General features: G+C 39.4%; 1 protein-coding gene and 2 pseudogenes across 3 annotated transcripts; 2 read left to right on the top strand and 1 right to left on the bottom strand.

Annotated features, from left to right (window-relative positions):
* Positions 1-25761: 25761 nt before the first annotated feature.
* Ptchd1 (patched domain containing 1) lies at positions 25762-82438 on the top strand. Of its 3 annotated transcripts, XM_087193632.1 has the most exons (5): positions 25762-25895; positions 26303-26654; positions 62781-63441; positions 75453-80112; positions 81643-82438. In XM_087193632.1, exons 2-4 carry the CDS (start codon positions 26304-26306, stop codon positions 77105-77107), a joined length of 2667 nt encoding a protein of 888 aa, XP_087049758.1. In that variant the 5' UTR covers positions 25762-25895; position 26303; the 3' UTR covers positions 77108-80112; positions 81643-82438. The 3 variants fall into 3 exon arrangements, with proteins under 3 accessions (XP_087049758.1, XP_004866248.1, XP_021100977.1); XM_004866191.3 differs by having other exon boundaries at positions 75453-82438; XM_021245318.2 differs by lacking the exon at positions 25762-25895 and having other exon boundaries at positions 26224-26654.
* A 25906-nt stretch (positions 82439-108344) lies between these two features.
* Positions 108345-110015, top strand: LOC147823256 (polypeptide N-acetylgalactosaminyltransferase 1 pseudogene; annotated as a pseudogene).
* A 1798-nt stretch (positions 110016-111813) lies between these two features.
* Positions 111814-113882, bottom strand: LOC147823255 (deoxynucleotidyltransferase terminal-interacting protein 2 pseudogene; annotated as a pseudogene).
* Between the last annotated feature and the right edge of the window lie 15062 nt (positions 113883-128944).

The following is a 128944-nucleotide window of genomic DNA, read 5'->3' as shown; positions in this document are numbered from 1 at the left end:
CACATGAAATCAGATAAAGGAAATGGAGCATAAGACAAATGTTTTGGAGTGGTTCTCTTTTATTTACCAATTCCTCAGGCTAGCTACTGGCTCGTCTTAAATTCTGCTCTTTTCCACTTTACCTAGTCTATACCGGACACAGAACAGATTCTCTTCACACATCTAAAGCTCTGCACCATTACTTACCACTATTTTTCCTCAACTCTTCATTATATTCCTTTCATGTAGGGCTGACATCACAAATTCTAACTGATAGCGCATCTTGCATTCACTGTAACAGCCCTTCAGTTGTATCAAAGAGATCAAAAAGCACCTATTCTTGGTAAATATGTTTATTATTCTAATTAATTAATTGTATGTGCATGATGCTGGTGATCCAACTCAGGGCATCCTGCATGCTAAGCAAGCACTCTGCCACTGAGCCACACTCCTAACCCAAATTTGTTAGTTTAAATCTGATTGTGTTTGCCCTGTAGATTGTGGGAGAGTTGTGTGTAAAGCATATAAATGTAATGATGCTTATTTTGCTGACAACTTCTTGGTGGTGTCTTTTTTTTCCCATTAACTTTATTGGGACATTTTAGTTATACAGTACAGTTACATTCATCATTGGGATCTTGTACCTTTACATGATGTATCTTAGTTCTTATTTTTTCCCCTTCCCTTGCACTCCCTTCAACCCCTCCACCTTTCCCCATTTACAAAGACTTTTTTTCCATTTTTTTCCTTTTCTTACGTTTTTTCTTTTCCCTTCTGTCCTTTCCCCTACCCCTCCCACTTCCCCTACTCCTTTAGACCTTTTCTTCCTCTTTCACAATACCAATCATACATTTTGATCCTTATTTACACTTTTAGTTTTTCACACCAGAGAAACTATTCAGTACACATGTGTGTCCTATTTATTTCACTTAAGAGTATGACCTCAATGTGCATCCACTTAGCTATAAATGTCTTTAGTTTCTCATTCTTTATGGCTGACTAGTACTCCATTTTATAAAAAAAAAAAAAAAGCCCACATCTTCTTTATCCAGTTTCCAGTTGATGCGCAATTGGGCTGTTTCCAAACTTTCACTATTACAAACTCTGCTGCCATAACCATGGGTGAGCATATACCACTGTGGTATGATTCTTTTAATTCTTTTGGGAAGATCCCCAGCAGGGGAATAGCTGGGTCAAATGGGACTTCTAATCCTAGTTGTTTGAGGTATCTCCATATTGATTTCCACAGTGGTTGCACGAGTTTGCACTCCCACTGGTGGTGTCTTTGACATTTGTTAAATATGCCAAAAGAAATCCTGCAAGCTTGTGTACAAACTGGGAAAGGGCTAGTGTTGACTGGTATAATTTACCAGTTTGCACACAGGACACATTCCTTCTTAATTTGCCTACCTGTCTATGTTTGGTTATGCATATGTTCGGGACATTTGTTTTATGTCCTCTAGATCTGCCTGAATTATAATCAATTTGAAAACTAAGCACTCCAAAAGTATCAACCTTTGGGGGCTACTTCCAGCATTATAGCACACACATTCAGAGGTCTTTGGTAGAGCAAATACTATTGGTACCCTGCCCACATCCTCTTGCTGTTCCTTATTCTTTTACACATCTATGGCTCTCCAGCACCTCAGTGACTCTCTGCCTTATGGGTTCTCTCTAGGCACAGAAGTGTATTTTGTGTGTACATGGCTGGAAAAGGCAGGGATTAACACCCTTCCCCCAGTGACTATCAACCAGTGAAGGGTGGCAGTGAATGGATACACATCCAGCTGCCTGTTTCCTTCAGTGGGACAACTTTGAGGCAGGTTATACATAATCTCACAGAGATCTATAACAGGACTGAGAGCCAGTCACCCACAAAAATCACCCTATCATTAATGTGCCTGCATCGGCTTGCTTTCCTTCCTTTTCCCATTTCCCCCCTCTTCCTCCAGAGCTCCCTGGAATCACTTCCCAGATACATGACTTGCATGTATGCCTTATCTCAAGATCCACATATGAGGCACTTCATCCTCAAATCCCTCAAAAACTGTTTTCAATAATGTGCATACGTTTTTCTTTCCTATAAACTTGAAGGATGAAAGGTCTAATATTTGGTGATGAAGGAATAAAACCAACCTTGGAGCTTTGTCAAAATACACCACTAATTTGCCCACAGGAAGTGTAAGCAGGCACCAAGGTCTACTTATATTACTAGTAATAAAAATGAACTTTTGATCAACAAGCCAGTAAAGCATTTTGATAAGGAAATATCTTGACTAAATTAGGGCCTGAGCCAGTGGAACTGAGTCACCTCTACCCTCAACACAGACATTGATAGTGCTGCCTGGATAAATGCTCCCTGCTCCCCAATCCATGTAACAATTCACAGCCAGGAGTTTGCATTGAAGCAGAGGAGCTTCCTGGGGAACAGTCCAAGATTGCAACCTTTTCTGTTTGAGATTCAACATTTTTAAAAACTACTGTATGGTCCTGACTAAGGCCAGATAGCAGGAAAGTACTATGAGGCCATGAGGTGGCAGAGTGGCCACTTGACTTGATTCAGTGCTGTGGTGGATTAACTAATGGTCAACTTGGACTACTCAACTAAACTGAGGCAGCGTGGTTCTGGGAGAAGAAGACCTACCTGAGGATTGTTGCCAACAGCATAAAAAAGAGAATGGGGAGGGGGTGCTGTTGATTTTTCTAAGAGAACCTTGCTGTGGCTGGTTTTCCTGATGTGAACTTGGCTATTCTTGTTGGAGGAGGAACTCAGGTCCTCACTGTCTCTGGGAATGGCTGCTGTTCTCCTCAGGGGAGCTCTGATCTTCAGCTCAAACATAGCTTCCTGGCTCCAGTGTAGATCCCTCAGCCTGGTGACATAAATCCTTCACACACCGACACACACACACACACACACACACATACACACACACAGACCCCGGCAAAGTCTTCCTAGCTTCCACCACTGGCCTTCGGGGCTTCCAGGTGCAGTTCCTCGATACAGACTTACATGGGACATTGCTGTGGGCTTTAAGCCTCTGGCTGGACTCATGAAGAGCATTGCCTTGAGCTCTAGACCTTTAGTTGGACTCGTGTGGGACATTGCCATGGGATCCAGCCTCTTGGCTGGATTCTTTGGGTCTCTAGTGTGTGGACAGATCTCTTGCACTCCTCTGCATTTGACTTTTTGAGTGAATATTATAAAATAATCCTATAAATTGTGTATCCTGTATTAGATCTATTCCCTTCAGATCCTGACTACAACAAGCACCCACAATCATTCAAAATCCCCTTTGAAGTTGACATTAGAATCTTGACTCCACCCATGGACCACATCTGATTGAGTTAACACTGAGGAAACAAGTGTTTTCTGTTACATTCGTTCAATAAATATTGTGCTGAGCTAGGCACTGAGGACTCAATGGTGAACATAGCAGGCCCACCTCTGTCCTTGTGGAGCTTAAAATAAAGTATAGAACACAGATATTAAACAAGCAGGCAGACAGATAATAACCCACAAAGGGGGACAGGGGAATCTAAACAAGATCTATATTTATAAATTGTCAGTGTAATAGGGGATGTAAAAGAGGCATGCCATAGAAAAACAGAATATGTGAAGGCAGGGAATGTGAGGTTTTCAAGGCACAGGAAGAAGGCCAATGTAGTTAAGTCTGGAGAAAGAGCGAGAGTGAGAGAGAGGCCAAACTTAGGAGGTTGTCTGCTACAGGGTAAGTGTACATTAAACATTCCCTTTTGGGAAGGACTCTTTAGAAAAAGTCTTATCTTCCTCAAATGAAAACTCCAGCTTGGGATAAATTGTTACAACCTCCAACATTTTTCTAGAAATGCTACTATCTTCTTGATGCCCATTAGTTAAAACTAACCACTAATTTAACAGGGGTTCTCAAACCTGGCTGCTCATTAGAAATAGTTGGAAGAGCTTTAAAAAAATACTGATTCTTGGATACCTTCCTTCAGGCCAATTTAATCAGAAATGCTAATAGGTGAGCACTGGGCCTGAGTATTTTTTAAAGCTTCCCAATTGCTCTTGTGTGTGGCTAGCTTTGGAAAGCCAGGGCAGTATCTTAACAAGATTCAGTTCATTAATGAACAGCTAGCCAGTCTGTCAGCCCCCAGATGGGGTACAAGAGAGGTAAAATTAAATTGAAGTTGAGATGAGTTTACTGAGACACTGCTTTGGGCTAGTTACTTTAATTCATTGTGTTATTTGGTCTCAAAAAAATAAAAGCTCTTAAGTGATACCTCTTTCCATCCCATTTCATAGGTAAAAAAATAATTGCTACTCAGGGAAGCAAGTTGCCCAGATCACACAAGTAAATGGAGGAAACAGGACTCGAGCATCAGTCTCGTGTGCTCCAGATCCTAACCACCCTCTATCCCCATACTGCTGTCTAAGCTTCAGCTCCTGAGAAACTAAAAGGGAAATTTGAGAATGAAAAGATGATGGGATTGAGAAGGGCTGCAGGGGGAAGTGTCAGAGGACACGGGCAGACTTCACTAACTCATTGTTTTCCCCCATTGACAGTGCTACCGGGCACAGCAGACCTCTAGGAAGCCTTCAATCACTCAGAAATGTCTCCCCACATTATTGTGGAGTCATCCTTGATACTTCTCTTTCTTTCATAACCCAATATCTAATTCATCAGTAAGTCCTATTGCTTCTAAAATACCTCAAGCATCTTGTCCCAAATTCAGGTTGAAGCTCTAATGTGATGGTATTAGGGGTGGGGGGAAGTAATTATGTTTTGACGAGGCCATGAGTGCGAGGGCCCCAACATGGGATTGGTGTCCTTATAAAAAGAGAAAGAGATTCTAAACCTCACCCTCTGACAGGTAAGAACACAGTGAGAAGGAGGCCAGGGATTGAATTAGCAGCCACTCCATTCTTGGGCTTTCTGGTTTCCAGAACTCTGGGAAGCAAATGTCTAGTGTTTAGGCCTCCTGGTCTGTGATATTTTTGTTGTAGCAACCCCAGCTAACTCAGACATGTAGTCCAAGTTACCACAACTCCTCACCAGAACAATCATCTTGCCCTCCTTTCCACTTTTGCCCCTAGTCTGACTTCACACAACAGTCAGAATGACCACTGGAAAGAGAAATCAGAGCATACTCATCAAGCAGGCTACTCCTCTCCAAATCCACCATCCACTTCCCATTTCAACCAGACCAAAAACCCCACTCCTCACTGTAGCCTCTGAGACACTTTGAACCTCTAGTTTCACCTATCTCTCCAACAGCAGTCTCTGTTGTGTTCCCTCTCCTGAACCCGGGCCTTGTCTTGCCCTTCTCTATTTGCTGCCAAATCAGGGCACTCCTATACTTCAGTCTTTCTATCTGGAGTGGTTTTGTGAAAATTTTTACACAGAAATCTGCTTTTGACTTAGCTCCCAATTCCAACTTCACCTTCTGAGAGGCCTTGCCTAACCATCATAGCTAAGAGAGACTTCATCCCCACCTTGGTGGCCATGGACAAAGGTATTCATTAATTATTTGCTTACTGCTGGGCATGATTTTTTAAAAGTATAACTAACTGCACCTCTGGTCAGAATGATTATAATTCCTCAGTTGAGAAATTCTGTTCATCATACTCTTTGACGTGTTCTTCAGCCTTGAACCCATTGATAGTTCTCATTTCTCAGCAAAATGAAAATAATGATTAACATGAGTCTTGAGGCAAACTTCTGCCTGAGGGCTCGATATACCAAAGTTTAGTAAGTAAACTCCCAAGTGCCATATTCAGAAAGGGGAAGAACCCAAAGCCAAATCCTTTCCTTGTACCTTTTCCTTTGCATTTGATATTGGCTTTTCATTTGCATTTAGCACATTCAGGAAGGAGACACATAAATATTACACTGGCTGACACTGTGTGAACACTCATCAGATCCCATCAGGGCAGGAAGGCTGGGAGCAAACCATCATGAGAAATCCTCAGAGGGTCAGACCAGACTCTAAGTATATTAATCTCCTGCAAAATAACCAAGTCCATTGCCAATAAAAAAAAAGAAATTTAACAGCACCATTTCTTGATCTTGGCATTAGCTAAGAATCCAAACAGATCCAGAAAATAGAATGTAGCTTCTACTCCAAATCCTTCAAAAAAGCATGGATATTGCCTGGGACCCAAGGCACACACACACACACACACACACACACACACACACACACACACACACACACGGTTACTGTCTGGTCATCTGCCTGCCCTCTAACATTAGCCCATCAGGCTGTAGTTCCCTCTTTTCTTCTGTCTGGTAAAGGTTCATTGGTAGGATCCAGGAGGTCTATAAACTTGGATGGGAAATTTTTTATCTTTTTGTTTTCTCTAATCTGTAACTGAAATTTGGTGTTTCCTTCAACACAGGCAAAAACCTGCAGTAGTACTAGCAGTGCCTGTGACTTTGTCACCAATAAACTCAGTTATCTTCATATCACATTTCAGTTATTTCAGATATATCAAATCTTACTAACACTTATCACTACTTCGGAATTACAGTAGTTATTAGACCTGTCACTTGATCTTGTTATTTAACATGTTAATAAAGAAGCACTTATATTACTCTATCATAAACATGGTTTTTATGAATACATTTGGATAGCTATAGTTCAATATAATTGATTTCCTTTTTAACCTATGTATTTTATTTTATACATTTTAAACATTTTTCTGAGAGGGAGTCCATAGGCTTCACCAACCCTGCGAATGGGTCCATGCCACAGGAAGATATAGTATGCATGCCCTAGGTCCCATCTCAGGTCACACTTCAAAATAGTCAAATCTTCTTGCTAATACTTTAGAGAAGTCCACGTTAGATAACTTTACAAAGAACATAAGGTTTATCTTACCTGTTGCCACATGTCCTCTGTTGTGGCTTGTGTCTAGGTGTCACCCCAAAGCCTCATGCAGTCTTTTTTGAAGGTAGCTAAATCTGGAATGTGTGAGGCTAGCATTAAGAGCGTGTGGTCACTAAACCACTACACCTGAGTGATTGTTTTGGTTCCGCCCTAATCCTAGTAGTCTGAATATGATAAAAGGAGCAGAAAGACACTGTTAAGGTCCCTTGTTACCTTTGCTACCTTGTACACACCATGTTGTTTCTCCTCTGTGATGCCTGTTTCCCATCCCTGCCTTGGAGCCAGCCCATTATGGACTGAAACCTCTAAAACCTGTGAGCTAAATAAACCCTTTCCCCTTTAAGTTTGGGTGTCAAGTATTTTGTTTCAGCAAGGAGAGAAAAGTAACCAACACATCACCCTACTCTGTCCTGTGTCACTGCCCCAGCAGTACTTCTCAGCCTTTACAGGCCAATGCTACCCTTTAGGAAACATTTATGAACACCTTTAATGGTCTTAGAAATGCATAATAAATTATGATTAAAAACTACTTGGTGAGGCAAAATAATTTTTTGTGTTAAAATCTCACTCATCAACTTTATTAGAAATTCTGATTCCCTAACTCACTGGCAACTGTGGCTGTGAATCACTTGTAAAATGCTCCTGTGAGAGGACAGGAGAAATCACCTTTGATTGTGGCTTCTCTTCTCCAGGTATTTACCAAACTAACTCCCACCTCCTTCCTACAAGAATCTCAAGCTTGATCAGGTTGGCTTCTCCCATTTCTGACCTGAGGAGTAAGAAAGAGGGTCTACCAATTCAAAAATGGGCATCTGAAATGAACAGACATTTCTCAGACAAAGAAGTAGAAATAGCAAATAAACATATGAAAAAATGTTCAACATCACTGGTCATTCGAGAGATGCAGATGAAAACAACGCTGAGATTCCACCTCACCCCAGAAAGAATGGCTGCTATCAAGAAATTAACCAACAGCAAATGCTAGCAGGGTTGAGGGGAAAAAGAAACCCTTCTCCATTGTTGGTGGGAGTGCAGACTGGTGCAACCACTGTGGAAATCAATATGGAGATACCTTAAACAACTAAGATTAGAAGTCCCATTTGACCCAGCAATTCCTCTGTTGGGTATCTTCCCAAAAGAATTAAAAGAATCGTACCACAGTGATATATGCTCACCCATGTTTATAGCGGCACAGTTTGTAATAGCTAAAACTTGGAAGCAGCCCAATTGCCCATCAACTGGAGACTGGATAAAGAAGATGTGGTTTTTTATAAAATGGAGTACTACTTAGCCATAAAGAATGAGAAACTAAAGACATTTATAGCTAAATGGATGCACATTGAGGCCATACTCTTAAGTGAAATAAATAGGACACACATGTGTAAATACTGAATAGTTTCTCTGGTGTGAAAAACTAAAAGTGTAAATAAGGATCAAAATGTATGATTGATATTGTGAAAGAGGAAGAAAAGGTCTAAAGGAGTAGGGGAAGTGGGAGGGGTAGGGGAAAGGAAAGAAGGGAAAAGAAAAATATGAGAAAAGGAAAAAAATGGAAACAAAATCCTTGTAAATAGGGAAGGGTGGAGAGGGTGAAGGGAGGACAGGGGAATGGGGAAAAATAAGAGCCAAGATACATCATGTAAAGGAACAAGATCCCAATAATGAATGTAGCTATATTGTATATCTAAAATGTACTAATGAATAAACTTAATAAAAAAAAGAAAGAGGGTCTAATTGCCATAGCATACATAAATTCATTTTCTCTTTTAATTTTGAGATGACAAGGATGAACTTTCTGGAAAACAAGCTTACTAAGACACTAAGCAGAAACCATGTAGAAACGCACAAGTCCAGTGTTTTTACAGCAAATATTTCTTACTCCAGAGTGGCTGCTGTCTGGCTTCGTACAAACTCTCTGGTACTGATCATTGGTCATGCAAGCCCCTGTTATTTTTCTCCTTTCTGTCTGATTGGGATATGAGACTTGGCAACTCCAAACCTAACCCAGAGGGAGCTCATGGTTGGCACAGCAGCTAGGCCTGGCAGGCATCTCAGGCCCTGCCAATGTCAGCTTCCTGATTTCTCTCTAGGTATGAGCAAAGTGAGAGAGGAAGGGACTAGTGGCAGAATTCATGAGAAAGTCAACTTCTGAGGTGTGGAGAAAGGATATGGATCCAGGAGAGGGGATGGAGAAAGAATGATGGTGGAGAGGAGCTACCCCAAAGTCATAAATGAGTACTGTGTGGGGTCCAGTCAAGTGGCCTTCTCTTTGATTCCCCCTCACCAAGACTCCTCCTAGTCCTAGTCCCCAACCCAGCCACAGGCAACCCTAGCATTCCTACACATGCAGACACACAGAGACAGACACCCTAGTTCTATGCTGGTGCTCTCAACACTCGTTTACCTTCCTCTTTTCTGAAAGGTTGAAAAAGCTAATCTCTTTTCAAACCTCTAAGAGTGGCCATATGCTACAAGTCTGGCAATTACAAAATGAAAGGAAATGTGCTGTGTGATTCTGAAGAAAATACTACTTTCTTTACTAAGGTTATAGATATAACTTTCCCCTTCTTCATGTTTTCAATGCCTAGAGTAGTGATGGTTGTATTTTGACTATAAAGCAACAAACATGATGGGCAAGCCAAAAGAAGGACAAAATGCCTGCCAGCCCTGATACTGCTGAACCATTGACCAATGCCCCAGAAGCTACCTCTAGACTTGGGTTATGCAGGAAAAGTAATTTTTTTGTTTTATTTTGTTTTGTTTTGTTTTATCTCAAATCCACTCTTAGTTGGTGCTTGTTAAATAGACAAAAACATTCTTAATTCATACACCAGAATAGCCCCTTCTTCCTAGTATCTATCAACTTAAAATAGCCACACTGCTCTGTTCCTGTAATCATCTGTGAAGCACACCCCTCCCCTAACAACCTCCTATCCCACACATATGCATGATACTGGATAGCAGTAGTGGCTGGGTTCAAACTGAATGGTAAACATTCTCTCTGGTTAGTGACATTTTCTACCTCTGACCTCAGGCTTGTCTCATCACCCCTACTCCCTACAGAAAGTTTCCACAACGCACAGGTGCAGAGTAGCCACATTTGTACAGTTTTTGACATCAACTTTCACAGTTTACCTCAAACACCACTGCTCTATGAAGTCTACCCTCATTGCCCAGCATGAAGTGACTTCTTCCATCTTTGAATATCACACATGCCTGCACCACTCTTTAGGGCAAAACACATACAGAACAGTGGTGCATTCTTTTAGCCGTCTTCTGCCTCAAGGAAGCCTGTCTGACTCAGTCTCAGTTCATTATCCCTAATACCAGCCCTTGCGATGCCCTGGGCTTCCCCCTAGTGAAGTCCTCCCCATACTTTCACCACATGCTGTCAATTTCTCTCTGTCTTCCAATGTACCTACTTGAGGTAGAAATGATGGCTCACTTATCATATAGATCAGTTTTCAATTTGGGCCTGCCATATATTAGTTGCTTTATAAATATTTGTTGAGTGAATGAAGATTCGTATCTCCCCATCAAGATATCAAGCTCCTTGAGAACAGGATTCCAATCTTTTGCATACCCCAAGTGATACACACAGTGAACTTTAATAAATATTGGTCAGTAATTTGTATAGAGAAAAAATCATGATTAAACTCAATAATTTCCACTATACAAATAAGGAACATGATTATAATTATAAATGCACATATATAAATCCAATCAAGAAGTATGCATGTATAAATATATACAACACTTAGCCAAGGGGCACCAAATGGAAGCTCAACCTAACAATTTTTTCCCCACTAAATTGTCTGTGGATTGATTCAATCCTCCACTTGTTCCTATGTCATGTAGGCATAGTCGTGAGTGTGTGTTTGAGTCAGGGTCTTATTATGTAGTGCAGGCTGGCCTTAAACTCATGGCAATCCTCCTGCCTCAGCCTCCCAAGAGCTAGGATTACAGACGTGAGCCACCACACTGGGCAACCTCTATTAATTTCCTACTAAAACCTTCCACAAAAATCAATAATTAAAAGGAGCCACTTCGATGAAACTATCAAATTAAACAGAGCAAGGTGACAAAATCTTGTCACAAGTAAGAGCAAGGTGCCTTCTTAGGCCAGTTGAACATGGATACAAATATCCTGTGACATTACTCACAAAAGGTCTATAGCTCAAAAGGACATTGCTAGTAGTAATGTCCTAGAGAAAGAGATGGCCTTGCAAATCAACCATTAACAGCAAGGACTGGCAATTCATATATGCTGGTCCTAATCTTAGTGTCAAGGATATGTAAAAGAATGATCTCAACCTTCTTTCTTCTGGGTGGAAAATAATACCCAAGTAATTCTCTCCCAAATCTAACAAGAAAGTTACATAAGTGTAAAGATGACAGCCATACCATGAGCTGGGGTGGGGGATGCAGCAGGTAAGCTGAACAATTAGGGCACATTCTTAAGTGAAGCAGTAGAGAAGACTGAGAGAGCATTTGAAAATTCTTGGGGGATTGAAATGTCTCCTGTGGGAGAGAGTGATTTATATAAAATGTTTTTTAAAAAGAAAATACCTATGGGTCTTCTACCACAAAACTTCAAGCTGGACTGGACAACATTAAACACTCAAAGTAAGACTATAGTCACACTAGTTCAAGTTTCTCTTGTATCTCAAATTGTAAACAACTTTCAGTCTCAGCCTTCTGAAATGCAGAAATAAGGTATCAGAAGGGCATTAAGTGAAAAAAATAGGATTATATGTTTCTAGCACCCAACTGACAGCAGATTTATGAAAACTTGGACACATTTTTCTACTTTGCCCTTATCTTCATCCCAAAACATTGAACGGAAAGTAACTTCTGCCCTAGCTCACAGAAGTTGCTGGGCCTTTACAGAAGTAGAATTGATCTCTTACTAAACTTCATAGGTTGAATTGTGTGTCCTCAAAATTCATATATTGAAATCCTAAGGCCCTGTATCTTGTAATGTGACCTTATTTGGAAATAGCATCATTGCAGGTATAATTAGTTAAGATAAGGTCAAACTGGAGTAAGGTGAGCCCTAATCTGGTATGGCTGGTGTCCTTAACAAAAGGGAGAATTTGGACACAGATACACACACAGAGAGAATTCCATGTAAATATCAAGGCTAATGTATCTACAAAGACAAGGAGAGCCAGAGATTGCCAGCAAATCACCAGAATCTAGGTGAGAAAGCATGAAACAGATTCTCCCTCACAGCCCAAACCTGCCCACACCTCGATCTCAGACTTCCAGCCTCCATCACTGTGATAAAGTGATTTTCTGTCATTTTAGCCCCTGGTTTTCAATATTTTGTTATGACAGTCCTAGGCTATTCATATACCAGATTAATATCCAAGATCTCTGATGTTTGAATTTCCAAGTGCTATCTCTTCCACAGATTACCTTACCACCAATAACAAATTACCACTGTCTAAAGATGATTAAGATACACTATGTATATGAACCAATTCCCCCAAGATAAATGTAATTATTATGTATTACAAAAATATACTAATAAAAAAGAAACTTAAAAAAATATCACTGACTTGATTTTCATAGCTTCTATAAGTTGCCTTTTGCCTCTGGTCCCTTCTTATGTATTTACTTCCATTCCATGGTTAGGAAAATCTGTGTTTACTAATTTCTGAGATGGGATTGATGCAAAGCCATCTGTTAAATAAGAAATATTCATTCATATATATATATATATATATATATATATATATATATGAGATAACCAGCAAATATGGTTTCCAATTAATGACTTTTTAAAGTACTATTTAAATATTGATTTGACTATGCCCATATGATGTCAAAATAAATGATTTGCATGTAAATACTTCAAACAATTGGCTCTTTCATCTACATAATACCAAATAATGTGATTGATTTTTTGTTCTTTTATCAGATTGCCTGGACTGACCACTGGTTTGTGGCATCATAAAGCCTAGATTTCTTTATAAATACCAAGAGACCAAGCCAGAGAAATAAAGAGCTCTTTCTTTTCTTTAAATTCCTAAGGACTATTAATAATGAAATATTACAGTGGAGGAGAAAATGTTTCATTTAGAAAGTATCGCTTAATAATATTAGTTAATAGTCCTTCCTGTGGGATTTTGTCACCACTCTATTTCATCTTTATTGTTCTAAAGGGAAATTCATTACTGTGGCTTAGGTGATGCTAACTGCTTTAAAGAGATCACGGTGTTACTATTCCAAGTGAGGCCTAAACAATAGGCCTGCCAGAATGATAAGAAATAGGAAGGCCAAGAAGTAGGGGGAAAGGTAATAAACATATGTGTTTTCATTTTCCTCTTTTTCCCATTTTTTCAATTTTCATCACTACCCTACTAGCCAGAGTAATGGAGACTGGCTGGATAGATGTAGGGTGGAACTGGAAGGCTAAAGTTGGGGAGAATAGTTTGAACTGAAGAAAGGGAAAACATGAATCGGGCATATAAGTCAGCTTTCTGTCACTATAATGAAATACCTGAGATAGTAACATACAAAGCTCACAGTTTTGGATGTTCCAGCCCAAGACTGAGTGGACCCACTGCTTTGGGCCTCTGCTGGGTGTTTTGGATGACAGTGGCAGGGAGTGTATGGCAGAGAACACTGCTCACCTCAAGGCCAGGCGGCAAAAGAGAGAGAGGAAGTGGGCAGGGTCCTACAATCCATTTCAAAGGCATTTTTCCAATGCCCTAAGGGCCTCACACTAGACTCCACCTCCTAAGTGCCACCCACCATTTCCCAGTAGTGCTGCACTGGGTACTAAGCCTTTAATACATGGATATTTGGAGGACATTCAACTTCCAAATTATAGCATTGGGCAAGCTTCCAAGGGGGTCCAAATCAGATTTATTATTGTTACTCGAGCATTGGTTCTCCAGCTACTATCCAAACTGTAAGTAACAGATCTCATGTTAAATCTTTGTGATCGTCCACAATTCTCTCTGGGTCTTTTACTTCTTGTTGGCCTCCCCCTCTTTTCTTTCCCTTTATGGGTATAAGATCAGGGACTATCATGTGTGTGAGGGACTTGGCTGAGAAGTGGATGGTTAAACTGTGGGGCAAAAGAACACAGGCTCTATGAGAAATGAGTGGTTAAACAACAAGAAGTTTAGATTAATGAAGTATGTTGTGTCTGGTTGTTGTCCTTCCCCTTTCCCCAAGGAAAACTGCATAGCCTTGAAACAGCTCCTTGCCCAAACTGCTTTTATTCTGCTTTTTTACTTACACTGATATTCTAAATAAAAGCTGGAGAGTTCTCAGCTTTGAGGCTTCTCCTGCAAGTCTCTCTAATGCTGGTTTCTCTAGGTTGAGATAGCCTCTCTGGGCCACTGGGTGATTGAACTAAGTCTCGTCTCCAAATAAACATTCATCCTCTACGCCACTATGGTCACACACTGTGACATATGTTGTAAACCATATTCCATCTTTGCTGTCCCATGGCCTAAAATCATCCCCCTGAATTGAAGATCCTATGAAAGACTGCTGCAAGATGTGGACATTGCACTTTGAAATTTGGGATCTGCAAACAAATAGCCTCTCACACCTGACTGAGTAATCAATTGGCGCAATCCAATATATCTTATATATAATCTCACCAATTCTTATGATATTAGGGGATTTTCAAGTTACATTTTAAGATATTTTTTAAAAGTTTTTCACCAGAAGTGAGAATTTACAAGTGAGAAATCAAGAGTGAAATTGCAAAGATTCTATGGAACTAACATCTAATAATAAGTTTAGAAAAGAATGTATAATGATTTAAAAACAAACAACATTTGTTAAAAACAAACAAAAAAGCATTGCTGATGAAAATGAAAAATAAGTCAGATGCTTTGGAAAATAGTTTTTTAGTTCTTCAAAATGTTAAACATGGAGTTATACAAACGAGCAATTCCTCTCCTAGGTATATACCCAGGAGAAATCAAAACTTGTGTCTGCCCAAAAACTGATACAGGAATGTTCACAGCAGCACTATTCATGATAGAAATAAAAATACTTCATTAAAATGGTCTCATATTTACAGTACCCCACACAATTGTCAGTGAAAGGAAGTGTCTAACACTAAAAACATTGGTCTTATTTTCTTATTTCAATGTCATTTCTAACTGTGTAAATTAAAGCAAGTCCAAGAGTGTGTGCATATATGTGTCTCTATATATTTTTGAACAAAGGGATAAGCTGCTTTCAGGGAATGGGGACCTTATATGTACAGTGGATATGAGCTTTGATTACCTTTAGGAATGGGTTCTAACAAATCATCAGAAGGAAAATCTCCAGTTGTGCATTATAAAGATGGAGAGAATTGAGATGAACCAAAGAGAGGAGGTTTCAGGAGACTTTCACCCATGAAAACTGTACATTTTCTCTCCCTCCCTGCCCCCTCCTCCTTGTCTTCTTTCTCCATATTTATCCTCTTTCCTTCTCTAAGAAAAGTTCTTTCATCTAAACAACTGGCCCTCAAATCTAATTAAATTCCCTCAGAAGCAATGTCATTTATTAATACACATGAATCTCCACATAATGGATTTGATCTAAGGGACTATAGCCTCCACCTTGTGGGCTCCTCCAGGCCGCTGACCTCCCTATCCAACTGTCATGCCCAATCCTTTCCATTCATATCCCATTTGTTGTAGTTTATAGTTTAACACAGTCAGTCCACCTATCTTTTTTTCCTCATCCTGACAAGAATATCTATTCCCCAATGGAATTTGGTAAGAATAAACTAACACTTCTTGGGTTGGATCTGGGTAGGTATGATATTGTGTTTTCAAAACCTACAATGCAATTATCTTAGCTCCATTTTGCAATCATCTGAGTCCTGCCAATTCTATGTCTCTATTAATATATCAACTCTTCCCTTTCTGTCCATCCTTCTGGTCCTTACTTTGCTACAAACCCTAATCCTTCTTGTCATGATCATCATCATGACCTCTAAACTGGTCTCTTTGCCTTTAGAGTTGTCATCCCTTATTTACCTACTATGTGGCCACCAGATTTCTAAACTATAAACCCAAACCTGGCCATAAATACCCATTTAATTCCCTGAAATGGCTCTCCATTGCCTTCACAACAAATACCCAGGCCTTTATCTAAGCTTGTAAGTTCCTTTTTAACCAATTCCAAACTATTGCTTTTCCAAACTACTGCCTATTTGTAGCTCTCAAAACAAGCTATCTCTATCTCATCCTTATAATTTGAGATGTTATTCTTTCTGCTTGGAATATTCTTTCCTTTCCCTGCATAGTAGGTTACCTAATTTTTAAACAGTTTTACTAAGGTAATTTATATACTAGTTTTTTAGGTTTGACTAACTGGTAACTTTAGGACTCCATTTAGATGTCATCTTCTGTTTTGCGTTGGGTTCCCCCAAAGACAGATCCCAAAACAAAGATGTGGAAGTGAGTGGGGTATTTTTGGCGGCGGGGAGGGGGGGGGGACAAGATGCCTAGAAAGCAAGGTGGGGCATAGTGGCACATGGCTGTAATCCCAGCACTCCAGAGGCTGAAGCAGGAGGATTGCTGGGAGTTTGAGGCCAGCATGAGCTACATAGTGAGTTCAAGTCCAGCCTGAAGTACATAGTGAGACCTGTCTCAAACAAAACAAAAAAGATTCTCAGAAAGAAGAATGACGAAATGAAGAGAGAGCACCAATAAAGGGTGTATTAGTGAGTGTGAGGGTGTTAGTGCTATAAGCAAGTAGGGTTCCACTATGCTGGGAATTCTTTGAAAGCCTGTGGGAAATGCATCTCTGAGTTGTCCCACAGGGAAGCAAAAATGCCTGGGTATTTATTTATTTTCCTATCCCTCATTAATTCACAGTCACTCCTCAGGGTGTTAGTTATTGGGCATTTGCAGCATGTCCCATGGCTAGAAAATATGTCAATTAGAGAGGAGTAGGAAGCCATCAGCCTATATGGGAGCTAATAAAGTGAGCTTCCAGGAGAGTCCAAGAGGATAGGAATGGAGCACAACAAAGCATATGTGCACATCCTCTTCAAAGCTTTTCTAAACCTCACCTCTGCTTTCCAAGTGAGGTTAGAAGAAACCCTTCTTACTGATCCCATAACACACCAAAGTTCTTTCCATACTACACAAGTTTCTTGTTTCACCTTTGGGCTTACTCCATTGGACAGTGGACATTTTGAAAGAATGGTCTCTACATCTCTTCATGCTCCACATTTAATAAAGTGCCTTGAACCTAGCAGGCTCTATATATGCTCTTTATATTCATCATTGTTTGGGCCAGGGATTTAGCTCGGTGGTTCCGCCACCTGCCTCACAAGTGAAAGGACCCGAGTTCAATCCCCGGTACCAAAAAAAAAAAAAAATTCATCATCGTTTTACACATAAAATCCTTAGCAGGAAGATATAATCATCTTCTTTATAATACTCATTTTAAGGGCAGAAATCGTAAATACAGTGAGGAAACAGCTAGATGGAGGACCATATCTGCTAATGGCTAGGGTAGTATACAAACTACTTTAGTTACTGTTGCTTGGTATGCTCCAGGAAGTAATGGCAGTCACCTAAGGCTAAACCTTTTAACTCTTGTCAGAACAGAGTTATCCAAGTCTAGAATAATCTTTACAATATTCAAAAGATGCCTGAAGGTGGAAGCAAAGCAGCCCTGGAAATGCCAAGTCCTGTCTCTATCTTAGTAAAAGGGATCTTTGAACTGTTTTCTTTCCCTACTTAGCTTCTCCTAGGAACTGCCTCCTGATTTAACTTTTCTACAGTTCTAGTATTTGTGGATATATAAATCACATTTTGCTATTAATTAATTCACGAACATAATGCCATTCACTAGGAGGAAGTGATCAGCCATGGGGAACGGAATGCCTTGTAGCTTTGTCATTTTTAAAAGTCAAAGCAAGAAGTACACAGTTCTAATAACAGAAGGGATAAAGTGCTTTGTTCTTAGGTTATGCTCTAGAGTACATCTTTTTAAAGGATTAAATTATATAAACATCAAAGAAAGACTACCCTGAAGCTAAGAGTTGTATCAGGAAAGTCCCTGATTTTTTATGTCCTCTATTTCAAACATAAGACAATGGATCTGGTGATTAGAATGGTCTCTTTTCACTTTATACAGTGAAAGAAGAGAATTAAAGCAGCTCTCCCTTAGTGATATAATGACGACTGGTAAACCACTGAAAAATGGAAGCATTTCAACATGCATAAGGTCAGAGTCTATTTGGTTGCTTTTTCTGTTATGTATTTTGGAATCACTTGACAGCTTTCCATTTTAACATTTTGAGGGATTTTTCTTGGTAGAATCCAGACAAGGACTGCAGAAGTTTTGCCATCTGCAAAAAGAGTGGGTTGGCTTAGATCAGCAAACATTTTGGGTTCCATAACAATACTTTTGTTGGTCCACAGAACTCCTCAAAGAAATACCAACATCAGAAATGAAACCAAATATTGAAAAACTGATTAATTGGCAGGCCAAAATATTGCCTCTTTACTATATTATTAGGAAATACATAAATACCAATATATTGTTTATAATATTCATGGCACAATATATTATCTGATAATAGTGCTTTTTGCACATTATGATAGTTAAGGCATTTTAGAAAATAAATCAAGTAATTTTATGCTTAAAAGTAAAAGTATTGAGCAGACAAATACATATTTTGATGTAAAATCATCTTGGGTTGTATTTATACTCCAATTACAGTGTAACTAACCCTGGACAAAACAATCTCTTTAATCCTCAATTTCTTCACTTTAAAATGGGTTTGACAATAATAGCCTACAGAGTGATTTTGCAAATTACATAGGTTAAGATACTTTTAAATGCCTAGGTTTAAACTTGCACATAAAAAGCATTAAAATCATCTTTTCTCTGTTTTCTATCCTTCCTGTAAATTTTCAGCACAATTATTCCTAAAATGTAAGAGATTAAATTTTAATAATTTTTAACATTTTCCTTTAAATGTTTCCCTCCCCAGACAAACACATCATAAAGGCATAAAGTATTGGGCATAATTTGAAATGTGGTAATATTGGATTAGTGGTCTACCAATTTAAATTTATTTCCATTTTAATTGGCATATCTTATAAAATATGTTCAACTCTTGGATTACACAGTTAAAGAACCTTTGTAACTCTAACATTTCTCTAAAACTAACTTGGAAGTGAAGAAGGCTGGAAAGGGTAGGGGTATTAGGTTCAATCAGATCTGTCCCTGGTGCTGAAAATGAATGATGTAGCTTATTTAGATGCAATAGAGGGAAAGCTAGTTTGACTTAATGAAAAGCCTGAATTGTACTTTGTTTACTATTTTTAAAAAAGTAACATTACTCAGGTATCACCAAGAATAAGGAGTGTATCCTCTTTGACCAATATCAAAATTTTAGGCCCATTTCAAAGAAAAAATAGAAAGGGGACCTCCACTAGCCCAGTGATCAGAAAGGCTATCAAAAAGCCAATATGTGTGCTGAAACACAATCCTCTAACCACTCAAGCCATAGATTCACTTTTAAATGCTTTACACTTTACTGCTTTCAGTGTCTCCAGTGCCTTAAACTATTCTTTGTAAAATGTGTCTAAACCAGTGTCCCATTCCACCTAGTTTAGTAAAACTCATTTATAATTAGCAACACTCATTTGCACATTAAAATGTACTCATCCAATCCAATTTAAAGGGTTCCTCTTAAATCAGTATGCCCTCACACCCATTTTATTTGCAATCCAAATTTCTCATGTACATTAGCACATATTTTGAATAAGTGAAATCAGAATTATTAACTTCTTTTATTTGCTTTATCACCTATCATTGATTCCAATTTTATTAATGATTTTAAAAACCATTTGTCAGAGTCGACAACATCCTCATCTTCCTTGGGCAACTTAATGCATTTTACTCTAATAAGCCACTAACATATATTTACTCAAGCCTGCTCTGCACCAAATCATGGCATTGAGGCTCTGAAGATAGAATAAAAAGTTCAAGGTAAGGTTCTTGGTCATTAGAAGGTTAAAATTTTGTGAAGAGAACAGAAAAAATATTATACACACATGTGAAGCATTAGATCACGAGGAAACAAAACAGGAAGCAAAATGATAACTCTAGGATAAAGATATTCTAGGACTAGAGATCAAACTGATATTGTCTACACCTGTGTGTGTGTGTGTGTGTGTGTGTGTGTGTGTGTGTGTAATACTGGGGATCAAACCTGGGGCCTCAAGCATGCTACCAAGTGCTTTATCACTGAGCTATATCCCTAGCCCCATCTATCCCTTATAGGGACCCACAAATTGGTGGGATGGAACATCTCTGTCATTTACATTATACAGCTTTATATTTTAATTCTATATATATTTAGTCAATGCTATTAGACAACAAATTCCTCAGAGAAAGGAATCTTTTATTCAATTTTTCCTAATCATCAGCCACAGTAGGAATTTGCTCAATGAAGTAATTCAAATAAAATTGCTCAATGAAGTTAAATTAATCAATCTTGGTTGTGTCAGTCCAAGTAAATTTAATTATATATGATCTGAGGTTTTAAGAAAACTTTGAAGGATGGAAGCATTTTTAAAAGGTGGAGAGGAGATAAGTCCATACTTTCCACTTGAAGGAAAAAGCAAGGCAAAGGTTTGGACCAGACTGCCTCACCCACCAGTGGCAATGTGAGCACAGACATCCAGGTAGTGTATGCCAAAATGTTTTCCCCAAAACAATTGTGTGAAATTGAACACTGTATTTATTTTGGAAAATGATTTTTCCATGATCTTTTCCTTATTCATCCTGGATCATTCTTCTAAAAGACTCATGGTGACACTAAGTTGGTAGAATGAGACCAAGATATGCCCCTTTGGGGCAGGGTTCTTCTATACACAGCATCATGTCTCTTCATCTCAGACTGTTAGAGCTTGCCACACCAGCTTTCTCTCTTCAACTACAAGTTTAAACTATCTTTAGAAGTTTTCCTTGGGGTCTCATTTTAAGGAATACAGTATTGTTGTGCATAAAATAGCTCCCTTGTTAAAACAAGGATAAGATCCAGTGGATATGTCATGAAGACATCCCCACTGCAAGCAAATATGATATTTGCCAGGGGACTTCCCTATTTCAGATGGGTAACCCTTGTTTGACTTCCCATGCATATGTTTCCACTCTACAAGAAATCTCACCTAGATCTTTAAAGATGGCAGAAACACCCTTCACTTAGCAATATATCGGTATTATTGAGATTGGGAAAGTATAAAGTAATGACAAATGACCATAGTAAGTGCCAGCCTCAATTGCAGCTTCTCAAACATCCATTGCATAATCCCATTATGCAAAGTGATTTCATGATTGACATCAAACTGTTTAGATTTAATACATGTGCATGAAAATAATTCATTGTTTCTTAGGCAGAAAATGGTGGTGTAATTAAAAGTTAACACCGGACACATTTGCTAGGCAAGAGTAGATCCTTGTTTCTAACCTTATCAAACCAAATAATCTTTTACTTTAAATCCACACTCCCATACCATAATCAACCTTTCTGGCACCTCTGAGCAAGACCGAGCCAAGAGACTGATTCCAAATGTAGCAAGTAATAGAAATCCCTGTAAAGTAGTACTAATTCAGTATTTTATCACATAAAATACTGTGAAGGAATGACTTTGTCTCTCCCAATGTAACAATAATTAGAAAGGTATATGTTAGGGGCATTTACTTAAAATGTAGTGGTGGGTATTTGACCCTAAAAAACAAAGATGCAGTCAGAGCTTTATGTGCAGGATGTTCACCCAGTGTTATTTACAATAGAATATTTTTTAAATTAAATCTCCAACAATATAAGTTAAATAAATTAAAGTTCAGCCACGTAATGGAATTCTATAGTCATTAAAATCTTTCATAGCAATATTACTTGACATGAGAAAATGCCCATGATCTTAATGGGAAAAAATGATTACCAAACAGAATGTTTATTATGATCCTCAATACATAAACACTGTATATATGTTGTCAATGTCAAAGACCACCAGGACCATACAAGTAGTTGACCAAGTTGGGTTCATTTTTCATTGCAGTAAGGGAGAACACACACCATGGAGAACTAAGGCACATGTTAATAACAAAATGTTAAAAATCATATGGGTTTGTATTAAGTGCTTTGGGGAAAGGTTTATGTAAGTGAGCTTTTCTCCAGATTGGATGTCATCAGCGAGCAGGGATAGTTTTATGGTTGAATGGCTTAATAAATCTTTATTGAGAGAGAGAGAGAGAGAGAGAGAGAGAGAGAGAGAACTAGAACAAGACTAACACTGTAATTTGTGTTTTAAAAGGCTATAATAGTCACCTATATTAACCAGAATAAGAACCTGTTTAGTCATTTTTGTGGTTTGGACAAGGTTCATGTTTGGTCTGTGTTCAGACATGGTTATAGAGTGGTCTTCGTTTTGTCTTAATACTTTGCAGTTACAGAACACCCTTATCTGACATCAGCATTTTAGGAAATGCTTTAGGTTCAACCAGAGAACACCAAAGCTTAGTTGTGGGTGCCAGAACAGCTCCTAGCAACACTACGGCCCAGCTGATAATGCCAGGCCAGCTCTTGCATGTCAGGAACTGATTTTCTTTCTACACACATATACAGAGAAGACTAGAATTACGGTAACTATAATAAATTAGGTGGGTTTTATATTCTAGGTGCTATTTTAAGTATTTTACATCTTCTAATCCATTTAAATTACCACAGCAACTCTATGGGGGTGGTACTATCGCTATTCCCATTTTCCAGAAAAGAAAACTGTGGCATAAACAGGTGAAGTTACTCACTAAATACCATATATGGTGGCCAATAAATAGTGGAGCAAGGACTCAACTCAGTGGTTCTAGAACCAAAAGTCTTAATCTCCATATTATATTATCTATGTGTACAAGTAATTATTAACAGTGATTCCTTTTTTAAAGTGGTGGGAGTACAGAGGATATGGGTGTTTTGTTTCCTTCTTTTTCTTGTTAGTTCCTAAATGACTAATATTAATATGCATTAATTAAAATCTAAAGAGGTAATGTAATTAATGAATGGATTGATGGACTCTGTTCCCACTGCGATGTTCCCAAAAGCAAATCCAAGTCTTTTGCAGTGGCAATGCTCCCTGAATGTCAAAAGAAAAATAAGGAGACCCTCATGGGTCTCTCTCTCTCTCTCTCTCTCTCTCTCTCTCTCTCTCTCTCTCTCTCTCTCTCCATTAACTGTATTACCCACAATAAAAACCGGTTAAAGACCCACTCTCAGGCAGTTCTGTCTCAGAATGAAAACAAGCAGGGTGGCAGTTCCCCCGCAGGGGACAGTTAGAAATAGCGTTGGGAGGACTAGCCATGTCTTGGTCTCAAAGGAAGGGCCCTTTCTTTGTGGGAGGACAACACGCCCACCCTGGCCAGCTGAGCAATGCTGATTGTCTCAGGTTCTAAGATTCAGCCCAGGGTACTGAGAGAGGACATGCCTGCTCTTCAGCCTGCATAAAGGCTGACATTAAAAGGCCAGAAATTCTAAAGAGGAAAACTAAGGTTGGGGGCAAATCACTTGGAAGTACTGTACAAACAAAGACTTCAGAATGGAAAGAGCTTCGCCAAAATAGTAAAGGTTCCCAACTACACCTGTGGGCTGGTTTCCCTTTCCCTTCTCTTACTTTGTCCCTGCGCGGGCATCTGGGCACATGAAACAACCCTGTTCCTTCGCTGCAAAGAGACCGATTTTAGGTCTCCTGAGAGGTGCCCACCCACTAGATGCCGCTGGCTCAGAGCTGGGCTCGCAGTATTTCCCATTGCCACTCCCCCCCTCCCCATCTTTCCCTCTGCCCCTCTGCCCCTCTGCCCGGGCTGAAAGCCACGCAGGGCATCCACCCTGCCATTTAGCACCTCCACTGCTCGATGGTGGGTGGTTTCCCAAAGCGTTTGCCCTAGCAGCCGCTCTTGCTCGGCCTGCCGCTTGCAGGGGCACAAGTCAATGAGGCTTTTCCCTCCGCAATCATCGTGAATCAGCAAAGCGCTGCAGAGCAGCGATGCCTCGGCAAGCAGAAATTAAAATGCTGGGGGAAGGGCGCCAGTGGAGTGTGGCGGGGGAATTTCTAGCCCCTTTCCCTCCTGAGAAAGTGTCCCTCCTGAGGGTGGCGTTAGGCAGCGGGCCAGGGCTGGGTGTTGGGTGGAAGCTGCCGGACTTAGGCGTCCAAGGGAGAAAGAGCGAGCAGGGTGGGGAAGAGCGAGAATGAGCAGCAAAAGTGGACGAGAGGTGGGTGAACGGACCCAGGGAGCACAAGCCGATCAGGGCGCGGTGTCCCCGGGGTGGACAGCCCATCACTTGCAGGTGTTGCTGTCGGAGTGTAGACGGGAAGGGAGGAGAGCTTCAAAAAGAGGAATTCCCAGCCTGCGACTTCCTGTTTCCAACGTGCAAGTTCCCAAGTTCAGTTTGAGAAGTGGTGGGCCACTTGGCACTGGGGAGTCTAGGATGGGAACGTTAGGAATTGCCGGAGTTCTCGCTCTCTCCTCTCTCCTCCTTTCTCTCCCTCTCCCCTCTCCCCTCTGCCCTCTGCCCTCTCTCCTCTCTCCTCCCTCCCTGGCTCCCTCTCCCTCCCGTCCCTATTCCGTCTGCCTTCAGCTTTGATTAATATGCATGTCCACGCTCAATAGTGCGGGCCACACTCCAGAAACCGCACCTCTGGCCGCCACTGCCTCCCACTCAACTCTTGGCCCTGGGAAGCGTGGGGTAAGGCCAAACGCTTGGAGCGGAGAGCCTGAGGACCCCTTCTTCGCGCCCTGGTCCCCGCCCCTCTCCTCGGCCCGGACGGTGCGCCTCAGTGACCCACACTCCAAGATCTGCCTCGATTTGCCCTGCGGTGGGTGAACCCGAGGGGTTGGAGCGCGCTGAAACAAACGCGCTAAATTGTACCTGTGCGTGGCCGTTCCCGCCGCCGCCGCAGGTCTATCCCGGGCCGAAGCCGGCGCCCGCCTTCTCAGGGAATTCTCCCGAGGAGGAGCGCGAGGGGAACCACAGTGGCTGCCTGCTAGCTCACGCTGGCGCGCGCACGCCCAACTTTGCCAAGCCGTCGGCGCCCCCCGGGCTCCCCCGCGCCCCTGCGCCTTGACAGGCTAGGAAACCTGTGTCTTTCCAGGTCCGAGATAAGGTTTCCCCCGCTCACAAGCTCGCGTGTGGAGGAAGAGTGGAGAGTGTAAGGGAGAGAAGGGGGTTAACTACCGCTCCCTGACCAGCCTTTCCCAAACACTCTACACCCGCAGGGGCGCCCGAGCCAGCCCCGCCGCACTAGGTCCCCCAGACTTGCCAGTGAGGACAGAGAGAGGAGGAGAAGGCAGGGCGAAGAACCCGGTGCCCAGGAGCCCTGGCGACAGACAGTTCCACCGAGGGCACTTTTATTACTGGGGGATTGGGTGGGGAGATTGGGGGGCAAGCAGCAAAACTGCCCAGCCCCAGTGCACTCCGGAGCCGTCCTAAATGAGGGCGCGCGAGGAAAATTCTCCACGGACACATTTGGGGTGAACGTGTTCCAGACGCACAGCCAGAGCCCAGGGTCCTGCCGAAGCTGCAGTGTTGGGGCTATGGCTCTTACTTGGGAGGAGGCGCGATTTCCACCCTCGAGAGTCTTGGCTCTCCCCACCCCCTCTCGGCACCAGCCAGTACGCGCCACCACCTGAGCCTGGCGTGAGCCCGGGCGCTCGCTGTCTTCAGCCAGCTCCTTTCCGCCTCTGGGGAGACTCAGCTCTAAGCGGGTGCGCCCGACGCCCCCAATTCCCACGGGAGAACTCTTTACTTTTTGTTGGGAAGATCCGGGCCATTTCTTTATTTATCTCTGGGTCTCCCCAGAGGAGGACAGGGGAGGGGAGGGCGAGCGAGGCGGGCCGGGCCGGGGGAGGGGAGCACTGCGAGGGGAGGGGACTGGGTGTAGCCTGGAATTCTCAGTCCTCGTGTTCCTGGGCTGGCGCGCGGAGTCTCCCGGAGATAGCGCCGCCGCCGCCGCTCCCCGCGCCACCCCGTCGTTGGCCTCGGGGATCGGGTGAGTGGGGTCCTGACGCGCCGCGGGGGCTGCCCCGGGCCCCGACCGCGCTCGCGGCAGCGCAGCGGGAAGCCCCCCGAGCGGGGAGGCGGCCGAGGGTGGGGAGGGCACTCGGGGGAGGGCGGAGTGGGGGCGGCGCGGAGGCCGCCAGGCTGGGGGGCTCTCGGGGCGGGCGCGGCCGCGGGCAGGAGGGCGTGTCTCCACCCCGAGGGGACCCTCCCGAGGCGCGGCGCGGGACTCTCCGATGGTGGTGCCGCGGCTCCGGGAGAGCTCAGGGTCTTGCCTCAGCCGTCGCCGCCGTCGCCGCTGCGGGCGCCACCACCACCGCCGCCGCCGCCGTCGCCGCCGTCGCCCGAGCCCGCGCCGAGCGTGCGCCTCGCCCTCCTCCCGCGCCCGCTCTGCTCTAGGATGCTGCGGCAGGTTCTGCACAGGGGCTTGAGGACGTGTTTCTCCCGGCTCGGCCACTTCATTGCCAGTCACCCGGTCTTCTTCGCCTCGGCGCCGGTGCTCATCTCCATCCTGCTCGGCGCCAGCTTCAGCCGCTACCAGGTCGAAGAGAGCGTGGAGCACCTGCTGGCGCCCCAGCACAGCCTGGCCAAGATCGAGCGCAACCTCGTCAACAGCCTCTTCCCGGTCAACCGCTCCAAACACCGGCTTTACTCGGACCTGCAGACCCCTGGGCGCTACGGCCGGGTCATCGTCACGTCCTCTCAGAAAGCCAACATGCTGGACCTGCACCACACCGACTTGATCTTAAAGGTGAGAGAGGGGCGGGTGCGGGCAGGCTCCGCTGGCGCGGCTGCCGCGCGGGGCTGGCTCTGCGCGGGGTCCCAGCTGAGAGCGCCGCCTTTCCTACCCTAGGCGGCTGCGGCAGGGGCTCCCCTGCACTGCGCGCCCCCGGGCGCCGCCCGGAGCCTCCTGGCCTCCCCGTCAGGGAGCGCCCGGGTCGAGCCCAGCCCTACCCGCACACCCTTTGCCACCACCCCGCAGCTGCTGCAACAGATGGGGCGGCGGCGGCCACGGTGCTGTGGTCCAGTGCGCTTGTTTTGGTCGCAGTGGGCTTGGGGGCGGGGAGACTTTGGGGTAACTGGGCCAAGCAGCAGCAGAATGAGAGAAGACATTCAAGAAAGTCCCGCTGCTACTTGAGAACAAAACATAACGGGGGGGGGGGGGACCGCTCCTCTGTCCCCAATTTTTTTTTCTCCTTTCCTCGGGTCCCCGAAGTATTTTGGGGAAAGGCTACTGGGGCGTGGGGAGGGGGCAGAGGAGTGGGAGACGGTACAGTGGGGAAAATGCCTCCCACTCACCCAGAAAAAAGTGTAGTCCCTGATGAGGACAGTGACTGCCCTGCTGCCCTCTCCTCCCCAGCAAGGTAGCCATATCTAAGTAGGAAATGTTTGTGATTCGCAGTTATTTCGTGCTTCACAATAGCTTCTCCTCTGAGATGCACAAACTTCTTTAAGAAAAGAAGGAACCAGTGGATCGTCCACTTTGACTTGATGCATTTAAGCTTAGAGTGAGGGTCAGAGCCGAGCCGGGAGGTTGAGGGCAGAAGCTGACCTGGGTAGCCCTGAGAAGAGCACAGGACATACAGCAGCTGGTTAGAGGGTGGCACTAGCTGAAATCAGTTGTGCCATCAGCCTGAGGTGAGAATTTGATGTAAAAAGGGAAGTTAATGGTGATAACTTTCAAGAAGTTCCAAAGGAAAACAGAAGAGTGAGGACTAGAGATGGAGAAGTGGAGAGCGTGGGAGAGAAAAGGGAAACTAGGTGAGAATGTTTCCTGTGAATCCCCGGTGGGGATTGTGGGTTTGTTTACTTCAGGTTCTCCTCTGGAGAGAGCAGGCAGGAACCAATCCCAGCTAGGGCTTTCGTGCCCAGGGATAGAAAGTGCTGGTTTTATTTGGGTCTCTGGTCCAGATCTGGGACTGGAAGTGAATTAGATTTCGAGTCTACTTGTGCCCAAGAAGACACTGCTAGTGAAGCTGGGGAACCTTCTTCTCTTTTTCTCTCCAGGTCACAGTTTATCCCTAGAGACAAGCTAATTTTCCTCTATTATCCCCCCCCCTTTTGTTGACATGTTATCAGTCAGCAATTAGTAAAGAGGGGAATCTGGCTGGAGACTCAATGGAATTAAAACCTTCCACAATGAGTGGCTCATGATGTTTTTAATGGCACACAAATCACCACACATACTTATTGTAGAACCTTATCAACATTAATCCTGAGATGTTCGCTTTTCTCTTGATTATACTTCCAACATCAGAGTGTGTTTTTTTAATACTTGTGAACATATGTTGACACACAGATAAATACTGTTCCAAATGCTTTCCCAAGAAAACAAGTAGTAGATTCAACACAGGCTTAAGGAAACTAGAATTTAGCCAACCCTGACAGTTGGAAATGCCCCATTTTTTGATAAATGATCTATTAAATGATGTTTCTCTTTGAAATTTTTTTCCCTGAGATGTTTCCACTGGCCTTTTTCCCCCTAACAAACCATCACACCACTGTAACGAGCAGAGCAGTCAGCAGTTACATTCACTCTCAAGGTTAATGAGACATCAACAGGCACATCAGATCTCTTTCAACTGGATTCTTTCTCCTTATTTGATTTTGATCAGTTCAGCAAATATTGGGACTGGAGAGAGGGAGGCCGCCCCCCCCCAAAGGCAACTTTAAATGACACTGGTGGAGTTAGTGGACTGTTTTAAGAAATGGGATGGCTTTTCATGGTGTAGGTGTTTGAGTGAAATCAAAACTAAGCCAAATAGTGGTCAGAACTCATTTCTCTCAGGTGGCTCTCTGGTCAAATGAGTTCATACAGCTTATTAAAAACCCAAACTTATGAACCGTAGAGAATTGCCTTTGATTTTAAATTATACGTCCTTTTCCTCCCTACATCTAACTCTATTTTGGTAGGTATGGAGCAGGGGGATAGGAAAATGGACCTTCAGTAGTCATGGTAATGTAAGGTGTGGGAGTGAGCACTTTTTTTTTCTTTTTCCATTTAGAGACATGATGACTTGTCCTTTAGGAAAGGTGTTTTGAGTGAAAGAGCCACTGTTACTGTAGTAACTGGTGTTATTCTGATACATAGTTATTGGCATCAAGGTTAACATCAACAGTTAACACCTACACAATACCAAACAGCCCCTGCTTGTTTTGTGGCATCTCATTCAGAGTAAAATGAAGTGGGCAGCTCTTACGCAGGATTTGAGGCTTTCTCAGGACTACCAAACTGGAGGAAGAAACCTGTAGATTTGTGTAGGGTATTTCAAACATAATGTTTTCTTTTCATGTTTTGGGGCTGTACCTATCCAATGAAGGCAATCCTTCTTGGGATATTAGTACAGATACGTGCTGACTAAAACTAGACTGAGCGAGGATAATGACAAAAATTTGAAAAGCCACACTGACTTTTTAAAAATGTAATTGAGAGTATCACAGAAAAAAATCTATTTTTGAAAATCTCACTCTCCTGGTTCAAAGGTGATCTCAAATTTGTACTAGTGACATGATTACCATACTCTGTTTTATAGAATTTGATCCTGTAGGGAATGAATCTCTCTACAGTGCTTTCCTCTGAAGGCTTCGGGCCAAAGATATAATTTGGGGCAAAAGTGGATGGAATCTGATGGTCACTGCTAAGGGCTCAGCCATTAATTTTTGAATTGTTGATCTTCAAAAGTCGTCATTAAGCTAGAAAATTAAATCGCTCATTATAACTTTTAACAGAAAATCCATGATGTTCATCTCAGAGCAGATTTGAAAGTAGGGCCTCACAAGCTTTATGTGGATTTCTTTTCATGATCATGTAAAAATAAAGTATAGGAAGATCCCATTGATCATTGATTTCAGCTGTGATGAACATAATACTTGATTTATCCCAGAGTCATCCACATAGAATGAAGAATCAGTGTAGCTGAGTTCTTATGATAATGTTATCACCTTTAAAACACTCTATAGGTAATAAATATACAGTATGTTTAAGTATGATATGCCAGGAAAAGTATCCCATTTTGCAGATGAGAAACGTACTCCTTAGAAGTTAACTGATTTGTCCATGAAAAAAGCACAAGGACAGACCCAGGACTGGACACGGGGTTTTGGACTTCAAACCCCATGCTCTTTTCACTATAATTTACTGCCTTTCATATGATAAGCTACTTGAATGATTTAAAGTATATATTTTGTTATCCAAGTAAAGTACACTTGACCAAAGTCAAATATCCCATCCCATGATGTTGTTCCAACATTTGTAATTGAATAATAAGGACATTTTCTTGGCTTGTTCTGTCTGGTGTGGATGAAAATCTACGTACAGAAACTACAAATCCCCAAAGTAAAGCATTAGATATTTGTAATCAGCAATATACAAAGATAAAATATGTACTGGAAAAATCACTGGATGATTGAATATAGTTGTTTCCTGTTAGACTGCTGTTCATTGGCAGGCTCCAGGTGGGTTCAAGTCTAGGGCATCAAACAATCCCTTGCAGATCGTAACTATTCAATAGATACTTGTTGAATGGACCTCTCCTAGTTTACTAAAACATTTACTGATGGGTAGAGAAAATTCTATAGAAACTACTTTGAAATGTATTTTAAATGAAATTTTTATTTTACAACAGTACAGGCAATTTTTAGGCTTCTCTTTTTCCAAGACACCAGTTTCCCTTCTTTGATAACCTCTGTAGTCATATCAAAACATATTTTGTTTTTACACTTGGATAGGAACATTTCCTTTGAACAATACCCTCTTCTTCGGAACTCAGGACATTTAATTCCGAACCAAGGGAAGGACACATCCTCACTAAGCAGATGTTCTTTCACATATTAGAGAATCTCATCATGTTCAAATATGAAGTTTCTGTTTTATTTAAACCTTTTATGTTTAAATACATTAGATAGAATTAAATTGCAAACAAAATTAATAGAATTTAACTTGGAGATATTTAATTTCAGGCTTTCCAAAAAGGGCAGCTTAACTGCTTAGCTCGAAGTCACAAAGACCTGGCAGCTGTATCAAATTCCAAGTTTTCCCAAATACTGTATCAACACTTCTGATCATTACTGGAATTACCGTCATTTCTTCCTTTACAATGTAAGGATAGCAAATTCCAGCCAATTTTTGAGCTTGAATGTATTTTTATATTTTTAAAAGATTATAAGCCAAATAAAAACAAGACCATACATCAGGGACTTGTGTGGCTCAAAAAGCCTAAAATATTTACCATCTGGTTCTTTACATGCAATGTTCTTATACTGTCTTCCAAAATTCTTTTACCTGAGCCATGTCAGGATGTCGACACTGTTAAAATAACTCATAAAGCTGTTCTCAACTGAGGGTAATTATGACCCCCTGGGGGACATTTGGCAATGCCTGGAGACATTTTTGGGGGTTGTCACAGTGGTAGGGGTAGACTATGCTACTGAGATCTAGTGGGTAGAGGCCAGAGATGCTGCCAAACATCCTGTAATGCATAACATAATCCCCAGGACGAAGAATTATCTGACCCGCAATGTCAATAGTACCAAGATAGAGAAATTCTCCTTCTTATGTGTTTCTTTTTATTAGTTTTTACAGATACACTGATTATGTAAAATGAAAAAATGTCAAAGAGAAGTTCACATGCAAAAATCTTACAGAACTTTGGAGATAAATATTGCAACTGTGAGATGATGCTGGCTTGGACAACTGGGCAGACACCAGATTTCCCGGTGTAATCATCCCCAGGATGCAGTTATCTTTGCTTTCTACAATAACCCTGTCCCTTATGGTCAAAATCCTGCCTGCTAGAGGGGAACTCAAGAAACCAAATGCAGTTTATTGCTTGAATGGCAAAACTGCTGAATTGACACTGGCCTTTGAGAGTTGTCAGTTAGTAGATGCCCATTATTGGCATACCTGAAGCCTCAATATGTGGTAATTGCCCACTTAGCCCAGGCTGCTTCTGACAGTGTATAAAACTCCACTGTGAGTCATGACCTGTTTAGGACTAAGGAGGCAGCACTTTGTTGCCTATTCTAGCTGCTCTACTTTTCTGAGCATAAAATGACAAAAGAAGAGCTTGTATCCAAGAAATATGGAATCAAAGGACTGTGAGTTTGGAAAGCACCTTAAAGGTCATCTCCACAGATGCTGATGCTGGAGTCTGATCTGAGTGTCTCTGAGTGCTTTGTCTGGTGCTAAGTGCTCTGATGCCTTGGGCAGTCCAGTCCCTTCTGTGAGTTATGCGAGAAGGAGATACTCTTAGAAAAGACTGAGCCCAGGCCTGAAAGAGCAGTGCTCATCATTTATTTTTACAGAAGGGGAAAATTAAGAAGAGGGTGAGGTTGCTTTTATTCTCCTTTCATTTCATAGAAAGTGTACCAAAAAATCTAGCTACAATCTCTTTCTAGTGTTGTTTGATTTGTAAATACGTTTTATTTGTGTGACTTGTATCTCAAATACCCGCCCCCCTTGTTTCATTTAGATTTGAGAAACAATCTTTTACTTTCTCCATGCAGGTAAGCATTTGAGACAAACTTTGGTTATTCTGCTAATTTATACTGAAATTTCAATATAAAGCCATCAGAGGAAAGCCTATGTTTTAATGACTCATAGTGTGTTGGTAGATGCCATATCAGAGTTAGGGAAGGATGATTATTTTTTAAATACACACAAAATTAAACCTCTCAGGATTCCCCAGATATGCAAACTTCACAGAACGGTTGAGCATTTAACTGGCATTTAACTGGCAACAAAGAAGAGAAGCAGCAAGCTATCAGAAATTATTTGTTCTTGTTTTTTGTTGTTGTTTTTTTTTTTAACCTGGGAGGTTCCAGTATCTCTTGGCACAGGAGCTAGGGAAAAATGTGAGATGTGGGTAAGCTGATCAACTTTGCCTTTGTGGGATGTGCCATCTGGTACTTGACTTTGGGGCTCAGTGTGAGCCCCAAGTGATACTTGAGATAGGCTTAAAGCAGACCTTTGAAGTCACCTGCTTGGTAGCACATCACAGCAAGCAGGCCTGTCTGCAGAGCTGCCTGTGTCTCCGCCACATACCCGGAAGGCCACAGAACTACGGAGGAATCCTGCCAGACTGATTTAATGACCAGCAGGGGAGGTGAGTAATCTCTAACCTTTAAAAGACAAGAAAAAAAAGGAAATCAACACCAGTTGTTATTTCATATGGGAAGCCCTGAATAATATGTCATAATATGTCATGCCTTTAACTTCAGAATTCATATTTTGAACAAAAGGAGACAATGAGGGAATAGAGAAGCTATTTTTATCTTCTTGCTCTCTAAGAAATCCCCTTGAGAATATTGTTTCTGGTATTTTAAAAGATACCCATTGTTAGGCCCTTAGGTTTAACTCAAGGGCTCCAAGTACAGTCAAGATGAGGATTTGAGTGTAAAGCAGTTATCCTGGGAGGTGATATCAGAAAATGCTTACAGGGGAGTGGGGAACTAAAATAGGGAATAGCAATTACCCAATCAGGGGAGCATTATCAGGCAAGTGCCCACTGTGGACAACCAGAGCTCATTCTTCCTGGGGAACTCGGGGAGACACTGTAAAATATGCATCCAAGAAATCCCAGCTGTGAGTGAATTGGATACTTATTCCCCAACTCCACACAATGAGGCTGTATATAGGGTCCATAAATCACTGGCATTTCCATATGCTGAATTTGTCTCTACAACTGGATTTGTGAAGCCTCAGGCAGAATGCTGCAAGTGCTTGTGGTAAGTGACCTTGGCATGTAGAGGTCAGTGTAAGCTGAAAGGATATTAGGTTGACAGACCCCATCTGTCCTGGGGTCACACACCCAGCCATAGTTACAAATTTACAGATTTAGGGCCCACTTCCTAGAGGATATCAGTCCTTTCATTCTATTAGATGTCCATGACCCCGTCTCCATGAAGCTTTATAGTCATGATCCAGCATAGATGTTTAGTTATTGAGTTTAACAGGAACAATGGGGTGTTAGTAAAGACGATTATAAATAGGGCCTAGGCACACACCACCAGAACATTCATTTTAGATGATGCCTAGCCTCCACATTTGAATGGCACATATCTAGCCACTCTTTTCGTCTGTAAATACAGATCTCTGCATGCTTCCATCTCATAGCCTCCATTTTCACACATCTACTATTTTTATTCTCCTCCTTAGAGATGCCCCCTTCCTCCCTTAAGATACAACTCATATGCCTCCAACTTATGAGGCTTTCTCAGATTTATGGCTTCTCTCCCTTAGACCATTATATAATTGGCTGTACTGTCATGTGATTGTTTCTTGTGAGCAAGATCATGAACTCTGCACAGGCAGGAGCAATGACTGATGCTGCCAGATCTCCCCCAGAGACGAGCACAATGTGGAGTGTGCAGCAGGTGCTTAATAAATTGTTTCTGGGTGATGGTTTAGAGGACGGGAAGTGTGCTCTCTCTCCTATTGATTTATTTGGGTCAAATATATTTTTGCCTGGTAGCAAAACCACATGATTTCTTTAGATCTGTCTTCATTTTTCATCCTTGACAAATCTTGGTTTCAAACTTGTTGATAAGCATCCATTCTGCTGCCAGATCTGCTGGCATTTACTTCATATGAGGAGAAATTCTTAGAAAAGCAAACACCTAACCACGTCCTCTAGTCCAAGTGTAATTTGGAACGGCATAAACTCAACCTCAGTTTCCCTTGTGCAGTCCATTCCCAAGTGAGAAGGTGGAAAACTACAGATCCCAGCCAGTATCCTGAAATTTAGCCCTCCACACTATACATGCATTTATTTGCTTGAAGTACAGTCTCAAACTATTGCATACCTCAAACCATGTGCATACTCAAAAGTAAGCACGAAACACACTTTCAAAATCAAGGCCAGGTGATTTTTTTTTTTAGCCATAGCATCAATGTTCAAAAGACAGCTATTGTGATGTTACTTTCCTATTCTTAAGAGTAAGCCTTGAGTCTATGATAAGTGGAATAAATCAGACATAGAAAATTTAAATATCATATGGTTTCTCTTATATGAGCAATCTAAAACATAAATAGAAGAGTAAAATAAAGGAGAGATAGTAGGAAACACAAAGGTGGACTTGTTGGAGGTGGGGAAGGGGGTCAGGGGGAGAAGGAGTAAAGAGATTAAAAAAAATTATCAAGCTATATGGTATATACATGTACTAACTCTCCAAAATGAATGTAACCATGCTGTATTGCAAATGTACTCTGATAAAAAAGGAAAAAGTTGGGGGGAAAAGAGTGAGACTAGAGTAACAAAGTATTGTAAGACATGAACTTAAAAAGTGATACTGATACAAAAATCAGCATATTTCTGTGCATTTAACAAAAGCACTTAGAGCTATTCATTTTTCAGCTTTGAAAGGGAATGTTCTTCTGTCTTTTCCCCCGTGAAGTTCCCCCATCACTAATAGCATGACTTTGTCAATTCTTTCTAATAGTCTCAAGAAAAGAAATGCATCTCTGCTATAGAACTATCAATATAAGTGCTCAAGATACCTTTGTGATATTTAGTACCTTAATTCTGTGAGGTTTGAATTGCTGGCTTTTGTTCATGTGGTGCATCATCTAAGCAACTGGTCACACCATGTTAAGTTTATTTTACTGTACTTAAACTTTTTCACATGCACTCACATCACCTGTGCCTCTTTGTTAAACTATAGGTTCTAATTTATTGGATCTGGGATGGGACCTGCCCATTTGCGTTTGTAATACACTCTGACATGATACTGATGCTGCTAGTCAGCAAACCACACTTTCAGTAGCAAGGCTCCAATTTAACTCTTGTGAACAGAATACTGGATTTAGAATCAAGAAAGCCAAACTCAAGCCTCAGTTCTCCTAAGTGTGTGATTTTGGGCAAGTCACCTAACCTCCATGAGAAGCAGGTTTCTCATTTACAATGGGTGTAATGGCATCTCTTTCACCCAATAGTGGTAAAGATACAATGGCATAAGGTATGTGAATGCACTGTGTAATCATAGCCTCTGTAAGGTTCTGTAGGTTCCTTATTACTATTTGCTTTAAAAGTGACTATTACTTCCTGATATATGCCTATTGAGTAAGTATACATGTAGGCATTTTTTTTTCTTTGATCCAGTGGGCAGTAATGGATTCTCAGTCTACATTCTGAGTACTCAGATTGGCAATATGTTGATCTTTACTGACTCCATCTGAATCATTACAGGTGATTGGATTCATCCTCCTGCTGAGCATGCAGCTCCTCCTCCTGCAGAAAGTCTTAGGCAGGTCGAGCTGGATTGGGCTGAGTGCTTTGCATTCCATCTCATCAAGGTGCTTTATTTGGGCTCACATCCAGTCTTCAGGCTTGATGGGGCTTTGCATACAAAGGAGGCCTTCAGTTCTTTCCCAGGGAAGTTTCTTTGGAATTAAAAGCTCTAGGAGGCCTTGGGCCTTGGGTTTCAAGATTCTCTTCACCACTCTCTACAGCACAGTATGCCAAAATAAAGAGATTCTCCAGCAGTTTAGGGGAGAGTGTTGATAATTCTCCTCTCACTTAATTTCCTTGAATACAATGTTTCTGTGGGAAATCTTGCCCGAATAAGTAGATCTGGAAGCACTTCAAAGAGTATTGTCAGAATTGCCAGAGATCGAAAGAATCGAGCAAAGTGATAACTGTCAAGCCCTTTGAAACTGAAATGTAAAATTTTGCTGACTAGGGATTTTGATCATTTAAGTCAGTGTGTTTCCCCATCTACTCCTTTTCAAAATTTCTTTTTCTAGGGCTTTAAAAGAAATCACTAATTAGGCTCAAAATCAAATCCTCCAAAGAAGATTCCTCTGCCTACCTTGCTCTCTATACCTATCTCTTCCAACAAAACTAGCCTCAGTGTGAGAGTTAGCAGTGCTTTTCAAGTTTGACTGTACTTCCAAATTCCCTGAGAATTTCTATGAACATGCAGATTCTGATTCAGTAGGTCTGGGGCAGCAGGCCTGAGAATGTGCACTCCTAACAAGCTCCCAAGGATGTGGATGCTGCCAATCTTTGGGCCACACTGTAGTACAGCAGTGGATGAGTGGACCTGAGGAATGTTGCTGAACCTTTGTGTATCCTGACTAGATATTGCTATTGAATTACCTACATAACTTAAAGCAGTGATTCTTCACTTTGAGTGGATAGCCCCTAGAAGGCTTATCCAAGACTGGGCTCCATCTCCAGAGTTTCTGAATCAATAGGTCTGGGGTAGAGCCTGAGAATTTGTACTTCTAATGTCCCATGGTAGTATTGCTCTGCCTGGTCCACGGACCACACTTTGAGAGCACTGCTACAGAGTATCCTAGTAATTAGCTGCCAGGACTAATTCCAAAAATGCAGTTTCTCCCTGTAGAAGCTGCCAACAGATTCAAGTGGGGCACAAATGTTATTTGTTCAGCAGTTAACTCTGAATGATGCTGTAGTAGCTATTGTCCAAAGAATACCTACCACATAAATCTGAATATTTAAAGTTTGCAGGGTAAAGCAGGCATGTTGAGGCGGGGGGGGGGTGTTCTGTTCTATGTCTCCAAGTGCTTGCATTCAGAAGAAAAGGACTGAGTAGAGGAAGGGATACCCTGAGAAGGAGGGAGAGAATTGACCCCACTCCACTTACGCACTGTGGATGTTGCCACCATCACGTGATTGCCAAAGCTTCCTTTCTTCCAAAGACTTCCACACAAAGTCACCTGCCATTTACCTTTGCAAAAATGTCCTTTAAAGCAAACCAGAAGGCACGGCGGGCACAAATAGGAGCCACATGCTGCCTTTCTGAGACAGGGACCCAGTTCTGTGGTTATGTTAAAGACAAAAATTGCAGCACTTGTTAAAGAATAGTAAGGCAGACTTTATTCAAGGGGAACCATGGGAACAGGTATAAGGATTAGTTATAGGGTTTTTACAGTAGGAGAAAGAGATGGGGCTCAACTCATATTACAAAAAAAGGAATTTATAACCAAGGACCAGGGTGGGTATCAGTGGATGGAAAATTACTAAGAAGAAACATCAGGGGTAAGTAGGGGGTTCTGACTAAAACACCCCTACAGGATTCTTGCTAAAGGCAGGCTAAAGTGAGAGGATGATGGGAAATGAGGAATTTGACCAGATGCTTAGAATCATCAGATATGGAGGGTGAGGGATTCTGGCTAAATGGACTTAGCAGGATTCTTACTAAAACTGAATAATGCAAAGACAAAGAAGTCTAAAAGTCACACCCTAGTTGGGAGAAGACTTCAGGAGCCTGACTAGAATTTGGTCAAGGAGAGTCTTTGTCAGTTGCCACAAGCAGGCTGTCCACAGGAGGACCCTAGCAGCTGATATTTAGTCTTAGTGTTTAATGTCACTGCTATCAGAGAGGAAGAAATTCAGTTTATACTGGTTTTGACCTAGTGAAATAAGCACTGTTTCAGAACCCCAGAGCTCTGTGTACAAAGGCTAGGAAGTACAGTATTAAGTTATTCTTGATCATGTCACCTGACCTCTCTGGTAGTCTCAATTGCCTCAACTGTAAAATAGGATCAGCAGTGTTATTATGAAATCCACCTGTAGTCTTCATAACAAAAGACTACCTTCCAGGGGCAATGGACTTGCCAGAGTACAATTCTGAAACTTAAGCCATGTTCAGCCCTCCTGCCCTACCTAAGAGGGGTGGGTCACCATGAGTCAGGGATTCGAGGAAGGAGATTTGTGAGCACTCCAGCCAGGGAAGGTAGTAGAAGACAGTGAAGCAGGGGAATCTATACCACTGAAGTACTTGTGAAGGTTACAGCCCCAAGGTACAGGCTCATTAAAAGACTGAGGTTTCTTTGGAAGATTATAAAGCACTTCCCCTTCTCACACTTTACCACCACATCAACAAGGGCCTGATATAACAGTAGTGAGCTACAGCTGAAACAACATACAGATTCTCTGAGGAGTACTATGTAAGGAAACCCAGAGTTAGTAAGATAGACAAAAACAAGGTCAATCAAGGAATTTGAAGCTTCTGTTACCTGTAGATACAGCAAACATTAAATGCATTTTGATTCCTACATTAACATAAATCCTATTAACTGCTAGATGTCTGGCTTTGGGGAGAAAAAATTGCAAGGCATGCTGAAAGGGAAAAAGCTACATAGTTTAAAGAGACAAAGGAAGCATCAAAAACAGACTCAGATATGACATGCGTGTTAGAATTATCAGAAAGTGAATATAAAATAACTGATTAATATGTTCAGGGCTTCAGTGGAAAATGTAGACATTAAGAGCAAATGGGTAATGTAAGCAGGTGGAAACTCAGGATTAATCAAAAGTAAATGCTTGAGATAAAAAAGGGAAAGGAAGAATAGCTTTGATAGACTCATCAGTAGATATAACATACCCCTGGAAAGAACCAATGAGCCTGAATATCGGGCAAGAGAAACACCACAAGCCAAAATACAAACAAAGAGTTGAAAAGCAAAACCCAGACAGAATATCCAAGTATTTCAGGACAATATTCATAGGTATAACATACACAATTGGAGTACCAAAAGCAAGAAGACATTAAAGCAGTAAACATATTTGAAATAATGATAGCCAAAACCTTGCAGAATTCATGATATACACCAGACCACTAATCAGAGTAGCTCAGAGAACACCAATAAGGATAAGTACCCATAAAAAACACAAGTAGGCATATCATATTCAAACTACAGAAAACAAGAAGGAAGTCTTGAAATAAGCTGGGGCAGAGGATGGGAGAATCTTGCATATGGAGGAACAAGGATAATGGCATTAACTTTATCAAAAGATATGAGGAAAAGAGTGAAATATTTAAAAAATTGAAAGAGAAAATCCTACCAACTGCAAAACTCTGTATCCAGCAGAATCATCCTTTAAAGTAAAGCAGATATGGAGACTTTCTAAGACAAAAGCAGAATTCATTGCCAGCACATGTTGTCCCGCAAGAAATGTTAACAAGTTTTTTAGGCAGAGAAAAATGACATAGGTGAGAAACTCAGGTCTCCATAAAAGAAGAGTGTTAGAGAAGGAGTGAATGAAGCTTAACTAAAATCCTTTTCTTTTTCTTATTCTTACAGATCTAGAAGGTAACTGTTCATTTACAGCGATAATAGTATCAGTGTACTGAATGATTATAAGATGGATAAGTGAAATGAATGGCAGCCATATCACAAGGAACACAGAGGACAAATTAGTAATATTCTATTATAACCACATCATGTGAAGGTGTACAGTATTATTTGAAACTGAACCTAGGTTAAGTATAAGTGTGAATTGCAAGTGCTACGCAACCACTAAAGATTTTTTTAAAACTATAATTGATATACTAAGAAAGGAGATAAAATGTTCAATTAAAACTAGAGAAAGCAGGAAAAGATGTGGAAAAAGAAACAACAAAACAGAACAATGATATTCAGAGTAAATATTAACCCAACTATATCAATTATCAGCTAAAATGTGAATGGTAGAAATACAGCAAGTAAAAGACAGTGGGTGTCAACATGAATTATGAAAAACAAGAGTTGTCTACAAAAAACCCACTTTATAAATACCTACATAGGTTAAAAGTGAAGGGATGAAGAAAAATATACCATATTAATACGAAACGAAAGAAAGCTCAAGAAACTATATTAATTTCAGACCAAACTACAAAACTGGGAAAATTACCAGGAATAAAGAGGGCCATTACATAATGATAAAGGGATCAAATTTCCAGAAAGATACAACAATCCTAAACATACATGCACCTAAAAAAAGAGCATCAGAATACATGAGGCAAGAACTGATGTAACTGAAAGGAAAAATACATAAATTGAGTACAGTAATACCTCAGTTCATGAGTACATCTGTTCACAAACAATTTGGTTCTCAAAAGCATTCAACAAAATTTTGCTTCTGTTCATAAATTCTACATCAGGTGACAAACACAACCACGGTCATCTTGCCCACACAAACACAAATGTAGCCATCATCCCAAAAATTGTAAAACAAAATAAGTTCATGAGCCAAGGTACCACTGCAATATAATCAAGAGTCTGTAAGACTCCTCTCTCAGTAATAGAATAAGCAGACAGAAAATAAAAATATGGATTACTGGACAGAGTAAGAGGCAAGATGTCTACTACTGTGGGACATAGAATGATCAAACTTTTATAAAGATAGCACTTATAGAAGTGAAAAAGTTAAAGTGGGGAAGCAAGACATGGGATAAGGTGACTCCCTCCTCCTCCCAGGGAGTTGTTGCAAGTCTATAAACAAGAGGCTTGAAATAAGGTAACTGTAGAAGAAGAAAGAAGGCATAAGCCTAGACTACCATTTTACAAAATGTGTTCTAGGAAAGTTTCTTTCAGTGCTGCAGTAAAATCAGGCTTTGTGGCCAAGTAACTTTGGCAATAATACATAAGAATACATATTGGATCCCCACATTGAATGCACATCATACTGAAGACTCTAGTGGTGGCAAACCTATGGCACACATGCTGCAGTGTGCTGTTTGTATCACTGAAAGCTCTAAAAGGTTCACCATCACTGCTCTACACTATTCCTCTATAAAGAAACCTATTTAACTCTGTCCAATTTAGTATTTCTCAAGTTTATTTGATATGGATACTTTTTACTCTTTTGGTAACCCCTATTAACATCACTGGGAACTAATGAAGTTCAGAATGTACACTAAAAATACAAGCCCCAAAATAGGGAAATAAATCAAGATCACGGATCACTGGATCTGGAAGTAAACTAAGAGAAAAGCATGATTTGGGCTTAAGACATTTTTCCACCTGGTTGAGTAGAAAAAGGGTGATGCTGTTAACTATAACAGGGAACAGGTGGAATAACAAATTTGTCGGAAAAGATTCAGCTGTTGGATATGTACCAGATGAGATACTGCCATCGCTTGTATTTGTAAATCTTCAGGAAGCAGATGGAAATTCAAATCTGGAGTTTGGAAGAGAGGTGAGGTGTTGTGAACTGGAGATTGGTCAGCATAAAGGTGAGAAGTCAAAACAAGGAAGTGTAATTTATTGCCTATGAAAATTTTTTCCAATGTAACAAGATCAGAAGTGCCAGAGATAATGTCTTGAGTCAAACCAAATTTACAAATAGGCAAAGGAAGAAGAGTCAGAAGGACACGGAGAAAGCTAGATGGAGAGATAGGGAAGAGCTGAGTAGTAGAATTTATCATAGGAGAGAGGGAAGGTTTCAGTCCAACCACTGATGTTTACTGAACCCCTGGTTTGCCAGGTGCATAGTAGGGTATGTAACAGTGAAGAAACCATGCCCAGGTCTTAATGGACCCTACTGGACTCCCATAGGAATCTCAAGATTCTTAACCATCCCAGATCTTTTAAGTAAACCTTGGACTTTGTGTTATTGACTTAACTGTGTGTATCTGCTGAAACTTTAAGATGAGAAAAATTGAAAACTAGCTTTTGGGTTTATCTCCTTAGAAGTTATTGTTGAACTGAGTTTTAGTTGAGTGCTGGGATAGTCTAGACTGGAGTGGTTTGAAAAGAAAAGAAATGGAAATGAAATCTATGTAAATAGGGAAGGGTGGAGGGGTGAAGGGCACATAGGTAATGGGGGAAAAAATAAGAACCAAGATACATCATGTACAGGTACAAGCACCCAATGATAAATATAAACATATTGTATACCTAAAATGTACCAATAAAAGAATTTTTTTTAAAAAGTGAGTGGGAGGTGAGGAAATGAAGTCAGCAAGTAAATGTAAAGGACTCCTTAAAGAATGGAGATGTGGCCACAATTGGAAGGTATATGGGGTTAATGAGGCCTTTTCTTAAATGTGATAGAGATGCAAGCATGTTTTAAAGCTCATGGGAAGGAATTCGAATTTAAGGACATGGGAGAAGAGGGAATAAACTATACTAAGAGAGAAGAAAAGCTGGAATCTAATGAAAGGAATTCACCTTAGAAGGAAGATCTTGGCTTTGATTTCACAGGAGGAAAGGGTGAGAGCAGATGTAGGTATTTTTATGGATATGGTAGCAGCAAGTTGAGGGGAATTTCCACTTCCACTTAATGGCTTGCTTTTCTCTGCAAGATAGAAAACAAGGTCAGCAGCTGGAAGTAAGTCTTGTCAAGTGCTAAAGAAAAAAGAACATTTTAATATCTGAAAGGGAAGTAAAATGATTAAGATGGCATATGTATATATACCAATTCCCCAAGATAAATGTTAATTATCATGTATCCCAAACATAACAATAAAAATATCTGTGGGGGGCTGGGGATTTAGCTCAGTGGCACCCGTGCCTACCTCACAAGCACAAGGTTCTGAGTTCGATCCCTGGTAAATATATATATATATATGTGGGCTTGGCAACCAATTGGCAAGGAAATGAGGAGAGACTAGGAGCAATGTGGAAGCAGCCTCTTTTGTGGAATTTGGATGTAAAGCAGGGAGACAGTGTCTCTTGTCCATTGGTTTCAAGGTAGGCAAAAGTAGAGAAAAGAAATTGAAGTGGAAGTAAGGCAAATTGAGGTCCACACAAGCTATGTTTCGATTTCAGAAGATGAATATAGGCTATTGAGAGGGGAAGATGTCTTAACTCTAAGAGTTGTTGGTAGTTAAATAGCTCACCAGAAGAGGCTGAAATGACCTAGGATGGCTTAAATAGAGGTTGGGGTGGAATGACCTCCACAAATCACACAGCCTTCAAATTCTGTCATATGTCTCAGTGCTTCTCAACTGTGGCTCTGTGTTAGAATCACCAGGAGAATTCAAATACACCATACCAGACCTCACACTCATTGATTCTCATTCCATTGGCCTCAAGTCATGGGTGATACTCTAGATGTGCTCCACAGACTGGCAGCATCTGCATCCACCAGGCCCTTGTTAGGACTGCAAACACTCAGGTTCCATTCAAAACTTCTGAATCAGGATCTGCATTTTAACAAGACCCACAGTTGGTTTTTGTACACACTGAATTTCGAGAAATGCTGGAGTAAACCGTGATCTAGATTGGAGCTCAAACACGGGCACTTTTTGAAACTTCCCTAGGAGATTCTAATGTGCAGTTAGAGTTGAGAACCACTGCTGGATAGAAACAGAGATCATTTTAAAAACTTAATTAAGCTCATGTGATAAAATTTCATAGCATTGTACATTCAGGAAAATATGCACATAAAAACTAGTGAAACCTAAATAAGGCCTGTAGGTGACTGTATTGTACCAAAGTCAGTTTCATAGTTTTGATAATGTACCGTGATTGCAAAATGTTATCATTAGGAGAAATTGGGTGAAGGATACAGGGGAGCTCTGAATTATATTTTCAAATTCTAGAAAGTTTTACTTTGTTTTAAAATAAAAAGAAACATTTTAAGCTAAGAGAAATCCTGCCTAGGATGAGAAGCAGCTGTTCTCCATCATCATCTAAGACGTAAACAAGCTCCATCATTCATTGAGAGAGGAGCCATTGGAGGATTTAAAGCAGAGGGAAGACAGGTTTGAATTTGCGTTATAGAAAAATAAATCTCGTGAGTGTATGGAAGGTAGACTTACAGCAAAAACGATGAGTTAGGAAGCTGTTTCTGTCATCCAGATAGATTATAAGGGCCAGAAACAAGTCAGGAGCAATAGCAATGGAGCAGGAGAGGATGGATTTGAGAGACAAAACTGACAAGTTTTGACAAAGGATGCAAGGATTTTCAAACTTATCTCTGTGTTATAGTCCTCTGGGAAGCTTTTTAAAATACAGATGCCTGATCCCTTCTAAGAGATTCTTATTTAGTGTTGTGAGGGTGGGCCCAGGCATCTGAGTTTGTGCAGTTAAACGGGTGGTTCAGAAGGGCATGGCTGAGTGGGGCTGAATATGAGGCTCAGGCTGAGGAAGTGGAAAGTGCAGATTAAGCCTCACATGTTTTCAAATTGCTCACCCAGCACAGAAGGATGAGGCAGCACAGTACAGCCAGGAAAATTTAGGGAGGCAGCCCTTCCTCTTCCACTTGTTCATGTTGGGAAAAAAATTGTAAAAACATTGAGTTAAAATGTGTAAAGCCGTAACATCTTGCAAGCTAGCTAATCTTCCCATGACCTATCTAAACAAATATGTTTAAAAGAAAATGTTTCAGTTGTTTATGCCATCTACCATAACCTCAGCTTATTAAAACACATCTTTTTTAGCAGTTTCAAATTTGGATGTATACAAAGAAACCTTCAGGAAGCTGTACTACAATGGGTTGGGAATAATATGAACTTAATTTTACTGCTCTTAGCCCCTCTGCATATTCTGGAAAACATCTCCCCATTTATCTCCTAAAGTCCACCCAGATATACTGGCCCCATCCTCCCCCATGAAAGTCTTTCCTTTGGAATTGGTTTGTGGTCTTATGCGGCTTTATTTTGGAAACCAGCCAAATGCTGCAGCAGGTGGGCTGTGACTGCTCCTGCCCCCGCCCCCTGGGGCAGCAAAGCAGCAGGTACAACAGAACCTCCTCAGTACTCAGCAAGAAACTTTGAGGTTCCGTAGGTGTTCTGAGAGCATTCACCCTGCCCTCAGACTCGGAAGTGTGAAGTGGCAGTTGATGATTGGTGGACTACCTTTTATAGGATGATCTGCCAAAGCTACCAGTCCCTGCGTCATAAAAAACAGTCTGAGATTTCCCCATTAAGTTGCTTGTGCCCTAGTGAGCTCTCCCTTTATAAAGTTATATGCAAAACACTGTGAACATGTTTCCAAGTCAAAATAGCCTTTTCTTTAGCATTTTCCCCTTTAAGTTTTCCCCTTTAAGGATATTTTTGTCCTCCTGATACTTAAAAAGAAGTTACAAGGCCAGATACTACCCATTATAATAATGCATACATACCTCATAATATGTAATAAGCACATCACAGATTTTAACAATTATTTTAAATGGTTAAAGTAAGATAGAATTAAGGGGTACCATTATGTTCCAGGTTCTTCTATGACATCATATCTAGGCTTTCCAGTAGGTAGACATTTTTTTTTTTTTTGGTACCAGGGATCAAACTCGGGTCCTTGCACTTTCAGAGCAGCCGGTGGAACCACTGAGCTAAATCCCCGGCCCTAGGCTTTCCAGTAGGGATGTTATTTCCAAGGTAACAGAAAAACACCTCAGCTCATCCATTTCTTAAATGAACCCAAACTTAGTTTGAGAACTGTGGGCTGGGTTATATTGATTAGAGAAAGCTACTTATGCCTGGAGAGAAGAAATGATTAACTGAGAATTCAAAAATATCTTTATTCCTAACTCCAATGTGCTATTCTTTCTAGAAGTGCATATGTTAATATCTATGTGTATTCCCTTGACGGCTGGGCTGGAAAAGTATTGCTGTCCTTTTTTGTTTTTAAATTGCCATAGTGTGCTCGCTTCACCAGCACATATATTAAATTTCCACAGTATTTTTACTTTTGCAGACATAAAAGTACATATATTCTATTTAACAATCCCCTGCCAGGCCAGGGATGTAGCTCAGTGGCACTGCGCCTTCCTCGCAAGCACGAGGTCCTAAGTTCGATCCCAGGTACAAAAAAAAAAAATCATTTATTCCCACATGTTCTGATTTCTCTTTCTTGTTTGCTTTTTTATTTGTTTTGCTTTTTTCCCCTGAGTCTTTGAGAACTAGCTAGTACTTTTATTTAATCTTTCTCAGTGTATAGTTTTAAGGATATGCAGGGGGAAGCTGTTTAACGCATGCCAAGGAGACTGTACAAGGAGAATGTTGGCTTAGCCAGAATGTGTGTCTTGGGTATTATGTGCCTCCTCTTTGCATGCACTGTACTGGGAACAGGGTTATAATAAGAATGAGGCTCAATTCCTTTCCTCCAAAAGGTAAAAGAAGATGCCATGATAATAAAGCAAGTGATGAAATAGATGTGCTCACATAGCAGGGGACCAGGGAAGACTCAGTCTGCATTTGCACTGCAGACATCCTAGAGGAAGTGACCTCTAAACTGAGCTCATCACTACTCACAAATCCTAACTCCTGGAAGGGAGAGCAGGGGACTATGACTTGGCAGCTCACTCTGCAGACCTTTTAGAAACAGCCCCAGTTTCTTATTAGTGCTGATTTTCAGCAGCTTCTCCTCTAATTAGAGGACAGGGATCTAAGAAGTGCCATGGAGACCCCTCCTCCCTCACATCAAGTGAGTCACTGAAGAATATCATGTTCAGTGAACCTTGCCAGTGTATCTGCCACAAAAAGAAGTGTTACTTCTCACAAAAAAGAGAACCTTCACATCATGAGAGAGACAGTGCTCTATGGCAGCACTACTAGACAGCCAGGAAGAATATGAGATTTCTAGGCATTAAATTAAAACCATCATGCACCTGATGAATCGCAACTCCTGAGTGAAAGTGCCAGCTTTTATCTTCTGATTAAGATAATGATAGGTTTCTCCATACATAAAAAAGTACTGAGTACTTGTGGTGGGCTTTTATGCCAGGCATTTTATCTATAATGTCTTATCTGAAAGTCAACAATGCTGTGAGACAGGAATCCCACTTTCATGGTAGGAAACTGAAGACTCCAGAAGGATAATTTTCTCAAAACAAAGGCATCAGGAAATGACTTAGTTGGACATGAACACATGTCTGCATGATTCCAGTGTCAGGTTCTTTCTGCCTCTTGAGCTCTTCTTTTAGTGTTTCCAGTCAGTCTCACTAGTCTTGAACTTAGATATTCTATAAGTCAATAAGGAAACAACAGAAAAAACTCAATAACCAAAGAGGCAAAAGGCTTGAATAGGCACTTTGGAAAATAAGATAGTCACAAGAGTATGCACAAAGGTACTAAACTGCAGGCCCTTCAGAAATGCAAATTAAAACTAAAATGATACCAGTATACAATACCAGTATACAATCCACCAGAATGATAAAAATTAAAAAGACTGGTAATACCAAGTGTTGCTGAGGATATAAGGCAATTAGAAGTCTGATATACTTTAGTGGGAGTATAAAAGGGTACAATCATTTTAGAAAGTTTAACCTAAATATATATATATATATATATATATATAAATATATATATCTGTTCTCTAATCCTGAAAGTATAGATATAGATATAAATATAAATATAGATATATCTGAATGATGTGCTGGGGCTGGCTCCTACTAGTTTCAAATATCTGATTGAGTGTATTTCTTTCTAACTCAAACCTTCTTGGTAACTTTAAATTGGCCATAATGTCATTATTTGTAAACACAAAGAGCTATTTTTATTAGAGAACTGATTGGTAAACATTTACCAACACACCACCATATATACCTGAGAGAAATGAGAATATATTCTCTGAAAACTATGTCCATAGCAATTTGATTTATAAAAACCCCAAACTGGAAATGACCCAAAGAGTTTACCGACAGGGAAATGGAAAAATAATCTATATTTTCTCACAATGGAATACTACACAACAAAAATAAATAAAAATAAACTACTGATAAACACAACACAAATGGATCTGAGAAGTCATCACTTGCATAAAAGATGACAAATAGAAAATAGAATGTACTGCATGATTCCATGCATAGTAAACTCACAAACAAGCTAAACTAATCAGTGTTAGTAAAGTCAGAACAGTTTTGTTCTGGTAGTGATAGAGGTATTAACTGGGAAAGGAAAGGAAGACAACTCTGGATGCTGTAGATACTCTGTCTCTTGATATAAGCAATGTTTACATGGATGTCCACATAAAATTTATTAAACTATACATTTAAGATTTGCATGCCTTACTGTATATAAGTTGTACCTCAAGAATGAAGACTGTAGACACTGTGACCCTGTGAGTAAGGCAGAAGAGTTGGACCACCATCCCAGCATGAGATAGAGCATCCAACAATGGTGAATACCAACAAGAAGAAAGACAGCCTGAATCTTGGCAGACAAATCAGCTCAGTTTTACTGACATCTGACACACTGCCATCATGGAGCCTTTCAACACCTGTACTGGCAGCAGTGCTGATGCATGGAAGATTTGTCTCCACCAGCATATACTCCCCAGGCACATCACTGCCTGGGAAGGAATCCAGTGAACACATCAGCTGTCTCTCCCACACATCTACTGCCATAACAGTAGAAATCCAGAAATGTAAAGATAGGGACTCTCATCCAACTTGGGCAATATGCCAGCATTTGCTGTCAACAGAGAACACTGAAGCCTCAGACCTTACCTTCTGAGATGTTCCAGAAGGATCCAACGAGGCTTCTAACAATATCACTCAGGGTTTTTGGTTTGTTTTTTTTTTCAAATAAGGAAAAGCCAAAGAAATGCCTGCTTCCTTTAATATCAGCAAGAAGAAAAATGAGGAATCATATTTTCACATTTCTCTATTCCTGGCAGGATGCAGGCCTAACCCCCTTCTTGAAGAGTTAACAGTGCATTCTTGTCATAAGTATACCCCGAGCCCATCATGTAATTAGCTTTACACCTTAATGAAAGCATTTGACTATGTCTCCAATGAGGGATAAGTAATTTATAGCACCTGGCTATATATATTTGTGAACTTAATACGATCACTTGGAGAAGTATACATTGCATATCTAATGTTTGCATCATTAGAAAAAGGAAGAGAAGTTTACAAAATCCTAGCTTTACCCCCTAATACCTGAGTTTTATTTCCACATAACCATATTTTAATATACAAGATATTGGGAATTTGATTTTTACAGTGGTTTAGTGTTTTGAGACACCAGGAAACTATTAATTCCATTAGGCTTTGGGCATTATTGGACATTATCTTTATTCTGATTCCCCCAGAAGCCAACTCTGAAACAAGAAATCAAGTAAAGGCAGTTTATTTGTAAGGTAAAGGGTACTAAGAAGGGGAGCAAGGGAGTGAGTCAGAAAGGGGAAGAAGCAAGAAATGGTGTGTAACTGCCAGGTCACTGCTGTGGCAACTGAAGTACAATCCCCCTGGCGAAGTTCTGTGAACCAGTTTCAAACACTTACCCCAGAGTGATCCCACCCATGTATCTCAAACTGGGTTTTCATATACTCACTCCCATCTGTCATTGGTTGAGGGCTGCTCCAAAGAGGTGTTAAATCCCCAGCACTTCTTCCTGCCAAGCAGATGGGAATGTGGGCTCTCTGACAAAGAAGTGTGAGTGCTGGCATTTGAAGTCAAGCAGGTGTGCTCTCAAGAGATAAGGGCTAGAGGATGGGAACAAGGTGCCAACCACATCTGCCACAGGATAACTGGAAACAGCTGGCCAGGAAATTCTTTGCTTATATGGCCTATGGCTGCACTTTAGAAATGTACGTGCAGATAGGTGAAAGGCTACATATCAACTAACTCTGTATATTGAAAAATCTACAATTGATAGGTGACACATTAAGATTCAAACCTGGGAAATGCAACCCAAAGGCTTAATTGGTGCCATGGAGCTGAAAAATTGTTGTCCAGTAAACTAACTAGCTTACTTCCTGGAATAAGCTGTCCGGATCTATATAAAGGTAGAGACAAAACCTTCTGCCTTCTTCAAGCCAGTCTGACATTATGGTTCAGACCTTCATCATACAGATGAACTAGTTACCACATTAGTGATGTATTCCATCTCTCTGCCTTTCTCTCCAGCCTTCCCAATCTAGCTACCACAATGCAGGCAGAGTGATCTTCCCAAGATACAATTCTGATCCTCTCATCCTATTTATTTCATTTGCTCCCATTTTTCCACAGGACAAAAATCTGCCTTCCAATTTTAGCAGTCAAGGTGTTGTATGGTGTGGACATTTGTTGCCTCTTTAACTTTCCTCTCAGATTTTTCACCAGCCTGAATTACCTCTTTTTCCCTGACCTCAGTTTTGCACCTCTGAGACTTTTCCAATGCCATAGCTTCTACCTGATATACTCTTCCTACCAGTTCTGTACCTCCGGCCAACGCAAGCCTCTTCCTGTGATTAACTCCTCCTCATCTCATTCTTAGGTCCTAAGTTAGAAATTACTTCATGAAAGAGGGCTTCCTTGATGCCTCCAAGTATAGCACTGGTGCCCTTCCTTAATACCCTGCACTTCTCCTGTCTTAGACCTCCACACAGATTTTGCAGTTGCCTCATTGTTTCTCTTTATCTCCCATAACATGGAAGGTTATGGCTCTGTGAAGGCAGAGCCATATCTGTCTTACTCACAAGGCTTAAGTTAAGATTTGCTTATAGTTACAAGAAATTTTATTGAAGAAATGAATGAGAACATCCTCATCTGGTCCCTGTTTCCTCTCCAACTTTGTATTTCATTGCACTCCACCCACTGCTACACACATGCTTCTGCACTCACACCCTTAAATACACCTCATCCCCCCCACGCACACACACACACACACACACACACACACCTTACACATACTAGACTCCCTGTCCCAGACTCTGTCCTTTAGCTATTCCTCTCATAGCATTATGACATTTCCCTTCATGGTTCACCTGTGCTAGCCAATTTCAAAATCTCTATGCTAGACTGCAAGTTTCTTGAAGGTAAAATGTCTTAATTTTCTTTATCTCCTCATGGCTTACATAATGCCCAGCATATTATACATACTTAATATATGTTGAGTAAATGGACCATTACTATAAATGGTGATGAGGTATGGAAGACGTTCTCTATATGACCTCTAATTCTCAACAAAGCAAAAAGTTCTACTTTGCCATCCTCTCAGTGTCTGAGACTCATCACAGACTTCACATCCGTGAGCCCCCAAGTATTCATCAGCCAAATCTGCAAGCCATTATAAGCATTAAAGCAAGATAGAATCACTCATAATGACATCTTTGGATGGTAAAGCATTCTCTGCTCCCGTCTGGGTGAACTGCTTCCAGAAGCCTCCTGTCAGTGAGACAGCTCAATGGAAGCCACCTGTCAATTCCAGCAGAGCTGGTTTGCTCAGAAAAGGTAGATGAAATGTTCTGAGGGTTGGATGGATGCACTCCACCTCTGCAGTCGCAAACAAAACTGGGCTGCAGGATAGCTGAATTGTGTAAAACACCAGAGCTTTGTCATGGAAGGTAGATGGAATGGTAAAAGGGTAGGTGTAGCTGAAAGTGGTTAGAGATGGAAGGAGTTTTTCCAAAGTCCTCTCCTGGAGGCCTTTACAATAATAGAACAATACCATGTGCAATACCCTAGCTTCCATCAGCAGAAATGGGGCTATAAACCATTGCTATCTAAGGTCCACTGTGAAACATCAATGGATGAAGTCACATCACTGCTTGTATCCTAAGGCATCCACAGGTAGGAAAACATACATCCTGGCTTGCCTGTGATGGTCCCACTTTATGCTTGACCCTGTGAAATTAACAGTGCCCTTTTGCACTCTCAAAAGTGTTCTAGTTTGTCTGATAAATTATATAGTCACACTACCTGACAACATTAACAGTAGGGGCAGAATCTTCAAATATATATGACATTGAATGATAGGTATGCAGGATTTTCATACTAGTCTCTAGACTTCTGTATGTCTTAAACTTTTCTTCTAAAAAATACAATGCATATGAAAAATTCAAACTGCCCTGTAATTAAGCATGGCACGTACTTATTTCAGTCCCCAATTGCCTAACTAAATTGTTTTTCTGCTCTTACATATTTTTGTAGATTATAGTCTAACAATATCCATTTGTCTAATGAGACCAGCCATTTGTCTTCAGCGTGTAAGTGACAAGACCAAATTCAATGTCATCTCCTCATTTAAGATGTAAATGATATGCATGTAGCACAGTGGCCTTTGGGTACAAATGAAGTATCATCCAATGTCACCAGAGAAAATATAAATCAGCAAGAAGGAAAAAACACTGAAGGTTCTGTCAGCACATCGTGTTAGGCTCCTTCTGTGTGCAAGCACTATTCTAGGAGCTTGGGATGCAGGATTAAATGTAACAAAGCCCTGCCCTCATGGAGTACATATATTTTGTTGTTAAATTGCCTTTGGGGAGGGATAATATCAAAATTGTATAACACCACTGTCTTCAATCTGATGTTTTGCAAGTTTCGAAGCTGCTAGCCTTTTTTACTACCAATACATCTATAAAGTTTTGGAGTAACATAGGAAACATACATGATACAAAAGATGTTATTTGGACTGATGAAAGTCTTATCTCGTTCATGTCTGTTTTCTTCATCTCCAACTGATTGAACATGCTTGCCATGAGCATGATTGCCATTGATAACAGGGTTGTGGTTTCTCTCTTTGTAAATATCTGGCATTCACTGAGCTTCAGAAGTGGTTTTCCCAGGTTTCTTTGTCATGTTTGATCTTTTGGCTTGTCATGTCAAGACCACCTCATGCCATAGTTGATCGTGCTTAAATCAAGTACTGGAAGCAGAGCAATTAGGATATAGTCTTTACCTTACCAAAGAAGTTCCCATTAGAAGACAATCTTCTGAGCCTAGGATTCAACCTGCTCTGATCATCTTACTAAATTTGTGGTCTTGGGATGGTTATTTGAGCCTGTGAAGGCTCACCTTCCTCACCTGCAAATGGGGGTATGGTAGCTACCTCCCTGACTTACTTCGAGGATTAAATAAGGTCATACATATAGCTTTCTTTGCACAATGCCCAGTACTTAGGTACTTAACACCTTTTAGGTTCCTTCTTTCATACCCACCATCCTTCCCTCAGTGGGTTCTTTAGGTAATGTGCATAATAATCTTAACTAGGGAGCGCGCTCCTGAAGAACATGAGATGGTTTTTGGGGTGAGAGCTTATACTGTAATTAGATAGTGCCAAATTTTATATACATACTATCCATGTATTCTCTTAAAATATTTATACGGATGCATGCTACTACCTGCATTTACCCTTTATCTATCACCTTTACATTTTATTGAATATACTTTTCAAGAACAACTGAGAAAGTTCCATCGTTCAAAAGAATAAAAAACTGGGAGGAAGCAAGGCAAAACAGAAGATCAAAATAAGGTATTCTGTTTGTTCATTTTGGTTTTGCTGTCAAACATTTATTGGGTACCACTGCCTGTAGGAGACTATAGTTTACATTCAGTATATTATATAGCTTCCAAGAATCCCAATGATGTAGATACTATTATTATCCTTATTTTACAGGTGAGGAAACTGAGGCACATATCTACAAATGCCAAAGCTGAGATTTGAGCCCAGGCAGTCTCCACCAAGCTAAACCATGCCACCAATGTCAGCACCTCCTGGAAGGGTCAGGGCCTTAGCAAACTGCATCACAGAAATGATCATAACCTTGTTCCTTTACTCTATCAGATTGGGAAAAGGACAGCAGTAGCTGAGAGACTCATATGGGTTTTAAGGGCAGTAGCTTTCTATGAGAACCGTGAGAACAAAGAAAACTTATTTCCAGGAAAAAAATGCACTATCAGGTAGTATGCTCTTTTATGAATTACATAAGTACTCACTCTTATAAGGCTTATGGTCTGTCATTCAGGAGAGCAGTTACCATGTCATTATGTGGAACTTTTTTCTTTGTACTTCTTTCATCCGCCGTAACTTTCCTTATTCCTCAGTTCAGTGCCCATTAGAAACTTAGCAAATCCTTTCAAGGAAAAAAATGCCAAAGAGCTCATCCACTAGAGATACTTATTCATAATTTTTTAGATTTAACATTGTTACTAATTATTCACAATTTCAGATATTTCAGAGATATGAGTTACAATATGTTTTGATTGTTTTTCATAGGCTGCAACTACTAAATGTGTGAATTCCAGTAGCATGCTGGGGCTCGTGCTCACAATGTGTTCAACCTTGTTTTTGCTTTTGGAGAAGAGAATAAGTGGTAGATATGTAAGATCTTCTGTAGCCCGGAACTATTGTCTTTTTCCTAAAAGCCTGCCCTGGTACCACCAAGCAGTCTCTTGAAAACCAAACAAAATTGCAGGATACACTCTCTAGGGAAGCTTAGGTTCTGACAAGACTTGGGGAAGAGAAGGGGACAGGAGGGGGGGAAAAAATGAACAAACACTGAAAGTCAGTTAAGTGGACCACATAAAATTTCCACTACTGAACCACTTTTGGACTTACAGAAAGGGCAATTTCATATGATTTAACCTAATACTAAATTCCAGGCTAGAGATATTTTATGTTATCTATCATAATGATCCTATGAGATAAAGATTATCTCCATTTTACAGATAAACTGAATTAAATGCCTAAAGTCATTGTCTTAGTTTGGATTCCCCCAGAAGCTTATCTGATGTTAAGGACTCAAAACAAGTAGTATATTTAGAAGACAATTCCAGGAAGCTCTAGGAAGAGGATGGCAACATGAGACAAGGAAGGGACTCAGTCAGGACTGTAGGCAGCTGGAACCTAATCCTTCTGAGTAACTCTGTGAAATAGTGAGGAGTACATGCTGCAGGGTTATTCCACCTGTGGGGACATGTGAGCTGGAATGTTTATACACAAACTGTCTTTAGTCATAGGTCTAAGATCTTTGGGATTGAGATAGTATGTTAATGTTCTAGTGTTTCCACATTTGGCTGCACGTAGGGCTGGTGTACAGTGAGGTAGTAAGCATGAAGGGATACGGACAGGATCCAGCTATGTCTGCTACAGTGCCACAGCTAGTACTAACAGAGGTAGGATTTAAAATTGTGACATTTTGACTTCATAACTCATGTCCTTCATATGAAAATACAAGATGCTGTCGAATTGGAAAAGATCACAGGCTTAAGGATAATCAAGAATCAACACAAGATTATATATGGACATCTGTAAAACCATTAACAAGAGGAGATACCATCCGTGCTTCCTGCTGTGTAATAATAGCAGTAACATTTGTGTAGCTCTCTAGGGTTTACAAAATGCATACACAGCTATCATCCTCTCCTTTAGCCCTTGTCATGCCCATAGTTCATGCCCTGCTGAGGTTACTACATCCTTGTGTTTACTCTACAACTCCAGAGCATATGTTCCAGGTACTGTTCTAGATAACAGACATCTAGAGGTAGGCCAGACAAACTCATACTACGGCATGGTAGAACGCATTTCAGTGGGATATCAGAAATAAAGAAACAGATGTATAATGAAATGTCAGATTATGATTGGTGTTGTGAAAAACTTAAAGCAAGGTGTTGGTGATGCATGGGATCCTTTTTTTTTTTTAATTGGAGTGTGGTGTCAGGGAAGATTATTACATTTAAGCAGAGAAATGAAGGAAGTGAGGATTCAAGTTGTATAGGATCCAGAGGAAGGATGTTCCAAGCAGAATCAAGAGCAAGATGAGCAGTGCAATGGGAGCATGATGATCTGTGAGTCTGGAGAGGTCATCAGGGACAGTGTCCCCTGAGATGGGCCACAGTCACCACTTGGGGTTTTGCTCTGAGTGTGATGGGGAGCTATTGGGGGATTTAGAGCAGAAAAGTAGAGTTTTTCCATAGGCTTATGTTTTGTTTACGTCTAAGTTCTGTGGTCCGAAAAGCCAGAACCAGGCCTAAAACTGAAGCCTTCTGACTCCTGACTTCTTGCACTCAGGTCAATAGTCATTCTCTAGACCTGAATGGCCCTGGCATCCTGTTTTTCTGGTCCCTTACATGGTTTGTGCTCTGCTGAGCAAACCTTAAAACAGCTATTGCCTCCTCCCTGTGTATTTGGCTCCTTTGCTGTTTGCCAGTCAGCTGTCACATTCTCCCATTTCTGTGAGCATCCAATCCTCTTAGAGCTATTTAGTAAAGCTCATCACCCACACACTTGCTCAACTAGAATTTAAGTTTAACCATAAAAGTCAAATGAGGACATAGGAAATTAAGAAATAACCACTCTAATCAGAAAGCTTAACATTACTGACTTCTAGGCATCCTCGTAATTTCAAGGTCTTTTTTTTAACTGATCAAGTGAAATTTTCTCCCAGACTATGGAAATAAGATTATTGGACCGATGGTTTACTCTATTGTCTTTCTCATCTAGACCACTGCAGACTCAGGTAAAACTTGCAATGAGATACTATTATTGCTTTTTCCTTCACCATTACTATTTTTTATTTCTAAAATTTCAGGTTTATTTCCTTAAAATCCAAAGCTGCTTTGTTTTTCCAGCCAAGGGTGCAAAGACAAACTCGGCTTGTTTTGGGGAATTACAAAGCAGACCTCTCTTGGTTGCTTCTCGATGTCAACACCCACAACAACAGCATTTGCCCCCTCTAAAATAAGAAGCAAAATATAAGTGCTCCACTCCCCCAGACCTGTACTGGCATTGCAGTATTAACAGGTTTGGCATGCATGACACCAGTCAAACATGTGCGAAGGAAGCATGTGGTTAGATAGTCACTTGTTTGGCTTGATCCACAGCTTAAATTTGGTGTCCTCTGAAAATGTAATGTTTCAAAGGCAGAATGATTATTTCTGTTCAGCTATTAAGGGATGACTAACTTGCTTTTGGCTGCTCTACAAATGAATCACGGTAACAATCCCCAACTTGCGACTTCTGGTGTTCTGATGTAATGCATTTCTATTAAAAGAAGAGGAAAGAGAGTGGGTGAGAGTGAGATCATGCAAAGACAGAACATAACACCAAGGGAGCTAGCGTAATTTATGAACTGCAGAGACCAGATCCATCCACTTCAAGGTGTTTTATTTTACACTGGGTGAGGATACCTTGCCAGTTAGTACCTACTCACTTACCATTGCAGAATATAGACCCAAATGAAGACCTGGAGTTTGGAGGGATTCAATGAAGAAAACATTTGATTTAGGGAGTGAAAACTATATATTCCTTGAAAGCATTTTCAAGCAGTTCTGATTTAGTGTGACTTGGAAGGTAGTATTTGGGGGCAAATGAACTAAGAAAGAAAACCAACTTTCTCCCTCCTCACATATTTTTAAATGTGTATGTGCCTTATTTGGGAGTAGTAGCAGAAGGTAGGGTTGGAACGTGAGACCAGGAAAGCAGCTGATAATGAGGGTGTCATCAGGCTAACTCCCACAGTGGGGGAGCAACTGGTGCGCCATCTTGCTGGGGACCTAAAGAAACTGCACCTCCTCCAACTCTTTGCTTACAGTTAAGACTGCTGGGAGGCTGCTTGAAGCTGCTTCCAGGACATATTAATTGCCCTACATAGGACAGTGCCCTTCTTTTTTTTTTCCTGCTTCCCTTTTTAATAAGAAAAAAATAAAAGAGAGTGAAACTATATCATGTAAGATCCGCTAACCCTACAGGTATTTTTTCCTATGTTAATCACCACTCAGAAGCAGACACTTCCTCCCAGATCCCTTCTGTACTGTCCTCTGCAAGGTGCCCCTGCTGTCTTCTGAGGAAGAGGTGTGCATGCCAAGGAGAGGGAGAGAGGAAATGAGACTCTGGCCTGTCGTGACCAGCAGCCCATGTTGGCTTCGTCCCAGGCTCTGCCAGAAGGGGATTAGAAGAGCCAGCGCCTCCCCAGAATAGGAAATCACTCTGAGAAGGGGATCTTTTTTTTTTTTAAGTAAACCTATTTCCTTTACCCGTTTTCTTTCTGGGTATCATCTACTATCAGAACTTTCATTGACCTAAAAAGAATTTAAATGTGTCAGGAAAGCAAACCACAATCACCTGTAATAAGTCTCAAGTTGATATTTAAGAATTTAACTTTCTCTCACCTGAAACTGTAGAGTTTGTGGATGTTACTCATCTTAGAATTATGTAGTGTTCAAACTAGAATAACTGTTTTTAAGGATTAGCTAGACCAATCCCTTCCCTTTTTTCTTAACTGATAAATCTGAGACCTAAAGTCTCAGATGTGAAGGAGTAGAGTACCATTCCTAGGGTCTCCAACACACCAAAAGTAAGCAGCAAAAGTCATAAAGGAAGCCAAAACTTCCTATTGCTGGATTCTATTGTGTTCCATGACCTTTTTCTTAATAAGCCTGTTTTTGAAAGTTCCATTTGGCAACACCAAAGATGGGCAGGAGAATAAGAAAAGTCAGCAAACTCAAAACCCATCCCCTTTATTACCGGTTAATATTGCCATGCAGTGTGGTTGTCTGAGGATGAGGTCTTGACTCTTGGGATTATTTCTGGTATTTCTTAACAAATCCCAGACCTCTAAGTTCGGCTGTCCTGCAGCTCATCATTTTCACTACCGGCCATTTGAACTAGGTGGGCTGACAATTCTTCATTCTTCCCTGTTTTCCCTTCATCCTCATTACTGAATTTGTGTTGGTCTAGGCCTAAGTATTCTGCTGTGGAGTAAGGCCAGATTTAGAATTATGCATTTGCCCCTTACTTACTGGGTCATTTTAGGTGAGTTATTGGAATTTTTAAAGACTTAAGTCACTTCCATTGTAAAATGGGAATAATAATTTAACCACTTTCTTAGGATCTTTATACTGAATAAGCTTTTTAAATGGTATAGGATGTATGTAACAGACTAGTAGCTATTACTGTTATCATTCTTAACTTGAAGAGTGATGAGAATAAAGAAGCTAACAATTTAACTGTCTCTTCAGACCCTCAGAATGAATCTCAATTTACCATTCAGATCTGGCCTCTTTGGCAGCAAATACTGTAATGATCAAAAATATAATGATCATAATTAACATTAGATCAGGCTTTACTAGTACAAAGTGCTTGGTGGTTTACTGTTAGAGTGTTCCATTATTTTGGACATTGTATCTCATATGATTTTTCTATGTGTGAGTGCATGCATGCTAAATTCAGGGAAATTATACTATTGACAACACTATAGATTTCATGAGTTCTTCTTGAATGTGTGTTGAGTGTGTAATCAAGAATGCACACATAGTTACACAAATATGCTTTATATGTTGATTCACATGACAGATTCAAACTATGTTAAAGGTCAAGACTATTATTCTGTGTCATTTTCCCTTTTCTGAAAGTCTCTTACCTCATTTAATAATAAACTTGTATAGATTGTGTTTGTATATTTTGTATATTAGCTGAAGCATAGCTTCAATCTTTGGCTTCCTTTTTTCCCTGTGAACATATCTGATACCATAGTTTAGAATATCTACTACTGAACATTTCTGCTGCTCTGATTGGGACTTCTTTGGGAAAATAAATCAGGGCATTCTAAAACTATGTACAGACAGATGTCCAGGAAGCATGTGCAATGTACTTGTTCATGGCTATGTGGATGTACAAAAGTGAATGTGTGTATACTTAACAGGTGATCATGAGAACCAAAGATCACAACTGAGATATTTCAGAAGTAACAGAAAAGAATTTCAACTCACTTCCCATGCTGCACTACCCTCTCACCTCTCTCACCTCTTACCCTCTCACCTCTTGTGCTATAGTTGAATCCCACAAACTCCCCCTGCCTGGTGGGTGGCCAGAGTCAACACCCCCTCTCTTGCTATGTCATTCCACATCCTTGCCACTCAGAAGTAAGAGTGACACATGTTCCACCCACCACTCCATCAGAAATTCAAGGCAGCTGCATCTCACGGCAGCTCTGGTGCTGAGAGTTAAGAAACTGTCCCTCTCAAAATTCAGTAAGGTTCTCATTTTCCAAGACTTCCTTCTATTTTTTGATAGTACGGGGGTTAACATAGCATCTGCTTTCTTCAGTGCATGCTCCCAGGGGTCGTAGCAGTAGATTTGCAGTGCCAGCAGATCACTATTAGTTTACAAATCCCCACCCAGCAGGGCATAGTCACCTTAGAGAATGGATGGAAAATATCCCCTTGCTATAACTGGGTTCAGCCCTGTGGCTTAACACCATCTTATTTGGCAATCTTTTTCTCTTGACATATTTAGTAATCACTCTAAGGGAGATTTATTGCACTGCTGGTGGGATCAAACAATCCACTAAATATTACACATATGCATGCTTTCAATACCACTCCTTTTCTAGTCTATTCTGAATCTTTTCCCCAAATCTTTCTTTTAATGCTTATCAAAACCCTCTTGTCTTTAAATTCCTCTTCATTCATTCCTCCTCCTAAATAACTGTTTACATTTTGAAAATTTTTGTAGTTAGGAATTCTTTTAATCAACATTTACTGAGCTGTGCTTAAAGGAGAATGGATAAAAACACACTCCCATAGTTTAAAGCCACTGAAAGATATTTTGCTGACCATTAATCCCTAAGCAAATTTAGTATATCGTTAGAATTGTGAAAAGAGCCTCCTAGGTATCCCTAGGACACTGTGTGTGTGTGTGTGTGTGTGTGTGAGAGAGAGAGAGAGAGAGAGAGAGAGAGAGAGAGAGAGAGAGAGAGAGATCAAAATATTTCAGCCAAACATAATGCAATAAAGTGTTTTCTGAACTTAAGAGTTGGCACTCATGAAGAGGCATGGGGGAAGGGAACACTGAGAATTAGGCTTAATAACTCATTCTCCATGATAACTAAAGGACTTTGACAGCTGGTACCCCTCAGACATTTTCAAAAAAGCATAATATCCCTCTCACCCAGGCACATGTACAGCCCAGAACAGATTTGAGAGAAAATATTTTCAGTCATAGAAACACTAACACTGATGGGAGAGCCCACTCAGTGCTAGGCACAGTGCTAGATGTACTTCTTTACTTATCACTTAGCTGAACGTCTGCCACTGGCCTCATTTTGCAGACACACTACATTTTACACAGAGAAGGCAAAGCCACCATGATAATAACTGCCTGGCAAGTTGAAACAGATGAATTAGGGACCAGTGCAGCTGAAATAGTCGCATGATGCCATTTTAAGACTGCCTGAGCCCTACTGCCCCGCATCTTCATGATCTCCACAAGCCTCAGTTTTCTCATCTGTAAAATGAATTGTTGAAAGGATTGAAGGTATAAAGCCTTGTCATGTGGTAGTAGTTCACTGAAGCCCTTTACCCCTCCTACCACTGCTTTGTTTTCTCATTTTAGTAGATGATACATACTCCTACTTATCTGAACTTGTAGCAGTAGGGCAGTAAAAGCACAAACTCAAGAATTAGTTGCTGGCAAGAACCCTCATTCATATGTTGGCATTGCCAGCCTCGAGGTGTATGGTGAAGGGCTAAGACCACAGTTTTGGAGCCAGACTATCTGGCATAGCCCCGCTCTGCCTCTTACTATGTGTGACCTTGGGCAAGTGACTTGGCTTCTTGATGTCTCAGTTTCCTCATTTGTAAGATGAGACTGGTATTCATACCTACTTTGTTATAAGGATTGAGTGAGCTAATCTGCATAAAGGATGCAGAACTGTACTTGGCATGTAGTAGGGACTGTTGAGTTAGTGCTGTTATTCTCATGTGCACAGTATCTGGCCACTAGCAAATTAGATATGGGGCAGGGAGCGTAGAATAAATCTCCCTCTGCTCCTTTAGCATGATTCCCATGTATCCTAGCCAGGCTCTTACAGATAAGATCCCTTGCCATATATGCAGACAAGGAATGCTAGATAATACAAAGGCTCTCATGGTTAGCCTTTTGACTTTATGGTAGAGAGTGATGGCCTGAGGAGATTGTCTAGCAGCTGCCCTGCAGATTGGCAGCAAGGGACTGGTTGGATCTCTGCATTCAGAATTGTACCTCACTTCATTTTTTTGCAGCACATTTTCAAGAGGAAGACAGAACATGGGACCTAGATAAGACTTTCAAATATTATAGAACAATTGGGTCACAAATAAAGAATATGTAAAAATAATTCTGATGCTTTAATGAAGTACTTCTTAAACTTTAGCTGTATCAAAATCCCCTGGAGGATTTGTGAACAGCCTGATTCCTAGGATTTACCTCTGAGATTCTAAGAAGCAGATTTCCCACGTCTGGGGTAGGATCTGGGAATTCTCATTTCTGACAAGCTCTTGGATTGTACTGATGCTTCTGGTTCAAGGCCACAATGTTAAACCACTGGTCAAATGTTTATTTTGCATCCTTACTACCTATTTCTGATGTAAGGTTATAGCCTTTTATTTGAATTCTTTGAGTTAGAGGTAGAATGAGAGAGAGAGAGAGAGAGAGAGAGAGAGAGAGAGAGAGAAACCTATAGAGCTAATGTCATTATTTTTGGTAACAAACACTGACTGTCACTTTTTCCCCATAGTTACATGCTGCTGTCACCAAGATCCAGGTTCCAAGGCCTGGTTTTAATTACACGTTTGCCCACATATGTATCCTGAATAATGATAAGACTTGCATTGTGGATGACATAATACACGTCCTGCAAGAGCTAAAGAATGCTCGGGCCACCAACCGGACTAATTTTGCCATCACATACCCAATCACTCACTTAAAGGACGGGAGAGCTGTATACAATGGGCACCAGCTTGGAGGTGTCACTGTGCACAGCAAGGATCGGGTGAAATCTGCAGAGGCCATTCAGCTCACCTACTACCTACAGTCAATCAACAGTCTCAATGACATGGTGGCTGAGAGGTGGGAGTCCAGCTTCTGCGACGCTGTCAGACTGTTCCAGGAATCCAACAGCAAAGTCAAAATATACCCTTACACATCCTCATCACTGAGGGAAGATTTTCAGAAGACCAGCCGTGTGTCAGAACGCTACCTGGTCACCAGCCTGATCCTGGTGGTCACCATGGCCATCCTCTGCTGCTCCATGCAGGACTGCGTCCGCAGCAAACCTTGGCTAGGCCTGCTTGGGTTGGTAACCATAAGCTTAGCCACTCTCACCGCGGCCGGAATCATCAATCTTACTGGTGGGAAGTACAATTCTACTTTCCTAGGAGTCCCATTCATCATGCTAGGTAATTACTGTCTTTCATTTGTCTCTTTTCTTCTATTAGTGGTGATAACTGGGTTCCTAAAAGGCCAGGGATACCAATCTAACAACTTTGTTTCATTTGTAGTGTCTTCATTTTGCCCAAATGTCCTGGGACCAGTTCTACAAAGTGCTGGTCATTGACAAGAAGCAACCTAATCTGGTAAATATGCCAGAAATCCAAAGACCTCCATTCTAGTCCTAGTTCTCCATGAAGTAGCTATGGGTATTTAGCGTGTATTAATCTCCTCTTCATTAATCCCAGTGTCTTAGCAGAGGCTGAGACAAGGATTCACATTCAAGTAGTTTATCTGGGAAATGAACCCAAGAAGCACCAATATGGGAGTGAGGAAGTGAGAAAGGAAGCCAGACAGTTCTGAGTATGTTAATGATCAGGTAACTTCTGGGTACCTGTGGCTCAGTCCCAATGGAGACATTTGGGAGAACACATCTCAAAGGGGTCCTCCCAGAGGGATGACGAAGCTGTGCTATTTACCCAGGAACCCTGTATGTGATATTTTGATGGCTGCTCCCCAGGGTAGTTAAGTCCTGAGTACTTCCAAGGAAGACTGAGCACACTTCTGCACCCAGAGAAAGCCCCCAGCTGACTCTGTGGTAAGGAGCATTCAGTGAGCTCAAGAATAGTATATGGGCACTCATATGAGTTAGGCACTGATAGTGTCTGCTACTCTCAGTTTTCCCATCGTATAGATAGGGTGGATGTGAACATCACACAAAGAGACATGATAAATATGTAAGAACTTTGAAAGCAAAATGTGACACATCTGTAGGATGCTTTTTTTCTCTGTTCTTGCTATGAGCTCAGGAGAATGTTTTAAACTGATGCTATGTTCCCAGCATATTGGCTCTTGGAAGTACAGAAATTTCCTGACAGAGATAATGGTCAAAACAAAGCCACAGTGGTCATACCATTAGTTGCTGTGCCGTCTGGCAATGAAGGTGACATATCCAGCAAGCCTGATGGCAAAGTTCCTATGGGCCAAGGATTCAAGCAATTAACTTTCCCCCTTTGGTATGGCAACTTCTCATCAATTCCTTTAGCAAAATTAAAATGTCATTTGGAATGAGATATTAACATTATGGATGAAGTGGCAATTTTTGTTAATGAGGAAATCACCACGGTTGAGTTCATCACTATGCCTGACGTCCTGTTTTGGAGTAGTGGGAAAGAAAAGAATTTCCTCCAGAAATTTCAGCTGCATTATGGTTAAATAAGCAGGGCTGGTGAGGTTTCAAGACCACAAATTACATTCTGCCCTTGATGCTCTACAGACTGCAAAAATTGAGACCTAGTCATAAACATGTACTAGTAGCTTTTATGAAAAGTGGGGCACTGTGGGAAGACTGCTAGATCCATCCACTTGACATGCTGAAAACAACAGAGAAGGGGGCTGCTGTACTTCTTCTTAAGTTCAGTCTGTTAAGAAGGTACCATAATTTGTTTCTTTAAAATAGCCCCAAGACCATGTGGGTCAATTCTGGAATATAGGGTAGTTCCTTGAAGAGTGAGTAGGACCATTAGTATCTTCTGTGGAGACTTGAGTCAAGGTTTAAATTAGGAAGATGTTTTGCTCATGATTAGTCACATAGAGAGTGGTTTGGGTTTTTTCTTTAGCTTTTCATTTTAAAAATAGTGCCCTTTGTTGTTTTTGCAGGAGGAAGATAAACAAGAATAAGAAAAGCGTATGGAACTGAAGGGAGATAGTACGGTTTTAAGGTGTAGGGAAAAAGATGTCAGAGCTAGAGAAAGGACTATTGTGCTGACCTTATTACATTCCATGGTTATTATCAGCAAGCTCAAAGCATGTCACTATATTTAAAGCTTCTTAAAAATTAATTGTACGAAGTAAAATAAAATGGCAATTTTGAGAGTTTCTTAAAAATTTTAAGTAAACAAATAGCAATGTTCAAAATTCAAGTTCACTAAGTAAAATGAAATTAAATATTCAAAATTTAAAAGTAACATTATCAAATAAAATAAATTACAAAGAACTTATATTTATACTTTTTAAAAGAAGTTTTAAATACTGTCAGTAAAAATCAGTGCAAAAAGAATATGCAACATGTGAAACATCAGTAGGAAAGTATGGTTTTTTTCCTGTTCTTGCTATGAACTCAGAAGACTATTTAAAAGTGATAGTGATGGTGTGTTTCTAGTGTATTAACTCCTGGGGGCTGCAGGAATTCCTGGGCAGAACACTGGTCAAAACAAAACCACAGTTGCCATAACATCAGTTGCTCTATCTGGTAGTATTAGTGCAGGGTAGGATCTAAGAGATGGTGGGGTGGAAATACATTGTTAGCAGGGGAGTGTCTTTAAAAAAAAAAAGTCCAGAAATAGTAATTCCACAACTCCACAAAGACTGAATATCACTGAACTTTACGTCAGAGTTCAATTCAGAAAAATCAGACATTTGCAGTGAAAAAGAACAAGCACGGCAGGTGTCCAATCCTCCCTTGTTTGCAATTTGTGAGGAATGTTCCATGCATTGATTTGATAGCAGTTTTCCCTGCTGATAGTCAGTGTGCAACCTTTCTGTACATTTTCAGCCCAAAGAGTTCTCAAATTACTTAGTCACAACATGAAAGGAAGCTATACATTTTAGTAACTAAGGCCTATTTGCAATAAATGCTTTGCACAATGTAATGGGTGCTTACATATGCTTGTAAAGCTACCAGTGCCATGATTTAGGATGGTTGCTCTTACGGATTTCTTATATAAATTCTTATTCTTCACTCTTAGATTATGATTGTAAAACCAAATATAAAAAAGAGCAGGTTTGTAAATATTATATTCAAGGCCAATGTTTAATTCTGCTTTTGTTGCTGACCAGTCTTAAGATGCCAATAAGTATTTCAGTGACCAAAAGAAATACAGTACTAAGGGTTTTGTACTACAAGTTAGTTAATTGTCCAATGCTTAAATTTACCTGCCCAAAACAAAACAAAAATAGCTGTGCTTAATCTAAGCACATTTAAGCAAAACTTCTTAATTTAGTATGTTGTATAAATATAGTATCAAATAAATGCAAATACATACAGCTTCATTTGGAAGAAAAAGTATCTGAGAAAAAGTCTCGAATACAGACACTTCCTTAGCTGTCAATAGGGCTATAGTGTGATAAACATTATAGATTTAAAATTCAACAAACTAAACATTCTCAGTGTGATGCTGGTCACATAAGGCCAGATCCAGCCAAATGCCAAAATGACAATAGATTTAGAATGGAAAACTTTTAAGACCATGTGTTTCAAGCAGTATTAACCTGACCAAATTCCAAAAGAGGAATGAATGTGGATAAACTCTGAGGGCTCACCATAATGGGATGTGATTGTGTGTTTCTAGCCAAGATGATACGTGACATCTCTGGCAATAAGAATATATCCTACACAGATGAATCATTTAGCAGTGATATAAGGATAAATGTATCATGATTTAGAATGTTTTTAATCAGTGTCATACATATTAGACAACCCCACTTCTGCCAAAACCTCTGTCCAGATGAGTCAGATCAGTTTATTTAGAGCTAAAATCCTAAAAGGTCTGCAGTATTATAAATGCTCATTGACATTTTGTAGTTACTATAATTTGGAAAAGAGCTTATTTGGTCTATACCCCTTACTATACATGAAATAATATCCCTTCTTTCCAAACTATATTGATATCAAGTAGTGAGGTACTAGAAGTGTCATTTGTAAACATATGACATTCATCATTTTAGTCTGTTATGGAATTCCCTTTACGGGAGGAGAATTTGCACCATTGTTCTCCAGTTGGATATGATTTAACAAATTGGCATGGGTTTTGTGTGTGCAAGCTCTTACAAAGCTTAATATTTCTACAGCTTTGCTGGTTAGACACAAATCAAGAAAGAAATGGAATGTTGGAGAATGTAGAAGGAAGGCTTTCTTCTTTGTACATATAGAAAGTTTGTTGCTTCATGTACATTCTGTGCTTCTAAAAGGGGAGAACTGAAGTCATGCTGATATTTTCTACATGGTAGTGTAACTTTATGAGATACATTTTCAAAATACAAGGGCTCTGGAGATTAGATGAGATGAAACATACTCTTCAAGCCCTATTTCAAATGTTTGGAAATTCTGAGGAAGTCAAATGTCAAATCCGAGGTGCCCCTTTCCTTCTGAATTATCCAAGCAAGCCACTCAGGTTGAAGGGTATAAAAGGAAGAAAGGATGTGGATTAAATGCTAGAAGAAGAATAAAAGATAAATTAGGGTTCTTTCTGCTGTATATTCTATTATTTGGATTTTTATCAGAAACCAGATTGGGTTTAATTTTCCAAGAATTTGTTTTCCAAGAATTTGTTTTCATATGATGCCACCTGAAATATGAAGTAGTTTATGGAACTTATAAAAAGATGAGGCAAAAGTTCTGGTTCAAGAAATTTAATTCAAACTGAAAACTTGAAACTCTTAATTATTTTTAAACTTAAGCAAACATAAATAACTTTTTAATTCTCATATAAAGTATCCCTAAACTCATGAGAAACATGGGGCGGGGGGGATAGCCAAATAATAAAGTTCAAGCAATATGAAATTGCCAGTGTCCAACCTTTTTTGAACTAGAAAATTGGTGCCAATATCCAACCATTTTTGAACTACAAAAATAGTAGTTGCATATGATTCAACCTAATATATTATGTAGAAATCCGTTATTTGTAATAGTATGACAATCCGCATGACAGAATAGAAGTATATTAGAGTGCTACGGAAATACTCAGCCTAGATGTAAATCAGTAATACATTCAGTAGTTCCTAGAAGGGTTTTGTTCACCTTTTTATATACATCTGGTTTAAATTAAGAGAGTAATTCCACACAATGTTTTGAAGGTTTGTTTCCTAATCTTTGTAATGGTCCTTGGTTGTATGGGACTAATTTACAAGATTGTGTGATCTAGTTTTGTGATTACTTCTCACTTTTTTATTCTTATGCTCTACCAATCATATTATGACAAGGAATGGATGGGAGAAATAGGTATGGGTAGATAGGACAAAACAAGGTTCATTGTTCTGTTCCTAACCATAATCTAAGATAAGACCAGAACTAAGAGCGCAGGTCTAGGAAGACAGATTGGATTAGGCAGAAGAATGGAAGGGGGCTTTTTCTTTGACCAAGGTAGCCTGTCTATCTGGTCTTTCCCAGGGAATGGTGGAGCGGCAAACCCCACAAAGGTCAGGCATCAGGAGGCAACACAGGGAGACTGAGCTGATAAAAATAGAACATGGGAAAAAACATTTCATGTCTACATTTGGACCAAAACTCAGAAAGTCACAGCTGGGTAGCCTTGACCAGATAGGTCTACAGGAGTTCACAACCCAAACAGATTCATAGCTATTGTCAAGGAAATCCTGCATTTCACCCAGACTTTACTACTTTACTAACCAAGAACCACACTGTAGAAAGATAAAACCCAAGACAGGAATTTAGTCCCTTTTCTACATTGATTAGTGTAGCATCACTAACATTTTTCTGCCTCATCAGTAAAATAAATTTCATATCAGCCTACTATTCATCTTGTGTGTGTATAATCTTCATACATAATATATTAGCTACATTTGATATCATATGTAATATATGTAATTACCTATTAGGTATTTATATGTATAGAATGTGTTTATAACATATATTATGCAGTGTAGTCTGAATGTTTACATATAAATGCCATATATTTATATATTATGTGGTATACATTCAAACATTTTATGGATAAATTGTTAAATAGGTTTCAATAGGATATGCCACATATACATATATAATACTTATATATCACATATGTCTTCTGTATGAAAAGTTATTATACAGTAGCTATACCATATTATGGGGCATGTTTATATACACTGATTTCATACAGTGCATATGTATATGATATCTAAATACTTTGTCTTTAAATAAGAAAGAACTGTTAGCACATTTGTTTCTTGAGCTTTAATTTGCAGCTGCCTAGTAAAGGAAAATCATTTCTCAGATTCAAACCTAAAGCCATGATTAGAATAATCAAAATGTGTCAAGTCTCTAGTAGAAAGAATAAGATGTATATATTCCTCCTTGATGTGAGCATCTGTTTTTACTTAACAGAATACACCTTTACTCTTACTCTTAACTCTGAGACAAAACAGGCTATGATAAACCAAACAATTCAGTTTATAAAGTAAATGTTTATAACTGGCAAAGTGTAAATGTAACCCAATTAATGAACTTCTCCCTGAAAATAGATGTTACTCAACCTAGATATACATATATACTTTAAATTTCTTCTAAAAAGCAAAAATCATGAATTTATATAGCTGTCACTAAATGAAAAGAATTTTATAAACATGAGCTACTTAGTGAAGCTCGTCTAAGAATAAAATAAATCTGTTGTAAGCAGACTTTGCTCATCCACTATGCTCTATGTATTTTTCAAGAAGAATGTAGTCATTTTATGTCCATATATGAAATCTGGCACTGCCCAGGCATGCTATAAATGGCTTCATTGTCTTGTATTAACTGTTTTCACACTGAAACTGAAAGATCATTCATCAGTGAGCTATCGCATTTCACCTCCTCATCTTCTCAGCCATTCCTCACTTTGAGAAACTCAAGCTGAGGAAATCCTACTAGTGGGAAAGGGATTAAAACGTGAGACGTGACCACAGGCATCAGTCAGCCTCTGCCGTGTCTGTGCGGATGGGGAATGTGGGAGAATCTGGGCCTGAAGAAATAGCAGACTTCACAAAATCCAGATATACAAATTAGATCAATTTGCTAATGACTATTAATCACCCAAACAAACAACAATAACAAAATCACAAATCACCCAGCCTACCTCTGATAGCAAAACCAGTAAATAAGTTTAAACCATGATTCACTTTATGAACAACGTTTCAGGAACATATCTATTGATAAAGTTAAGTTAATTCTCAACTATTTGTTAGTGAATTCCTGCCTTAGTGTATTATAAACAACCTTGAAAGCTTTGGCCAGACCCCAGAAAAGAGTTTGGGTGAGAGAGATTTAATCTGTGAATATGCCTGAGAGTTACCGAAAGTGACTGAAGAATTAGCTCGTTGAGTTTCTTTCACCATTAGTGTTATTTCATCTGTGCTGCTTTTTCTCTTCATTAGCTCCAAAACCAGAGAGTTAATTCAACACACAGATTAAAAAAAATCTTTACAAATAGGGCCAGGGAATTAGCTCAGCGGCACAGTGCCTGCCTGGCAAGTGCAAGGTCCTGAGTTCAATCCCCCATACCAAAAAAAATGAATCTTTAGAAAAGAAAAAATATAACTTAAATCCTCTAGCATTTGATTTCACTAGTTGATAATCCTAAATTCTACTGCTAATAAAATAAATAAAAGCAGTTTCCTTTTTTAAAAAACCACACTTCTGGTACAAATTATGTCTGAACATTGGTGAAGAGCTTTACAGACCTTAGCCAAGACCTGACTAAACGCCCGTGTTTCCTCCATGCAGTCATTCATGAATAATTAGAACTTGGATCTGTGTGTGTGTGCCTTGACACATAGTGATAAGCATGTGTTCCTATGCATGTAACAATATGGACATGCAGTGTGACAAAAATAGAAACAAATGCCTGAATGTGCTTTTAAAGGACAAGCAAATGCTTTAAAAGCCTCTTTATCTTCATAATTTGATAGAATAAGCATATGTTGTTTAATAGTTTTTTTGACAACCCCTCAGCCTTATACTATGACTGCAAGAGAATAAATGCCCTGGAATATTGATGATTTCTGATATCCTCACTATGACACATATAGTCTTTTACCTCCAGGTCTCAGGCTGTGACTTGCCCCTTTGATGAGTCAAGCCTCTCCTTACCACCACAGCGCCACTGGTCATCAAGGGCAAAGCCAATTTGGAACTTCATGTTTAGGTAGCATCCCCATGTCCACCCTTATGAGCTCTGCTACCAGGGAATCCTTGTGAATGGACTTGGGACAGGTATCTCAAATGATGCTTTGTGCCAATGACATAAGCCTCTTAATCAGATTTAATAGAGAAGCTTCTACAGATCCTACTTCATAGAGAATTTTTTAACACAAACAGCATTACTTTTGCTTTTAAAGCACCTTTTCAAAACAAGGGAAATGGTAGTCAACCCTCTGAAAAGTACCTTCAGTTCACATGTAGTATGTCTGTCTGAATCTGTAAGGCTTGGCCTAGCCTGCTGGATTCCAGCTCCAAAGTTAAGAGGCCTATGGATGTTGGTAATGCTAAATAAGACTCACCCTCTTGAGGGAGCGAAGTGAAAAGGAGCAGAAGCTACCAAAAACTTTCTCCTCTGCCTTTCCTAGATTCTGATGTGCCCAGTTTCTGTAGTGGCTGTAAAAGGTAACACCAGGACTGGCTTAAAGAAAAACTGAAGAAGTTACTCTTTGTGAAATTTTCCTGCAATGTCCTCTGCACTTCTTCCTCATCCTCATTCTCAGTCCCATTTCCCAGACCTAAGTGCTTCAATAGACCAGAGCCCAGAGGATTTGCATTTAAAAGTACTGTATCCCTTTGAAGGCCCAACCCCAAAAGAATTCAGCTGCAATTCTAGGCAGAGCAGGTACTGGAGCAGGGGGCAGGGTGTTCCTCACATCCTAGGGTTTTTGGAATGTGTCTCTGCTTGAATCCAGGCCAGGAAACAAAGTCCCCACAGTTTGGCTTTCCTTTGAGGTAAGAGACTGACCTCTTCAGCATGCATAAATACCCAGCTGTGAGCTGGGTCTAGTGCCAGGCAGGCACTCCAGGCTGTTAATCCCTGAGAGGTACCCACAGCTCTGTTGGCACTCATCCCTCCCTCAACTGACTGAGCTACAGGAAGGAGGCCCAGTGACGGCATCAGCAATTGTCCCAGAAATGCAGAGGGTGTAGGCATCTGCCAGAAAGGTGTGGCTTAAAAAGCAAAATCTGTGCTATCAGGAAAGGTGGAAGAGGCCTTCAGTGGGAAGGTCAAAGATGTCTAACAAGGCCTCCTCTTGCTGCTGTGAGGGTCTGCACACATGCACACACATGCACATGCATGCACACGCACGTACCTAGCAAGAGAAATAAGAGAAAGACACTGTTTCCATAAGACTTTAAGAATAAAATTGAAATTCTCTTTGGTGCTTTCCCTAGAACCAAAAACATGTAAAAGAAAGTCAGGACTCAATAAAAAAGATCAAACTATATACAGGTGGGCATTTAAAATGCAACAACAGACAGAACTCAACAGACAAGCTAACAGCCTACTTCCACCCTTCCTTGAATTTGATTCTTTTCATTCTGGACCCCTGAGCCTCACTTCTGTCACCTAATAGCTCTTAATTCCAATTCCTTTTCTCAATTAGCTTCTAAGATTATTCAACACTAAGGTAAAAAGTGGATTTTTATTATATTTTCCAACAGGAGGCAGGGTCAAATAATGTCATAAAACATCATACTAATTTTTTAAATGATTGCAAAACAAATGTAATTCAAATTCTACTATATGATTAATTCTAATTCTGCTATATGCATTCTTAATTTCTTAACACATTTGACTCAGTACTAAAGCCTTGTTTTAAATTTTTTTTGTTTCCAGCAAATAAACACCATAAAAAACTATTTGCTATTTTCAGCAATCTCTTGAAATGTGTTTTCCCTTCCAAGGCTTACTTGGTCTACATGGGCAGAGGTAAAATGGTCAATATTGTTTTCCCAGGGTGCTGACATCTTAGAGGTATTAATGTTCTTTGACCCTTGTTGTCAAGAGATGGTTTCTTTTTAATCAAAAGTCAGTGGGTCCATCCTGAGATCATAGTGGAAACAGATTTTATAGTTTTCCCTCCTGAGATGAGGTGTTAACTACCTAAAACATAATTAACAACAGGATGTCAGTCAACAAGTGTACTTTTTGTTCCATGTCTGGAGAGTTTAGATGTCTCCAATTTAATAGGGGCCATGATGCTAGTTATCAACTCAACAGTCTTGACCTGACCTCTAAAAGTGATTGTAAAATGGTGCCCAGTAAATTAAGATACGGGATGTGATTGAAAAAACATAGGGAATGATTAACAGTTTCACAGTAAAAGACGCATTGCATTAATCCCCCTCAAAACACTCCCCCTCACTTCAAACACACTTATCCCATTATTCTTGCCACTTTCTGAAGCACTTCCGAAAGTCCTGTTGCATGAGTGTCCTTTTGTTGCACTGTCACAGCTGCCTCGACGTTCTGAATCAATTCAAAACATTTACTTTCATGGTCATTTTGACTTTGGGGAAGAGCCAGAGGTGGCATGGTGCCAGATCCAGCGAATAAGGTAGTGAGGACACACTGTAATGTTTTTATGAGCCTGCCTGTTCATTGAACAGTACTTGGCAGCAGCATTCACCTTATTGTTGATCACACCTCATAAAGACACAAAGAGGACTTCCAGAACTGCTTCAGAGTGGCCAGAATGATGGAATAAGTGTGTTTGAAGAAAGAGGGAGTCATTTGAGGGGGATCAGTAGTAATGTGTCTTTTACTGTAATGAATGTTTTTATTTAAACATTCACTGTATATTTTGATCACTCATTGTAGATGTCAGATTCCTAGGAGGAAGCTGGCCTATCTCATTACTATGAAGTGGGCATTCAGGTTTGAGGCTAGGACTTCAAAGTAAGGATATAAATACCAGCCTAGGCACGAGGGAAGATGTGTGCTCAGTTATTGTACACACAAGATAACAATGACTCACTTCACTCACATTACATTTGGCTGGAGATTTTAAATTCCTTTTCAAAAACAATACTATTGTACCACAGGGTAAAGATTTTATTATCCTTAATAATAGGATTGAATATCCCAAGGCAAGGAAGCAGAAAATTAGATCTGCTGATCCCAGTGCCAAGACAGGGGTTATCAAATGCCACACTGGGTCACTTTCATGGGCTTTCCAATGATACAGAGGCCTGGAAACTCAGAGAGGCACAGCAGGGAAGTAGCTGGCTCCAACCAGGAGAAGCAGCAGATGTCATGCTAGAACTCCCAAGAAGCAGAACTATGTCAGGACATGGGCACTTCCTATACCTCTCCTAGTCCATTGTTGCTGGGGCATTAACCAATGAGGCAAAAGCACTAAGAACTTAAGGAAAGAGGTGACTATCTTGGCTCTCTCCTACACAGGCCACTGCTGGTAGTGTGGAGAAGCCAGCAGAGTCACTGCCTATTTGATGCATCATCTCTAAACAACCAAAATTGGTCAAACAAATCCCTAAAGATGAAATGCAAGTCATAAACCTTTGACCTGAATTCAAATTTGTAACAATAACAGAGAGAGTTCATGAGTCTTGTTCCCTGTATACATTCTTTCTTCTTTCCTCTTCACTCAAATCTATTCCTATTTATTTTGCTCTCCCATTTTTCAGATTTATTTCTTCCTGCCCTGATACTTAGAGGAGAAGAAAAAGGCTGTGATTTAGTTTCATCTCAAGACCCAAACTAAATATAGTGCCTCTTTCTCACTAAAGCCCTTGGCCACTTGGCCAATTTTAAAAGAATTGACAGGATGTTGACTCAGAATTCTCTGCCTTTCTCTCTGCTAACCCCTAGTCAGATGTGGGGGGATTGAAAGCAACATGATGATTGCCCAGATATCTTCCCTGAAGTATTCCACCAACCAAACAGTGCCCCCAACCCTTTACTAATGATTCACACAATTTCCAGTAGATATAGGCACAAGTCTACATAGTTTTCTATAAGCAGAGGATCATCCAGCTCTCTTAAACCAGAAGGAAACGTGAAGATCCTAGCTCCTCTAGCTGCCCTTTCACTATTAACACTTCATTTCACTAAAACACAGATCTCTCTCCCCAAAGGAGAAATCAATGGCATTAACAAACCTCTCATCACTGGGCTAGTTATATTTCTCATGATCTATAGTCGTCATGATCAAGGTGATTCCCCTCTTTAAAAAGATTACTGCTTTAAACTTTTTCTCTGGTCTTTTTCTGCTCCCTCAGGTCATGGATTATATGGGACTTTTGAAATGTTATCCTCCTGGAGGAAGACTAAAGAAGACCAACATGTTAAAGAGAGAACTGCAGCAGTCTATGCAGACTCCATGCTCTCCTTTTCTCTCACCACTGCCATGTACCTGGTCACCTTTGGCATAGGGGCCAGCCCTTTCACGAACATTGAGGCAGCCAGGATTTTCTGCTGCAATTCCTGTATTGCAATCTTCTTCAACTACCTCTATGTACTCTCATTTTACGGTTCCAGCCTTGTGTTCACTGGCTACATAGAAAACAATTACCAGCATAGTATCGTCTGTAGAAAAGTCCCAAAACCTGACGTATTGCAGGAGAAACCAGCATGGTACAGGTTTCTCCTGACCGCCAGATTCAGTGAGAACACAACTGAAGGCGAGGAAGCAAACATTTACGATAGTCACCTATTGGTATGTTTCCTCAAACGCTGTTACTGTGACTGGATAACCAACACCTATGTGAAACCTTTTGTAGTCCTCTTTTACCTTATTTATATTTCCTTTGCCTTAATGGGCTATCTGCAGGTCAGTGAAGGGTCAGACCTTAGTAACATCGTAGCAACGGCGACACAAACCATTGACTACTCTGCTGCCCAGAAAAAGTACTTTAACAACTACAGTCCTGTGATTGGGTTTTACATATATGAGTCCATAGAATACTGGAACACTAGTGTCCAAGAAGATGTTCTAGAGTACACCAAGGGGTTTGTGCGAATATCCTGGTTTGAAAGCTATTTAAATTACCTTCGGAAACTCAATGTAACCACTGGCTTGCCTAAGAAAAATTTCACAGACATGTTGAGGAATTCCTTTTTGAAAGCCCCCCAATTTTCACATTTTCAAGAAGACATCATCTTCTCTAAAAAGTACAATGATGAGGTTGATGTAGTGGCCTCCAGAATGTTTCTGGTAGCCAAGACCATGGAAACAAACAAAGAAGAACTCTATGATCTCTTGGAAACCCTGAGGAGACTTTCAGTCACCTCCAAGGTGAAGTTCATTGTCTTCAATCCATCTTTTGTGTACATGGATCGATATACCTCCTCTCTAGGAGCCCCCCTGCACAATTCCTGCATCAGTGCTTTGTTCCTGCTCTTCTTTTCAGCATTCCTGGTGGCAGATTCTCTGATTAATGTCTGGATCACTATAACAGTTGTATCTGTGGAGTTTGGAGTGATAGGTTTCATGACATTATGGAAAGTAGAACTGAACTGCATTTCTGTGTTATGCTTAATGTATGGAATTAATTATACAGTTGACAGTTGTGCTCCACTGTTATCCACATTTGTTTTGGGCAAGGATTCCACAAGAACTAAATGGGTAAAAAATGCCCTGGAAGTGCATGGAGTGGCTATTTTACAGAGTTACCTCTGCTATATTGTTGGTCTGATTCCTCTCGCAGCTGTGCCTTCAAATCTGACCTGTACACTGTTCAGGTGCTTGTTTTTAATAACATTTTTCACCTTCTTTCACTGCTTTGCCATTTTACCTGTGATACTGACTTTCCTGCCACCCTCTAAGAAGAAAAGGAAAGAGAAGAAAAATCCTGAAAACCAGGAAGAAATTGAATGTGTAGAAATGGTGGATGTCGATAGTACCCGAGTGGTTGACCAAATTACAACAGTGTGACAGTGTCTGCTTGGCATATTTTCACCCTAGGTCTTATCAAGAGCGAAGTGATTGTGTTACTGAAACAGGGAAATTCAAGATCGTTCCCTTTTTTAAGGATAAGAAGGCATTACAAAAAAAGGAAAGGACAAGGGGGGTAATTGGCATGGCATATTTTCAGTCTTTAAAACAAAAGGGTTGTTATCAGAATGAATTCACACACACACAAACACACACGCACACACGTGGACCATAGAAGACTTATGGTCTCTTAAGATCAAATACAAGAAAGCTTATTAACAGGCAGGATCCCATTTTATCCACACTGCAGATGTTACTGGTATTGTGATAAAAGCAACTGATTGAAAGGTCAGCTGCCAAGGCAGAAATAGCTTTAAGCATTATTCAAACAACAAGGCTTTCAAAACTTCCCCAGAGCAGTAGCTGTAGTCAGCATCTGTGGTTTGAAGTCTTAGCTGTCTCACCTAACTACCCAACACCTAAGGAGATGTTTTTGAAAATTCTGACCAGCAAAAGCAAGCCAAAACCTCAGAAGCAGACATGGTAGAGTGACCATCACCCATGAACTGAAATTGAATCACCCCTAAATTCACCTGGGTGAGGCAGTTTTGTTGTCTAGAATGAAAGTATCATGTTCCCCATTGATATACTTTTAACATTTACATAGTTCAGTTAATACACCTAAAAAACAATGCCAGCTTGAGCATTACAGAATTGGGGCAAATCTATTTTGGAATATCTTGTCACTTGTCACCAAATGGGCCTGCTTTATTAGTTACAGCTCTTGGCAGGAGGCTCTAGGGACATAAAATCACAGTGCCAAACCCAAATACCTGGCATGATGGAGAAAAGCAGGTGTCCACTTGAACCTAGGGACAGTGTCTGCATTTTAACAGCAACAACAACAAAAGCCAGCTGGTACAGCTGTTTGTGGTTTGGCCCTACATGCATTTTTGCATGGATGCCCAGAAACAACATCTGCCCATATATAGATGAGAACGGGAAGATGAGCGCTGAAATAGTTGTTTGCCATAGCTGCAACTTGTAGTACCAGTCTGCTTTTGCTATGGGACATGACTTCTCAGGGACTTAAGAAGGGGGAAAAAGATCTTTAGTGACTCTAAATCCTGACACGGAGAAACTTTATAGAAGTGTAAGAAGATAAAGAGCCAAAAAGGAAATAGATGGAAATTACCAGGAAAAGTAATCACCAATACAAATCTATTAACAATAGCAGTCAAACTTTCCTGCTCAACTGGCTCTCCCTCACCTTCTTTATCCCCCAACACACCATTTTTGGTGTCCTTCTACTTCACTGCAAGGCCCTACTGTACATTAACAAGCCCAGATATTTATATGTTGACCTGCAAAATCAATGGGGGAAATGGTGCACAGATCTAAACAGAAATGTTTTGTTTTGAAGAGAATGTGTATGTTGCCACAGACCCCTGCCTTTCTTTAAATCTACAAAAATGAAACTAAAACCTGGTTATAGTTGAGGCAAACATCTGCAGTATTTTCTCCTTGTAGAGATGTGGCTTCTTTAGACACCTATAGTAGTAAGCATTTCCCATAAGCATCTTACCTGTCTGGCCCTTAGCAGAAATGTGTGACTTCTCCATCCTCCTTGGAGATTCTCTAGGTCTTCTGAGACCTAGAAGAATAAAGTGACTCACCCAGCTCACCCCACTAGAGATTTCTCATCATTGTAGTGTGCCTAAGACAAGGCAGCTCGATATTGGGTCTTCTCATAAGACAGATATTACCCCCCTTGAAATACATTTCTAAGACAGGAACATAGGACTTTATTGCCACTGGGCAGACACTTTTCAAATGTCTGGGATAAAAATATTTGGAATTTCAGTTTGTCATTGTCTTTCTAAATAGCAAAAAAGCCCAAATGATTCACATGTAACCACACCAAGTACAAATCTGTGCTTTCTATTTCACGTACTGTTGTCTGAACAGTTCTAAATACATGTACAGGGGATCATGGCTAGTGCATTACACACTTGTTCAGTCTCCCTTGCAGACACACTAAGTGATCATACTAACTTGTTATACACTCAACAAGAAGATAATGAGCTTTAATCTAAGGACAAATACAGTCCTCACAAAAGGGCAAGTTTGCATAATAGATCTTCAATCAATTCTCTCTCCGAGGGGCCTGAAACAAGGCTATTATTTATAAAACAGAACTGAAGAGGGATTGGTTTTATTCTTAAATCATATGTTGCTAAATCATTTTCTGAACAGTGTGTTCTAAATCAGCCATTGATTTAGTGTCAGCCACATGGAGCACCTCAGCTTAAAATGACTCCACAAAACTGACATCACACACACACACACACACACACACCAATTAAATGGATTTTGTTGAGAATTTAATCATTCAATTTGGTCAACCAGAATGACTTACTATGGAACTTTCTTTTATGACAGATAGTAGTTTTCCAAGTTGATTGAGTCTCTGTATACGCTGGGATATTGTATTTTTAAATGAAGGGCATTTTCAAACTTGTCAACTTCTCTTTTCAGCACTTGAAATCAAGGCTTATGAAATTCTGACTGTGAAATGAAATTTTCTATTGGGGGACTATGCATGCCAAGATTTATTATTTATTGTTAGATAATTATTATTTGTTACTGTTGATTATTGCTCTGACAGCATTGGTTTAGTGCCACCATGGAGAAGACACTTTAAGGAGTATCTCAAAATCCTATCTCCATAAAATTTTAAGTCTTTATGTCATGAAGTTTTCCTTTTTGAATTGCTACAAAGATGGGAAAAAAAAGATCTCACTTGAAGTTTTTTCTTTAAGTCCAACCAAGACATTAATGTCCACTTTACCAAAGAAACTTATTTGGTTGGTTTTGACTTAGTGTTTGTTGTTTGTTTACCAAAGACAATATTACATTCATCAAAAACATTTCTCCTGATCAACTGAAAAACTGTGATACATGCTGGTTTCTTGGCCTTCATAAGGAAAATAAGAAAAGCCAAGGTAAGGATGATGATATTCTCTCATTGAGTGAAATTCAGCAGAAGATGTGAATTCACGAGGAACTTGGGATTTGGAAAAAATAAAATGATACCTGAAATAGGTAGGGCATTATTGGTTAGTCCTGCAGCAATGTTCCAACAAGTAGCATTAGGGCTCCTTGGGCTAAAGGAAATACAATTGGTTCCACAGAGAACATAAAACAAACCTTCATGAAAATTCCTATGCATTGCTCCAGCTTATAAGTTTTCTTTTGTTTTGGATTGCTGTTTCTTTTTCTTTTTCTTTTTCTTTTTTTTTTTTTTTGGCATTTGTATTGCTTTTGTTCTAATTTGTGTTTAATTTATGTTTGTTTTGTTTCTTCCTATCCTACCACTTTTACCCCTTCAATTTTTAGTTAGAAGTCAGATAATCAGATGCAATCCTTCATGGCCACAGTTATTTATACAATATATTGCTCTAAAGAAGCCCCTTGAGAATCGTTCTGAGTAACCACCATCAAATTGTAAGTGGCATTCTGTGACCATGACACTACTTTTCCTCCAGCCCCAGCAACAGAGCTTAGCTGTGTCCTTCACAAGAACAGGTAGGACAGAGAGCTGCCTTGGAGTGTGGCAGGAGAGACAGCCTCTTGACCACAAATGGTAGCCTCTTCATAATGGATTTATTCTTTTGGATCCTATTAAAGTATCCCTGCAGCTTGTAGTAGTGTTTGACCTCTGTGAATCTGTTTTGTCATCTGTAAAATGGGGAAAATAACAGTAAATATCTTTCAATTCAGCAAATATTTATTGAGTGCCTAATATTGTCCGTATACTGTTACAGAGACTGGAGACACAAGAGTTAACAAATCAGATAAAAAAATAATCTGCCCTCTTAGAGTCTGCATTTGAGTGATGTGGCAAGTTTGCTGTGAGGATTAAGTGACATGACATTTGGAAAGCAAGGACTAGCAAAAAGTAGGAACCCAAGATATCATTGTTAATTTGTCAATCTCACACAGTAGCACTAGGGCTCAGGATCTAAAGCTACAGAGAAATAGATGGGGCACAAGATTAGGGCTATATAATCATGCAGTGGATTGCCATAGAAGGTAGTTTAATTCCTGATCATTTTAGGACATTCAAAATTAGGCTGGATCACTACTTTGTGGAACAATTGTAAAGGACGTATAAGCTCTAAATGTTGAGGTTGGACTTTGACCTTGAAAATAGGATATAGGCACTTGGGGTGGGGGTGGGGAGGGAACAGCGCTGCTTATTAACTAGGCCTGGCTTGTCTGAAGACATTTGAACATTTCCTTTGGGTAATTTGCTTTTAAGTTTGTGCTAAATAAAAAACACCCAGAATCTGAAGACAAAGTTCCTATTTAAAAAAAAAAAAACATAGAAAAGATGTAATACAAAGGAAAATATTAAATTATTACTATATTGGATTGTCTGGCAAAGAACTGAGAATGGCTACAGCCAGCATATTACAGAGTTCCTTCCTGTGGTGGTTACAACTGTTTATTTCTGTTTCATGCCAATCCAGGAGAAACCAAAGAGGAAAGTGAAAGCTTGAATCTGTTCACCTGAAAAGGCAGTGTCAGGATGTCCACACCAGCCCATCTCTCATCTGCCCCTCTTCGTTCTGCCCAGGTGATCTGTTTGAAGTCCTCCTTGATACCTATGGGAGTGCCAAACAAGGAAAAGGAAGTGATGATCAGAGAGCTCTGGCCTCTGTGCAGACTTCTGAGTTAGATTAAAATTAGCAACACAAGGTTTGAAGAAGCCTACCTGGTGGGGAAAGAAGGCTTCTTTTCAAAGCACAAAGAAAGCAATGTGTACCAAGGAGGCAACCCACAGAGGAACCTTGGTGGAAAGGAGTGAAGTTCCTATGGAATGTGCCAGCTTCTTCTCCCTCCCAAATGTTGACACCAGATGCATCTTTGGATATAAATCAGCCTACTCCCTCATTTTTCATGTGAGAAATCTAAACTCTGGAGAAGTGAAATTCTATCCACAGAGCTAGTTAGAAGTAGATACAGAACTGTAAATGAACTCTAGTTTCTAGCCTCAGTTCTTTCTCCATTCTGCCACTTTACTGCCAAATTCTGTGTATCTAAAATTTGAGGTCTTAACCTGGGGGTTGTGAATGAGTTGCAAGAGGGAGGAACTCTGAGCTCCCTAAAATTAAATCATATGTGAAAATGTGTGTATATGTTCAATATGTGCATTTTCTTAAATAGAGGGTTCATAGTTGTCACCAGACTCTGAAAGAGGTCTGTGACATGTAAAGGTTGAAGGACCACTGTCCTAAATTAATAAAGACCTCATTGGGAGTGCGATCCTGGTGTCCTTATTTTAGCTAATGGGCAATCAAGGACTTCTCAACCATCTTTTCTTCAAGGAGCCAAAATTTTCTTCTAAATACTGGTTTCTTCGTGCCAATCCCAGTGCCTATTTCTGTTCATAAATTCTTCATTCATCCTTTAACTCATTCATTTGTTTATTCTGCACTTGATCATAGCCAAAAGGCCAAGAAGCAATAATTTGTTTATTCTGAAACACTTTTCAGTGCTAATTTATTTCTAACACCTGCTAAACATGACCTCCATGGCAGAACCAGGAAAGAACCCCTCTGCATTGTGCCCTTGTTGACAAAAGGAATACCGGGTTGCTACTACATCTCACTATTGCAACAAAATATATATAGCCTCAAAATTACAGTAACCTCCCTACACACATACACAGAGTGGGGGACCAACATATAGAAGTGTCTTGTCAAAGAATGAGGGAAAGAGCAGCCTAGTTCCAGGTTATATAGCAGCAACATACCGCATCCTTGGAAGGGCTGCTCCCAAGTGAGCCCTATTGTGAAATGTGTATCAGGCATGCTTGAACAAATGTAGCAACTGACTCTCCAACAAAAACAGAAAGTATAAGCCTCATTCATCTTGATAATATCGGTAATGGGCAAATAAATCATGGCTATAAACAAATGGGTTAATTTAAAGACAGGTAAGTGTCTTGGACACAGATATGCAAATAGAATTTTAGTTCTCTTGACTACTGATCAGAAGCAAGATATGGAATAGGCTGATGGAAGAAATTGGAGAATAAATGACTCTACCTGTCCTTGTTGGCTTTGCTTCTGGTATAACTTTAGGCACAGTGGAATCTACCAGGGTTGACTACAGGCAAGCCTGAGGGACTCCCTGCTTGGCCTTCCCTGAAACATAAAGAACTCATCAGTGCCACTTGCATCACCCTCTACCCAGCCATCAGGGAGACTCCTTTTCAGATGGAGGAACATTAGTCCTACACTGTAGCATCTGTTGTGAGATTTAAGGGCTTTATTCATTAAGATCTACAGTGCTTTGTGTAATTCCTAGAAAATGGCAAAACAACCCATTTACATTTCCCATTCCAGCATCATCTTTGGGAAAACCCAAAAAAATTCTCTGTCAAAACAGTGTTCTTTATATTCTAAGATGACCTCTGAACTTGTTTGCTTCAGCCTTTCAGACATTTATTTTTAAAGTTAACATCCTACAAAAATTGCCTTTGTCTGCTATCCCAGAATCACCAAGACAGTTGTCATGATGTCTCCTAAGATTATGGATGACTGGGCAAAACTGGCAAGACTCACTGGCTCTATTTGTGTGACACACAAAAACAAATACAATGCATACACACACAAGTATACACACAGACATAAATATGCACACATACATGCATGTACACACAAAAACATACCATCTTTTACAATATTCCTGATATGTGTGAGGCACTTTAACATATCCTAGCAGGTCCAGCTCTGTGCCTTGTAGGTTTGTGAGGTTTGTCTGCAAAATACCCTAAAATAAAACTTCCTCTTCTGTGTTTCCTGGGTGTGAACACATCTGAGAGCAGCCAAACAACACTCTTTAAAGAAAAGAAACCTGGAAAAGTAAACACGCTTTACAATTTATAAATTTCTCACTAATAGTTTCAAGGTGGAAAAACTACATTTGATGCACTTTTCCAAGTCATTATAAGACTAGCAAGGATGCAGAACGACAGAGACCTCTCCCAACATCTAGAATTATGGAAATTTAGCCAGGCACAGTAGCACACACCCAAAATCTCAGCTACTCTGGAGACAAAGTCAGGAGGACTGAAAATTTGATCACAATTTAGCAATACCCTGTCTCGTACATGATCCTAGATTCAATCTTCATTGTTGAAAACATAGAATTGTGGAAAGTTATATAGAATCTTTGTTCGGTGACTCAGAATGGGGAAAAGGAGATGGGGAGGAAGGAAGAAGGGCATGTAGGGTGATCATTCTATCTTGCCAACTCTCAGTAAGGAATGAGCATTTTCTGTTTATCTCTACTGTATCAGTTTGCTGGGAACATCAGTACATTTCACCCAACTCAAGGAAAGGAGATGCCATCCAGGGAAGCCTGATGGCAGGAAACAGCAGTGTAGAAGAAAGTCCTGTAAGCAACAGAAGAACTATCCAAAACCAGAAACTTAACAACTAACACACACATAAAGGTGGGAAAGTGGACATTAAGAGGAGCCCTAGTGCAGTATCTAGAGATCTTAGACAAAGAATGTGGCAGGAAAATGGTAATTATGAGGACATTAAAACCATTGAAATCTGTAGAAAATTACTAAATATATAATCTGAGAATGGAGTTGTTACGGACTTACTCTGGAATAAAGATAAAGCTTTAATCTGTATTTTTTGACTAAATTGGAAGGACCACATATTTTTAAAAATTATTTATTAGCCCATAATTTCTCCTTAGTAATGACCAGAATACATTCAGGTTCTCTTCCTGTTGTTTATGATCCTATAATTCAACCACACAATATTTGCTGTGGATTTACACTCCATCTGAACACTCATGAGCAGAATTATTGAGTGCCAAGTCAAAACAAGTAAAATTTCTGATTGGTTTAGTAATTCCTTGGTCTAATTTTTCTCCTTAATGAAATGTACAAATGCTTCAAAGCTGTAAAACGTGTCTACTTAGCCAATGCACTTAGTTTTTTAACATCAAAGAGAACCTCTGCCAATATTTATTAACAACAAAGTAGTAAATTTTGTAAATCTTAAATTATTTCTAGAGCGGTACAGTTTTGATGAGTGAAAAAACAAAGGAAGAGAATCTATGCCAAATATTTAGTAATGGTGGAGAAGATCCTCACCTAGACATAAAATAGTTTAAATATTAAAATGTGTCTCTTCTCTCATTGTCATCACTAATGAAAGAAGTTCTTGAAATTACATATTATTTTATAAGGTTTTGGGCTAAATCAAATAAACTTTTCAATTGTATCCATGGCAATAGATCATAAGACCATGTCCTTGTTAATCAGAGTAGTCACTAACACAGTATCTTACCAACTATTTCTCCCAAAATATCCTATAGTTATATATATTTCTCAGTATTTTAGTTGGGTTTCTTCACACTCGGCAAATAGGTGATTCTGGTAGTAATAAATTAGTTTTAAACTAAGAATAATATCCAAATGCTAGAGCACACAATTGGTTCAGTTTTGTCAGTTTTGTGGCAGATATGCATAAAACCTTATAGGGAAAACAGTGCAGTTCCACTCTGACCTGGACAGATGTGAGTCACATCACTTTGATCCATGGCAGGGATTACCTGCTCAGGTGGAACGAAACCAGAAACTTAACCAGCACAACTTCCCACAAAGTTAAAACACTTTCTAAGAAGAAGCATTAATAAACCTTTTTTGGTGCCTCTCTACTTCATCATGGCAAGGTTCTTCTGTACATTAACAAACCTAGATATTTATATTGCCAATGGCTCATGGGTTAAAGCAGAAATAATAGATCTGAAGAGGCCATATATAGCTGCCCCAGACCTCTACCATTTATTTAAATCTATAAAAATTAAGCTAAAACCTGGTTTATTTGAGGCAGATATTGACAGTATTTTTCTCTTTTAAAGATGTTAAGAAAAATCAGTGTAATAAAAAATGACTTTCAGAAAAATGATGTTCCATTATTTTTTAGTAGTGAGTTTCTCTGGTGCTTCAAATATGTATTTGCATCAGTAGGGAAAACCATCCCACTGATGATTGGCAATCCCACAGCTCCTCTCCATCTGACCAGCTTTCACAAGAGGACAACATTTCACGCCTGCAGATGGAGTTTATAGACTGGAGAACCCCTGAGCCACTTAGAACACTACACCCAGGAAGTGGCTGGTGCCAAATACAGTGAGTCCTTCCTTGACTATCTTTTCATATTAAAATGTCATCTTCCAATGAGGCATCCTGTTTTCAATCTTGACATCCAATTCCCAGTGTAAAGGTGTCAAAATTATTGCTTTCACGTTTTCTATTTATTTTTAATTGACATATAAAAATTGTATAGATTTGTGGGATACAATGTGATGTTTTAAGATATGTATGTATTTGTGGAATGATTAAATCAAATTAATTTGCATATCTATTCCCTCACATACTTACCCTTTCAAAAAAATTTTTGGCTTTCACATTTTCATGCATGTTTGAATCTTTTCATAGACACAGCAAGGAGTGAAATGGCAATAGGCGAGGGGAATATCTCCAGTTGGACTTTTTTCCTTTTCCTTCTTTTTTTTTTAATGTCCAGATATTTCAGTGCTCTTTAACAGTAATTAGCATGTAGGGGTTTTTATGGGTTTTTTGTTGTTGTTGTTCTTGTGGTCTTGTTTTGTGTTTTCCAGATGAGCAATCAAAAATGCATACAGATTGAAGTTTGGGTTTTTTGTGTGGCAGCAGATGTCTTTTTATATAACCTTGCATATGGTCTTCTTTAGCTTAATGGTCACAATGTTATACTCTGTCTCTGGAGAAAGAAAAGAAAAATCCATTTCTTGGCCGTAGTTTAATATATGATCACAAATGGGGCAATAAAATTACAGCAAGAGGCCCTCTATCTGCCTGCATGCTTGGTTCACAGAAAGTCAATGGAGGCCTAAGAAGTTTGGCCTTTGTTTTCTGTAGCATTGTTTTTCCAGGGACATTTAGGCTGTGAGGGAGAAGAAATACTGGATGTATTAGCTTATAGGTCACAACTTGTATAGAGAGAGAGAAGGAAAACCTAGGAAAGCAGTAACAAAGCGGGATATACTCATGGGATATCAAAGCAATTGTTAAGGACTGGCAAGTGTGTTTTCTTTTTGAGTTCATTTCACAAAGCTAAGTGAATGGATGAGTGATTATCACTGTCACAAAGAAAGTTTGAATTTAAAATTATATGTTACAGGTATCAAATTACAACATTGATCTTATAATATAAAAGATTGGGATGATTTCAGATTTTGTCTCAATAGTACTGAGCTAGAACTCGGCAGCTGGGAACTGCAAAGAAGTTGCACTCATACTCCTGTCAAAGTCCTTATTTAGCCCATTTCCATGGAAACTGAAATCAGCTCTCTCTCTCTCTCTCTCTCTCTCTCTCTCTCTCACACACACACACACACACACACACACACACACAAACTGTGCAGAGTTTGGGGATGTGCATATGTGTAAGCGTCAAAAGGATAATTTCTACATGGACACTCGTCGTTGAAAACTCTTTAGCAAATGGAAGAAAGGACAATCCAGGCTGACTTCTTTTTTCAGAAACCAAACCTCTAATGTAGATGAAAAATCCAAGTTAAAAAAGTAAGCCAACACTACCAACTACTTGGGGCACTCCGTTTCATAACTCTGTGTTTAATTAATTGAGCTAAGTTGGAAATATTTTATGGTGAGAAGACATCCACAAAAACTAAATTTAGTCTCTTGGATTTTTGCCTGATTTGCTTTACTCTGAAGCATCGGCATTTCTCTAAATAGCCCAGAAAATAAGGGCTAAAGGAAAAGAATAAGTGAATGAATTCATTTCAACTTTTCAACATATACTTGGTTAAGTTTCCATCCTAATGGCAAAATATGTGCATATTCCAGATTTGTGGAGATATTTTATAATATATGATTCTATCCTAGCATCTCCCTAGAAAACAGGCCAACACTCAAGATGCTACCTAAAAAAGGGCACTGACAAAAACTGTAGTAAGGTTGGAAGAAGAACAAACACTGTCCCTCTCCGTGAACCTCCCATGAGGCCATCAGGCAACCTGGGCAGTTTTTGCTAATGGGTACTATTTTATCTCCCATCTCTGTCCCTTTTTCCATGAGAAAAGATGAAAACAGGATCTTTTAAAGAGAATTTTTCACTTTAAAATGTACTGTAAATGATGATTTTGGTCTTAAATTGAGTTCTTTTTGCCACAACTTTCTGCAAAGATTGTGAATGCTGCAACTCATGAAGTATTTAACTTTTGCTAGAACCCAAACCAGGATGAAGAGCTGTATGTTGCAGCTTACAAAGATAGCAGGGCAACAGGGCTTGATCTTAAATACACATTTTTTAAACCTTGCTGGAGCACATTCTCATTTGGCTTCATACCTGCATGGGTAGTGTTATAAAGAGATGAGTCTGTATTCAAAAGTGGGCAGGGAGGACCAACACTTATATTTTTCAAAGGGAAAAAGCATTTAGAATTACAAAATTAATAAAGGGTAAGAATCTGTATTCAAAACCACTGTAGGTGGGAGGCAATGACTTTACTCTGTAAAAGGGATAAGTCATATGTTAAGATTTTTTAAAAATCAAGAGCAAAGAGTGAGGGGTAGGGAAACTAAAATTTCTTAACCTAAGGGATGGCTCCAGATGTCAGGGTCCACTCTCTAGTCAGGAATTACTATCTTGCTTCCAAGGGGTTACACTGAGAACCCCATCTACATGAAATCTTCATTTCATCATCTGTACGAAATCTTCATTTCATCATCTGTACAAAATCTTCATTTCTGTAGAAAGCATCACTGACTCACAAAGACATAAAAAGCAAAAAATTCCTTTGAGTCACACCACTTAAATCACCACATTCAAAGAGATTCATTAAGATGAAGCCCTAAAAGACAATCCAATAAGGACCCACCACGATAGCATAAGCAGAGATATGGACACTAAATCTGCAAAAACGCTGAGTCCCATGAACCAAAGGCCATCAAATAAAGGATCCCAGGCTGTTATATGTGTCTGCGTTTGCATGAATTAAGAAATATAGGGATGGTCTGAAGGCTATTATAACGTCCCTTGGTTTTATAGCCTTCTACTTAGAGGATTTTGAATTCTGTGGAAAAGAAGCTTTAAGTTCCAAGAAACAAAGATTTGCTAGGCTGTCTTTAAAGCCAATTTAAGAACCCACATTTAAATAAAAATTGATGAAAAGTTTTTAAGACAGAAATATAGGATGTTAGCAAAAAGGGACCAATTACTTTTTTACTTGACCTTGGATTACAGGAAAATTACAGAAAAATTACTCAAGAAACCCAAAAACCTGGACATAGTACTAAATGTGTTTAAAAGTTGTTGGCAATGGGCTGGGGATTTAGCTCAGTGGTTCTGCCGCCTGCCTTGCAAGCGCAAGGACCCGAGTTCGATCCCCGGTACCACAAAAAAAGAAAGAAAGAAAAAGTTGTTGGCAATTGATGTTCCATGACTAAAAAGTAAATCTTAGAAAGACCCAATACTACCAGATAATTTCTGTACATATATATACCAAGTATAATGCTTAAACTTGAAATAATTATGGTACTCGGAGATTTGTACCCCAGGATTCCTTTTATGAATGTAAAAAATATCTGGAAGTCCAGCAACATTAGGAAATAGAAATTTGTAATGGATATTTATTTTCAATCTTTCTAGGGTTTGGAAATTTCCTTTCCACTATCAAAAGAAGAGAAAATCATTAAAAGTGAAAATATTTTTATCATCATATTAGGTTGGATGTGTCCCTGTTTCTACAAATGCTCCTCCACACCCCTTATTCTTTTACTGTTTTAGATGTCAAAGGAATCCCCACACAAATTTTGTAATTCTAATTATTTCTGGCTTCCACCAAAAGCTACCTGATGCATCTTCCACATGAATTCTATCACAAAAGTTATGAAATGATGCACCAACATCTAAAGGACACAATTACAAGCTGAAATATTGTGACACACCATGTAATGTCACACAATCAAATGCAGTGTTATTAAATGGACACCTGTCCTATTTTGCATATTTTTTTAAATAAAACACACAACCATAACAAGTAGTGTATGTCCCTTTTGCATTACTTTGATCATGGCAAAGGGAAAACACAAATGCCTCGCAATCTGTTATTGGCATAATAATGAGAGAAATGAGTGTCTCTGGCTGAGTCTTTCCCAGAATCAGACTCAGACAAAAGATGTATGTGTAAGTGATTTATTTAGGATGTGATCCCAAAAGTACCTGCAGGGCAGAGAAAGTGATACAGGGAAGGAAAGGAAGACAATAAGGGATGTGTTAATGAACAGGTTACATCTAGAGGCCCAGTCCCACTGCCAACTTCTTAGAAATGACTACGGAACATGCTTCAGAGTTGTTTCTCCTGAGGAATGAGACAGCTAAGGTATTTAACTTCAACTGCTACCAGATATTAGATGAGAATGTTGTTTTTGTTGTTCTTGTACTGGAGATTGAACCCAGAGCCTTGCCCTGAGTTACATGCCCAGCCCTATTTTTATTTGGAGACAAGGTGTCGCTCACTTAGTTGCCTGAGCTGGGCTAGGACTTGTGATCCTCCTGCCTCAGCCCCTCAGAGTACTGGAAAAATTTCTTATTAACTCCTCATTAATTCACTTTCATCTCCAGTCTTCCTCATCCATGACCTGAAGAAAGGCCCTCAGAAAGAACTTCCAGTAATAGCAACAGATACTGTTGGCACATACTAAAATGGTGAGCACCAAAGGAAATAGGCAAAGAACTAGCAGTGTGTCTGCTGTAATTAGAGATAGCCTTTGAGATATACACAGACACTGAACAGGCTCTTGTTTAGTTCTCTAAGATACCATGGGTATTAGAGAGGCAGGGGCCTAATCCAGAATGAAGGTTGGTAAGTTAAAAATTAGTTCAAATCTCCAACTAAATAAGAGCACCAAGGAAAGACTAAAAGCTGATTAAGAATATTGAAGAACTAAGTCAGTAGGCATGGTAAACATAAACAAAGATCTTGGTCCATATCTTGGTTACTTTTCTCATTGCTGAGACAAAATACCCAACACCTAAAGTTAAAGGAGGAAAGGTTTATTTGGCTCACAGTTTGTAGGGGTTTCAGTCCATAGTGGGCTGGCTCTAAGGCAGAGTGGCATGGCAGAGGGGCATCTCAGAGGAGAAACTTCTGCCTGTCATGGCAGGCAGAAGGCAGCAAAAGCAAGCAAGCACACAAACTATAAGTAACCAGCAGCAAGCCTCTTTCTGTCCCTTATATTGTATGCAGGCTACCAGCCCTGGGGCGGGTATAGCACTCACACCCTTAATCCTAGCCAAAACTAGGCCAAACCAATCAGGAGACTTATTTAATAATCACACACCCTTGATCCTAGCACCACACACTCTAGATCCAGCCACCTCTGAAAAGCATCCCCCATGATTGCATGGGGTCTTTGGGGGGGACATCTAGACACAAGCCATAACAGTCCATCAGACACTTAAGAGGCTAGGTCATTCTGAGGTATGAACAGGCTTAAGTAACCAGATGACTGGAGAAAAGTCAAGGTCTGGTGTCAGAACCAAAAAGAGCTCTAATTATAGGTTTAGCTTTGTGTAATCAAGAAACTTCAAATCCATTAGTGTGCTAATGAACTTTATCAACTGGCTGTCTAGGGAAGAAGAAGTATAACCTGTTCCAAGCTGTTCATGATTTAATAACTGGCTTACAAAATTCCCGAAAATTTAATAATTAGCTCTCACAAAAATGAGCTAGCTCTAGCATACCACAGCCTGTATCTCTCCACCCAATACCCAGCCACTTTTTCAGGTTTGAAGAGCTAATAACTAATCACTAAAACATCCAGTTCCTGGTGTGGGAGGTTATGCCTGTAACCTCTCAGTTTCTGTGTGAGAGGGTGACACCACTGATTTGGGTCTTGGGACTCAATTTTACATGCCCTCTGACTTTCCTTCATTGTTGTCTTCCTCGGAGCCCTTTAAGTGCTTTGAGTCTGGAGTTAAAATTCCAAATTCCGGCAGAAGTGTCTCTGGCTCAGGTTTTGGCACTCCTTTACCCTCACTTGAACATTGTAATCTTTAATGTGTCTCCTCCATTCTGTGTCTAGTCCAGTGACTAATCCAATAATATTTGCTCTATGCATTTATAAGTAAAATCAAACAATAGTTATATCCCAAATCAGAAGAACCTGGAACTGCCATATAAGCTTACGTTAACATACAACTTATTGCATGATAGTCCTATACTCAACCCTCTTGCTGATACCATATTTAATGCAGATTATTGCTATCCCAAATCATGAATAAAATATTGCATATGCAATTCAACATAGAGGCATGTTCAGTTCACACACCAGGCTTCCTCCACACCCAGAGTTCGAGGATCCCTATCTTTCTCCAGCAAATTCTAAGAGAAGTCATTGTTGACCATAGGAAGCTGCCCTATCTTTGTAAGTAATGGCTCAAATAGCTACACACCCTAATTGGCATTTACCAAGACCTTCATATTTTAAAATTATTACTACTTCTCAAGTGATTTATGAGATGTGATCAAAATCTGCTGCTAAGTGCCATCAAGCAGAAAGGCAGGCTTGTCAAAACTTTAGGGTGTCCTCCACTTTATTCACTGGATCTGGCATCGTGCAATTTCTGACTCTTCTCCAACGTCAAAATGACCATGAAAGTTTACATTTTTAGTCAATTCAGGATATCGAGGCAGCGACAACAGTGTAACTAAAGACACTCATGAAAAAGAACTACCAGAACTGCTTCAGAAAGTAGCAAGAATGATAGGATAAGTGTGTTCAAAGCAAGGGGGGAATGTCTTGAGAAAGATTAATGGCAATGTCTTTTGCTGTAATACATTTTAAAACTTTAAGCATTCACTATATTTTTATCACATCTTCTGTGACGCTGAAAACCTGTTTCTTTAACTATTATATTTCTATAACCTGACTGATAGCTGCATAAATTTTATTCTATATTCATAATGGATTGTATTTTAATTTCTTGGTTGTTTCCTCTGTGTTTAAAACAAAACAAAGATCCATTTCAAAGCAAATATCCCCATTTCCCTTTGAAGCAAATATCCCCATTTCCCGCCATTGGATTTAGTCAAAAGAGGCGCGGGTCCTGGGGGTGTGAGTGTGCAGCCTGGGCCTGGGGGCGTGGCCTGGGCCTGGGGGCGTGGCCCAGGTGGGTTTATCTCCCTCCACGGCTCCTCCCCTTGCTCTCTGCTTCCGGTGCACCCTACATGGAGCAGCTCTCCTGCGCTTGCGCACTGTGGACTGCAAAGTGAGCCAAGTAAAACTGTCCTCTCTTCAAAAAAAAAAAAAAAATCCCCATTTCCCTGCTTTTTTCTAGTTATTTTGTTACAGAAATCTAGGAAAGAAATACACAGAGACACAGAATTCGGATAAAATAATAAAATTTCTTCTCGGGAGCAGGCGGGAAAGCCAGAAACTGGTCTGGTCAGTATCGGAGCCCCCTGTTCAGCGTGGTCTTTGATGTGTAAATACAATTCCAGTTCCTATTTACAAGTCACAGACAGGAAATAGGCACATATACATTGTAAATTCACCCTGGCATGGTAACTTTGTTAGGTTAATGAAGTTACTGGTTAAAAAGTCAGATAATTGTCACCTTAAACAAGGAGTTATAGGAAAAGCAAATCTTAAAAGAACACATTACTTATTTTGCTTCTACAACTACCTTAATATTCAATCTATTAAGTTATCTAAAACTTTTCCGTATCAATTTCATAAAGTTAGCGTTAGGTATTTCAGAGCCCCCACAGAGCAAGCCCCCTCCTCTCCTTTCCCTTTGCCCCACTCTGGCCACAAGGAACAGGGAACTTCCACATAGCTAAGGCATGACCTCCCTTTGTTAGTGACTTTCTGCCTAGTTAAAGTCTTTCTGCCCCGCCGGTTTCTGAGTCAGATGTTCCAGTAAGATAGGGGCTTCCCAAAAGCAGTGACTCCATCCCCCCCCCCGAAACCTATTGTTACATACCCCAGCCCCAATTACCCACCCCCCACCAGTGGACTAGTGCTCTCCCTCCTGCAAAATCCCATATAAACCCCCAGTTCAGCCCATACTGTGGCTGATCTCCCTCCTGTGAATCAGTCCCGGCAGACTGCAGACTGCTGCCCCAATAAAGCTTGCTTGAACGTCCGTGTGTGCCCCCCTTCTTCGGCGACCTTTCAGTTAGATCTCTTTTCACCTCAGTAAATCTTCCTAATACCTTGCTGCTCTCTCCGCTTTGAAGGTCACAAATTTGAGTTGAGTTTTTCTGTGCCCATGTTTTATGACAGAGAACTGCTTAATTAAGTCAATTGGAGAATCGGAGTATAAGTCATTTGTACATGACTGCTGTAGAAGTTCTAATATTCAAATGGCATCTCAAGGGAGGCCTGGAGAGGAAGAAACTACCCAGTAGCTTACACTTCATTGTCTTTCTAGTGCTTCTCTTCATCATAGTTGCCCCTTGGCTCTGATCAAGGCTGTGATTTTAAGCTTTTCTGTACAATTTTATACTCTCATCTGAAAAGTAGCAGCAGAAAATAACAGTGTAAATAACAGCAACCTTCCAATGTAGTTCCAACATTTCTTCAAGCGATATTCAAATACAAGTGTAACCAGCTCCCTCCCTTTTGTTGGGTTCTTGTCCTGAGGGTGAAAAAGATTGAGGCCACAGGACGGCAGAACAGGGCAAACAGTGGGGAATGACCAGAGGTGGTTTATTAGAAGGTCCTCACTAGACAAGGAGGCAAGAGGATGCCAAGGAAGCACCGGGATTTAGAAGCTTATATACGACTTGGAGAGGGCAGACAAAAGGGGCAGAGGAGGTGCAAAACTACAAGTTTCTTGCTGTTTGTTGCTGCCACTTGCCAGGCCTCCCATGGCCAGTGGATTTCATCAGTTCTTTACCTTTTGTAGCTCCAACTTCCCTTGAGGTTTATCTCACCTTGCCTGTAGTTTACTCCAGTTTCTTTAATTTGTTCAAGCCTTTGTCCTTTGTTCCTTTATTTTTTGGTCTCAGAAGCATATCCTTACTGTTACCTGGCAGATTTTCCTTTGGAAAAAATGGTGATTTGTACAATATTTTATTTTCTAGCATAGTACTGTGAGATCAAAGTAACTCCATTTTGCTTATGTGAGACCAGAATGACTCCATTTTGCCCAAAATGGAGTAGTCTCCTTTGTCCTCTCACATTAATGATTAAAATGTGCTTGATCTAGGACAAAAGACACAATCTGTAACACAAGATTCCTAAGTTTATTACTCAGCCATCTGTTTACCCAGGAAATGAACATCCTGGGCCCACTATCTGTAGGAACAATCTGTCAATGAGCTGACTGTCAGTACTGGGTGGTCGTGACCATTAGTCACCGTGTCTGCTGACCATCAATACGTGACAGTCGCCCACTAACCTTTGTCCTTCTTTTCTTTTGTAAAACCTATACGTAATCACCCCTTACCCCTGATGAGTTCACCCAATCAGAAATGTACACTTCATGCATGTTAAGCGCTGACCAATCATTGTAATTGCTAAGTGGAAAATCTCCAAACCTTGCTGTAACCTCTATAAAAACCCCGCTAATTTGGAACTCGGGGCTCTCAATCTCGATCCGCTGTGTTGGTGACAATTGAGAGTCCCTGCTTAAGCTTGAATAAATGACCCTCATGTGCTTACATCGGAAACGGCCTCCTGGTGGTCTTTGGGACTTCGCAATCTGGGCACAACAGTACATCCTATCCTTCTGTCCATAGCAGCCATATGGTACTTCTCATTAGCTAAATAAATAATCAGACAGAAAAAATGGCCACTGAACAAGTAGGAATACTACTTGATATATTTTTCCCAGGTACGCACTAGATTCTAGGTAACAAAAATGTGTCATCCTTAACATTACTCAATATCTTAAATCCCAAGGCCACATGTCTAAACCTGAAAACTCAGATGAGTTTCAGAACAATAATAGGGTTTAAGATGGCTACCTGCCTGTGTTAGTTACTTTTCTCTCACTGCTGAGACAAAATACCCAACACCCAAAGTTAAAGGGGAAAGGGTTTATTTGGCTTACAATTCATAGAGGTTTCAGTCCATATTCAGCTGGCTCTGAGGCTGGGATGGCAAACAAGCATCGCAGAGGAGAAACAACATGGCGAGGACAAGGTAGCAAAGGTAACAAGAGAGTTTACCAGCATCTTTCTGCCCCTTTTATCTTATTCAGACTACCGGGATTATGGCAGTGCCAAGCCATTCACTCACATATAGTGGTCTAGTAATCATACGCCCTTAACCCCAGCATCTCTGAAAAAGAAAGTCCCACCTCATATGCATGAGGCTTTGGGGGAACATCTAAACACAAACCATAACACTGCCACTTATCAATCACTATGGGATGTGGGTACCTCCAAGATAAGATCAGAGATGAGAGTGGAAATGAAAAGAGTGGAGTGCCTAATCTATATTTAAGTAAACTTCATTTCCTTAACACCATTTTTTTTTTCTTATAAGGGGCTTGGTAGTTTGAAGTTATCATTTCTAACTACCCTAGAATTTGTTAATGCTGAAGTATAATTCTTTCTAAAAGAATCACATTATAAAAAGATGGATTTTTTTCTGTTGCAATCTTACTGATTTATATTATCATCTCAGAAAATTTTTCTTAATTTTAAATCAATATTCAATTAAGTTAATCTTAGATTTAAATTGTTCTGCCCACCAATCTTTTGACTAATGATTGCCAAACAAATTCCTTAATGCAGGGAATTGCAGGGAAACTGCAATTTCAAAAAACCCCTGGTTAAATGATATCACAATATCAATCACTGTGAAAGAAAGGTTTAATATGCAATGTTATTTCCTCAATTGAGAAACAGAAAAAATACTGGGTTAATCTGATTACAAATCTTATGTACTGAATTGGCCCATGTAGAAAAGCATTTCTAGCTGGGGATGTAGCTGGGTGGCGCTGCGCCTGCCTCATAACCACAAGGTCCTGAAGTTGATCCTGGTACCAGAAAAAAAAAGAGCATTTCTAGCACAGTAGTTTTGGAATGAACTTGATTATTAGCTGTTGTATACAAATCACAATGTCCTTTTACTATCTGTTATCAATTCCTCTTCAACTCCTTGCATCTATTCACCTATCAAATAGTCCAACCTCCTATACAAAGTCATCTAAATTCTCCTCAAGTCACCTACCAAAGAAAACAGAGGAATCTCAGGATTTATGAAATAACTAGGGAAAGCAGTGGGGAATTGGGTAGGATTTAAATATTTCCCTCACCTATACTGGCTTCTAATTCATTACCAAGATAAAAAATTCCTTCAGGTGATGAAAAATGACAAAGAATTCTCTGAAATCAAAGAAATCTTGATAGCCCATGGAAAAGAGTATTTGTAACTAATCGGAAATGATTCAAGTTTTAGCTCACTATTTGCAGTAATGTTATCTTTTAGGTCTGACACCATTCATGGTACATTTGTGTATAATCATTTAGTGTAAGGAAAGAAATTAAAATAAATAATTTAGAACAAAGGAATCATTAAGAATTTTATTTATATTTTGCATTAGTATTTTTGCTGCATTTTGTGAGTAGTTTATCTTATAAACAAGTAAATTTATTAAAACTTCAAATCACACAGAGATTTTATGAATACCCTATATATTAATATTAAGTCTCAATTAAAACTGTTCTTACATCTATCCTACTGGTTCTACAAAAATGGATTACATTAATTACAGTATTAACTTAGAAACCTATTATAGAGGGGGGTTTTTTTGAAAATAGATACTAAGCAAACTATTTTATTTCAGACCAAGTATTTGCCTTACACTGTAGTAGGCATGAATTGTGATAGGACCTATGGTGTAGCCAAGAGGATGTGAAGGGTAACTCAGAACCCGCTTCCCCAAGAGAAACACAATCATCTTACTGGCAACAAGTATGTACGATCACCTTTGTATAGGAGTGGACAGTGTGTTATTTTGTGTTATTTGTTCTTGACCAATTTTACAGAAAGTAGAAGTTACTTGACACACACTTATTCTGCTATGATAAGTGTATAGTACAACTGACACTGAAAGATACAGAGTGCAGTGCAGCTTAGAAAGAAACTAGAGAGGATAAGGAAGTTTCAAAATATTGTGGAGGCCACTGAAGCAAAAATAAAGTTTAATTTGTGCTGCCTGCCTTTCCTCTGTCCTACAGCACTACCTTTTCCCAAAAGCTCGTCACTCATAATCCCAAAGATCCAAGTCTTCACTAAAAAGCCCAATGAACCAGGACCTGATGGACTGTGTAAATACGAAATCTTTATTCCTCTATTAAATTAGTCAAGAAGTAAATGAAGAAGGTGTACATGCTTTCTCAGTAGCATAGCATTGGTTTCATTCAATTATATATGACAATCATTAAGTACCTGCTCCATATTAGGCAACCGTGACAAAACTTAGTTTACTGGGGGCCCTGTGACCAGACAAAAGAACACAAGCACATCACTAGTTGGGTCCAAAACACTCCCTCATGCCTGCAATGTCTTCCACCCACCTCTGAATCTCATCATCTGCAAGAGGTCTCCTGAAATTGGCCTTCTTTATCCATCCCCCTCAAATCCTATTTCCATTCACTGTATTAGTAGAATGAATAAGTAACAGAAAAGTGAACTCAAAATAGCTTAAATAATAAAAGCCTTGCCAGAGGAAGGGGCTTCTGGGCCAGTATTCCACTGCTCCAGCCCAGAGGTAGGGACTTCTGGGCCAGTGTTCCACAGCTCCAGGCCAGAGGAAAGAGATTCAGGGCCACCATTACACTGCTCCCAGCCTAGAGGAAGGGGCTCCCGGGCCACCATTCCACCACTCCCAGGGCAGAGGAAGTGAGCTGCGCAGGTGCCAACAGCACCCCCCACTTCTCAAAATGAGAAGACAGGGAAAAAAATATCAAAAACAGACTTCCAGATAATCAAAAACAACCCCAAAGGGAAATGACATGGAACATGCTGATACTCAACCACCTGGAATCTCTGAAATGGAAACAAAAGAGGATCTGGAAAAAAATGAAATCAGAAATAATTTCTCAGATAACAGCAGAGATTGTGCCCATAGTGCAAGAAATGATTAATAAACCTAGAGAGGACACAGATAAAATAGAGGAGCTGAGGAACGCTATGGAATCCCAACATACAAAACAAATGGAATCCATAAAATAGATACAAACAGATTTCCAGGAGACGAAAAACTCCATTGAAAGTCTATGCAGCAGAACAAGCCAATGTGAGGACAGAATTTCAGGTATAGAAGATAAGACTGCAATTACTGACCAGGAAAAGAAAAAGTCATGGCAATGACAAGTCAATACATTTCAGTTATAACCATCAATGTTAATGGTCTCAATTCACCAATTAAAAGAAATAGACTGGCAGAATGGGTCAAGAAGCAAAATCCAACAATATGCTGCGTGCAAGAAACATACTTAATACAAAAAGAAACTCATAGACCGAAAGTTAAAGGGTGGAAAACAATACTCCATGCGATGGGAACACGAAAAAAAGCAGGAGTAGCTATCCTAATGGCAGATCAAGTAGATTTCAAACCAATACTGATTAAGAGAGATGAAGAAGGACACTACATCCTTGAAAAGGGAACAATCCAAGAGGAAGAGATGACAATCATAAATATCTATACACCAAACACTAGTGCACCCAACTATATAAAACAAATACTAACGGACATGAAAAGTCGTATATGCACTAACACAATTGTAGTGGGGGACCTCAATACCCCACTCTCACAAATAGATAGATCAACTAGACAAAAAATAAGTACTGAAATACTAGAACTCAATCGAACTCTTGAACAAATGAACTTAACAGATGTTTACAGAGTCTTCCAACCCACAAAATCAGAATACACATTCTTCTCAGCTGCGCATGGGTCATTCTCCAAAATAGACCACATACTCACACATAGAACATGTTTAAGTAAGTGCAAAGGAATTGAAGTTATCCCCTGTGTATTATCAGACCATAGTGCAATGAAATTGGAGAGCCATAGCAAAAGAAACTTGAAAAATTTCATAAATACATGGAAATTGAACAATACACTTCTTTTTTTAAAATTTTTTTTAACAACACACTTCTGAATAACCAATGAGTCACAGAGGAAATTAAAGAAGAAATCAGACAGTTCCTTCAATTAAATGACAATGACAATACAACATATCGGAATCTATGGGACACAATGAAAGCGGTCTTATGAGGGAAATTCATAGCAGTGAATATGCATATTAGGAAAACAGAGTGAGCCCAATTAAACAACCTGATGCTGCTCCTCAAGGTTCTAGAAAAAGAAGAACAGGACAACCCCAAAGCTCATACAAGGGAGGAAATTATAAAGATCAGGGCAGGAAGCAATGCAATGGAGACTAAGAGAACAATACAAAAAATCAATGAAGCCAAGAGTTGGTTCTTCGAAAGAATCAACAAAATTGACAAACCCTTAGCCAACCTTATCAGAAAAAGGAAAGAAAAGGCCCAAATCCATGCAATTAGGAATGAAAAGGGCAAAATTACAACAGACTCAGCAGAAATCCAGAGGATCATCAATAGCTACTTCCAGAACATATACGCCAATAAGATGGACAACAGAAGAAACGGACAGATTCCTAGATACATATGAATTACCAAAGTTGAACGAAGAAGACCTAAAAATTCTGAACAACCCAATATCAACCAATGAAATTGAAAATGTAATTAAAAACTTACCAACTAAGAAAAGCCTGGGCCCTGATGGCTTCACTCCTGAATTCTACAAGACATTTAGAGAAGAACTGCTGCCACTACTGTTTAAACTCTTCACTGAAATTGAAAGGGAAGCAATACTCCCAAATTCATTCCTGGAAGCAAGCATCACCTTGATCCCCAAAGCAGAGAAAGGCCCAACCGAAAAGGAGAACTATAGGCCAATCTCACTAATGAACATAGATGCAAAAATCATTACTAAGATACTAGCAAACAGAATGCAGAAGATCATCAAGAGATCATACACCCTGATCAAGTGGGATTCATCCCAGAGATGCAGGGATGGATCAACATGCACAAATCAATCAATGTAATACACTATATCAATAAAGCCAAGGAAAAAAACCATATGAGTATCTCCATGAATACAGAAAAAGCATTTGACAAAATCCAACATGCATTTATGATAAATATCCTATAAAAATTGGAATAGATGGTCTCTACCTCAAACTGATAAAAGCCATGTATGAAAAACCAACAGCCAATCTCATACTAAATGCTCAAAAACAAATCCTTCCCACTAAAATCAGGAACAAGACAAGGATGTCCACTATCACCACTCTTGTTCAATATAGTTCTGGAAACATTAGCCACGACAATTAGACAAGAGAAAGAAATAAAAGGAATAAAGATAGGAATGAAGTCAAGTTGTCATTATTTGCAGATGACATGATACTCTATATAGAAGAACCCAAGAATGCCACCAAAAGTCTTCTAGACATAATAAGCAAATGCAGTAAAGAAGCTGGATACAAGGTCAACACAAAAATCAATAGCTTTCCTCTACATGAATGACAGACTCACTGAGAGAGAAATAGGGCAAACAATTCCTTTCACAATAGCATCCAAAAACCTGAAATACCTAGGAATCAACCTAACAAAAGAAATCAAAGACCTCTTCTCTGAAAAACATAGCACTTTGAAAAGAGAGATTACAGATGATATCAGAAAATGGAAAGACATTCCCTGCTCCTTGGTAGGAAGGATCAACATAGTGAAAATGGCCATACTTCCTAAACTGCTATATAGATTCAATGCAATTCCAGTTGAGATCCCTGCAGCATACTTCATGGACCTTGAGAAAATAATCCAAAAATTCATTTGGAACAAGAAGAGACCCAAAATAGCAAAAGCAGTTCTAGGCAACAGAGACATGGCAGGGGGTATCACAATCGCCAACTTGAAACTATACTACAAAGCTACTGTGATTAAAAACAGCATGGTACTGGCATAGAAACAGACCTGAGGACCAGTGGAACAGATTAGAAGATTCAGAAATAACACCAGACACACTCAGCCATCTTATCTTCGATAAAGGAGCCAAACACCCTCACTGGAGGAAAGATAGCCTCTTTAATAAATGGGGCTGGAAAAATTGGGTTTCAACTTGCCAAAGATTAAAACTAGGCCTATATCTCTCACCATGCACTAAACTAAAATTGAAATGGATTAAAAATCTAGATATTAAAACAGAAACGCTGAATCGGCTGGAACAGAGGTTCGGTAGAACTCTTGAAGATATTGGTGTAGGAAAAGATTTTAAGAACAAAACCTTAGTTGCCCATGAACTAGCACAATAAACAAGTGGAATCTCTTCTTTTGAAAAAGCTTCTGCACAACAAGAGAAACCACCAGCAGTGTGAAGAGACAACCCACAATGTGAGAAAAAATCTTCACCTGCTTTTCCTCAGAAAAAGGTCTACTATCTCAAATCTATAAAGAACTTTAAAAAGTAAGATCTTCCAAATTTAAAGACCCAATCCAAAAATGGACATCTGAAATGAACAGACATTTCTCAGACAAAGAAGAAGAAATAGCAAATGAACATATGAAAAAATGTTCAACATCACTGGTCATTTGAGAGATGCAAAGGAAAACAATGCTGAGATTCCACCTCCCTCCAGAAAGAATGGCTGCTATCATGAAATCAACCAATAACAAATGCTGGCGGGGCTGTGGGGAAAGAGAAACACTGCTCACTGATGGTGGGAGTGTCGAATGGTGCAACCACTGTGGAAATCAGTATGGAGATACCTCAAAAATCTAGAACTAAAAGTCCCATTTGACCCAGCTATTCCCCTGTGGATATCTTCCCCAAATAATTAAAAGAGTCATACCACAGTGATATATGTGTACCCTTGTTCATAGTAGCACAATCTGTAATAGCTAAAACTTGGAAGCAGCCCAAATGCCCATCAACTGGAGACTGGATAAAGAAAATGTGTTTTTTAATAAAATGGAGTACTATTCAGGCATAAAAAATGAGAAATTAGAGACATTTATAGCTAAATGAATGCACATTGAGGCGATACTCTTAAATGAAATAAACAGGATGCACATGTGTAAATACCAAATAGTTTCTCTAGTGTGAGAAACTGAAAGTGTAAATAAGGACTAAAAGGTATAATAGATAATGTGAAATAGGAAGAAAAGGGGCAAGGGGAAGGGGAAGTGGGAAGGGTAGGGGAAAGGAAAGAAGCGAATGGAATTAATATGAGAAAATGAAAAAATGGAAACAAAGTCTTTGTAAATAGGGAGGGATGGAGGGGTTGAAGGGAGGGCAGGGGAAGTGGGAAAAATAAGAACCAAGAGAGATTTTGTAAAGGTGCAAATTTCCAAAGATGAATGTCATTATACTGTATATCTAAAATGCGCCAATAAAATAATATTAACTTGAAATAAACTTAACTTGAAAATGTAGTGTTAGAGTATGCAGGATTCAGGGTAGATTTGATTCAGCAATTCAACAGTGAAATAGAACTCCCAGATTTTTTCCTCTATGTGACAACTTTATATTCAGGATGTTTCCCCTTTCTGGTCTCAAGATAGCTTCAGTGACTTCCAGAGCTACATACTCTTCAAAAGACGGAGAGAGTTAATCTAGCTCTAGAGACTCAGAAAGCTACTTTCCCAGGAGATGCTAGATTGATGTCACAAATCAATCTCTGCACCAATATCTACAGCCAAAATTTGGGATTAACTGAAGAAACTCAGACGTGACAGATCTCACTCCTAGAGCCAGAAGTAGAGTCAGATTCCCCAAAAGCAACTGGGGGAATGGAGCCAAAACTCTCAAGGTTAAGAAAAAGTTATACAGAAATATACCTGTGGTTCCTATGCTGGAGAAGGAATATTGCAGAAGAGTAACCTTTACAAAGAGGAAGCCACCATCCACACTGTCTTCCTCTTTGCTATCCTAGCACCATAAGTTTCAAGGGAGCCCAGACTGGCTGCTTTTCTCTTGTGAATGAGAAGAAATAGGTGAGGGCATGGCACAGAAAGTTCTGAGTTCAGAAATATTTCTTTCCTTTTCAACAAAATGAGCCATGTTTTCAAAGTTTATACTTTTAGCCAATAGCCATAGGGTAGAGTGTCACTTAGCTGGCCACAACAGGACTATGATTGATACGTCTACCATACCAGACAATTCTACATACTAGCAATTAGAGGAACATGAGCACACAAGAGCTTCCCAGTAGAATACCTGCCAAAGGCCTCAGACTGTCACAGGATTGACTGTTCCGTACCATAGCCATAGATAAGAACAAGTGCACTGCTTGTCAGAGAACCACTACATCCATTTGTGACCATCATCTATTCTCCACCTCCTTGTCATTCCTACATCTCTGTCTTCTTTGGGCTTCACCTTTCATCAGCAAGGAGGACAAGAGGCCCTAGATCAATACAACAGGCAACATTCTAATGTTCCTCTTCCCTCATCAGGCATGGCACCACTTTAGACATTTTAATTCTTGCACTAAGTTTTCAAGCAAGAACTAGATGACCTAAAGGTGACACATTTAATCAAAAGATGAGGTTATTGAGGAGCAAGAAGCTGTAAAACAAATTATAGGAGTATCTTATTAGCAAGAAGGATGAAACCAGCCTGTCTTGTGGCTTCTGCCCCTTCCTATAATTTCTCCCGCACCCACAATGCATACCAGGCCTTGCTTCTGAAATACTTCCCACTAGAAAGAGACAAGTCAGCTAGTAGTGAATTCCTAAGCCATAGTTTATGTCTGTAATTCTAGGCCCTAGATTTGAAAAACTATGCAAATGGCCTGTCCTAGGGCAGTGAGCGGGTCACCAACAGTGTCTCTCTACATGGAGACTAGTATGTTACAAGGCCATAAAAGATTGCTTCCTTTAGTAGACTTTTTTGTCTATGCTCTTTTGTGTGTTTCACTCCATACCCTCACTTGCCTCTCAAGTTTGATAAATAGAGTAGCTCATATCCACAATAGTTATTTGCCATTAGCAAAATTTAGTAATGCTCAATTAATTCATAGGAAAAAATGGGCTTCATTAAATGCTGAAGTCTGCCTGAATTTACCTCTGGAACAGAGGTGTGCTTGGCAGCTGATGGTTTGTTTTGCTGCATTACAGCAGGCTACTGTGACATTATGTATTCTATCAAAGCGTGAAAACCAATTCAAGAAAGATCTGTGCCACGAAAGTCTAATATACTGTATATTTCTTTGTCCCTATTCAACTCATCATTTCAGGAAAATAAGGAAATATTTTTATATTAAAAACTGTAATTCTACAGATTTCAGCTGAATCTTGGTTTAAACAGAAGACAACAGTGTAAGTCATGTCTATGTGTGCAGTTAGTGTCAGTAAGATTCATCTGGCCAAAATCTTTTTCTGTTTCGCTTTGTTTGGTTTTTTTGACACAGGGTCTTGCTATGTAGTTCAGGCTGGCCTTGAACTCACTATATCACCCTAGCTGGACTTGAATTTGCAGTGATCCTCTTGCTGTGCCTCTGAGTCCTGGGATTACAGGTGCATGCCACCATACCTGGATGGCCAATATCAGATACAGTGATTCTTGGCATTATAAAGTTATACCATCCTTTTGTTTATTTAGTTTCCAATGGCTTAACATTCTGCCCAGAATGATATGGACTTTAAGAGTACATTAAAATTTATTTTGGTTGGAGGGATTTTTCACAATTTCATAACATCCTTCAAGGTCACCGAAAAATAGACTCAAGATTATAATACAATGTGAACTGAATGATCAATGATTCAAGATTTTGAAACTAAGTCAACATTCTTTAAATTTTTATGCCTAAAAGTAGTGTCTGCCTCTTTTTAAACCATTTTGTTTCAAGTCACCCAAGAATTGGCAAGTTTCTGGAGAATTAGTCTTCTCAGACTTTGGCACAAAAATCACCTGGAGGGTCTGTTAAACCACACATAAGTGGAGCCTCACCTCCAGGGATTGTAATTCAGTAGGTTTTGGATGGGGATCAAGATTTTACAACTCTAACAAGCTTCCAGTTGCTGATTCTACCAACCTCCCAACCAATCACAGGCTTTAAGATTCTTCATAAACCTGAGGTCTACATTATGTGACAATACCAAGACCCTACATTTTTCATGAGTGTGTTAGTTTACTTTTTTCTCTCGTTGCTGAAACAAAATACTCAACACCCATTATCAGCTGGCTCTGAGGCTGGGATGGCAAACAAGCATCTCAGAGAACAAACAACATGGCACACACAAGGCAGCAAAGGTAACAAGAGAGAGTTTAACAGCATCTTGCTGCCCCTTTTATCTTATTCAGACTATGGGTGATTAGGGAGGTGCCAAACTAATGACTCACATATAGTGGTTTAGTAATCACACGCCCTTAACCCCAGCATCGCACATTCCAGATTCAACTACCTTTGAAAAAGAAAGTCCCACCTCATCTGCATGAGGCTTTGGGGGGACATCTAAACACACTATAACAATGGGTAATATTAAGGTCCAAAAGCTTAATGTCAGTATTTGATTTTATTGTCATCATTGTCCTGAGATCTATAGGCATATATCTGGAGATAATATTCACTCCCACTCAGGATCTATAAACAATGACAAAAGTAAAATCATTTCTGAGAATCAGCCATTTAGATTACGTCATAGCCCCAGGGAGCAACTTCTGGTTGATTTTGACTACCAACCTTGCTCCCTCCAATTCACAAGTACCTATCTTTAATTTGGTACAAAACGCTCTGTGGATGCAAAAATATTACCTGGGAACGTGTCCCTAGGAAGCAGTAAACAAACCTAAACAAAATACTAACAATGTGAGTGCAGGTTGCAGACTGAAAAAAGTTAACCAGCTCTGTGTTTACCCTATGATACCCTGAATGTACATATTGGTTCGTTTTTTCTTTACCAATGTTCCACTGATTATTGGGATGAAGAGGTGATGAGGAAAGAAAATATTACCATGATTAAAAAGAATAATATTTTTTTTTATCAACAACTCCTAGAGGAAGGAAACAAATATTTATCAACACCTGCAAATACTAGCCTTAATTCCATAAGCAGTTCAACACAGTTGGTATAGTTATTATTTTTCTATTTACATATAAAGTAACTAAGGTTCCAAAAGCTTAACATGCCAAAATCATAATGCTACAAAGGGGCAGATCTAGGCTTCAATTACATCATGCTATTTCCTCTACACATACTAGTTCTGCTGATGTAGCTTTTCTTACTAATAACTAGCATTTACTGAATGTTTTCTGATCATTTGATATAGATTGCCTTTCAATGTTCACAGCCCTAAAAGGCAGGCACTAATATTATCATTTCGTAGATGAGAAAACTGAGTTTAACTGCAAAGTTAAGTAATTTTCCCAAAGTCATACAGCTAATGAATGGTGGAGCTGGGATCTTCTGCAGTTAGGATCTAGGGCCATGCTTTTAACTACTATTATATTTCCACATTGCCTAATGGTAATGACACAGTTTGAGAATTATTAAAAACAACCAGTTATCAATAATATGCCTACTAAATAATAATATACCAACTAAAGACTTGGGACTTAAAAGAACCCTGAGTTTGGCAATGATGGAAGGCAGAGGAGGTTAATCTTGGAAGACTTTTGGAAGAGGAAAGTTTTTGACCATTCTAAGAAATTAGAAGGGGCCTCCGAACACTCCAGGCACCCTGAGGACCCGCCAGAGGGAGCGGCAGAGGCAGCACGCGGGGTGGCCCAGACTAGCACTCCCAGCCCAGGATGCCCAATGCCGGTGCGGGGGGGGGGGGGGATTGTGCTCTGGCCACTGCAGCCCACGGACCTTGCTGCGACTTCCGGGCTGGCCCAGAGGAGCGCCCGCAGTGAGGAGATGAGAGGACATGTGGATTGGAAGTATGATTTCATTTGAAAAACCAGTTTGGGGGTATGAACGTGATTTCTGATGAAACTGGAATGGGATAATTTTCATGATCTTTGTATATTTACATATATAAATGTACATATAATGTATATAATAAATATATTGTATATAAATACATAATAAAGATTTTTTTTTTAAATTTTGCATTTGACTTAAAGTGCCATGAGAAAATTTGCATACTGCAAGGTGGTCCTAGCCACGTCCTTGATTTGGGTACTCTTGGATATGTTCCTGCTGCTTTACTTCAGTGACTGCAAGAAATGTGATGAGAGAAAGGAGAGAGGACTTCCTGCTGGGGATGTTCTAGAGCCAGTACAAAAGCCTCAGGAAGGTCCTGGAGAAATGGGGAAACCAGTCATCATTCCTAGAGGATCAAAAGAAAATGAAAGAGATGTTTAAAATCAATCGGTTCAATTTAATGGCAAGTGAGATGATTGCACTCAACAGAAGTTGTTAGGTTACAAGGGTGTAAAACAAAGGTGTATCCAGATAATCTTCCAACGACAAGTGTGGTGATTGTTTTCCACAGTGAGGCTTGGAGCACACTTCTTCAATCTGTTCATAGTGTCATTAATCGCTCACCAAGACACATGGTGGAAGAAATTGTTCTAGTAGGTGATGCCAGTGAGAGAGACTTTTTGAAAAGAGCTCTAGAGAGTTCTGTGAAAAAACAAAAAGTTCCAGTTCAAGTAATTCGAATGGAACTGCATTCTGGATTGATCAGAGCTAGATTAAAAGGAGCAGCTGTCTCCACAGGTCAAGTGATCACCTTCTCAGATGCTCATTGTGAGTGCACAGTGAGATGGCTGGAGCCTCTCTTAGCCCGGATCAAACAGGACAGGAGAACAGTGGTATTCCTATCATTGATGTGATCAGCGATGATACTTTTGAGTATATGGCAGGCTCTGACATGATGTATGGTGGATTCAATTGGAAACTCAACTTTCAGTGGTATCCTGTTCCCCAAAGTGAAATGGACAGAAGGAAAGGTGATCGAACTCTTCTATCAGAGCACCTACAATGGCAGGAGGCCTTTCTTTTTCAATAGGCAGAGATTACTTTCAGGAAATTGGAACATATGATGCTGGAATGGATATTTGGGGAGGAGAAAATCTAGAAATTTCCTTTAGGATCGGGCAGTGTAGAGGAACTTTGGAAATTGTTACATGCTCACGTGTTGGACATGTGTTTCAGAAAGCAGCACCTTCCACATTTCCAGGAGGCACGGGGCAGGTCATCAATAAAAATAACAGACGACTTGGAGAAGTGTGGATGGATGAACTCAAGAATTTCTTCTATATAATTTCACCTGGTGTTACAAAGGTAGATTATGGAGCTATATCATCAAGACTTGGTCTGAGACACAAACTACAATGCAAGCCTCTCTCTTGGTACCTAGAGAACATCTACCCTGATTCTCAAATTCCACATCATTACTTCTCATTGGGAGAGATACAAAATGGGGAAACAAATCGGTGTCTAGATAACATGGCTAGAAAAGAGAATGAAAAAGTTGGAATTTTTAACTGTCATGGTATGGGAGGTAATCAGGTTTTCTCTTATACTGCCAACAAAGAAATTAGAACAGATGACCTTCGCTTGGACGTTTCCAAACTTAATGGCCCCGTTACCGCGCTCAAATGCCAACATCTAAAAGGCAACCAACTCTGGGAGTATGTCCCAGTGAAATTAACCCTGCAGTATGTGAGCAGTAATCAGTGCCTGGATAAAGCCACAGAAGAGGACAGCCAGGTGCCCAGCATTAGAGACTGCAGCAGAAGCCAGTCCCAGCAGTGGCTTCTTCCAAACGTCACCCTTCCAGAAATATTCTGAGACCAAATTGACAAAACAAGGATTGACTGGGCTACCTCAGCATACATTTCTGCCACATTCTTAAGGAGCAAAAAAGGAAAAGTGCTTTCCTTCTCTGCAGGATGTAAGGTTTATCAGCCATTAAAACTCAGACTCCTCTAGCTTTTCACTAGCTGTGAACCGGCCTTCCTGTCCAAGGATGTGAAACTGCGTAGTCGTGAGACTGTGCACACTGATGTTTACAAGTTGGAAAGGGTCTTTCATCAAGAGACATGGGAAAGAATATTCAGACAACAAACCTTAATCAACAAAATGTGCTTTTTAAAGAACTGCACCTTTTAGGGTTTGCTTGCACATCAGTAATTTCTGCTGAGTGTGCTGTCATAATGAAGATATTTCCAAGATTTTTTTCCTGATTAGAACTGGTAGCCAGTATATTAACTATTGATATGCAAATAGATGAAAAAGAACTGGAACCAGATTCACAATCATGAAAACATTTTTATAACAATTTTTTTAAAACTACATTGAACAGGGTTTAAAGAAAATTACAACAGAACTATGAGAAGTACAATTTGCTATAGTATAGTATAAAATTTCTATATAGATTTTATACCTCAGTGGGAAAACTAACTGATTCCAATGACATTCATTTTGTTTTCATCTGTGATAGTCATGGATGCTTTTATTTTTCTTGGGGTGCCGAAAATGAGCTGGAAAAAAGGCTCTTTGAACATAGTTTTAATTTCTACAACACTTTTTATTTGGTTTGGGGACTATTAGAATTGTAATTTTTTTGTTTACAAATCAAGATTTTATTTAGTATGAGAATTTGCGGTCATTTAAGATCCAAGTCCTAACAAGTAGCATTCAAAAATAGTTATTTCTTCTTCCTGTTTTGATACTTTACTCTGTCACATGAGACTCTGTATTACACAAAAGGCAAAATAGTTTTTGAAATAAAAGTTTTTCTATAAAAAGAACACATATAAATGCTTCTCTAACTTCAACAGTGAAAGTTACTATTATCTCTAGTGTTTACTAGGCTGCTTGTGACCCCAAACAGTAAAAGTAAAACATGAGATTTTACATTCACTAAAAGCTAAAATAGTATGCTAGGAAAATAAAGATACAGTAAACAATGATATAAAGGAGGCTGCAACTCACCGAGAAGCATTACAGAAATGACCAACTAGGCCTGGTGGCAGAAAGCAAGTCAGCCAGAATGCATACTTGTGTTACTGGAGAGGAGATAAACTGAGCCACTTTACCTTCTGGCCAAATTAAAATGCTATTTTTCAATCCTGTTTTGCTTGAAATAAAACAATGAATGTAGGTTAAGATCAATTTTCCTCCTGTTTCTGGATCTGAATTTGCAGCTCATTATAGGGCATGGCCTGTCTATCAACTCCCCCGTATATATACACATACATACATACATACATATAAAACTACACAGTAACTAAGGTATTATTTATGCAATCATTAAAAAATGTTCTTTGAGCATATGAGCAAATGCTATACCTTTTAATTAAATTTTCCTTAGATAACCAAGCACTGAAAAGCAAATAAAAATATTATCTTAAAATGATCCACATTCTTTTCCCTTTAAACAGTCTAAGCCAGAACAGGTCTTTTGTAGACATGCTTATTTTTATTCCAAAGGGCATGTGATTGATTCCCTGTCAATTTTATTTCCAACCAGAAATCCCTATATAAACAGAGTCAGTCTATATTAAATTTGTGATGGTGTTAGTCTTCTAAACCTCTTTTACAAATAAAGGGATGATGTAAAATAATGAGATTTGCCTGGTGAATATTAATTGCGAAATTTCTTCTTCTTTCTGAACTTTTTTTCCTGCTGCATTTGCTGCTTTTTCAGCCATGATCTCTGAGTATTTCCTTCGGAATCAGCCAACAGTTCTTCCACAATAGTCCTTTTGCTTTCCTTCTTGGGAATTCGTGAATGGTAGAAATCAGCTGGATTGTCAACAGTAGTTCCAATCTGGAAGTACTTAGGGAAGCCATCTCGGTCATTTTTCTTGTAAAATCTTTTTGGGTCCATGCTTGCTCTCATTTCCACAGCTTTCAGATCATTTTTAAGTTCATCAGTCAATTCTGGAGCTTTCATACCAAACCAACCATCACCTGCAGTTTTTTGTCGCTCTTTCCTGCGTTTTTTCTGACGTTGACGCTTCGATTCACTATATGGTGGGACACAATAGGTTTTTTTCAAAATCAGGTGTAATAACAGCTTTCTGTAGAAGCTCAGTTTTCTTTTTCTCCTTGATCTGTGTTAGAGTTTTCTTCTTAGACTGAAGTTTTTCTGCATTGAAATTAATGTACACACCACCCAACTGCTTGATACTCAAACGGGGTCTACACTGCTACTTGTCAACTTCAGAAGTTTAGACTTTGTGTTATTTAGTAAGTCATCTTCATCACTATACGCATCTTTATTTCTGTCACTGTCTGATGGTTCTTCTTCACTGTTTTCATCCTCCTCCTCTTCTTTTTCTTCCTCAGTGGAAACCTCACTTGCCCTATCTTCCAAGTAAAAATTTTTATCAGCATTCGATCCAGGAGTTGTGTCAATTACAAAGAATGCATTGTCCTGAGACGTATGTTCTGAGTTTCCATTTAATGATTCCTTGTGACCACTATTTTCAACAGAACACACAGTGTCCCCTTCACTCTCATTGCTTTCAGATTGCTGGCTTTCATCACTGCTGAGAACTAGTAAGACAGAATCATCTATATCCAAGACTGGTTGAGCTCACTTTTGTTTAGTCTGGTATCACATTCAAGATCTACATTCCTTTCACTGTTGTTGTCCTCACTGACAACTTTATCTGTGGACTCTTCATCATCACCACAATGACCACTGAACTTTGTCAAGTCACTTATTTTTATGGTGCTTTTTCTCTCTCCATTCCATCTGTTCACTTCCACAACTGCAAATGTTTGAGCTAATGATTTCATTACAGCTTCACAGTTCAGATTTGAGGGCTCTGATGTGGTTTTATTATTTTGAAGGGTTGAATGATTTTGAAAAACTAACTGAAGGCTAGGGTCCTTAAGTTTAGAAAGACATTTCAATTGAGAACTTTTATCATTTTCCTTTCCCTCATCTGTTACCCTGTTTTCTTCTTCATCCAAACTCTGAGAGGTCTGTCTGGTATCAGAATCCTCTGACTTCATAGAGATATCCATGATTTGCTTTGCATTATCTGGTACAATCTTAGTATATTTATTCTCAGTTTGTGCCTGTGATTTCCTTGGCATAATCTTGGTTGTTTTCTTATGTGTAATTTCAGGGAATGAAATGTCAGAGCATGATGGTTCAGCATCAGATATGGCTTCGGCATGTGATTCTTGGCTTTGACAGGTTAGAGCTTTAGCCTTACTTCTGGTTCTTGTCATTTCTGGGGAAGGCACAATTCTAGAAATACCTGAAGCATGAGATTCTGCTTCAGAGACAACTTCTTCAGCAACAGACTCATGTAGTGAAATTATTTTCTGCTTTTTTCTTACAGTGGGCACTGGAGTAGGTGCAATTATGATCTGCCTATTCTTTAGAATAGGCTTCTGCATCTCAGCACAATTTGACTCTGCATCGGAGAACTCTCCATCAGTAGATGGTTCAGTTATATCTGCTAATGAGCCTGTAGTCCTGTTCTTCCTCTTTTCCGTTTTAGGAATTCTAGAGACTGAACTTTGTTTCCCAGCAGTCTGTGATTCAGCTGTACTTTGGTTATCAGGTCCAGATTCCTTCTTGCTTTCTGGATGTGCCTGAATTCCTTCAGCAGCAGAACTTTTCTGCTGGCGGCTGGCGGCTGATGAGACTTGCATTCTGGCCTGAGAATGCACAACCCTGGTAACCACCATTTTCACAGCATTTGGGTTCCCTGAGCCCGGCGGCTGGAATTGTAATTTTCAATTACCTTCTAAAAATGTTGAATTAACATGATGGTGTCTAGTCTCAACTGAACAAGTTAAATATTTCAATCGCTCTTGGGTCAGCTGGTGTATAGTCTGTCTCTCTTTTTGTCTCATACACACACATGTGCGCACAAACAACACACAAATTTCTTGCCACATCAACTTCTTAGCTTGATTCAACAGATTATGCTTAATACCCAAGATTCATACTACTGTATTACAGATTGGTCTTCCTAGCAATAAATTTTCATTTCTTTATGATTCCACTTAACAAAAGGCTTACAGAAGTGTTTTATTATTTAGGTATTTGGAGATAATATATTTGATGGTTTTTTGGAAAACCTTTTTCACTCCATACTCAGATGTACTTCATTGTCAAGTGCCTGCTTAGATTAGATTCTTGAATTATAACATTGATCTGCTGCTTTTTTAAAAATAAAATTTGAAGAAAAATGTTAAAAAAATTGAAGGACATGAACTGGCAAACAGAATAAAATGAATCGTCAAAAAAAATCATACATCATGACCAAGTAGGCTTCATTCCAGGGATTCAAGGATGGTTCAACCTATGCAAATCAATAAATGTGATACATCACATAAATAGAAGCAAAGATAAAAATCACATGATCATCCCAATAAACACAGAAATAAACATCAATAAACACAGAAAAGGCTTTTAACAAAATCTAATGTCCTTTAATGATAAAAATTCTGAAGAAAATAAATATAGAAGGACCTTACCCCAGTCTAATAAAAGCCATTTATGACAAACCTACTACCAACATCAAATTGAGTGCAAAAAAACCAAAATCTTTCACTCTAAAATCAGGACCAAAACACGGATTCCACAATCACCACTTGTGTTCAACATAGTACTTGAAACATTAGCAAGAGCAATTAGGCGAGACAAAGAAATAAGATATATATATATATGTAGATGTATATATATATATGATGTCAAATTATCGATATTTGCAGATGACATGATCCTCTACATAGAAGACCCCCAAAAATCCACCAGAAGACTTTTAGAAGTAATAATCAAATTCAGTAATGTAGTGGGATACACAATCAGCACACACAAAGCAATAGCATTCCTGTACACTAAAAATGAACTCACTGAGAAAAAAGGGAAAACATCATTTATAATAGCATCAAGAAAAATTAAATACTTCAGAGTTAACATAGCTAAGGAAGTGAAAAACCTTTACAACAAAGACTACAACACTCTGAAAAAAGAAAATCAAACAGCATATCAGAAAATGGAACAATAGTCCCCTTTCCTGCATAGGCAAAACCAATATAATTAAAATGGCCATACTTGCAAAATTTATCTGCAGATTTAAAACAATTCCAATCAAAATACCAACAACATTCTTCACAGAACTGGGAAAAGCAATCATAAAATTCATATGGAATCAGAAGATAGCCAGAATCTGGGTAACAAGAACAAAGCAGGAGGCATTGCAATCCCAGACTTGAAGTTATATTACAAAGCTACAGTGATTAAAAAAAAAAGCATGGTATTGGCACAAAAAAGACATGAGAATCAATGTAACAGAATGGAGGCTGCAGAAACAACCCCAAGCACACTCAAGTATTTGGTATTAGGGCCAAAAACACTGGAGGAAAGATAGCCTCTTTAATAAATGGTATTGTGATAACTGGCTATCCACATGCAAAAGAGTGAATCTAGACCCATATCTTTCACCATGTATTAAGTTAAAGTCAAAGTGTATTAAAGAACTAAATGTTAAAGCAGAAGCACTTAACCTTCAGGAAGATAAACTAGGTAAAACTCAAAGTCATAGGTGCACACAAGGACTTTCTGAATAGAACCCTGCTTGTACAGGAAATAGGACTCAGAATGAACAAATGGAATCTTTTCAAATTAAAAAACTTCTGCACAGCAAAAGCAACAACTAACAGAGTGAAAAGGCAACTAACAGAGTGGAAAAAAAAATTGCCAGCTATTCCTCAAACACAGGAAGAATATCTAGAATATATAAAGAACTCAAAACAGTAGACCCCCCCAAAATAAAAGACTCAATCAAAACACTGGCAACTGAAATGAACAGACATTTCACAGAAGAAGTACAAATAACCAATAAATACAGGAGGAAATGCTCAACATCACTGGCTATTAGAAAAATGCAAATTAAAACAACACTGAGATTTCCTCTTACTCCAGAAAGAATGACTATCATCAAAAAAAATTCTAATAATAACAAATGCTGGCAAGGCTGCAGGGAAAAATATCCTCTACTTTGTTAGTGGGAATGTAGACTGGTACAACCACTATGTAAATCAGCATAGAGATTCCTCAAAAAACTCAAACTAGAAATTCCATTTGACCTAGTTATTGTTCTTCCAGGATCTTCCCAGAGGAGATAAAGACATCATATTACCATGATACATGCATACCCATGTTTATAGCAATACAATTCATAATAGCTAAATCCTGAAAGCAGCCTATGTGTTCATAAGTGGATGAATGAGTAAAGAAAATGTGATATTTACACACAATGGAGTACTACTCTGTCATAAAGAAAGATAAACTTGAGTCATTTGTGAAAAATGGATGCCCCTTGGGACCATAATATTAAGTGAAATAAATCAGAACACAAGCTGAAATATTACATGGCTTCTCTCCTATGAGAAACCCAAATTATAAATAAAGAGCAAACTAAAGGATAAATAATAGGAAGTAGAGAGATAGATCTTTCTCAAATGGAAAGGGGATCAAGAGGTGGAGGGAGGGGGAGTGATGGGTGGGAAAGGCAAAAAAAATAGGAATTAAGATGTGTTATGTATTATGTACATGTACCAACTCCACAAAAGAATGTGAACATTATATACTGCAAATATGTACTAATAAAAAATGTAAAAATATCAGCTACCACCAATACTACATAGCAGTCTTTCAGAAGTTCCAGTAAATATGAGAAAATTAAATAAATTATACAAACATTAGAACAGAAGATATAAATATGTCTTTTTTTTATACAACTGAATCACTTGAAAACATATTTGTGGGAAAATCTAGTAATATTAATGAAATAATTGGTAATGTGTGGAAGTAAGATAAATAGAATAAAAGGCAATAATTTTTCTCTGTTTTACCTATAATCACTTAAAGATAGAGAATGGTATTTTAAAATCTTCAAATGGAAACAAATGCTAAAAGTGCTCAGGAATAAATATAACAAGAAAATCATAAGACCAATATGAGGAAAATTATAAAATATTATTAAAGGACATAAAATCTGAACATTTGCAAAGATAAGCCATGTTCATGTTGATGAATGGAAAGACAGTATGTTAACTCTTACTCATAAGTTTTCATTCTTTTTTCACAAATCTCTTGTGCGGTTACTAGTCTATTCATATTTCCTCCTCTTTAACATTTTAAAGGTTTTTTTCTAACTCAATTTTGATCATATTGTTTAATTTTGAATTTGACTTTTTTCAGTAAGCTTTAAAGCGTAAGCATTTTGCCATCATAGTGATTGTAAAATATGTCCACAGATTCTTTGATACTCTTCTATTTAAAGGGTAGATGGGCTAGGGCTGTAGATCAGTGGCAGAACACTTGCCTAGCATGTACAAAGCCCTACGTTCAATTTCCAATATTGCAAAAAGAAATAAAAATAAAAACAGCCTAATTACATAACTGTTCCTTTTGCTGAAGTGTGAGCTGTACTTAATGATCTGCTCCCAAAGAGCAGAAAAGGGCAACAGTAAGATGTATGACTTTTGAAACTGGTTCATAAAAGGCATTGTTGCTGCTTCTTCACTCATTCTTTCACATCACTTGTTCTGGAGGAAGTCACCTGCCATGTCATGAGGATACTCAAGTGGCCCAAAGGAAGTCACCTGAAAACAACCAGCACTGACATTCCAGGCATATAAGTGAGCTATGTAGGAAGTGTATCCTCTTCAAGCCTTCAGACTTGACTGTAGCCTAGGTCAATATCTTGACTTCAACTTCAAGATAGATCTTAAGGTTGAACCACCCAGCTAAGATTCTCTCAGATTTCTGATCCGTAGAAATTGGGCAGAGTAATAAATATACATTGTTTTAAACTATTAAATTTCTACTCAGTTTGGGGGCCACTTGTTATATAGCAGTAGATAATGAGCATGACTGTGTTATAAATTTTTCAAACATTATTTTAATAGCTCTCCTATATATATACATCATAGACATGTAAGTATACATATCTATTTTGAGAGGAAGTAGTCTATATTGACAGGCATAATGTTAGCAATAGAAAAAAGTTAGAGAACTCTCATTTTTCCCTAGTACTTTTCATTTCTTCTTCAAATCAAAATAATGAAAGGGTACTTTACAAGCTATTATAAAATGCTGGCTAAGATTTTCAGGTCTCTTGCTTCTCATGCTATACTTAAAATGCAAATAAAGCTGTAGTCTTCATATTTCCATGGAAGAGAAATGAAAAAATTTAAAAAGTTATCTCATAACATTTCTTTTATGTCTTAATCAGAAGAATAATCTATTCTTTCTATTCACTTTCAAGAGCTGAAAACATATGTGGCTTTTCTGATAATTGGATTGCAATTTTGTCATTCCATGGATCCTTAAAAAGCATGAAGCGAATATAGATCACCTCCGGAGTTGCTGTAGAAACATATCTGCCACACAAATTATTGGAATATAACATTGTTCATTCATACAAACACTAAATATTCTGAATATTTATTGATATGAAATACATGGGAATACAATCATGAACATGGCAGACATGTTGCTACCCTCACAAAGTTTTAAAATCCAGCATTATTTGCAAGTAAGTAAACAGGTTATCAGGATACAAAGTATTGAGAATTATAACCTGGAAGGAGTAGACTGCTGACAGCAAACAGAAGATGTATTTTATTCAGGAATGACAATTAAGTCTTTCTAAGTAAAACAGCCTTTAGACTGAGGTGCATGTAAAAATGTGCTGGTAAAATAGCTTTCCAGAAAAAGGATCAAAAGTTGTGATTATTAGTGGTTCTTAATTTCTATAGTGTAAACACTCCCACCATGGCCAACTGTAAGCTACTAATATAACATCACTGATCATGACATTTGGAGGATGGATCAGAATAAGTTCTCACAAACTGGGACAAGATAGCCCCAGCAAAGCACTGGAAAGGCCTCATGAAGTATTGTATCCTCTCTTCCTCTTATCTCCACCAGAGTCTTTGTTCAGGCCCATCTGATACTTCATCTAGATTATTACAATAATTCCTAACTGACCCATATGGCTGACTAACTGATGGCTCCTCTCCTAAACTCCTCCAACTGCATTCTCATCATGCCGCTTCTGTGCATGGGACTTTGAGTGACACACTATTATCTATATAATCAAAGTTTCTGAAGATAGCATACAAGACTCTTTGGAGTCTGTTTTGCCTGCCTATTCAGCCTCAACTACCAACATCTTCTCCTATGCCTGCTCTTCGCTAACCATCCTAAATATTCATCATTGACCTGTTATTCCTAAAACATACCACCTTTCCTCCCCTCAAGAATGATAACATAAGCCAATATTCATTGAGTATTAACTAAATGCTAGGGCAAGTATTAAGCACTGGAAGGACAAATATAAATAAGACATAATCTTTGATCCTAGCAATAGTGGGATGGACAGGCAGACATATAAATTTTGAATATAATGTTCTGAGATAAACACAGTACCAATAAGGAAGGCACAATACATAATAAAGAAGCATAAAACCCCTTAAGTCTTATAATAGAGGCTGGAATGTATTTTTTAAATGCATGAACTAATGATAAAACACAACACAGGATCAGAGAACACTTCAAATAAGAAGTACCACTTGAAATTTTTTTTCTGCAAGCCTGTGTGTTGGGTTTAGGGCATGCAGTTCCTGTGGGTTGGGTTTTGCTATTATGCAGCCTCTGGAGAACCAGCACTGATCCCCAAAACAAGGAGCACTGAAGAATGTCAAGAAGGCCTGCTCAGAAGCTGTTTGCAGAGCAGGTTTGACCTACAGTAAGAATTTTCCTAAGTGGTCATGTTTTCCATTCACCCTGGACATCTTAGGCCTGACATAAGGATCAAAGCCACGCCTATAGATGGATGGAAGCTGGGAATATTTCCCCTGCCTACTTTGTGCCAATGGGTTCTGTGTCATGGCCACCTGCCAACTGCAACCCACTCTTTGGCACATGGCAGCAGAGGCACTGACCAACCAACCAACCTGATTGCGGGTGAGGTCAACACCCCAGGAAAAAAAGTAAGCCCCAGAGAGTCAGCAGATCCAGGGAGAAATAACAGACCAGTTCAACAGTGCTAGACCATGCAAAGCCCATAGCTATTGTAAACTATGAAAACAATGTGGAGTTTTACACGGAAAGTGACTTCTTCTGCATGACAGGCTAGCAATGGAGAAATCCAGTACAGTACCCCCACCATATTGGAGAGAGTTTAGTCAGGAGCCACTTTAGGAAGAGGTTAGTTGTTCAAGACTGAGACACAGAACAACTTCATATCAGGGTCTCCAGTATTACCCCGCCACAGTGACTAGGTGCAAGACTACCACAGCCACACAGAGGGTACAGAATAGACCTAAACACCCACACAGGTTCAAGCTCAGGCCAGGAAGGACATGAGGCCCTGCCTTCCATGATAAGAAGCCAGGCCCAATGAGTGTGGCTTCCTAAAAGTGATGGCATTAATTCCAGTGGTTTTCTTGAACCCCTGCACTGCTGCCTACATCCAGCAGAGAGACCAGTGGTCTGAATGCTTTCTCCATCTGCCAATGTGACCAATAACACATCTCAGCTTGAACAGTTGCCATAGCCTGGCACGTATGGACAGAAGAGCCCCTGGGGCACATAGACACTTCACAAACCCAAAGGCCATTAAGCTGTGTAGAGAAAACCATGACTTGCTGGATTCCAAGACTGCAGATCCTGGAAAGAAATCACTCATTCAAAAATACAGAGGAGGATCCAACATGGCTGACTGGAAGAGGAGTCATGTCAGAGATACTCAGAGAAGATTCGCTGAAAACACAGGCCCATTGTAACAGGGAAGGTACTCACACTCTGAAATGGAAAATTAATCTGAAAGATGATACATGCAGATCAAACCAAATATCTGGGCATCTGAAAAGAGGGAACAGTGCTGCCACAACTGCTCCTACTCCCACTTCCTCTGGAAAGCAGCCATCATGACAGCCTCCCAAATAGCCTGAAGGAATAAACATGTTCTGCAGAGGCTAGACCCCTGGAACAGACTCTGTATACTGGTCCTTTCTCCCCATCACCCCCCAAATACTGGGGAATGCTGCACTCCCTGTGGTATTCCCTCTGCTGCTCACCATGAGCAATGGAAGCCACCCCTCTAAGCAGAGAGATGATAAGCATGGCAAATGGCAGGTACCCCTCAGATATCCCTGAAGGTAGAGGGAAAAGAGATAGATCAGTTGATCCAGAATGAGCTCTTCCCTGTCATTTCCAAAACAGCAGAAAAATCTCAGCAGGAAATTCTGAATAGTGACCATCATCACACTTGGGTGAAAGAGTCCCTAAGCCAAGCCCAAGGACCACAGCAGACTCTGCTTACTAAAAGGAAGAATTCCTGAGACAGGGTCAATTTGAGGCTTGACAAAAAAGAAAAAGACAGAACAGGTTGGGGCAGAGAATTTCTGGTGATAAACTAAGCAGAAAATATCTGAAGTGAGAGCACAGAGATTTGCCCAGCACAAAGGTAAGCAGGAGTCAGAGGACAGTAGCTAAAGGTGAAGAACCCATTGTCAGAAAAATTATTGCACATCCTCCTCTACTCACATTAATTGAGGAGATCAGATCTTGAGACAAAGACAAAAGACCATGCCCAGAGCACGTCCTGCCTGAAGGAGTCAGGCTCAAAGAAACTGACACTGCACAACACAGGCTGGTAAACAGCCTCCAGACAGAGGAGAAATTGGTGTGGTTGCTGGCAAACAGAGCATGACTAAAGCAAGCAGGAAACTGTGTGGACACCCTGGCTTTATGGCATAGCAGTCACATGGGAATTGCATGTACAATAGCCTGTTGGAGTGTTTGATCTGGGTTCCCACTAGATTTTGGGTTTTGTTTTCTTTTGTGGTACTTTTCTTGCTTTTTTTCTTTGCTGAAGTTGTTATCCCCCACCTTCTCTTCTCTATATATCTTTTCTTCAATACTAGCTTCTGTATCAATACTCTTTTCTTATTTTTACTTGTTTATCCCACTTTTTAAATTCTTCTTTTCAAATTTCTTTTCCTATATTCTGTTCTTTCGGTATTTCCTGTCTTCTCGTGTATTAGCCTTCTGCCCTCACTATTCTATTCTTTTTGTTCTTCGTTATTTTACCTAGCCCCTTGTATTCCCTTGCCTCTTCTCCACTATTTAGGTACACAAATATATCAACAGATCCTGACAACCTCAAAATTTTCCTCAATCCCAAATTACACCTCCCTCCTCCTAGATCCCGCCCTGGCCTTACAAATATCTTCTTAAAACTCTCAAAACTAACCTTTATTCTAACTATAAAAGACCTCCAACAAAGTGAGACCCCCATATACATTTTTTACCAATTATTACTTCTCCTATCCACCTAGTAGAGAAGCAGCCTCCTGACTTCCACCCCACTGTAACGCATCCCTCCATCCCTTCCTTTCCCTTCTCATTTCACATTGCAGACTAACTGCTAATAACAATACAATATAGGCTGTTGAGAGGACTGATAACGGGTGAAAGTGTAAATGCAAGGTTTAATACATATAAGTGATGTATGATCCTATCTGTTGATGTGGACGTAGGAAAACCAAATAAAAAATTGCAAGAGCTGACCAAAATGTTTCAAAGCCTGAGTGACAAATTTACCAAAGATATAGACTCCATAAAAAAGTGTCACACAGAAATACTAGAAATAAAGATTGCATAGAATTAATAAATTTCAGAAGTGATCGATGTGAAGACAGACTTTATGAAATCAAAGGAAAATTATAAATCACAACAAATTACTCAGAGAAGCCTCAAAAACAATAAGAGAAAAGGAAAAAAATATCCAAGACCTACTAGATAACACTAAGACTAATTGGAGTTAGAAACTAGTTCACAACATGCATAGAATAAAATATCTGCTTACAAAAATCATAATAGAAACCTTTCTAAGCGTGAGGAATGATTTCAACATATACAGGTAAGTGAGACTCACATAACACAAGTGAGGCCTACAGAACATAACCCTGACGAAAAAAGCAGCTCCCCATGACACATCTTAGTAAAAATCCCAATTGTCCAACAAAGATAGAATATTAAAAGCTGTCAGAGAAAAGGAAAAATATCACATATAAAGGTAAATGTATTAGGATTACAGCAGACTTCTCAACACAAATATCAAAGGCCAAGAAGAGCATCTATTTCAGGCCAAAAAAGCAAACACCTTCCAATCCAGATTAATATATCCTGCAAAGCTGTCTTTCAAAATACATAAAATAAGTCCATTCCAGGGCCAGGGATTTAGCTCAGTGGTGCTGCCACCTGCCTCGCCAGCACAAGGTCCAGAGTTCAATTCCTGGCACAAAAAATATATAAAAAATAATAATAATAAGTCCATTCCATTAAAAAGAACAATTTAAGAGATACATGAATACCAAAGCAGCATTCCAAAAAATACTAAAGAACATAAGAGCTGGAGATAATGAAGCCAACAAAGACAATAATTCAGATGGAATGAATATATCAGCAAGAAAATGGATAAACCAAAAGGTAAAATAAAGGCATCATCAAAGAAAAAGAATGCAATGACAGGAATAAATCAATAGCTTTCAGTAATAACTCTCAATGTTAATTACCTGAACTCCCCAATTAAAAGACACAAACTGGCGGACAGCATCAAAAAACAATCCAAAAGTCTATTCATTGCATTCAAGAAACTCATCTAATTGAAAAAGATATTCATAGGCTAAAAATCAAAGGATGGAAATCAATATTTCATGTATAGGACAATGAAATCAGCCGCAGTTTTACATTCAGACAAAGAAAACTTCAAGCTAAAACTGATCAGAAGAGACAAAGAAGGTCATTATATACTAGTTAAGAGAACAATCAAACGAAGAGATAACACTTGTAAGTATATGTGCAGCAAATAATGGAGCGTTTTAACTTCATAAAACAAATACTGTTGGACATAAGAGATCAAATCAACACCAACAGAATCATAGTTGATAACATCAATACCCTACTTTCACAAAGAAAGGGATCAACCTAAACAAGAAATCAACAAATAAATAACAGAAATAAACCACCTGTGAACAAATTGAATAGATATCCACAGTGTTCTACCTTACTAAAAAGAATACACATGCTATTCAGCAGCACATGGAACTTTCTGCAAAATAGATAACATACTAGTCCACAAAGCCTGTTAAAATAACTACAAAAGAATTGAAATCACTCCATGTATACTAACAGACTGTATTGAAATTAGAAACCAATCAAAAAAGAAACTAAAGAAAATTTATAAACAACTGGAAACTTAATAATATGCTACTCGATAGGTCAGAGAAATTACAGAAGAAATTAAACAATTTCCAAAAGTAAATGACAATGCAAGAACAACATACTGGAACCTATGGAACAAAACAAAAGCAGTCCTAGAAGGAAAGCTTGCTGCAATCAGTGCTCACGTTAGGAAAACAGAGCGAGCTCAAATAAATAATCTAATGCTAAACCATAAGATAAGTGAAAAACAACAACAATCCAAATTCAAACTTATTTTAAAGAGGAAAATCATAAAGATAGAGCACAAAGTAATGAAAGTCAGACTAAAATAACAATACAAAGAATCAAAAATCAAAGAGCTGGTTCTTGGAAAAGACAAAACCTTAGCCAAACTTTAAAAAAGAAAATGAGAAAAGACTCACATCAACGAAATTAAAAACGAAAAAGTAAAAATCACACAGACATGTTGAAATCTAGAAGACAGAAACTACTGCAAAAAGCTGTACTCCTGCAAACTGAAAAATCTTGAAGATATGGATAGATTCCAAAACACATACAAATGACCAAGACTGAACCAAGAAGATATAAACATTCTGAACAATCTGATAACAAGCAATGAAATTGAGGAAGTAATTTTTAAAACAAACCTACCAACTAAGAAAAGCCAACACTTGACAGACTCAACGTTGAGTTCTACAAAAGCTTTAAGGAAGATAAAACAAATACTCCAAGCTCTTCAATGAAATAGAAAGGAAAGAAATGTTTTCAAACTCATTTCTGGCAGGCAGCATCTCCCTGCGCCCAAAATCATACAAAGACATAACTAAAAAAGCAAACTATAGGCCAAGCTCTTCAATAAATGTAGATGCAAAAATCCTCAATAAGATATTGGCAAATAGAATGCAACAAATCATCAAAAGGATCATAAAAAAAACAGCAGCCAACATTGTATCAAATGGGTAAAAACTTAAAGCTTTCACTCTAAAATCAGGAACAAGACAAGGACATCCACTATCACCTTTCCTATTTAACATAGTATTTGAAATATTAGCCAGGGCACTCAGTCAAAGAAAGAAATAAAAAGGCTAGGCATAGGAAAGGAAGAAACCAAATTATCATTATTTGCAGAATACATGGTCCACTATATAGAAGATCCAAAATATTCCTTCAAAAGACTGTTGGAATTAATAACCAAATGGAGTACTGTAGCAGGAAACAAAATCACACAACAATCAATAGCATTCCTTTATACTAACAATGAACTTACTGGCAAATGTATTAGGAAAGCAGCACCATTCGCAATAACATCAAGAAACATTACTTAGGAATTAACCTAATTAAGGAAGTGAAAAATCTCTACAACGAAAGCTACAGTACTCTGAAAAAGATTAAAGAATATCAGAAAATGGAAAAATTGCCCCTGTTTCTGGATAGGCAGAAACAATATTGTCCAAATGGCCATACTTCCAAAATTGATATACAGGCTCTCTTTATTATATCCTAAGGCTTCTCTAATCCACATTTCCAAATTCATCCCACAAACCACCTCCAATGGTTTCTAAACCACATGACCAGGTAAAATCACAGAAATGACCCTATTTTTCTGATACCAATTTTCTGTATTAGTCACTTTCCTATTGCTAGACACACTATCTGACACCCATAGCTTAAAGGAGGAAAAGTTTAATTTAGTTCACAGTTTCAGAAGATTCAGTATATTGTTGACAGGATCCAAGGCAGAAACCTCATGGTGGAAGGGCATGGCAAGGCAAAGCTCCTTAATTCACTGTGGCTGGGAAACAGAGCTTGGGAATAAGGTCAGACAGTAATGGGTGAAGGATCACATACAGTGGCCAAGGTCACACTTCCATAACCCACCTGGACACATTCAGGAGTGTACTTTACTAATCTGTTAGGCATTTCTTAATTCAATGAAGTTGACAAATCAGGATTAACAGTCACAAAAGGTTAGTAAATTTAGGTAGACTGTTTCATTAACATAGGAGATTGCCTGTTTCTCCACATCTTCATTTATTCAGGACACTACAAATCTTTTTATATTTGACAATATGGCAGCTGGAAAATAAACCACCATATTTTTATTTTAATTTATGCTTCTCTAGTTATTATGAAGTTAAGTATTGTTATGGCGTGGCCTTTAGCAAGTGAATGGACTGTGGAGGCTCTAATCTCATCAACATATTGATCCATCAAAGGATTTATGGCTCAGTGGGCTACTGAGAGGTAGTTGTGACCCTTAACCCTGATATGTCAACTTGATTGGATTAAGAAACACCTAGCAAAATAGTGGAGCACACTTCCTAGTGTGTCTGGATCAATCATGGAGGGTTGACCTTGGGTATTATATCTGGTCCCTTGCCCCTTCCTCTCTGGCAATGTTCCCCTATTCTGCTTCCCAACAGCTACAAACTAAACATCTTTGTTCTGCCCCATTCTTCCACCATGAGGTTTCTGCCCTGGGGCCTGTTGACCGGGAACTGAATCCCCTGAAATAGTGAACCAACTAGACTCCTAATCTTTTAAGTGGTGGGTGCTGGATATTGGATCTCAGTGATGGGAAACCTGACCGATACAGTGTGAGAAACTTCAGGAGATGAGGCCTAGTGGGAAGAAGTAAATCACTGGGGGCGGGCCTTGAAGGATATATTTTATCCCCTGCCTCTTACTTGCTGTCTCTCTTCTTGCTTCCTGGCTACTATGAGGTGAGTAGTTTTCCTCCATCACATCCTTCCATTATAATGTTCTACCTCACCACAGACCCAAAGCAATAGGGCCAATTAACCATGGAATGAAACATCTGAAACCACTAGCCCAAATTAATTTTCCCCTTTTAAATTGACTTTCTCAAGTGTTTTGTCAGAGCAATGGAAATCTAACATAAGCATTTTCTTGTGTTTATTGGCCTTCACATTAATTTCTTCTTTCGAATATTGCCTCACTCCCTTGCCTAGTTTATAAGTTTTTAGCTTGCTTTATTAATCTGTAAATCTTTGCATAATAAAATGAATCTTTACATAATAAAATGATCCTAACTTTGTAGCATCTTCATTATGTGCTTTCTAACCTTATGTTAAGTGCTGCTATTTCAATTTTGTTGTGATTATTATATCAAATTGATCCATATTTTTATTCAATGGAGTAAGACCTTGGGGAAAATTAAGGAAATCCTTCACCTTCTCTGAAAATTGAAAATTTTTCCCGTAATAATTACATAGTGTTGTTTTCCACGTTTTAATTTTTAAAATGCATGTAACTTATGTTTGTTAGTTGTATGAAGAAACTAATCTTCTTTTTCCCCTTTGTTTTGTGAGTACCTATTGTCATATGAGATAAAGCATAGAACCTAGTTGGAGGGTTAGTGAGAGGACCATCCAAGGAAGGTTGAGCTCCAAGGAAGAGGTAAACTGTCAGCTAGGGCAGCTAATGAGGTCAGGACGAAGGAGTAGAGTGTGTTCTTCCCTTTCTATTGGGATAGTCACAATTCTTAAGACCCAAATGTTACTTAAAATTGTATTTTAAAATGTTGTTTGCATGTGGGAAAAATTGATTAGTGGCCAGACTTTCAAATTGATAGATTTAAAGATTTTTTTCTATAGAAATTAAATTAATAAAGAAAAAAACAACCATTTTCTTTCCAAAAGGACAGGTACATGTGCTAACACTATTTTGTGAAGCACCTTTATTTTTAGACAGGTTCTTGTGTTTAGCTACATACATTTTGTAGCTAAATGTTCAACATCAATGGCTTTAGTATAGATATTGGAGGTTTTTTTCTAGTTTTAAACTTACATCCTTTGGGTTATAGGAAGCCAGGGGTAAATTTAGTAGATTTATCTGTTATATGTTGCATTCCAGAGACAGAGATGGTCTTATTAAACACTCTATTTGTACTGGGTAATACTGAGTAGAAAGATCACTTAAATAGTCAACTCAATTGCTTTTCAAATTGCTCTAAAAATATATCAGATACATAATACAGAGTAATGAAAAAGAACTTACATTGATATTAGAAACAGCTACAAAGCTGACCTACCTTAAAATAAGACATTCTATCTTCCAAAAAGACAAAAACTGAAATTTTCCTTTACTTAACTGTCCAGAAAAGACTTTCTATTCTCCAAAATGAGATATCTTAAAGCAAAAATTGACCAAAGCAAATGTCAAATGATGAGAATTTATGAACGTCTATTATATATTTGCTAGATCAACTATTGTATTCAGAAAATAGTTGCTAGAAGCACATAAAGGTAAAAATAATCATAGTACTAATTTTTGAACACCAAGAAATGTACATATATGTGTGTTAAGACAAATATATATAAATTTTTTACCCAGTGCCTAAGTACCAACATTTTTGCAATCAATTCATGAACACAGCCAAAAGAGAAAACCCTTTGATGATAAATCGTCAATAGGCTTCAATGAACTGCTTCTACTACCTCCTGAACCATACCAATTCATTTACATCTACTAAGAC

This window comes from Heterocephalus glaber, unplaced genomic scaffold, assembly GCF_053883595.1.
Source record: "Heterocephalus glaber isolate CG9 unplaced genomic scaffold, H.glaber_assembly_v1.0 deba00001594, whole genome shotgun sequence".
Classification (NCBI taxonomy): domain Eukaryota; kingdom Metazoa; phylum Chordata; class Mammalia; order Rodentia; family Bathyergidae; genus Heterocephalus; species Heterocephalus glaber.
This window is presented reverse-complemented; position numbering and strand designations above follow the sequence as displayed.

Bases quoted from the DNA above. Each gene is read 5' to 3' on its own strand.
- Ptchd1 (XM_087193632.1), top strand. From the start codon at position 26,304: ATGCTGCGGCAGGTTCTGCACAGGGGCTTGAGGACGTGTTTCTCCCGG. The intron at 26,655-62,780 runs GTGAGAGAGGGG...TTTTCCCCATAG, and splicing joins ACACCGACTTGATCTTAAAG to TTACATGCTGCTGTCACCAA. The intron at 63,442-75,452 runs GTAATTACTGTC...CTGCTCCCTCAG, and splicing joins AGTCCCATTCATCATGCTAG to GTCATGGATTATATGGGACT.